This window comes from Magallana gigas, chromosome 8 (genome assembly GCF_963853765.1).
Source record: "Magallana gigas chromosome 8, xbMagGiga1.1, whole genome shotgun sequence".
Taxonomy (NCBI): domain Eukaryota; kingdom Metazoa; phylum Mollusca; class Bivalvia; order Ostreida; family Ostreidae; genus Magallana; species Magallana gigas.
In genome coordinates, this window is record NC_088860.1 from 10,875,570 (window position 1) to 11,019,748 (window position 144,179).

The window sequence follows — 144,179 nt, forward strand, 5'->3', positions numbered from 1 at the left end:
GTCGCATGATAGTACGACAAATTTATTTCACAATAAAACTTCAAGGCAGATCAAAATCAATGAAAAAAAAACATGCTTACACTTAATTCCTAAACGCTCAATGAACGTTAAAGGCAAAGAAAATCAATTTGTACAAACAAAAGTGATCCATTTCGTATAATAGTCAATACACTTGTAGGCCGTATAAACCACCAAATGCATTTGAACCAAAAGGCAGTTTTTGCAAATAATTTTTTTTAAAAGTTCAAGGAATGTGTAAATTCATGGACATATTGCTTCATATTGTTTATATTGTGCTTCAAATTCCCCAGTAGCTTTAAAACAAAACCATTAGGATTTCTTCCAAAAATATAAGATGACAAAATACTCATAAGGTAAACAATAAATGGACATCAGAAGTAGTCAACAACATGGTTACAGACAGATTGATAAGGCTAATATAAAACTCTTGCATCTTGTATCTGACGGTGCGCATGTCAGAAAGCATAAAAAAACGAAAGTCTGTGGTAAAAAAAAGGTCAAAATCATATAAAATTATCACCGGGACTCTATATATACAACTCTCGTCAGAGCCAGTTTCTCGTTTTTTATGGCAGTGCCCAATTTCACTCGAGTTACATAATGGCCGGCAAATGTTGCCAAGTATGCTTGTTAGGATGACGTCATCAGTTGATCAAACCGTTATACCCAACTTACATTTTGTGTTATAAAGCAAAACTACAATTTCACCCAAGTTCAAAAAAAGAGATCATGAGATGTGCTCATACTTTACGGGATATAAAGTTCCCCGTAAGATTATTTTTTGGTCTTGGTGTTGGCATGGCAACCATTTCAGGGTTCTTTTCGGACAAAGTAAAATCACATTGCTGGCAAAGTTTGACAATAAAGAGTTTCAAAACGAGGCTGGCGTATCCTTTACCAGGACATCTTCTGGGCCCGCTTGCGAAGGTGAAGAAAGATAGTTTTGAAGAGTCGTCATCCAGCCATCTTTCCGGATAGAACACGGAGGGATCAGATAGTTGTGTTTCTGTCTGGTGGGTGTCTCGAATCCCTAGCACTACAGTCCAGTCTTTCGGAATCGTGTACCCCTGAAATAAAACACAAAATGGTCGTTAGCGACATACCAATATAATATAATATACGTAATGCAATAAAACTGTTTCGAGGGCCGGGGAAATGACGATAGTTAAAAAAAAAGAAAAGAAAAAAAAGAGAAACGCTCTTTAGCAAAATATTGTGCAAATAAGGTACTAGTTAACGATAATTGTATCAGTTTATGATTTTTTTAACTTGCCTACCTCCAACTCAAACGTCTGAAGAACTTTTCTGTAGGATCCGCCTATGGCAGGACTAATTCTTAATATCTCCTTATAAACGCAATCAAGATAAGACAATTTGTTTAGAACCTCTGGCTTGAGATTAACAACATCGTTGTTGTTTTCTTCTGGGGGAGTCAGGAGGTCAACGCTCGACAGCTCGTCTCGAAGTTTTTCAACGACACGTGGATATTGCGAGAGATGACAAAGGACACAGATCGCAGAGGCGCTAATTGTCTCTCCTGCGTTAAAGATCAGCTCGAATATGCCATTAACTAGATCATCCTCTTCAAAGTCAGAATTCTGAGCTTTGTAAAATGTCTCCAGAATTGCCGGAAACTGTTCGCAAGAGGTCTTTCCGTCTCTCTTTATTCTGTTCCGGAATAAGTTATTCAGTTCTTCTTTGGCCTTCAGTGCCTATAAAATTAAAAATAAAATTCATCGATAAAAGGAGCACAAAATCAATGAGCAATCATATAGAGACAACTCCTTAATATCGCGATCATTTATCGCATATTCATAAGACATGATTTTACAAGAAAGAGTTCTTAGCCCTTCAACGTCTGGGTCATTAACCGAACGTGACAATTTCAATGACAATGAAATCATTACTACATAGCCATGCGTGAGTAACATTGCCAATGACGTCATTTCATTCATAATTTCACCGGTGAGACGAAGTTGAACTTTAGTTCAACTCTTGTCCGTTTGAAGACCTCTTAACTTTACGTCAGAGAGAAGGGGCAATGATAGGCGACTGGGGTCAATAACCTGAATCTGGCCCAGTGACTGGGGGGTCAAAGCATCAACTCTGTTCATTTCCGCGTACGTTCTGTTGCCTATGTAGGCCAAACAGGATTTACTGTATAATTTTAAATCATTCGAGAGTTTGTCGTTTAAATTAAAATATTTCTCGTGAAATGGTTTTTAAAAAAAATGATTTTTTCAGGTCATAAGTAAGTTTTAGAAAACACTACTTTTATCAGATGTGCACTTTAAAACTATTTTTAATCAATTAAAAATAATGATTTATGTTCGATTCAAATGGTTTTCATGAAGCAGGCAAGAAAGAAAAAAAACATTCTTCATTCTTTGAATATGTAAAGAGATGGACAAATAGTAAATAAGTCTGATTTTAAGGTCATACCTTATGGAAACCGAATCCAGGTAGATTTATTGGAAGTGTGAATAGATTATCCGTGATCTCATGATAAAGAGTTTGGATCCGCGTTTTTTCACTTTTCGGCATATCCATGCTGACTAAGGATACTGACGCAAGTTCCAAAAACGTGGAATGGAGTTCGGAAAATATTGTAACTTGGGAACTGCGACACCAGTCGTAAATGCGATCTGTTAAGAAATGGGATATCTCTGGGAATTTTTGCTCAAAAAATTCCGGAGAAAAACATCTCAATATTTGTACTTTCATGTCCGCATGGACTTTTCCAGCGGAGGTCGCCAAGGTATTTTTACCTATGATTGTCTTAACCGAAGTTGGATAAGCACTCTGCAAAAGTTTATTTTCTGCGGCGAACAGTTTCTCCAGATTTTTCTTTCCAGATATACGTATCGTGGGGTTCCCAAACAGGTGGGTTTTGTATATATGTCCATGCTTATTACGCCTTTCGTCGAAAAACTTCGCCTGGAAAGATAAAACAACAATAATTAAAGAATTGTAGCATATTTGAAAACAAACAAAAACATAATTTTTTTTTTTAAAACAATCAAACAAAAACCGTGGAAAGAGGAAAAATTAACCTTGATTAATCACAATAGCATATAATTCAAATGTGTTACATTATACCTTTTTGTAAATGAACTGCAGAGATTCTCCCAATATAGGTAGTCCCATCTGTCCCGGGGGTAGGTTTTCCGTACAGTCTCTACCTGAGTTTTGTTTTATCATCTTGTACAAAAGTACACCAACGACCAAAATCAAAACAAATTCTAACATTTTTTTTTCTATTTGTGTACCGAAACGACGTTTATTTTTTGGTTGAATGTATTGAAAGTGGAGGGTTGAAGCGCGCGACTCTTATAGCATACCACCGTATTACGAGGATGAGCACGTGACTAGCGAAGGCAACGGACGGGATGTAATCGCAGTCTATGCTTATCGCTTCAAATACCAATCAATTTTTGACAGGGGTTACTGAAATATAGGTAAAGCGGGCGTGTTTTGAATTGTACCCCTTGGTAGATGTTCGATCAGTGCATCCGGTTCGATACAAGGGTTTTTTTTAACCGTGAATTTCATCGTTGTAATTGACAAATAACTACGTATGATATAAAAGTGAAAACTGAGATAATGGAAAAATGACATGAACAAAATTAAAATTGACATTTTGTTCTCACAATATTCTGAATGTTTTTAATCATAATTTCACACACACATGCACATCCATTTACCCACCTTCAACACCCGCGCGCTCACAAAAAGACAAAGGACAGGTTACATGTTTCTTACCATTTTTGCCATACTGCTGCTTTCTTCGAGGCGTTCATGTTGCATGCTGCATTTTAAAACGGGATTTTTTTTAAATAATCAACTTATTTTTTTTTATAATTCATTAATTTTTTTTTATCATTTAATGGATTTGCCCTTTTAATTTATTTTATATATTATATATATTTTTTTATATTATTCACAGCATTAGGTTTCAAAATTTTTGTTGAGGCTTTTTTTCTTAATCAAGACAAGAATATGATTTTAAGTAAATTGAATTACAACAAGCTTGACAGATATTTTGAGTGACAGCTTCGTCACTCAAACCTTGTTTATGCATACTTTCAAAACAGCTGGTAGAAGATCAAAATGAAACGCACGTACTCCACTCAAATTTGTTTTTCTTCTATTTTATTCAGTGAGCTTTGAATCACATGTATCATCTTATTCTGAAAATAGAATGTCATTTTTCTAACAAAATAAGAGCATTTAAAAATGAAAAATGCTTACAGGATGTATATATATACTAGAAAAAAAAATTTATGAAAAAAATTAAGGTCGTACAGGTGACGTTTAGGTGCTTTTTGTTCGCAAACATAGTTTTTATCCACATTTACTAGCAAACCTTCGGTATAAGGTATTTGTTTATAAACACTCCAATTGTACAAAAAAAAAAATGATTAAATACTTCCATAAATATTTATTATCATTTTAGACCGTTCAACAGCAATGTAAGTGACACATATGTTCTATAGTATGACATTTATTGATATATGCAAAAAAAAGTTTGCATATGATAAATACTTAACATCACTTTTTCCGTGTTTTTTGTATAAATTGTTAGTATACTTAAAGAGCCATTTATACATTTTTTTAGTGTAATACATGAATACTTCTTGGTGAGTGCAAACAAGAATATGGCAACTGCGCATACCAACTCTCTCTCTCTCTCTCTCTCTCTCTCTCTCTCTCTCTCTCTCTCTCTTATTCAACAATTCAAATACGATTTTCCAGAAATAAGAAACAGATAATTATTTAATGTTCTACCAAACAAAACAAAAAAACCCTAATCGCACCAGATGCTTAAGGCGCTTAGGTTATAGTTCGAATTAGCTGCAGGTTAGTTTGAATGAACTTGTTGTGACAATTCAGGTGCAACGTGTGATATTGCTTCAGCGAGTTTTCAGGGAAAAACCTGTATTTTGAATGAAAGTACAAAGAAAAGAAATGCCACCTAATCAGCTTTACGCTGGATTTTGACTCACCAAATTTGGAAACCTGTTGGATGGTATTGTTGGCCTATAGAACTCTGCCAAGACAAGTTCTCGATATAAGGTGAAGAAATGTAGGGAATGAGGTCAGAGTTGTTTGATTTCATTGCCTTGAGAGCAGGACTAGGTCAGTAAATCTATCCCCTTATTGATCTCCATGCGTGTCTGTATGCAATCTAGTTTGATCATATATGGCGTTATGACTCAACAGCATTTTTGCGAAGATTGTTATAAAACCCCAGAAATGGGGGACATATTGCTTGGATGTCATTTATAGCCTTTGGCCTATTTTTTTTTAAATTGTATATCTTTTTCAAAAATGACGGAAATTAGTTTTAGGTAAAAAATTATTGAAAATAATGTCTAGCTTTTATCTTTTGAGAAAAGAGCTCTAAAATTTACGGATTTTTTCTCTTCAAAAGAAATCGAAAATTAGATCATTCAAATATTAGTTTAATGCAGCCTATTCGGCATGCCTACAAATTTAGCATGTTTGCATTCTGAGTCTTCCGTTTTTCTGAAAAATCGATACGGAGGAGCGAAACTACTTGTGAATTGTTCCGGTTAGGAAATGCGTTTATTTAGCATTAGAAATTGAAAAGTTTTTTTTGTTTTTAAACAATATGTGGAGGGCGTGATCTAAATTGATTATATACGATTACACAAAGAACACAAATTTCTAGTGTAGAGAAAACCAATCTTAAGTCATGTATTGATTTGATTGATTGATTGATTAATCTATAAATCCAATTATTGATTGATTAGTTTTCGAGTGAGTACTGAATACTACTAGCCTATCTGAAACACGTGAAAATTTTTTCAAAACGTTAAAGCGTCATTACTTTTATTTTGCTTCATATGAATTCATATTGAATTTCAACTGGTTCACGAGACTATATGTTTTAATCCATACAAAAAGAATTTACATCTTTGGTTCAGGTTAGTGTAATGGTAAATCGCGCAAACATTTTTCTCTCTAAAATAAGCAAAATTTCTTATTACATACCTTCTTATCGATAACTTAGAGTAAACTAAATAGAAAAAAACTTAGATTAAGCTTTATAGAGAAAACTTAGATTAAACTATATAGAGAAAACTTAGATTAAGCTTTATATAGAGAGAAATTTTGTTTGCGAAATCATCTAAAATAACAGAACAGATACGTAGCATCAGGGGGCCAGGTGGACAGCCCCCCCCCCCCTACCCAGCATATTTTCGCGCAGCATTTTTCTTGAATATACATATAAAAATTGAACTATTATTGAGTTGCCCCTCCACTATTTTAGGAACATGAAATAATTGTGAGTGAAAACAAGGTAATATCAACAACGAAAGTGAAGCTAAAGGAATACTACCCCCCCCCCCCCCCCATGGATTAGGATTTTCATGAATTTAAGAATTCGGATAAGGCTAGTCCCCCACTTTCATAACGATGCTGTAGATTACTGGTACCCGGAAGACACCTTGACAGTGCATTGCAGATCTACGTCACCCTAGAATTGTTATAAGAATGCTTTAAAAGACCCAAAGAACCTCTGCACTCAGCGATGGCAGTACTGTAATAGCGAAAAACCTAACTAAAACTTAGTCATGAGTAATCATGGACGTAGAGAAGAGATATGGGGGCTTGTCATATTTAAATCTGACCCCAGCCTCTGTTCTGGATGAATGGTCCCATCGATTCAAGATAAAGAATACCCCTACCCAATTTAAATAAATTTGCACTACCCCTCCCGTTATGATTAATATGCTGCTACTTATCTTCTTTTTCACTCGTATCATCTACACAGGTACTCGCACATTAAAAGTTATAAGTGAAAGACATTGGACCTCCCTGAAGGCTGCCCCCTCCTCTGAAAATAATTTTTAGCGGTTAATTACAAAGATTTACTATCCAAGACATGTTTAAAAATAAAAACCTAGACTGTTTTATTAGCGGTTAATGATAGCAATGTCAAGCTTTTTTATAGATATGCATATATTTTTTTACAAACAGCTCCCAGACAAAATAGAATAGTTTTTTTTTTTAAATAATTATATGTTTCATTGAGAGAGAGAGAGAGAGAGAGAGAGAGAGAGAGAGAGAGAGAATATTACCACAAAGACACAGTAACACTCTTAAGGTTATATGGAATTGATTTAAATAATAATACATTGAGTAGAATATCTTTAGATAAATTCCGATACAGGATGGAACTATAGTTATTGACACAGGGAAATTGTATGACGTCAACTTTGAATGGTGATCAGTCGTCTGCTGAACTTCCTAGACCGCGTCTGTCAAGGCGATCGTATTCAGCGATGGCTTTGTGTGCTCCCACGGGTAATCAATGACGTATATTCCTGCTGTTTGAAGATGAAAAAACTCAGTATAGATTGTGTCCTACATAAAATGACCCCCGTGTCAAAGAGAAACTATCCCAGATGCGTAATTACTTAAAGATCGTCATGCTGATTTTTTATTCCATATACGGGTAGACTGGCCAATGATGCATGGCGCTGTGTACAGATGGTAGCTTGTTAACTATAGACACATAGCATCGTTGGTTTTACCCTTTAATGAGGAGGGACCAGACATGAAATTAAGGGGGCAATTGGTTTGTATGTTTATTTTTACTTAAATAAATTCATAATTTTTTAAAGAAAAATATGTGCATATTTTCCCAACAAAAGTAGAAGGGCCAGACCCCCCTCCAAATCTCAGTAGTATTCCTAATTTTAAACATTTTTGAACCATAATCCAAGGAACTTTTTACAAAACAACTAACGTGTGCAATTATCCATATGAAAGCTATTTTCGGCAAATTTAACCTATATTTTAGCTGTCTGCTGTTACAGACTGGACTTAAGATTTGACAAGAAGTAGCCTGGAGTCAGTGTACGAAACCAGAGCGTGCATCAGGACAAAAGTGCAAGTCTCTCGCTCGCGGCAGATCTATTATACATTCTATTCCATTGATTCGTGTTCCGATAGACACCTCAACATCATAAGACGACTACATATAGCCTTTTAAGTTCAAAATGCTTATAAAGAGGTTAAAGGCATGTACATTCAAGAGCATACCATTTGCGGCAAGCACAATTAAGACATAAAATGCTAAATTTACAATCTTTTTAAAGTGCACGTGTACATGTTTGTATAGTGTGACGACAAAAGAATCTTTACTACAAGATTACAAAAAACAAAAAACAAAAACCAAAATATCTTTGCAGAAGAAAAAAAATGCATTTAAATTGCAGTAAGTTTAATGAAATATTGAAATTAAAGCATACAATTATGCGCCATCTGGTTTTTGTTAATGTTAAATTGATTTCAATAACCTATAATGAAATGCTGAATGCTTTATAAAGATTTATAATTAATGTTCATCGAGCTCTTCATTTGTGTACTTAATTTATTTATTTTTTTTGGGGGGGGGGGGGGTGTGGGAGATGTGAAGCAAAATTAAGTATCCAGACATTTCTATATACGAAGCACAAAGCAACTAAAAACTGACCGGTGATGACCTTAAAAATCCGTACAAAAACAAAGGAGTACTGCAAGCAAATTAAGCATAAATTCATATTTCCCCAAACTGATTTTTTTTTTACTTCTAACAATAAGATAAAAATTCATGGAGTTTACATCAAGATTCACCTAAGATTGGTACTTGAATCTGTTCGTTGCTACTTAGCTGATGTAAGCAAAACACTGATTGTTCCGGATAAAGGCCAAGAGGGGTCTTCGAGGGGTCCCAGGGTGAAAGGGCGATGTCTGGTGTGAACCCGATGTTTGTCAACAAACGGTCTGTAACATGCTGGTGACTTCTTGACTCCTATATATGCAGAGCTGTTGTTTTTGTGTGTGGTTAACTCGCGGAGGGATATGTGAGGGCACTGATCACAGCGGCTCGCGTATTCATCCAATCATAATTATGTAAACAAAGTCTTTATTTCAGAATTTCATGACCAAATATGAGAAAGAGGTGTTGAGGGATAAAAAAAACCGTGAAAACATAAAAACTCGGTTCAAGCATAGTTCAATGTTATGTTCGGTTCAATATTTTCCTGATTCATTCAACTTCACAGTAAAAGATAAAGTTTGTATTGTATACTGGAGCTAACTAATAATCCCTGGGAACCTTTCCAAGGTCGATCATTGCTCTTACATCACCTTTTAACTTTAAAAAAAAAATATACATAAATACATAAATATTAATACTTTTGTCCATCATTTCATCATTCAAACGCTTTAAGGACAATCGTAGGCCCGCATAGAGAATTTTCAAGTTAACTGAATATTTACATTGTTAATGGAAAAATCATTAATCTACGTGTATATTGCAATATTTTTGAATAGATGACATATACTTAAATGATAATACCACTTAACGATATTATTCAAGTTGTTATAAATGGCATAATTGCTGGTGTCAAAATTGGTTCCTTAAACATGCCTTGGACTACATTTATCAAATATTACTGGTAGGTGGGTTGTCAATCTTCAACAAATTTTATCAAATTTTAGTGAAATTTTATAAAATGGATTTAATGCTCAGGATTGTGAAACCGGCATACTCTAAAATGTTTGTAATTATATTTTCTCCTTGAACACAGCTAGGGTTAAGCAAACAGGTATTAATTTAGGAATATTATAAAAGGTTAAAGTATCGTCAAGAAGGTCCCAAGGATATAAGGAATTTATAAATTCACTCGACTTTATTCCAGCCCTGAATAAATCACACAGAAAACAAAGCAATATAAAACAAAAGATGATATGAAATACAGTATTTCTTTAAAAAAGTAAAGGTAGACCCCCCCCCCCCCATAAAATGAGAAAATAATCAAAATGTGTTTGATAAAAATAATGGCTTTCGCCATCTATAGAGTGTCAAGTTCAAACACAACTCCAAAATTGTCTTTCATGGCAATTTAGATGTTTAGTTATAAAATAAAATATTATTTGTTGCTTTAGATCAGATAATATAACTTTTCTTACTACTCTAATTATATATACCAATACTTTCAAAAGTTAGGAAACATTTTTGTCGAACTATTTTATGAAGGACCATCGATGATATGAATTCTTTGTAGGAATATAAAATTGAAATATTGAAGAATGAACATCTTTTCTAGTAAAACTTTAAAACCATGATAAAATCAACAGTCAAACATGTACAAAGCGAGTGTTTTAAAATAATCTGTAGACAGATTCCCATGGCAAAAATGATAAATAGCAAATACCCTGTTTACCTTTTAAAATCATGCAAGTTTATACTACAAACATGGGAACGGAAAAATGGCTCCGAATTCACAAAAAATATACGTCATGTAACAGGATGTATGTGTAAACAATTAAACATGCTGACCTATATTGTTGAGCAAAAAATATAAAAAATTTTGGGGTAGGGGGTTTACATTCATGTTACTTTATTTTTGCTCGTTGTTTCTTCATTCTTGATAGTTGTACACACCGCTGCGAATGAACGAAATGTCTGTATTGCGACAAAGGCACATTGGTTTTGTGGGGTTAATTTAAAAAAAAAGGGGGGGGGGGGTCGCAAGTTCTCGTGATAAACAGGGAGAAAATAGGACTTTGCATTCAGTTTAGAAGTGTTAGAAATGCAAGCTTTGTTAGTTCATTGAGTTCAATATATATTCGAGGGGTAATCCACAAGTAGTGTCACATATGCCAAAAACCATGAAAACTCGGCGTAGGGCGGCACAATTTGCAGCTTGAAATAATTGCATAATTTAATTCAGATCTGAAAATTTTAATGCAAAAAAATTATAATTACTTCTTGAGATATATTTAGATAGAAGGTAAGACAAGGATAGTCGCCGCAAGCCTGACACGCTACATATCTGTATTTATCCGTAATCTGGGACAGTCCTTTACAGGGAATAGATCGTAATGTTAATTAAAACTTCACGTGGTTAGAGCCACCTAAAAGGCATCGATCCTGATCACTTTCACCCACTTTTAGTTGGATATTTCAATTCTAAACCTGTTCTTATCGATTTGTATTAGTCAAAGCAATTATGCATCACATCTTTTTTTCGCATTTGTGGCCTTTCTGCTTTTTGATAGAGAGATGAAAAACACTACAAGGATAATCAAATCGACAACGACTTTCCCAAATTTTTAACAATTAAAAAAAAATCATGATATATAATTGAAAGTTTTTATTTTTTTTTATATAAATTAAGGTGGCATGGTCACGATTTTGGTCTGACTCTATTTTTCTGTTTTTATTTTTTACAATGATTTAGGTATGCATTTCTAATGACCAAATGAAATTTGAGAGTCAGTCGTAGAATTATAAGCAAGATACAGAGCTCGCTATTCTTTGTCATGTAAACAAGGCTAGTGCCCTGTTTTTGTTTATATAGGTTCAATATACCAGTAAAAAATATTTTCCAGGATGATTTGTCTATCTTCTGATTCGTTTTATATAAGGATAATTACACAGTTTCTATCGTTTAACACTTTCATTTTAAATCTAAAACTGGAATTTTTACTTCAACATTCAGAATGTAAATAAAAGCCTTGTTCACAGAGCAAAGAATTGCAAGATATGTATCTTGCGTATAACTCAAATATTGACACTCGAATTTTGGTTGCCTATTCAAAATGCCTTACTAAAGCATTGTAAACATTAAACTCAGAAAAATAATTTTTGACCAAAATCATGACCATGCCCCTTTAAATTATATGGCAATTGCGCGATTGGTGCGGCAATATCATTTATGCAAAATGGTTCGAGCATTTATACCATTTTGAATATTGAACAGGATTTAAATATTTTTTTCCAATCGAATTTGAATTATGATTGTGCAATTATTTATACATCATTTTCTATAATAGAGCGCCCATGAGAAGCGCCATGCATCATGTGACGTTACTTTTGGATCAACCCATGTCCATATGCCATTCGAAACTGCTTACATTTCATCAAATCTGTGTCGTATTAACAAAAATAAAACAAAATCCATTTTAGATCGAATGCGACATTTTAAAATATATATTGAAATATTTAACTTCACCAATGTATTTAGACATGTACATAATTAAAGTATAATTTCTCAACCATGATGTATGTGATTAGCGTTGTATAGAAAAAAAACCCTTACACGCGCGGTTTCATTCAGTTTAATTTTTCACACGTGTTCTAAAAGTTTAACTTACGAGAGCATCATTTGGACAATAGAATTTTCTAATGCTCACTTTTGTGTAAGAAGTAAAAGGGAGGGTTATGGTTCAATACTTACTTCAAATCGTCAGAATCAGGAGGCGGGGGGGGGGGGGGTGTGATTACAATGTAATAGAATTCCCGCAAGGGCCCTGAAAGAGGAAAACACTGCGCTATTTAAGTCAGTTGTCTCCGAGGAGAGCTGACTATATAAGCCATATTTGAGAGAGGTGTTGGCTTAAGAGAGGACCCCAGGAACACAAAGGATGTGTCAATCTGTTTTGTAATGTGCACGGCGTTTAAAAGAGAAAGTAGTATATCACTTTAAAATACTTGGGTTGAACTAAAAACTAAACCTCAATGGAAATATATAATGTATTAACCAAATGCAAACAAATATTTACATTCCACATATTTTTTGCTTGTAAAGTGTGTTGAAAGCTACTGCAGTTATAACACTGTAATACAAACAGGGATGTCAAAGGTTAAAATAACGAGTTTTATTATGACATCACAAACGTTGAACGTTGTAAACTGCAACGTCACAGACGAAGTTTGATTTTCGGACCTAATTAAATGATCTACGATATACCACAAAAGACATGACAGAAAATCTTGACAAATAATGGTATGAAAGTTCATTATTTTATGAATGGGTTAAATGACATAAAAAGTGCGTGGAACTGAAAGGTGTTCACTTTGAATAAGCGTGACAGGTTTACCTTTCAGTTGTTTGACGTAACATTACGTCATGGAAATATAAAATGGCCCTCCGTATATCTAATTCATACATAGTAAAAATCGCTGTATATTTTGAACGAATTATCAAAATCAAATGATATTTTGCATACTAATTTTCAATTGACAGTCATTAAATAAGACATACGCCATCTAGTACACAGTAATTTTTCCGTAAATAACTTTGTCTGCGAACTTTTCTAACAACCCTCGTACGTATTTTCAAAATTACAAAAACCGGTTTAAATCAAAACGTCACAAGATCGAGGTAACAATCATGCCTACGTTAACGTTTTTCTTATTGATAGAGTTAATGTAAGGTTTTCCAAAAACAAGTGACTTTACAGAGATTTGATAAAGACAGAGGTGATAGTCATACATCATCCGGTGCATTGTGATGCCATCTATTCATAACTTTCATTTGTTATTTTACGCGCAAACAGGACAACTACAAAAGAAATTTATTCAAATGAGTGCATTTCACATAAGACTTTGCAGCATATATCTTTTCTTTTTGCGAGTGTGTGATTTGCAGTTTGATTCCAAAATATGCACTTCTATTTTTTGATTTTCAAATTAACATTTTAGTTTTCACTTTAGTTTTGTTTGAAATTTTTGTCACATGAACGCAAAAAATTAAGTGGAAAAAAACACAGGAAAAATTTCAGTACCCTTTTTAGTGATTTGTATTGATCATTGATGTAGAAAATAAAAGTATGTATCGCGTCTTTTTCGCATTTGCGGCTTTTTTGCTCTTTGATAGAGAAGTAAAGCGGTTTATAAAAAAAGCGTAAACTGTCCCAATCCATGTTATATCGTATAAAACGAAAAATATTGCAATCATTGCTTTTAATTTGATTTTTTTGTAATTAGTTGTAGGTAAAAACAGTCATTTGACCTTTAAAATGACATCAAATTGTACAAAATTCAAACGTAAAGTCAGGCGGATTGGTACGTTTATTTATGACGTTAGTTTAACTGTGACGTAGGCAACATTTTTATCCGATATAAAACAAATTTTACCCAATCAGAAATCGCGTTACTAAATTATTTAAGGTATACGTTTACTCAGAATGTAAAAACAAGTATTCCTTTTAAAGGAATGATCGGCAATAATGATATATTGATATCTAGAAGCAATCAACATGATCAGTTTGATGTAAATTAATTAAAAAAGTACTGCATTTTTACAAAATATAGAATATTTTGAATCTGTACACCATAATTTCATCATTATAAACTGTCAACAAATTTAATTTTGAAATAAATTTGGGGAAAGCCGTTCGTAAATTCCTTGTCTAGTTTTATATTTTTAACGTAATTATTAAACGTTAATGTATCTTCTTCTTCTTCAGAATACTGAGTAGGGCTCTTCAAAGAGCATTAACACGTATACAAAGAAAGAGTTGTATTAAAATAATTTAATGCGACTGAAAAACATTGAATGCCATCATAACTTGCTATCGAGGTCGCATTCTAACGTAACCTTGTTTATAAATCAAGCCGTCTTCCTAGCTATATATATATGCAACATCAATAGTTCGATCATCTTCTTATGATTGAGGTCAGTTCATCGAGGTCAACTACATTAAGTTTTTATTCACAATTTTTATGAATATTTCAGTCCGAATATTCTCTATCAGTTTTCAAATTCCTAACCTTTTCTGATTTAATTTTACAAAAAAAACTGAATGATGATAATACTATTTAATCAACTAGGTATATTGACCTTACTCAGCAGGCATAAAAGTTATATGAGGTCAATGATCAAAATTTTGAGATATGGTGTCTTTTATGGCTTTCAAGCATTTTTCAATATTTTTGTAGTGTATGCCATTCGAATATCTGAACGAAAAAGTGAGATAAAACCAACAGAAAATATGCAAAATTATGTTGACTATCAAATAAAATCTTAACTTTGAATATTACAGTACTACCAAAAATATTTCAGTGAAAAACAAAATCTAAAAATTTTAGTCCGATTTTCCTCTGTTTTGCTAAAAGTCCAACTTTGTTTGAGCCTAATTCCATAATATAGTAAAACTATCAAATGGTTTGTCAATAATAATTCATTTCATGAATACTTTTAGTGTTTAGAACAAATTTTACTCATGGCACTGAACTTTATAACAATCTAAATTTGAGAACTCAAACACTGAGTAAACAACGTCCTTAACAAATTACTGCAATATCTATTTGTTTTAAAGGATATAAATGGTTTCGGACACTTTACGCTTTTCATAAAGCGTAAACTGCCTCAAACCGTTTTATATCGTATAAAACAAATAAATAAATAGCTAGCTAGTACACGCATTACAGATGTTTGGTCCAGTGACATCACTGTGATGTCATACGTTAAAATCTATAAAAATTTGTTAACGTATCTCGACTCATTACGAAGGAATAGAAGCCATGTAAAAAGTCAAATCTATTGGGTCTCACCAAAGCTTGTTCAATACGCAAAACGTGTCTTCAAACCTCAAGGAACCGTAAATTACGAGTAAAATGTCAGCCAGTTTTTGGCATAGCACTATGGGAGCTATACTGTTCTCTTTTCTAAAGCAGTATGGGATGCTGCCAAAATGCTTTCTTGATGAATCTGCTTAGCTCGTTTTTTTTTCCCGCGCACTGGTTCTTAGAACTCGCTGCGCTCGGTATAACTATGTAAATCGAAATAATTATAAATAAATTGTGTTATATAAATTTTGTTCATTAAATACTGTGGAATCATTAAAATTCGTGGGGGCCAATTTTCGTGGATTGCTTAAATTTCATAGGTTCATGGGGACTTAATTTCGTGTATTTTCTAATACCTACAAAAGGTAATATGACATTTAACCCTAATTTATTAATTCGTGGAGGATGTTAATTCGTGGGTGAGAGGTACCCTCGAATTCCACGAAAATTGAACCACCACGAAATCTAATGATTCTACATTCCATGAGACTTAAAATATTTACGACTGTGTCTTAAGTATATTTGAAAAACGCAGTCCAGGCTTGTTTTTATTATTCATTATAATGATTACACTTCTACAACTTAACCTAGCCTCTTCCGATTCTTAGCCCAAAAACTTTCAGGACAGTGAAGACCAATCAGGTCTCTGTATTTGATATAGACCAATAATTCCTAGGTTAAAGAGTCAAGACGTCATGTTGAATTCAGTCAAATGTTTACGTGTTTTAAGCTAAAACAAATCATTCTGTTTTTGATTTCATTTGATTTTCAGCTTTCATATTTCCATAAGACACACATGCATTTGCTCCTGGTATTGCAGCCCTTTATCTTAAAAAAAAAAGACAGCAACTTGTTGCGCAAAATATACCAAGATATACCATAAACATCGCCCATGAGAAGTGAGATGCATTGCGTGACATTACTTTTGTATAAACTCTTGTATTTGTTACACATAGAAAGAAATGTCAAGTTTGTTATTTAAATTTAAAAGATGGCAGGAAATTCAAAATTAACTGTTGTAGTTTTAATTACTGTCAACCGACAAACTGAGAGTTGTACACACAGCAGGTATTATTAGGCCACTGGAAATTATCTGGGAGGCCATTCCTTCACATTTATTTTTAAAATAGAATTTTCAAAGGGGAATCATATAAAAATGTAATTTAACACGCATGTATAGGCGTGTATGTGAGTTTTTTTAATATCCACTGAGTATTTCATCCTCAGCTTTGCTTTTAATCCAGCCTGAGCTACAGACCGGATGTAAGCAGCTGAATCTGACAATATCAGATGCAATTGTGAAATAAAAGTTAAAGGTATACTACTACTCCCCCCCCCCCCCCCCCCCGGATTAGGATTTTCAGAGTTTTGGAATAGAGTTTTAGAGTAACCTTTTTCCTATTTCTTTTTTTTTTTTTTTTTTTGCTTGTCAAGATTTTTTGGATGAGTCTGCCCCCCCCCCCCACTTTCAAAAACAATGCTACGTGCCTGAATACTTACTGTACGAATTTAATATTATATATCTGTCCGTTTGAGTTTGTGATTGTAAATACAGTATTTTAATGTATATTTTTATACTCAATTCATTTAAATATTTAAAGAAAGATTTAAATTTTTTTAGAAATAAACAAATAAATCATTGTCAATTTTCATTTAAAAGTGGTCATCGACAGATTTAGATTTGTTTTTAAAAAACTATAGGCCTAATACATTGCCTGGGTCATTCTTTCTCTCTGTTTATCTATTACTAAATTAAATTGTAAAAATGTTTGATGATCAAAAAATTAATAAGATAACATTTCTGAATTCCTCAAAAACCTTGCTCTTTTTTGAAGATGATAATCAATTAATAGTTACTCAGGCAAACCGACAGTAAAACAGTGTTTGGACCTAAGCACAAATCAACACCGCTGACAACATTTAGTTCTAATCAATAAATTCGATATAATGAGTTCTTAAGCATTGTTTTTTAAGGAAACTAATTTATAGATACCTTGTAAATAGTCAGATTTTAAATGGTACGAACAATTTGGATATTTTTTGAAGTCGCACATTTTATGTATTCCTACGCCAGAGTTCAATAATGGGCGAGTTCGATCATTAACTAGAGTTCAACCACGGTATTAAGGAAAACTTATGGTGAGTCTGTGTTCGAACGCACATCGGTCGATGTCTGGTTAAAAAAATGAGAAATAAGTTGATTGCTACTCATAATTTTATTGTTCATGAAAAAAAGAAGGAAAATTACTTGTAAGCACATTGAATCATATGTGTGTGCGCTAAAATTGCAAGTTGTGCTGATTAAAATAAGCAAAATTTGGAGGTTTCGCTTTTCGCCGCCATCTTTAAACTACCTGACTAGAGACAGACCACTCGGATTTACAATGCCAATGCTATGTGAAAGAAGAACAGCAAACAAAAAAAATGATACAAAATTTCAAGACCTCTTTTAAACAATTAAAGACCATGCAATAATAGCAGTTAAGGTCAATTATAGACTTACGTCAACCCAGTAGTAGACTTAAACTAACGACTGTTTTTTGACGTAACGTCACACCTACGATATTTTGTGAATAAGCAAAATCTTACGAAAAAATCTGATGTCAAACCTACGTATACGATTAAACGTATGATTTTTTGTGAATAGATCCCAAGATCTAATAATTTAATTCTGGTTGTAACGCGCTTTCTGATTGGCTGAAAAAATATTTTATATCGTATAAAGAATGTTGCCTACGTCATAGTAAGACTTACGTCAAAAACGTATCAATACGCCTGACGTTACGTTTGAATTTTGTACAATTTTACGTCATTTTACGGGTCAAATGACCGTTTTGATCTACAATGAAGAGTAAAAAATTAAATTTTAAGCAATGAATTCATTATTTATTAGTTTTATACGACATAAAATGGTTTGAAACAGTTTACGCTTTTTTATAAACTGTTTCGCAGTTAATAAACCGTAAACTGCCCCAAACCATTTTATATTGTATAAAACAAATAAATATTGAATTCATTGCTTATGATTTTTTTTTTATCTGCATTGTAGATAAAAACGGTCATTTGACCTTTGAAATGACGTAAAATTGTACAAAATTAAACGTTACGTCAGGCGTATTGATACGTTTTTGGCGTTAGTCTTACTATGACGTAGGCAACATTTTTTTACACGATATTAAATAATGTTTTAGCCAATCAGAGAGCGCGTTATAACCCGAATTAAATTATTCTTTCATATTTTAAGGAAAATGGTTGTTTAAAACATGATTTTTCATTGCGTCTACCAAAAATTAAGTCCCGGTACGCCCTATGAAACAAAAATATTGTTATGAAGCATCATTAAAAGAATTTATATCTTGAGTTTCATAAACCTGTAGGCACCTTTTATTTACTGGATCTTGACCTTAACACGTCTTTTGAGCAAAATTTACGAGGACCGAAAATAGATTATTTGCAACTGCATTTGTAATGAATTCATGGATTCTGTGAATTGGTATGACAGACAAGTGAAGACCATTCACCTTTAAAAAAAGATTATGCACCGAGTGTAATTCTCCATCAAGGCTTGGTATGCTATATATTATTCATGATTTATGACTGAAACTGTTGATCAATGTTGTAAGAAAGGATTCAGTCTATATTCCATACATTACAGGATATACAAACAAGAGGCCCATGACCCACGTCGCTCACCTGGAGAACAATAGGTATACTAAAATCAGCTTAATAGAGTCATAATACAAACTATCTAGACAATGTAGTATAATATATGTATATTTTATATAAATAAAATAAAAGATTTTTATCGATATATACCTATTTAAAAATTCAACCCCCATTGTGGCCCCATCGTACCCTTGGGGATCATGATTTGAAGAAACTTGAATCTGCACTACCTAAGGATGCTTCTACACAAGTTTCGGCTTTTATGGCTGATTTGTTTTTTGTTAAATTTCTTCTATATATATTTCTCTTTAAAAATGCAGCTTTCCTGGTCAAATGGTTCTCGAGAAGAAGATTTTTGAAAATACCTCAAAATTTTCAATTTTCAATAATTCCTAATTATCTCCCTTTGAAAAAGGGCGTGGTGCTCACTTTTCACAACTTTGAATCATCTTTGCTCAAGGGTGTTTTGTGCCAAGTTTGGTTTAAATTGGCCCAGTAGTTATGGAGAAGATTATGAAAATGTGAAAAGTTTACAGACAGACAGACGGACGACAGACAAAATGTTATCAGAAAAGCTCACGAGCTCAGCTCAGATGAGCTAAAAATATTCACTGGAATTCGAAAAAAAATAGCTGTAATAACAGGATCAAACGATCGAATGACTTTTTTTTTTAAACAATTAACTTATTCGAAATTGTAGGAACTTCTAGATTTAATTTCAAGAATTGGCATTGTCCTTTTTTTTTTAATAGAGACCAATTTAGTGGTATGTTTGGAGTTTCTAAACCTCCATATTATTTGTATGTTTGGTGTACTGTATACTGCCCGTCTTACCGTTATTTTAAGCGGAATACAATTTATGTGGATTTGACACTTCAATATATACAACTGTATCGTTCATTTTTTGAGAATAAAATTTTGGTGAACTAAACCACATTATTTAGAAAGCATTTTTATTGTCTATCTGTTTTACTTTCATTAAATAGTATGCGTGCAGTGTAATTTCCTGTGTTTGAAAAAAAGTGTCATTTTCGTGTCAACCCATCACCTCATATAGAATGTAAATATTTATCAGTTATTTTTATGGAGACTCGTTTTTTTCTTTCTTTTAAAATAGGCCAATTTGAATAATACCCCCCCCCTCCTCCCCCCAATTTTATATAATTTATGTGCCATTACATCAACTCTAGGCAAACAAATTGTCGCCAATGGTTGACAGTTAAGTTGGTATTTACTTTATCATTTAGTTGTCTTTTCATGATAACAATTTTGTATGCACCTCTGCTAAGTACTGAGATTTTGTTTTTCGTCTGGTATGTTTATTAAAAACGGAGCAACAGTTATGTACATTTAATTATCCATGTCATCATTTTTTAACGCTAGCATTTGGGCCGCAAAATCTTGCAATGACTTCAATAGATTTGGCCATATGGGATCCATCATCTACTCATAGAGCCCTAGACTTGGTTTGTTTTGGACATATTCAAGTTAATCACTGGTGTAGTTAAGTACCGTTTCTCTTACCCCCCCCCCCCCCCCCCCTTTTAAAAATGTTTTGACCGACAGGACATTTTGGCGTGTCACACCGTTCGACCACTGCACTGATCAGGATGTCATATGATCGCAATTTGGAGTCCTCCAAACTTTTCTGATAAGCAAATATAGCTTATTAATCATTCAGATTCTTCAAACATATAGCGATGTGTTTATAACTTAAAAGCTGTGTACATTCTGAATGTCGGTTTATTCATGTTCGATTTTTATGGAAAAATTGTAAATACTTTTATGATAACTTTTTGATAACCTAACATTTTTTCATGTTTTGGTGTTTTTATATCATATCTCCGTGTGCTGAATTTTTTTTTGGGGGGGGGGGGGGGGTGGTGGGAACTCAATGTAAAGAAAGTAACTGACTAAGTAAGAGTTCTCATATACTTATTATATTTAAAATCATTGTTTGTCAACATGGGTATTTTTTAAACAATATATATATATTTTTTTAAATCGATCAATATACATCAATACGATTTCAGAAGCATAAGTTTGTCTCTACAGGAGGTCACTCTAGAACACCAGCTGGTTTCTATCACAACCTACTTGTAATTCGCATTCATAATGTGATAATATTTATATTTTCAAAATACATGCACAAGGTCCTTTAATGAAACTCAGGATTTCTAAGAACTCTATTTAAAATTTCAAACATGTAGCTTCATTAATTATAAATATATGACTCACAACACTCTATAGTAGAAAACATGAAGCTGGGGGTGATTAACGCACCTGATTTATGACGTTGTGGGGCAGACCTGCTTTTTTATAATTTACCGGTGGCAGTTGATCCTCTATTACCTTGACTCTACTCAGCTAAATGAGCTATCTTCTTTACAGATGTATCTCGGTTAACGAATTCAAACCACAAAAGGTGAACAAATAATTGGGACAGTGTTTGGATTTTTTATACAGTTCCTGATCACCCTAAAATACCCAATATTCCTCCTTTTTTAATCAACATTTTCAAAATATAATTAGAAAAAATGTTAACAGTAAACGTCTTTGCAGTTTTAGGGTATTGGATAGAATTGAATTGATACAATTTGTAATTTTTTATTTAAATTATTTTTATGAAAGATAGAACAAAGAATTTACAAGTAGAACAAAAATCAGCCTCAATTTCTTTTAAAATCAGAAGCAAAGTAAACAAAAGTACTATTCACATGTGACGGAAAAGAATGCAAGAATAATTAGGTGATTACATGATCATGCAGTCGTTGAACCAGTACCATGTATACTTGAGACGTTACTAATGGATCTGTAGGGGGGTGATCCGTCTTCATCTGTAGCTGTACCTGGCTCTACCATCAGCAGAACCTATCGTGAACGTGTACAATTAATGAACAAAATCTCAATCATCTAACACAGAAAAACAATCCTATATATTTCATGGTACACGAAATTGTTCTAGCAGACATGAGATTTTACACGTAAAACATCCATTATTATTGCAAAAAAACATGTTCATTTTTCAAATCACTATTTGAATGATATATATAATGCGTTCTTTGGTGGTTATTCCTAATTGCAAAATGCATTTCCTTTTCAACCTGCATACATGTATATAGTTTTCTCGTGATATTCCCATGTCAAAAAATATAACCCTGACATATTTAGAGTTGGGGGGGGGGGGGGGGTCCTTAGATCCACGCATGATTATCTATATTTTTTAAATTCTGAATTATCATTTAAATTATCATGCACATATCATGTTAAAAGGTTCCTCTTACCGGAAATGTCCTCTATTTTTTGGAAGGATACATGTACATGTATAATTTTTTTGAAGGGATACATGAATAGATAAACTAGTCAGATCTAGATTTGGTCTTGTCAGTATAGATATATGGTTTTTAAGAAAAGGGGGAAACAGATAAAACTGAGTGTACGATGATGAAAAGAGTTTTATCAAAATTGATTAAATTGCTGTTGTTTATTTTTTTTTACCCCCCCCCCCCCCGGCCGCTTTTTTTAGGGTAACATATAGATCTACAAACACTGCATAATCATAATATTATGTATTCGCTTGAAATACGATTGCACCAGATTACAAGTAATGAATTGCTTCAAAATTCATTTCGGGGACAAATAAGTACAAAATAAGATTAATAGAATCATTAATTATTACCAGTGTGGGATAATGAAATTCTACCGAGGGGACAACATTTACCCGAGGGGACAAGGAGGAGGTTCTGACGAGTCCTAGACCGTGAGTCTTGGCCCCGAGGTGGAATTTCACCATCCCATGCGAGTATATAATGAATGGTTATTTTTCCTCGCATTATTTTACATTAAAAAACGATGTATGACAACTTTCTGTTATGAAGTTCAAAAGATTACTTTTTCATTTTATCCCTCCACGTGCTTCAAATAATGCAAGTCGAACTAAGAGCATACGCCATACGACAGATTTTTCAATAAAAATTTTATGAATTGTAATTAATTAAGCATAACAATTACATAATAGATACTCTCAATCAATCATTATGCATTTCTCTACAGCACACAAATTTGGTTATGTTTTAAAGCGGTGTAGTAATGCACATATCTCACACAGCTGCCTTACACTGGACAAACCGATCCCACACCGGCGATATAATGCGAGAAATAGCTGTATCCACTAATTACATTCACGAGTCAAAGATAGAAGTTCCTTTCAACCGTGATTTCTGACGGAAATTTTTGTTCAATTACTTTAAAAAAAACAAAAAAAACAAATCAATGAGCTGGAGAGATCGGTTGATACGAATTAAGTTTGAACTTTACAAAAATAAGCACGATTTTAGGTTATATACATAATTATGAACATAAAAAGGCTGTCAAATATGATAACTTTTTTTTTAAATTTCATTTCTTCGAAAGACAAAATGGAGTTCTTTGAAATAGCTATTACTGAATCAGATACATTATATACGTGTATAAATAGGTCATTAAGGTCGCACAGCTGTGCATCATTATTTTAAACTGCTGTTTTTATAGAAATGAGAAAAGTGTGTTTCTTACAAATTCATCCTGTCAAATGATGAATAATTCATACTGATAACAAGACAAAGATTTTGTAAAAAACCAATTTCACAGATGCGAAAAATAGAGTTTGATTTTGAAAATATACGTGTCTCATTTTTTGTGGATTTGTATTTTTTTGTTTTAATTTCTGGAATAATGTGCACGTGTGCGTAAGCGTCATCCGTTAAATGATTGATTGATATGGAAGCAAATTAAAAGGATTCACCAATTAATGTTGGAGCCAACAGAATCGATATCAAAAAGTATCAATAAACATGGATTTCATATATAATTAAGAACAGAGCGGTTGTGGTATTTCGGTATTCTAGGCATTAATCTAATCAAAGAAATTCTTTTATTACCTTTAAGATATTAATTTTTAAGGTGGAATGTTACACCAAACTTTTCTTTTATTGATCGCTAAAGTATCATTTCTAAAGCATGTTGTCGTTGTTCAAAGAAGAATCAATGGTATACATAATTATTTTAACGATTTTGTTGTGGTATCTTTAAGAGAAAGTAGAAAATCAGTTTCGGTTGCAAGTAAGACACTGCAGAATTTAAATTTGGTTGAGAATAATCTATATTATCTAATATATAATATCCTGTAATATTAAAGACGTGTTTTTTTTTAATACCATCAAAACAAATATTTTGTTTACGAAAGTCAATTGAGTTCATATTCGTAAGGGAAAAACGCGAATTCAAACTTTCGCGAAAAGAGCATATCTTTATCGCTATATAATGCAAAACTTTCGCAAAAATGTAATTCAACGCGTAACTTTTGCGAACAAACGCGAGACTTTCGCGATAAAACGGCTACTTTGTTCGATATAAAGCAAAACGTTCACGAATAAACGCGAAACTTTCCCAAATAAACGCGTTACTTTTGCGAAAGTTTTGCAAAATAACCTTTTTCACAATTAGCGTCTATATTGACGGCTTTAAATCAGAAAAATATTTTATTCGCGAAAGAAATGCGTTAATTGTTAATTGTTAATTAATTTGGGTTGTGACGATATCACACACCGGTATCTATACATGCGTGGATCCAGAAAAATAAATTTTCCGGAGGGGGTTGGGGGTGGGGTTTATTAGGATATTTATTATCCATTGCCAGTTTAACCAAATCATACAATATTGAACTGATATTCATTTGGTTAGAAATACGTTTACATAGAACAAAAGTTTCGCGATTTAACGCTAAAGTTACGCATTTATTTGCGTTTGTTCGCCAAAATTTCGCGCCGTGTCGCGTAATTTTTGCGACAATGATGTGTATCACTGTATGTACGCAAAAGTTTCGCGTTTATTTGCAAAAGTTTCGCGTTATATCACAAAATTTTCATGTTCAATCGCGATGAATATTTTCTTCATACCAAGTACGAAAATGAGCTCAATGGTTTTCGTATCCGTTCACATTTTTCAAACCTATGGATAGAATCTTAAAGAAAGATGTGTATAATATTTTGTTATACTTTCATGTTAAATACTGAAATCTGATTGGTTAAGACGCAGTTAATAATATTTACTATTACCCTCAGCGTTAGCAACGCACATGGCAACGGGTAACATTAAAAAATGTTACATGCGCGAAAATTATGCGCGTACGGTTCGCTGTAGAATTCATATTCCTATATAAAAGCAGTAAAATTTTCTTAAAAATTTTAAAAAAGACATTCAGTATAACAAAATAAATAGTGCCTGTTTGGGAGGATAACAGTTGAAATTGACACCCCTCGAAAACCATTGTCAACCTCCGCTTCGCGTCGGTTGACAATGGTTTTCTCGGGGTGTCAATTTCAACTGTTACCCTCCCAAACAGGCACTATTTATATAATGTTAGGCAATCATTATTTAAAAAAAATCGAAACAAAATTCAAAGATAGATGTGATGGATAATTTGATACCCATTCAATCTCCTTAAAGGTAAATATCCCACCTGTCGATACATACCCTAAAAACAAAAGTTACTATTGATTACAGAAATTGTTTATCTTATATGGCATAAATCTTAAATAATTTTTGGGAGTTGATTTTAGTCAACTCTCCTCTGCACTTACTCGGGCAAACCGAAAGTGAAACAGTGGTTGGACCTAAGCACAAATCAATACCGCTGACAACACTTATTTCCTGAAAATAATCGATAAATTCAAATGCAATGTATTCTTAAGCATTGTTTTTCAAGAAAACCTATTTATTAATACCATGAAAATAGTAAGATTTTAAATGGTACAAACAGTTTAGATATTTTTTGAAGTCGTGTGTATTCATACGATATACTTCAATGTACTAGTCTCGTTCAACCAGACGCTCGGGTGTCTCCGTTAATATCCGACAAAACAGAGAGTCGCTCTTGCTTGTCGGAGATAAACGGAGACAGTCGACCGTTTGGTTGAACAAAACTAGAGTTCAATCTTGCCTGGATCCATACAATTTCTCAGAAATATTTCGATTACTGATATAATTGCCATGCAAAAACACATATCGCTGATTTTAAAATAAATGATAGTCGATAAAATCAACTCCCCTCAGTACTTCAGTACTTTGATTTATATACGGGTGCATAAATATATACCATCTTTGCACTGGGTTTACTCAATTCAATTAAAATACAGATATCTACTACCTGCGCTTTGTGCCGTTGAAAGAGATCAGATGTGATGTAATTGTATAACTCTCTCAGGTAAAAAAAGCCTTTGGACAAAAATACACAAAATGCAATGTACAAAGAAAAAAATGAGAACATTTTCCAAATTTTTTTTTACAGAGTCCCATATTACTAAAAATTAACAAACCCCAGGTCTCCCGTTCACTTACACATATTCACAATGCCATGTACATGTATGTAGGATTAATTGCAGGAAAGTTTGTCTTTTGTCTTACCCCCCACCCCCCCCCCCCACCCCAAAGCGAATTAGCATTTTCAACTTTGGACAAAATTTCAACAAATTTTTTAAAACATTTTTAGCTAAAGTATTGAAGTGGGTTAAGGATATGGGTTGGATCCCCACGAAAAACAGTAACCAATCTGCTCCTGGAAAAATAATAAATCATAATTGAATGTTCCGAACCACAGACACTTGCATCAAATACCTTCATTCACGAGATCTGAGATCTTGTTTTTAATTGTTTTGTTTATTCTTTCCTTTTGATTAATATCACACAGATCTGTCATATTACTACTAAGAGTACAATAATTTTAAACTACCTGTATCATCAGTCAAATTTAAGTGGTTTCCTGTAGAACAAGGAATCCGTCAAGGGGGCGTGCTATCTGGGTTTCTATATTTAGTTTTCATTAATGACTTACACTGTACTTAACGAGCTGGAACGCACAAATAAGAACTTCGGAATTCATAGAATTATATCATCAACTTCAGCATTACGGACGATATTGCTTGTTTATTTTCAAACCCAAGTACTTCACAACATGCTTAATATACAGCACACAACTTGCAGATGGAGATTCTCTTTCAACGCTGGAAAATCACGTAAAATTAACAAACTCTGACTTATAGCACCATTGGTTGATTGGGGACGAAATAATACCCATTCAATATGATTATAGTCATCTTGGCATAATTCAAAACTGCAAATTTAGTCTGTTGCTAGAACAAAAGAAGCATGCGACAAAGGCCGGTGTAACGAAGAATTTTGATCCGGGTTAAAAATTGACCCGGGGTATTTTTTAAACGTTGAATATTGAGACTAAATGTGTTGAATAAAGACCCTTCTCCGTTTGAAATTGACCCGCATCGTGGAATTTTGATCATGAAACCGGTTCAAAAATCAACAGCAAATATTGCCAAATAAGCACGAATTCAACAGTGATATTGTTATCACTGCTATGATAAATCAGGAGGTAACTAAATAAATTGAACATGTTAAAATGCAATTTTTTTTTACCTAGGCATAAATCCGTCTGCTTAATGAAATAAATAGCAAGTTATCAACCTAATTTTTGTACAGGATGACAATATAACGGAAGTTTCTAAATAGCTTTCATCACCAAAACTGAACAGATGTTTTTAATTAATTATTTCAATTGAATGTTAAATTGATTTTTTTTTTTATTTAATACAACAAATCGTACAGGGTAATGAAGTAGAGGATCATGCGGTGGGGTCAGCATAGGTGGTGGACCTTCCTGTCTCAGGCACCTACATTATTAATGTAGATGGTATATATTTTTCTGACGAGAAAAATATATGACGTCAGATGCATATGTTTCTAATCTAGAAAAATCAATTGCATTTAAAAAAAAAAAGAACTATATGCAAAGGCAAACAGTTTATAGCTGGTGCATCAAAAATAGTTCATCTGCATAGCAAACTTACTAAAAACTATTGTTAAGTCGAAAAAATTTGATAAAAACTGTTGACGGCTTGTCAGATAAAAATATGACGACTGTTCATTTATTATTTGTCAGGGAAATACCCTGTCCTCTCAGAATTAAGCACATGCACCGGACGATATATATGTTTCTCATAATAAAAATATATACACTTAACCTAATAATACAGTATTATAATGTAGTGGGTATATATTTTTATAATGAGAAAAATATAGAACGCCAGGTGTCTCCGTTGATGTAATTGAGCTACGTCGATTTGTCTTAAAAGTAACGCTTACGATCGGTATTTGTTTGACATATTTATCAAAGATTTATCAAAGTCAATTAGGGAACAATCATTATATCCCGATAAAAGGAAAAAAAGAGGGGGAGGGGTTGAAGTCAGTTTTTGAAATTTTAATTAGAGACAATTATTTGTATTATGTTCTTGTACTTTTGAAAACAAATAACCTATTTTCTTAAAGTTACAAAATTTCTGACATTAAAGATTAATACTAGTATTTAAATTCTAGCTGCCCCAAGAGGGAATAAAACTGAATTCTATGACCAACAAATTGCAAGACCGACTCGCCTGTCCCATTTAGAAGCAAAAGGCCATCTTCTTAGCTTTATTTACATACCAGAAGCACAACTAATGGATACATTATCAAGTTTTCAGACTAAATGTTAAATAATTATAATCGGACAAATCAACCTAAAATAAAACAGCAACGCCCACATATGTATCGGACAGAATAAAAGTTTCAAAACTGAAATTTTTACTACACGTACATGAACATGTACATTTAAACCGTGTAGAGTAAGTTCCAGTTCAGTTCAAAGCCAGATCAAACTAGTTGGAATCAATTTTCAACCTGTCGAGGTCATCAGTGTTTAAAAAAAATCTTTTTCAAGCTGTTGAAAAATGACCCCAGGTATAAATCACGACTCTTTGGTCTTAATTTTCATCGTTGAAAAATGACCCCCGGGTTAATATCCAACGTTGAAAAATGACCCCCGGGTCAACTTTCAACCAGGGTCAGTTCAGTTCAGTTCTTTAATAATTTTAAGCTATACAGCTTATCAGTACAATAAATATAAACAATATACACGTACAGGTAGGTTAACAGGAGAATGTGGCAGAAGTGTACATATGATATCGACATCTAATTGATCAACGTCAATATACGCAATAAAAAAATTATCGTCGTTTGTAAAAAAAAAAAAATAAGTGTTACTACCCTCTACACTGTGAATGACAGTGAAATCTGGAATTAAAACTTCATAATTATCAGTTAACCTATAAATAAATTTCAACATTTTATAGTCAAAGATATTCAAGGCCTATCTAAAAGCATTAACGCGGTCAGATATGTGCGAAAGTCTAGCAGGTCTAAGACCTATCACGTCAGTCATTAATAAACAGATATTACTGTTTTCCTATGACTTATTAATTTAAAAAATATTTTCTTTTTCTTTGTACGACAAGCGAGATAACTCCTTTAGATGTGTTTGTGTGTGTGTGTGTGTGTGTTTGTGTGGTGTGTGTGTATATATATATATATATATATATATATATATATATATATATATATATATATATATATATATATATATATATATATATATATATATATATATATATATTTTAATTTTTTTTTAAGACACCATCTCAATTCTTCACACATACTCTCTAGAAAAATATCCCACTTTTCACATGGAAACTGGTATCTTTCCGGAAAAAAACCTGCATGAAATTTACGCTCTTGACGAGGAGGAATTTTACACATACCTATTAGGTAAAACTCCAACCCCTTCCTCATCATCTGAACAAAACAAAAAGAACTTACACACTTCTGTGGAAAATAGAACTATTTTAACAAGAGCTTGGACTTTGGAAAGTTGTGTCAAACAACAATGTGACGTCGGCCTGTGTATTTCATTACTGGCCACTCAGCCATGGCTCTTTGAAATCAACACAACTTGGCTGGCTTTTGAGCTAAAACTTAGCAATCCATATACATGTATATTTCACTTAAAACCAGCGTCATTTTTAACTTGGTATGATGCAAGAAATAGATAACACCTCCTACCGAAAGTCCAAGGTCTTGTTAAAATGGTTCAATATTATTCAAGTTTTTGCAAACCACAATTAAATTGTACAAATATGCAGTAGTCATGTGTGTGTGTACATGTATACTGTGGTTTCATCAATATTCGTTGAATACCAATTTTCGTGGATTTCGTTAAGTTAAGTTGATCCATGAAATTAAATGTTCATTAGAGTGCAATTTTTGTTAACATTTTGTATTGATAGGTCATTGGCCACGAATTTACGTATCATTGAACCTGTGATTTTCACTTTATCCACGAAAATTGATACCCTTGAATATTAATGAAACCACAGTACGCTTTCTTTACTAGTGTTGTTTTAAATTCATTTTTTTTCCTTTCGTAACCATTTCATTAAATTTGATTAGCACGTTAAATTTCATTTCACATTTCATTTATGATATTCACTGGCATTTTCACGTTTGCTTACATGTAGATTTTTGTAGGTCATGTTTGTTGTATAATATAGATAATTATTGTTGTTACATAATATACATTTCATGTACCCTTACTGTGGAAAGAACAATAAATATTCCATAAATATTGTAAATATTGAGTAAATGAACGAATAAATTTGAATGAATGAATGAAATTGTGATGTAAAGTTTGCATGTGTTATTTTATAACTCTCGCCAAAAAAAGCTTTTGGACAAAAACATATAAATTGCAACTAAAAGAAAAAAATGAGAACATTTTCAATGAAATTTCCATAGAGTCCCATATATTACTAAAAAATTAACAAACGCAAGAACCCCCGTTCCCTTACACACAATCGCGATCCCCAACCAACCCCTGGATTTTTGGGGTTTTTGTTTTTTTGTTTTTTTTTAAGTATTTCAATCTGTTATAAAAAAATAAGTATTTGGATTTCCCCATTGGCGCCCCTTTAAAAACTCTTCTGTGATTGGAGATTAGAAATTAAAATGGCGTTTTTAGATATGGAGGAAGAATTTTTAATGTTTAATATCACGTAACGGTACATCAATTAATCCTCATTTTTCATCAAGGTACATATTTTATAAAGATTAGCCATATTTTTGCTTTCATGTAAATGATTTACAACTTCCATTATGATGCTGAGATTTGAAATAGGGGCTCTCGTGATGCAGGTACCGAGGAATCTCGGGCGACGTGTGGAATGTTTGACGTGTTGATTTTTTATAAAATGCTTTCATATCCTGCGAATTTCATCAAATGATATAAGACGTACATCACATCAATAATTAAAAAATGTATCATATAAATATTCTTTATATACTTGGCGCCAAATGTCATATTGTTACTTTCTGCAATATTTGAGTTATCAAGGTAATTGATATAGATCTACAACTTTGATTTTTTTATATTCAAAGTCATTCAGCGCCTCTTGTAGTTAAGAAGAATAAAAACTTTGATATTGTATGTATTGAATTTTTGAAAAATTGGTTGTGTAAAGAAGCAAAGAGCATTTACCCCCCCCCCCCCCAAAAAAAAAAAGGAAAAAGAAAAGAAAAGAAAAACAACTTGACTCCAGCAGTGATATAGAATAGTTTACTTAAGCAGTTTAGCATTACAGAAAAGCATTAAACAGGAGAAGGAAGTTGAGCTGTGGCTACTAACCAGATAACATTGGATAAAGTTTCTAATTATTCTGATATCATCCTATGTCAATTATTATTTTTCACATGTTTAAAACTCCTTATTTAGCTGTTGGGGAACAGACCACTATGACATCCTGTCTTTGAGAGTGCCCCATGTGTTCTGTCTTATATATTTTTCTTACAATAGCATACGGTTTTCTTTTTATCATTACAAAAACATCAGTTTTGATTCTACTTTCCATAATACAAACATAAAACTATGCTCCTTTTATATTGTGAGTAGGTTATGGCAGATGATTTAGACACTGGTAAAATTGACAGCCAGAGAGAGGTAAAGAATGAAGACAGTCAAACAGAAGAAGACAGAGGTGATGTTGAGTCCCCAGAAGAACGACAGGCAAGTCAAGAAACCCCAAACCTCGTTCTGAGATCAAGGCTGGATGAGCGCTGCAGTAATGATAGCGCCATGGCTCGCCTACTGCTGGCTAGTTCGATGGCTCAGCGAGACATGGCAGTAAATGATCACGATACACCTACAAGTGCCCTGAATCTGTCGGTTCCAGATCATGGACGTAAACTCTCCTACTCTCCCTGCCGGAATTCGGAGATGAGGAGAGATGTGAGAAGTGTTGGATCGTCACATCATAGTCAGTCACCGCCAACGTCAGACATTCAGAGGAGCTGTGGAACTCCCTCAAGTGGACAGGGAAATTCCCATGGAGATGGAATCCAGGTGGATTTTGGAAAAGATGCTACTTACATGCTGCCTGACTCCTCACCCGAGTCTTCACCAATGGACTCAATGATGGCCAATGTATATAAATGTAGACTTTGTAGCTTCTGCACATCCACCTATACTCAGCTGCAATTACACATGCCAAAGCATGGAAGTAAGAACTCCAAGAAACTCTTCTTTTTTTCCCTCCCTTTATTTTGTTGATTGATAAAACTTTTGCTACAGCAATTTCTATAAGAAGTGAATTCTATTACTTGGTAAAATGTAAAAACTTTCTTAAAACTGAAAGGTATGAATGAACTTGTAATTTCCATCTGTTTCAGTGTTGCTTTGGCATTATAAATAGTCAGATTTAATCATAGATTTATTTTGATCTTTAATACAGGTGTTAAAGCATTAAAGTGCCATTTGTGTGATTACACCACCAATGACAAGAGTAACTTCCGTCGCCATCGCAGACTTCACATTGGAAGCAATCCTGTCAACGTCCTTAAGTGTGGCAAATGCTCATTCTCAACCATACTGCCTCGTAAATTCCGAGAACATTTTGTCCAAGTCCACAATGAACACCCTGGTCCTAACATGCCCTACACCATGCCCCCAATCAACACCTACCCTCCCACCAATTATCCAGACACTCACTTTGGAATCAATCAGTCAGACTTGGGAGCTCAAGGTCTCCGTCATACATCTGGGAGTGGGAATTTCTCGGCATCCAATGCCCTTCACTCTTTGCTGACCGGTATACACCACCAGGTCCCAACAGTCAACTACCAACACCAGCCCTTCTCCACCCAGACACAGGGAATCCAGCCTCAGTTTGGTGGCTACGTGGCACCGATCCAACAACAGGCCAATGAGGAGAATCACATGGCATCTAATTACCTACGCTCAATAGTGTCATCCATTATGAATACTCATCCCTCTCACAGAGTTCCCCCAAGCAGCACCATTACATCCTCGGGGTATTATCTCAGTCCCTCGGGGCGGGATCATCCTCATGTCTCACAGGTTGCCGTCATGTCAGATGGCAGGGATCACCAAATCAAAGTGAAAGTCGAACCCCCAGAGCGCGACGACACCCCAGATGTATCCAGCTCAGTGATTCCAAACCGTCAGCAAGGATTTCAAAACGACCTCGGAAATCTGAACGCATTTCATCTCCAACATCAGAAAAAGCTAGTGACGGTCGACAGCAATGAGGCATCTACTTCCATGAGGGCAAATTCTGCTGAGTCATCAAATTCCTCTCAGGCTGAGGAGCGATCAAACAGTGTCAACACTACTGTTAAAATTGAAATTCAAAATCGAGGAATTCAGTGTAATCTCCAGCACATCAAAGCCGAAGCCTGCTTTGACTCTTTTGTTTCTGTGTCAGATCAAGGCGTGCAGTGTGAACTTCTTGCCAACAGAGGGCAGTTGTCTCAGCACCAAAGGTCTGCAAGCAATGAAATGGGGTCAAATATACAACATTGCAATCGCTGCAACCATTGTGGCATTTCATTTGAGGATGAGGTTTTGTATTACATCCATGTTGGTTGCCATAGCCACACTGACCCTTTTGTTTGTAATGTTTGTGGCAAGCAGTGTGGCAACAAATATGGATTTTATTCTCATATAATGAGAGGCCATCAGTGCTAAGCATTCAAAGTGTTGAAATTATGTTTTGAAGGTTAACTTTTTTATTAACTTCTAGAAAGTTAATAAAAATAATTGTACTTTAATGATATTTTGTTAATTGCAATGGAACCATTGCAGTAGAGACTCTCTTTCAATAACTCCCAGAGGACCCCCCTTCACCCCCCCCCCCCATGTCTAAAAAATAATTTTGTCCGTAAGTCATTTTCATTTGTGCTTATGCTTTAATTGTTAAAGAGGGCTGGATGTTCAAGACCATTTTTAGACCTTATAGACCTTCTGTAGAAGAAGAGCTCTCTATAAAAATATAGTAAAACAATAAAAATTTAAAGCTAAATTATGTGGAATTTTTCTTTACTAAATAATAGTTTAAAACTTTGAAAAAAGATTATAAAATTTAGGTAGATCTGATGGTTAATTTGTTGACGCCCAATCTCCTTATATTGTATTGATTGTAGACACAATGTCTAGACTTTTTGCCAATGTTGCTAAATTTTGGCATGTAAGATTTATTTATTTGTGCCAGGAACACCAAATTATGAATTTCAAAGCCTTTGAATCCTTCACATAGCAATTTTTGTTCTTGGACCAAAACTGTGAAAATTAACGCTCTGTTTTACAAAATAAGTGTATTAATTTCATATTTTAAACATTAAAAGTATTCTTTTTTCATGTTTAAGGAGATAAGAAACAAAATGCATGTCTTAGAAACCAGAAACAGAAATTCATTTTCAGTAAACAGTAATTCTTCTTTATCATTAAGGTTACTACATTATCTCATAGGACTCTAGTTTCCTTTGAATCCCATATCAAATTGTAAAGTATGTGAAATTATTTTGTCTTGATCTCGATGCACATATTTGCAAGATTACGGTAGCTCTATTTTATACGTCGGTATTCTTGTTTTTTAATTTTTTTTTTAAAATAGAGAGATCTCTGCTTAGATATCTAATTATTGAAATTGCCATAATGTTGTCTCCACATACTTATTGATTGATCACCTTTGAACGCAGTTATAAGTGTTTCTTTTTCATTTGGAAAAATAGATCTTTTTGCTTTATGTACAAAAATTGTCTATGTTTGCTTTTTCCCCAAAATCTATGAGTACTTTTGCTCAGAATTCTATATGCATGGTAAAAATGAAGAAACAGAGACATGTTGTGTTTGGTAATGTACCTTACCAAAGTCGGCCAAATTGTTACTAAGTTTTTTTTACCAAAACATTAATATCATCCTTTTTACCGGTATTTTCTAACTTTGGCCACAACTTACGTCGTTGGAGAAAAAAAAATTCTTATATCTATTGTACGATTTGATTTTTTCAAATTTATTTAAAAATTAAATATGTGTTTGGATGTTTTTGTGTGTGTGTGCTTATACCGTTGTGTTTGCTTGTTGTTACTGCATGAATGTAGCCTATGAGGAGTACATTATTCTCCTCATAAAAACATCCTTTTTTTTTTTTAATTGAATGTTGTGTTTGGTTAATTGTATTCAATATTTGTTTTTATAAGTTTATATTTATGTTACCAATGTTTTTGTTGTCATTCTCTTTTTATTTACCAAAGTCTACCATTTGTTTTCAATATCAGCTGCACATTTAATGTTTTACAAAATCACCTGTACTTAAAACTTTAAAAAGTTTTAGCAATATGCATTTCAATATGTGCAAAACAATCTTGCTGTTCTCTTGGGAAAAAAAGAAATTCAGTGCTTATTTTGATCTCTTTGTTTGTCATTGTCAGAAGTGAAGATAATAATTGTATTGATTTTTAAGTAATAAGAGATTTAAATTGGCCAATCACAAAAATGTATACATGTATCTATTTATACCTAGTGGAAAACCCCACTGCTAGGAAGGGTAATTTTTATCATGATTTAATTTTTATTTTGTTTGTCAAAACATTGTTATTTTATCCCTAAAAATTCAGAAAGGGTAAGTGGTTTTTTCCCAATTTTTTTTTATCATATTAGTGCTCTTCTACCAAAAATTTATCTCGCACAGTATAGTCAAAGTGTAGTTCAGATTGAAAATATTTTGTGCTGTTATAGTTGCTTGTCAGAATATTTGCTGTATTATTGAAAATTCTATTGACGAATAGTTCTTTGACTAGGATTGCAGTTTTAGAAATTCAAAGGAACAATCATTACAGAATAGCCATCCTTTCCCATACTTTTCCCAGTAAATAAACATGTTGTTCACCAATGATAATTATGAGAAAAAAGTATAGGTACATATCATGTTAATCTTTTGAACTTCAACATTGAGCATGTGTACTTTCAACGATAGGATTTACGTATACACACTGATTTGAAATGGCAGAGTTCGATGAGTTTTAAAATGTACAATCCCGGTTATAAATTAACATTCATCCATTATTCTAATTCAGCATTTTTTGACATTGTGGCAGCTGCAGAAATTGATTATCATCTTCTTGAGAAATGTTTTAAACACCCTCCCAAACTTTACTTCTGTTGTATCATTTGTGCAAACACAACAGCCATATGAGTGGTGCCTTTGGAGTGAGAATGGGAGAACTATGCCATGATAATTTGAAAACACAATTTGATGGAGATGGTGAAAATGATTAAATTATAAATATGAAAATCACCTCAAACTCATTATATACTTAGATATATGTACTTTCATATGATATTACCTGCAGTACATGATAAGAAAGAGAAAGGGTAAAATTTATTGAATGTCATTCAAAATGTAAATGCATCAATCAAAGGATTCAACAGGAATTAAAGATTGTTATTATCTTTCAGTTTCAAAGGTTTGTCCATATTTGCAGCATTCATCAATCATAATGACTTAAAACAGCAAAATTTTAATTTTACATAAAGGAAAAAAAATAGCACCAGTTGGTGTTGCTGCTTAAAATAAAAAAAAAAGGCACTGCAAGTCTGCAGTTTTGGTGCAGTCATAGTTTAAGGATAGACATGACTATTCTTATTCGCTTATACATGTACTTCAGAAATGGTTATACTTTGCTCCTCATCTTTTCATCTTGCAAGAATTAGAAATATGTCTTTTTAATGCTAAGCAATACATTTATTAGGTAAGAGCAAAACTTGTGTAGGAATTGTTTCCCTTGTTTCTTGTAAGGTTATCTCACTAAATGTTAATGAACATTTTTTAAAAAGTCTGCTGATCACAACACAAAGGGACCTCATGGGATATATGTATCTATTGATTAGGAATGTTTTTCTGGAACCATTAAGTGATTGTATTGGGGGATAAGGTGTGGTTAGGTCCGTATTGTGATTTGTTTTGTTAATTATTGTCAGTTCATTTTGTACATGGAATATTATTTTCAAGTCTTTTATCTGTGTGTTGAGCAGCCATGATCGAGTCACTAATTAAAGTTTCTTATGCTGAATTGATGTGTACCAATAGTAATTTTGTGATGCTGTTAATTAACTGTGAAATATTTGGTGTTACTGTTCTTATGTCTGTGCAATATTCAACTACTAAAAGCCATGCATATATGTTTGTTAATGATTCATTCAAATTTTTTGCAACATGATAGTTTGATGTAACATTTAAAGGGACTTGGACACGATTTTGTATCAAAATTTTCTTTTTCTTATTTTATGTATAAAATGGTTTACTTGCTCATTTTGAATAATTATTGACCAAACTTGGAATATTAGAAGCCAAGTCTTGAGAGAGATAGGTAAAAAGTCATTGTTATGTATTACAAACAAAGCTCGTGTCTTACATTTGTTTACAAATGATGTAAAGTATAGAATTACCATTTCTTTGACCAAATGACTGGTGGCAAACCAGGAAAACTGATTCAAAGTGTTCATAGATAATATGATAAACAGAAAGAAGCAACATTTGATAGAGACCTATATCAATAAAACACATACATGTATGTAAACCAAACAAAGTTTGAGCTTTGTTTCCAAAACAAAGGTTTTCAAACTCGATCTGTATCTTGCCTATAACTCAATATTTGACTTTCAAATTTTGAAAAAGCATTAAAAGTAACCATATTAACCATTCTAAACATCAAAATTGGAAAAATAAAATTTTTAATTTCGAGCTCAAATCCTGTCAAAGTCCCTTTAAGAAATATAGTCATTGGGGCCTTATTTACTGTGAATGTTATGAATTTGTTTATGGTAGAGATCAAAAGTTCAATGTCCACCAAAAAATTAAAATCACTTTGATTTATTAGCCCCTCCCCCTCCACCAGCCTTAAAAAATTGTTTTAAGGGCTGATCCAAATGTTATTAACAGAACTTTGTATTTATTACACTGCTATTAAGACATATTTTTTTTGGTTTGTAAGAAAAAAAACCCCCAATAATATAACTATCATTGATTTATGAAATAAGTATCATAAACTTGTGGAGTCCATGACGTTGGCCTATAACAACAAGTATATACTAATGTATGATTAAGTTATCTGACATTGATCTTTTGATCTATACTCACATTCTGGGATTCTGTGAAACTGTTGAAGTGCTCTGTTGAAGTGCTATAGCAATAATATAATAATTGTTCTGTTCACAATTAGAAGTATCTGAAACATTTTCTTCAAAAGAAATAAACTACATATCATATGAACAAATATATACCATTATTTTATATTCTACATGCATCATTCATTCTATTTAACAAATTAATGTTGTTTAAGCATGGTAAACTAAAACAACTTTGTTTGTACATACCTATGTGTTTATATAGCTGTGTTTATATGAAATTCATAGCAAAGTTGCAGGTGCTTGTATTCACTTTGAATTGACAATTTGTTTTATTATTTTGTTTATATGTGCTACTTTGTTTACCAAATAGATTTATCCTCATTTGAAGTTTACCAACTTGTGTATGAATGGAGCATGAAATGCTTAGGACAGTGTAGTTATTGCTTTTTCTTTTTTTATATTTCTTTTATTTTTAATCAATTGTGAAATGAATATTACACCCTTCAGCTTTGGTGCTTTAAATGTATTTTTTCCCTCTCCTTTTTTTTGCATGGATATTTATTTTCACTAGGTCCATTAAGAAAGCCAAATCAGCTACATTTATTTCATTTTTAGTGTATCAAAATAATATTTTGATCTTTAACACAGTTTTCAAATACAAGTCTTACACATTTTAATGTTAAATCAAGGGTTACAAGGGTTGTGTTTTTGGGGACTTAAAAAAGGTTTTATGGAGGGAAAACCCCATGTCAATTATTTGATACTGATTTTGAAAGAGATTTCTCACAAGAATAATTTGTCAATTTTTTGACATTTTTAATTATGATATTAAAATTTCTACATTAAAAAAAAATACATTGATTAAACTTGCATTTTTAGAATTTTTATGAATATGTAAAATAAATTTCACGAATCTGCTATTGTTTTAAGATTGAAACCAACTGTGAACAAAATGGTGCATACAAAATTTTTTTTTTCAAACTTACATAAGCACATGTTGTACTATTTAAGATCTTTTTTGGTTTTGACAGTCTTTTGAAGGGAGGAGATTTGTTAATTGATTGTACTTAAATGTTACAGAGTAACACAAAAAGAAATGTTTGAGCTGTCTGTAATCACTATGTATACGTGCTTGGCTGTTGTATTTTAGATTTTTTTATCGCTATATTGGTTACTATGGCAGCATGTTGTAATCTTTGTTATATAACTGCTGGAAAATAAAATTGATTCAATATTAATTACATTGTATTTTGTTTTTAGCTCACCTGAGCTGAAAGCTCAAGTTAGCTACTTTGATCACTTTTTGTCTGTGGTTCGTCTGTCTGTCTGTAAACTTTTCATATTTTTAACATCTTGTCAAGAACCATGGGCCAATTTCAACCAAACTTGGCACAAAGCATCCTTAGCCTAAGGGGATTCAAAGTTGTGAAAATCAAGGATCACACCTTTTTGCAAAGGGAGATAATTAGGAATTTATGAAAATTTTCGAGAAATGTTCAAAAATCTTCTAACGAACCATATGACCAGGAAAGCTGAAACTTGTGTAGAAGCATCCTCAGGTAGTATAAATTCAAAGTTGTGAAAATCATGATCCCCAGGGTAGGGTGGGGCCACAATAGGGGGGGGGGGGGGGGTCAAAGTTTAGCATAGGAACATATAGAGTAAATCCTTAAAAAAATTTCTTCTCAAAAACTAATCAGCCAGGAAAGCTGAAACTTGTATGGAAGCATCCTCAGGTAGTATAGATTCAAGATTGTGAAAATAGGGGTAGGGTGGGGCCACAATGGGGAGGGGGGTCAAAGTTTTACCTAGGAATATGTAGAGTAAATCTTTAAAAATCTTCTTTTCAGAAACTAATCAGCCAGATGATTCTTTATAATTGTTAAGACTTTGGCCCCAGGACAATTCTTCAGCCTCACAAGAAGGTTCAGGACTTGATGTAGGTTTATATCACATATATAAACAATTGTTAAGGATCTTTTTGAGAACTGCAATACTCAACATGTGATATGACTATAAAATCATCCTGTTAGAAAAGGGACTAATGATTATAAACATAAGAATATCCGGGGGGAAAATGGATTTTATTTATACAGGATCTACATGTATTATTGTACATTGTCGAGATAGTTTGTATTATGACTCCATTAAGCTGATTTTATCATACCTATTGTTCCTCAGGTGAGCGATGTGGCCCATGGGCCTCTTGTTAATGATTAGGGGGGAAAATATACAGTCAAATGTCAGTAAATAATGTTAAATTTGTTTCTTTCAGGTGAGGGAGGTTTTCAAACAAACAAAAAAGAAAACCGATCCGAAAAAAGCTTAAATTTTACAACACTGTTTCTGGACTTTTTTTTTTTGGAAAGGGGGGGGGGGGGTGAATAAGTGGGGTGTTTGACTACCTTTCTCTTAACTTAAATGCTATATGAGATTTCCTGGCAACAAGTATTTAAAATAAATGTGCTTATCTTAGCACGAATCTTGACTTTAAAGTCTTCAGAATTCATGGCTATTTAAAATTCTTATCCAAGTACATGTGAAAAGAAGTAAACAAAATACAACCTTCCCCCATACCCGTGGCTTTTTTTAAACTGTACATATTGACCTTTAGAAAAAGACCTAAATATCAAAATCAAGAAAAATCCCAAAATTTTAAAGGCAAAATATATGATTTTTAAAAAACTAAATAATAGTTCATAGCTTATCAAATCATAGGTTTTTGTTAGGTAGATCTGGATGGTTAAATTTTTTTTTTACCATCCAGCCTCTTTAAAAGCTTATGGTTATGAAAGTCTGCTATCACAAAAATGTTTTTCAAATCTTATAAAGCACCTGTCCCCCAAAAAACGTCTAATGATGAAAAACCAACCGTCAAATGCATTAGAAATGAAAGCGTCTTAGTTTTGTTTCTGAGCACACAGATTCAAAACAAGAAACGAAAGATCACCTGTTCACCAATTTATTTATGAATATACATCAATAGGCATATGTAAATATTTTGAAATAATCAAGGACACAGCATGTCATGCTAAAGTATACGAGATGCCACATCAACATGTTTTATCACAGGTCTCCAATATCAAAATCTCACCACATATCAACATCATTTTCATTATGAGACGAAATGCATGTGTGGCGTCATACGCCACAACATCGAAAATCCACAATGAAAAGAAACTCACATGGTATTATCACATAATACCAATGCACGAAAGTTTCACTTTTATTGAAACGAAAAACATTCACCTATAGCTTGCAATCCAACCACAAACGCAAATGACCGCCAATTCTGGACAATCTTAGGCGGGACGTGAATGATCTTTGTCGCTCCAAAACCGCTCTGAACAATAGCTTCATAAATAATTGTAGAGTAGATGGGGTTTCCTTCTTCCTTATCACAGTATCCTGGGGCAGCGGCACCATGCCTAGTGCTGTGACGTAACTGCATTGCAATGGCAATTTGGTTATTGTTATGATTTTTGTACTCCACTTTGCTCATGATTTGCCCATTTGTGACGTTCGCTGTTGTGATGGAGATCTTGTTATTCATCTGATGTGGACGAGAGTCTAAAGCATCCAAGGACTCATCGGATGTTTTAGGGGTAGCAGTCTGGTCAAATAAAATTAAAAATTTAAAAAAAAGAAGAGAGAGACCAGTGAAGGTTTTATTACTTGTTGTAATGAAAATATCAGTACACAGAAACTTGTGCGGATTAATCAGTTTGTCTAAAGGATGTGCCTTAGTTAATATTTATATACTTTATTACAGAATGCATGGCCCACATAGTAATCTTTAAGTTTACAATACATCTAAATATACTTCAATAATTAAAATTGACATCTTGTCTCAATAAAAAATGAACTGTATAGTTGTTTTCTATTAAAGTATTGATTTAGAAGCACTTTATATGTCGTAAAAAAAATCATCACCTTTTTTGTTCAGGTTAGAAAGAATTCAAAAAAATATGCATGTATGTTTGTATTTATAACAGACCAAAACCCTTTGTCACGTGCACATCTATTTGATGTTGACTTTGAACTTGTGCAAAAGAGCAGTCAAAATTTTACAAGAGCAGGCTTCGTTCAAACTACTTAGGGCTCTCTATTTTCTAATAACTCAATATGAAGAAAAAATCATTCGAATATTTAAAATTGTATACTACATGTACCAACTGAAATAACTGACATATTGTTGTTACTGCCTCATACAATGGTAAAACATGTTACAAATACAATGACCCATATCAGTGTATCGTTTTTGTTAATTAGATAATGTAGGTTTATACATATATTAAGTTATTGATTATCAATATTGTTGAACTGTTATAAGGAAAATAGCTCGATTTTTTCTACCTAGATCCCCTGCGTGAAAACTTTGTATATTATGCAGTTGAAGAGACACCTTCACCATGCATAATTTAGACATTTGTTTGATTTCCAGTATCTGGCGTTACCTATAGCTTGATTACGAGTTTTTGCGTCTTACATGTACTAGCATGTTGTCTCTTGATCACCATCTTCATTGCTTTGCATAGATATATACATTTATGTACACGATTTTTATTTTTTTTTACTGAAATTTAATATTAAAAAAATAAGAATTCGTAAAGCGTCGGTATACGTACCGTTTTAGCAGCACCATTTCTCTGGAACACTTTCAAGGCCGCCGATGCCACTCTATTACGCGGAGCCCAGCGGGTCAGGTTCATCAGCTTCATGGAGTACCGGCACCCCGGGGCCTGACAGTGGAGGGTCCCCCCGTCCCCGTGCTTGTTCCTCAGGGGGAACTTGATGCGCCACTCCCGGGACGTCTTGTCCCTCAGCTGAATCAGGCATTCCTCGCAAAACGTGTGGCCGCAAGGTAAGATCCGGGGCTTCCGGTAATACTGGCAGCAAATACGGCACCGTAGAATGGAATTATAATCCAATATGTCCTCCCCCTCGTCACTTTCCTCGTGGCCGGAGTCTCCCTTGTCACTCATCCCGGGGGTAAGAGACAGGGCCGTCCGGTTCATGCGGTTTTTGCGTGTATAAGCTTTCTGACAGATCAATCCGTCTCCTATTGTTGCAGACTCTGATAAACTGTGTAGTCGGCGGTATTGATTGTTTGATCAGCGCCAGCTGAGAGATTACTTCATATGTCGAAAGCATCTTCATCGCAGGAAGCGCTCAGTTACCTTATATTGTACACCTTGAATCGATGTCTGGTTTGCAACGTATACAGCATTATTTGTTACACTTTGCTCATTAAGAAGAAAATAGCCAGTCATTAAGTCTTCTGATCAACCGGCTAGAAAGCCATAAAATCTTAAATTCGACGGATACATAAACGTTAGCTTAAGGGGCCTTCAGGCGCATGAGATAGATAAGTCTATGTACTATATATAGACAACGAAAAGCACAAATCGAGCAAGAATATAATGCTAAATGTATGATAGTTATTCTCTAAGGTTTGGACATTTATATGTTAGTGGTCATCATTGTGTGGAGGGTAGAGAGGTCACATGTAATCTGTATACATGTGACAATCCATGCAACGTCTCTCCGAATCGAACACCTCTTTTACTTTTTGGGACTCGGACGCAACGCCTCGACCTCTATGCACTTTAACAATACTGTAGACAGTCAATAACAACCCCTATAAGTAATGATATTGTAATCGCTTCCAATCTCTATAATAGTATGCATTTTGTTAAATGCGTCGGCCTTTTGGATATTTTAAATACAAAAACTCTTAAAGAAATCAAACAAAATGTACTTTTATTCACTCTCCTACAATCCAATGCTTCTTAGAACTTCGTTTTCTTTTCTCTCTTTAAGTAAACCATCATAATGAATATAAGGGCGTGTTTGACTAAGGGCTGTATCGCTACAGCTACCGCTCATCAGACAATGTTTTAAATATAGTGCTAAAGTCACGTGGGACTGACGAAACACGATGGGAATATCCTCGTACAGCTGACCAGTCAGTTTGAAAATATGTTTCAAAATCTCCTACATAAATGAAATGGAAAAAAAACCTTAATTCATTAATACTAAGTAATATTATACCGGGAAATCATTTGCATAAATCAGAAAAATAGCTTAATTCGTTCTAAGTAACATTTCACCCGAAAATCATTTGCATAATTCAGAATCAATTACCAGAAAGTTATACCGTATTTAAAATAATTTTAAAAAAAATTCTAAATAAAAAAAGAATATTATCGAAACAATAGAATAAACATTGATCGACCTCTATATTAAGGTAATGGTCCATACCGCTGGTATAATTCTAACGACCAATCTCAACAAGATCACGAGAGGTATACATTTGTAAAGTTCATCAGTATAATAAACGGAGGGGGGGGGGGGGGGGTTATCGGTGTTTTACAGAACCTTTTCCCCCATAGTAGTTTTCCCACAGTAAAACTAGCTCTATATTTTAAAAGGGTGGGTTTTACATTAGAAAATCACCGGCATCCTGCCCTTGTATGATGATTATTTGAGCTCACACTGGCAGAATTTTTTTTAAAAGAAACTTACCATGGTAAGATTGAATGACTTTACCATGCGCGACACTAGAGTTTTACGTACAGAAGGGGGAGGGTTGGTAGGAATAATCTGGGTTCTTTTTAGGGGGGATTTGGGAGGTTATTGGTCCAGGTCCGAACCCTTCTAGATCCGCGCATGTGCACCAATACTAATTTATAAATGTGAATTGTGATTTATATATCAGATTTAAATGTATGAATGCATAAAAATATTTTTTTATATGATTTATAGTAAATGATATTTTGGAGAGGCGACACACAGCGCAAATTAAGAAAGTTTTCAAAACCTTATAAACAACACCAATAAAATAATTCTATACAAAAACAATTTACTTACCTTCATAACTCTCTTGTTTGGAACAATTAAAAGAAACTTTGTTCGACTGGATTTTATAATACCGGTAAGACTTGCAATATATGCATCTTCTTTGGCGATGTAAAAAGATATCGATGGTGTCTTTTCCTGTAAATCTATGAGAACCCGTCGATTTCTGAAGTCATTGACATCTGTAGGATCAAAAAGCTCTTTACTGTAAATAACAGTCCCTTCTTCCATCTTCTCTCAGCTGTAAATATTGTAAACAAATTCCATGCGTGGCAACCAAACATTGCAGCGTGATAGAATCGCGCTAAATGACGTCGTTCTTTCATTTGTTACGTCATTTACTATATATTATGATGTCATAATTTACCGATTTTTTTCTGACGAGATGCAATCTGAAAGCAAAGAAAAAATGGAACAGGGGATCAAAAATGGGTTTTCTGTGTACAATAATGACAATACACAAAAACCTACTATGGTAAAATATTTTTACTTTGATAAAGACGGGCGACAATTATCAGAGGAGGATGTACAGAAGCTAAAGATAAATGTGAAAGGCAACGTTGTGCTTTCTTCGGGCCTTGCAGGAGCACCCATCGATGGAAATTTCTTAGACTCGCAAGGAAACTCCTTTGAAAATGGTACCCGGAAAACAACACCCCAGCAAACTTCTGTTATAAAAACCGAACCCGTTAGACAGAGGTCTGTCATTCCCAACTTTCAGGCAAGTCATAATGGGCAGATATACCTTGTTACCCCAGATGGCGGATTAAGACCTGCTGAAGAAAGTTCTGAAATAAAAACCGAACCTGATGACCAAGAGAAGAAAAATACTACGGAGAAAGTTATGCCAGGTTTGATCTTAATTTATGCTTTGAAACGTGAAATTTTCTATTATTCCAAAAAGTGCTTTAAAAAAATATTTAAAAAAAACCCTTATTTTCAATCTAGGCCAAACTTTTTTTTATTGTGAGGTATTTTCTTAATAAATTATATGAAAATTACCAAAATGAGTTATTAGATTTTAAATAAAATTTATCAATGATTTAATACAATATGTATATTTTTATTGCCATAGATCAACATTTTTTGCCAAACGTTTTGAAAAAAAAACTATAATTTATTTCCATTGCCTAGTGCAAGCCATTTGCAGATCTCTCATCTATAAAAAAAACTGCATACAGCGATGTTATGCATACAAATTTTCATAACGCTTACGCACGTTACTCAATTTGTATATGCACACACCGCTGCGGTTATGAGACTGTATCTTTCAAAAAATCATGATTCAGTGCTATAATAATCATAATAAGTTTATTTATTCCCTCTGTTAATACTCTTTGCAGGAACCAACATAGAATACCGCAACCGTGGAACAAACCATCTGAACAGAAATGGAAAAATAAAGAGACCGATGAATGCTTTTATGCTGTGGGCAAGAGAATTTCGAGGCAGATTGGCAGAGCAGATGCCCAATGCTTCCAATGCTGAGATCAGTGTGGGGCTTGGACAAGTGTGGGCTAATCTTCCCACACCTGAGAAACAACATTTCTACCTTGAGGCAGAGCGAGTGAAAAACCAGCACAGGAGAGACTTTCCAGGTACTGGTGGTTGACAAATGGTTGAATACTGTACATTATTGAACGCCATACTTTGTTGAATTTTAAGCTCACTGTCTCCCTGGTATGGGAGATAACTCTCAAATGGTGAGAGTACCATGTTATTTCAGTCCGATTAAGATTCACCCCACTAAATTAAAATATATGCTTAAACAGTCTAAATTTCAATTAGAATCAAGATTTTTAAAAAAAGAAAATGAACATCAAGAAAAACCAAAAATCTTAAATGAATGTTGAGACAAATATGTTATATTAAAATGGTGATGCATGGGGATTAAAAAGGTAAAATGAGCTTAGCCTTTACAATACTGATCAATTTTGAATTATCAGGTTGGATATATCAACCAAACATCACAAAACGTCAGAACTCGAAAGACTCTCAGCACGCTCGCATGTGGCAAAGGTTTGTAACCAACAAGGAAGCAGACGGCAAAGAACAAGGCATGGAGACAAAATTTCGACCAATTGCTCCAGCACCTCCAGACAGCCAGTCTTCTGGTAACATCAGCACAAAGGTCTACTCTACAGGTACGGATGATGATAAATTGTCCCCTCCCAAATCATCTGTCAAATTAGGAGACTCCCAAATGAGTAACGAAGTAAAATCTAACACAATGACATTAGATGAACAAAAACATCAACAAGACTCTAAGATTGATGCCCAGACCATACAGTCTACTGTGAAACAAGTAATTGTTTCATCAAGTTCTCAGCAAAGGGTTTATAACCATCCACTCCCAGTCTCAACATTCAAAGAATTTAAGCAGGATGTGATGTCATCTGAACAGTTGAAGAACACTGCAACATGTGTCCATAATGGACCCCAGTTACAAACAGGTCAGCAAATTTACTAGTATATAATCTGATTTTACATATGAAATTGATCAGAATTTGCGAATAACCTTTATTTTGTTAATACATCCTTAAAGATATCAGAAAAGATGTAGCTCCCATTATGTCTACTCATACCCAGCCTGCTCCCGTATCTCGCTCTCACATGATGTACAGAGACCCAGTAGCAATGGCAGCAACTGGAACACAGGTTGAATACACAAGGGGGTTCAGCAAACAACCAATACCAGTCCCTGGGTACCAAACCGCTAGACCTGGACGACCCACTTCTTATGGCTTGAAATATGGTATGCATATATTACTCATATAGCCATTACTTTGAGGAAACATTCTAAATTATTGTTTAATATGCAATTTTAAAAAAGAGCCTTTTCATAAACATACTGGAAATAGGTACAATATATTTAAACTTGTTAGATAACCAAATTTGCTCTTATTTTTAAAGTCTTTTTGGCCAATATGACATTACAACCCTTTATGGTACAGGGTCCTGTATTCTTTCAACTGGGAATTTTTCATCAAAACATTGCTCTTTTGGAAAAAATAGTTTAACAAATATGGCTCAATGCAAGTTAGCAAAAAACAATTAATAGTCTATACAGTTTTCTTCTTTCATTTGCATATTACATGTAATATGTATTAAATCATTAAATTAATGTTTTCATCATAAAACCATACTTAACGACCACTGACTGATATTTTAATTAACATATATATAAGGATGCCTCACTCAGCATAGATACAAAATCGGCATCCTATCTTTTATAACACAATACAAAACAGTTATTTTGGGAATTTTTCAATTAGATTTTGAGGAAAAACAGTCAGATTTCAATTGGTAATGGATCCTTCTACAGTACCCCATACATTATATTTCTATAGATTACACACCACTGTCCAAGATCAGTTCGTTTGTTCCCATGACAAGACCAAGGGTTTCATCAACAGTAGTTACACCATCGACAGGACAAATTAATCAACAACCTCCACAGAAACTCCTCACTCAGGAGACATTGGGAGCACATTTACCAGTAAATCAGACAATGCTGAATCAGTTTGCCCCACATCAAGGGAATGAAACACAGCAGAAAACAAAACAAGCAGTGCACCAGATGACAGCTACTGAAAGGTACATATATATAAAATGAAATTATTTTCAATTGCTACAAAAAGTTTGTAATTTTTTTCAGTCATTCCTGTGCACTCCTCTAAGGCCATTGCAAGTTTTTTCTTTGTTTAGCATCCACCCAAAACTCAAAAACCTGTCTTTCTATCAGGAAAAAAACCCACAAACCTTAGAAAAAAACACAACTTTAAAGGTTCAACAAAATAAAATTTGTTATATATTTTGAAGTAATTTCTTCATTTTGCGACAAAAATACAAAAAAAACAAATACCTACTATATGATTTCCATTTTGAATGTTTTTATATTTGATTTCTGATCCAGATTTAAAAATGCAATCCTGAGCCCAACATATGAAAAAGCGATCTAATTTTATGAATAACAATTGTGTTTTGTTTTTTTTTTTTAAAATTTTTACATCTCAAAACCAATCTGTCCGCGGACGCTAAACATAGAAAAATCTTGGAATGGCCTAGATATCTAACCTGCTGCTTTATGATTTCCAATTTTTAAAAAATAGATGAAAAAAAAAGCCATTAAGAGAAAAGATTTAATTGGACATAGTACATGTACAATAAATGTATACAAAAAATAAAAAGCTCAATGTGTAAAGTGTTATTTTGCGCACTTGTGTGGGATATTATATCTAGTATATATACATGTATGCAGTGAATACTGTAGAAGCAGATCGATATTTTCATAGCTGCCATAATTAAATTTTGCTTGATTTGTAATCTAAAATGATTTTGTGAAAATAAAATTTGGTCCCTAAAAAATAAAAAAATAAGCAATTAAATGAATAACGTATTGTGACCTGGTTCTCTTGCAATAAAGGCCTTAATCAAAATTAAATAAAGTTTAATTCAGCTATAATCTCCAATATTTTGAAATGAGAATGCATTATGAACCATGTACAAACTGAAGAAAAATATAATCACCTGGCCAGGGAGAGTTGACACTCAAAAATTTGTTATACTTTATATCAAATCTCCAGTACTTTGTAGAATGGAATTCAAGATGCTGTATAAAATTATATTCTTTTGGTTCAATATATACATATACTAGTTCATATTCACTTGTGTATACGAAATCAATGTAATAGAAATATGTTGAATGATGGCATTCTCATATATCGGTCATGATTACAGCCATTCCCCTGACGACCTACAGCAGCCAATAGCCATACCCACACTTCCTAACCTTCCAGACAAGGCTGACCCCCTGTGGCCATTCCCCTTCCCTGGGGTGGAACAAGGGCCACAGACCCATCTCTTGTACCAAGGCAAGTACTTATACAGCGTTTTAATGTAGAATCATCCAAAGTGGACTTATGGGTAGCTGATATAATCAACTTAAAGGCAGGCTCAACCCATAAGTGTTTCCATTTATTAGCACATTTGGATTTATTTAGACCTATGTATAACTGTTTTAATAACACTTTATTGTAAATGAAACAAAGCAAAAGGTTACCACTAAAATTAAGTCAAGTACATTTATGTACATATTTCATAAATAAACTCTATACTTGAAGAAATTGTCTATCAATTTGAATTTAATTTCATTTCCAATTACTTTAAAGTACCGATAAAACACAAAAATTAACCCCTCATTTGATTCCATGATAAACATTGGAACTTTGATCATGATGTGCTCTTTTTAGTAATGTGTAATAGAAGTAACTATAATATTTAACTTGTAAGATTTGTAAAAGTTTTTAACGGGTTTTCCAAAGGAAAAATCTGATTATTGAAATGGTGAAAATGGTGAGTGGGCAGCTGACAAAAGGGTACCCTTATTGTACAGATAACTCCTCCTACAGTTTTCAAGATAGGAATTTGTTCTTTTGCAGATCAATCATACATATATCAGAGGTGTGCATATTGTTAGGATTTTGATTTCTGATGATTTGTGAAAAAATACCAGCTGTTGAGCTTAGTCATTTTCTCGCAGAATACTGCGTATAGGGTACTCCTATTGTACAAATAACTCCTCCTACAACTTTCAAGATTGGAAATTGTTGTTTTGCATATCAATTGTACATATATTATAGATGTGCATATTACTTGGATTCTGATTTTTGATAATTTATGAAAAAAATACCAGCTGTTGAGCTAAGTCATTTTCTCACAGAATATTGCGTATTGGGTACTCCATTTCTCTGGATAGGTACTATTAAGTAGTGTTTAGCTATTCAGACTTGGCATGGATACAGCTCACATAAAAAAAAAACCTGGTTTGCTGTCACATTGACAACTTTTTACTTGTCTAGAATTTTTAATTTATTTGAAAAACACAGTATACGCATCAGCTTTATGTTTCCCCCTTTCTTTATTAGGTAGTGTTCCCGAAACTCATACCAAGAGTGTTTTATCTGATCCGTATGCTCCGTTCTACTTTGATAATTACATCAATCCAGTCAGACCGACGGAGCTGCAGGTTGATGTTAATGGGTATGTTATTCTTAGTTCGAATATATACAATACACATGTAACATATAATTGTTTTCAATTTGATCAAAAAATTTCTTTACTCTGTTCAATGGTTTTAATTTTAGAGATGCTTTTTCCCCCTTTGACAGATGGCAACAATACCTCAATGACGACCATACAAATGCTCCCATCAAACAAACAGCCAGCTATTTCCCCACGGTGAAGCAGTGTCCTAGTGACATTGAAATCTGTCCCTCCCCAGCCTCCCACACCCTCAGCAGAAACCAAATCAAGCCGACCTCTTCGGGGACTGAATTGTCCACATCTAAAAGTTCTGATAGACTGATCAACACATCAAACACGGCAACACTTCAGGAAGTTAATATCAATCAGCAACAAGGGTGCTCACCATCAATCGAAAAATTAAGTTGTCCGTCCACCTCTCAAGAATCTATGTTGTCAGATAATCAAGAGAAACAAAATCAGATGGTGGTTATTCAAACAACTGGTAACAACCAAAGGGTAGCTGAAGAGAATGAGATTCATATTACTCCACTGCAGACTCCGTCGGGGCATCATATTGGCACCATGGTTCAAAACTTCGGAAACAATGAAGTGTCCATCAATCCTGCGCATTATGGTGGTGAAAATATGTACCAATGTATACCCCAACCAGCACCTGGTGCATGCCCAAGAAGTCAAGGAAAGGGTGTAGAATTTGGCTCCGTTATGTCCTCTGCATTTCACGCCATTAATGGGGACTTGGAAACTTTTGAGAACAACTTGGAAAAGTATCCATTACCTGGGTATAGTGAAACTGTGTCATGTATCTATCCACAGCATGATGTTCCACAATATGTGCAGCCTTCCACATCCAGTGAAAATTTTCAGATGATTTCAAAATATCAAGATGAAAACAACAGACCTATCAAAAAGAGGTCATATAAAATCATTGAGGGGCTGTTGGAAAATGAAGTGTGGACGACACAAAATAGACCCATGAAAACAGTCTCAGCAACTGAGCAATCATTCAGTGATCTGGAATTCAAAGATGATGCAAAAGCGTCAAAAAGTGATGATGAATTACTGAGGAAAGGAAAGATTACAAAAGATCAAGAACAGGTGCAGAGTATAGAAGAGGATGAAGATAACACAAATGCACAAGAGCCAATGGTAGAAAGGAATGACATGATTCATTGTCATATAAATGAGTTGCTGGAGACTAATTCTGAGACTGAAACAAATAATACGAACATTCAAGAACAGAAAAATTCAACTGCAGCAAATGAAGATAACAATGAAAGTCCTCCAATAAGAAAGGAAGTTGATCTACAGAAAATTGATCAGGAGAAAAAGGGAGATAATTCTGGGGAGGACACTGTGGAAGAAAACAATCAAGAAAATGAATCAGAAGATGAGTTTCTGTCGGGCAATATTGATGAAACTGAAGTTTCCAAGGTAAATACAGAAACTGTAACATGTGAAGAAAACTTTGAGAATAAATGTCCTGAAATTGTCGTAAAAACCGAAGCAGATGATGAGACCGATGAAGGAACTTCTGGTTATAGTGAAGTTGCTGAATCAAAAGAAGAGCTTTCCAAAATTGAGCTGGTGATTGATAATGCAGAAGTTATGTCCCTTTCTAATTGTGAGGAACAATATCTTATTTCAAATGACACTTCTGCAGAAATTTCTGGTGAAATGGAAAATCAGTTACATCAACTGAGCAAGCCTCAATTATCTGAAATCTTGGAGGATGAGAGTTCTTCAGAGATAGATAAACAAAACACATCTGAGTCTAATCATCAATATGAGGAAATCTTCAAATCGGTTCAACTTGTGAAAAAGAACAAAACAAAATATACAATTCTGGATTCTGAAAAAAGCTGCGAGGAAACCAAGCATCATCTAGACTATCCCAACTTAGAATCTGGCGATGCCACAGCAAGTGTGAAGAGAGTTGCTCTTGAAGAGGAGGAACCACTGCCTAGCTTTGTTAAGTCCAGAAATAAGAGACGGCAGCCGTACGATTCCCCCGTCAGGGCATCAAAGCGACTCAGGAATTGACTGCAAATTACCCTGAATAGTTGCACGTCATTTAGTTGAAATTTACAATCATTTATTTGAATACATTGGTATTTGTTTTTTTACACCACCAAGTGTCACTTAAAATGGATAAACTAGAATGAAATTACCAGTATTGCAATTGAAGATTTACTAGCATGAAAATACCAAGACACTTTAGGTAAAAGATAACAATTCTGCTTTGTTTTTACCGTTTGTGTAACTAGTAATGTTCAACCAAGCCATTGTTTTGTAAACAGAGATTACATGCAAATATGTAAAATAGAATAAATATTTTTAATGTGTTTAATAAAGTTATCTAATTAGCTTATGTGTTATGAATATTCCTTTACGATGACACATTTTTTGTTTGTTTGTTTTTTAATCATTCCCACTATAAAAGCACGACTCAACAAAAATTGAAGACTTTTTTTTGCCTTTATTAATAATATGCTGAACAATAAATTTTTATCATGTCCTTATTTAGACACAGTAACAGAAAAATATTGTGTAAATAATTAACAATTTTCACATATATCGATAAAAAAAAACATTACAAAAGACTCTAGATCAGAAAAGCTTTGCTGTCAAAAATACCAATTCAAAAAAAAATATTTAAACATGCACATCACATGAACACAAGCACTCTTTTCATTATTTCGGTTTTCATAAATCTGGATAATTGCTGCTGTCAAAAATGACAAGTCATATACTGGTTAAGAAAATTGAACACGTGGGCATATGAACACAAACATGCTTTTCATTGGTTTCGGTTTTTATAAATCTGGGTAATTATACATGTAATTGCTGTCAAAAATGACGATTCATTTTGAACACATGGGATAATTATACATGTAACTGCTGTCAAAAATGACAATTCATTTCGAACACATGGGCTTATGAATACAAACACTCTTTTCATTGGTTTGTTTTTTTTATAAATCTGGATAATTATAATTGCTGTCAAAAATGACAATTCTAAAAATAAAATTGAACACAAGCACAACATTTGAACACATGCACTCTTTTCATTAATTCGGTTTTTATAAATCTGGATAATTGCTGCTGTCGAAAACAGGTAAAAAAATTTGAACACATGGGGATATGAACACAAACATGCTTTTCATTGGTTGGTTTTTATAAATTTGGGCAATTGCTGTCAAAAATGACAATTCATTAAAAAAAAAATGAACAATGAACACGAAAGCATCAAATGAGCACAAGCACTAATTTAATTGGTTGGGATGTTTTACATTTACACTAATTTAATTGATTGGGATATTTTATATTTACTCTTGTGGTGGGAGATGCTTCCAGTCGATGATGGACTTCCCCTCCTTTTTTAAGAGTTCATTACACTTAGAGAAATGCTTACAGCCAAAATATCCCCGATGTGCAGACAATGGTGATGGATGAACTCCTGTTAACACATGGTGCTTCTTCTGCAATTCAAAATTCCAAAAGTTATATTCAATTTGAGTTAGAGTAAAAAAGGAATAAGGAATCATTCTTTGAGTATTATGAGGTGATAATTTTGGTCGGGGCCTGATCAAATCCAATAAAGCAAAAATGTTTAAAGAATGATTCCTTATCACTTATATTTATATAATTTTAAGCTATCGTACGATTAAATATAAGCAAACCCCACTGGTGCCTCAATTTGGCAGCATTTGAAGTTATGGGTTTTATAGTACAAAATCGATATGTAGAGTTATCACAGGCAAATACACTAGAAAATGTAAATATTCGCAAATAAAACTAAATCAAAAATTACTTAAATCAGAGGATAATGGTATATACAAAAGATAATGGTATATACAAAAGACCTACCATTAAAGACCAATAACACTTTATGTAAGTATGTTCCATACTCAAGAGCAAAGGTCAGCTGATGTATTTTAAGGGCAATGGATGATCTTAAAAACCATTACCTATATCGGAGCTAACAATTCTTATCCAACAAGCGGTGTTCGGAATCAAGTTGTTACCTTGTCAATGTGTGCACCTTTCTTCTGGGCATACGACCCCCATAACATGAATACCAGTCCCTTCTTATTTTTGTTGAGCCATGAGATGACAGCATCGGTGAATTTCTCCCAGCCCTTGTCCTTGTGGGAGTTGGCTTGTCCGGCTCTTACAGTCAGACAGGCGTTCAGTAGTAATACCCCTACAACAGGCAGAGGTCATAGTGCTGTACAATACAGACACAGATCACATCAACAAAACAGTACAGGTTACATCCACTTTGCTGTACATGAATATGCAGAGTCTGTTTTGTGGCTTATTTTATCTACAGTCATGAATGGCAGACTCCAGGTCTTCAGATTTGTCAATTGTAGACACTATTATGATTTAGTCGTCAATCAAATTAAATTTATGAAAAGAAAAAACATAAGACAAATAGATTATATCATTTTAATCTCTAACAGCTTAAATGATTTATTAACCAACAAGCCAAAAATTCCTACTCCTTAAGGTTAAAAAAAAAAAGAGAAAAAATCTTTGTCTAAACCTTCAGTGACCATGGTTGTGCAAATGGTTGTACAGCATATTACACAATTCAGGAAATTTGACTACTGTTGTCTTAATTATCTAAACATGCTAAAGGGGCACAGCTCTGCCATATGCGGGTCACTTACCCTGATTTGCCCAGCCTATCAGTGTACCATGTCCAGGATGAGAGAACCCAGGGATGTCCTCGGTCAGTTCCTTGTACATATTCTGTAAACTGGACAATATAAAATGGTCAACGTAAACAACAATTAATGCTGAAATAGGTTTAAAAAGAAAGAATTTGCACTAAAAATTTTGATATAGATATTTAAACTGTAGTGATTTAAGACCCATGAATACATGCACTTGAAAGGTGCACATAAAAGGAGATTAGAGAAGGCATATTACAATACATCTAGTTATTTTTTATACAAGTAGAATCTTTTCTCAAAGTAATCTTGTGGACAAAAAATTTAGTGCCAAATTCTTTATAATATACATGTAGTGACTGAGTAAAATAAAAAATCAGTATCAAAAGGTGTGGTACTTCATTGTACTAAGAAAAATATATTTATCAATCCCCCTCATAGAATTCCTTACAAGTAAATAGTGAAGAGGTTGGGGCTTCAAATCACCTTAACATATTGAAGACAATCAAGATAATTTAACAGTACCTTGGTGGAGGGGGGACTCCCTTTTGAACACTAAAACATAAACCTGAAATTATAAGTAAATGATAGCATTGGTACAGTGATAGATTTAAACATTTTACACAGACTTCATTCATGACAGTACATGTACATGCCATTTATTTATGTGCAGGCATTTTAGATTTGTTTAACAAGTCAAACTACTGTTACAGTAGTTTAATTAAGAACTAAGAACTCTACCATGTGCTTGTTTGGGTCCATGATATGGGTCTTGTCCAAGAATTACAACTTTAACCTGAATTATAAAAAATACGTCTTCATGCAAAAATTGAAATTTGAAAGCCTTGCATTGCTCAATGCAAACTGTTAACAAACAATAACAACATTTCTTCTAAATGAAACTATCCATGTATCAGGTACAGTACACGATGCTTATTTGTAAGCCGGCTAAGTTAAACGAGAATGTTTCACAATGTCATTTGTTAAAGTTAGATTCATTTATTGTAACAATCTATAATTAAGTCAGATACCGTATATCAGGTTTTTTCCGTGTCATGTTTTTTCCGCGAATCAGAGCCTAGAACGGTATATAAAATTTACGCGAATCAAATTTTCACTTTTTCAAATACACATTGAAAAAATAATTCACGATTGTTCAAACCTGTGAGGTGAGAGCTAGGGAAAAGTATCTTAATTCAGACAATGAAACCATATACACGATCTCCTTAATGTGAAATAATTCCCGATAATAATTTAATAGATCATGTACCGTTACATATACCAGTAGCTCAGGTATAAATAGACATCGGTTTATGCAAGGAAAGCGACCGTTTTAATTAGCTTGTCAATGGATTATCAAATAAACAACGAGGCTTATAAATCTATTATCTGGTGTTTGTTCTACGATCCTGCAATTTTTACCTCTAACTAAACTAACTGAACACAGTTCACCATACTTTTACTTACCTGTTTACTTTATCAGGAAAGAGAAAATTCTATTACTAAAACAAAACTTTGTATCAAATTTACGCTGATTTATTTTTTCCGCGATTCGGAAATCGTCGCGAACAAAGCGGAAATAGCATACACGCGAAAAAACCTTATATACGGTATATTATAACTAATTGTTATACTTTCATGTTAAATACTGAAATCTGATTGGTTAAGACGCAGTTAATAATATTTACTATTACCCTCAGCGTTAGCAACGCACTTGGCAACGGGTAACATTAAAAAATGTTACATGCGCGAAAATTATGCGCGTACGGTTCGCTGTAGAATTCACGTTATTCCTATATAAAAGCAGTAAAATTTTCTTAAAAATTTTAAAAAAGACATTCAGTATAACAAAATAAATAGTGCCTGTTTGGGAGGATAACAGTTGAAATTGACACCCCTCGAAAACCATTGTCAACCTCCGCTTCGCGTCGGTTGACAATGGTTTTCTCGGGGTGTCAATTTCAACTGTTACCCTCCCAAACAGGCACTATTTATATAATAACAAGTGTAAGGTAAGTGAAGGAGTCTTACTTTGTCAATGGTGCAGTAGTTTGTCCAGCTGAAGACATCATGTGCGGGGGGGTAGATTGTATTCTTGCTTCTCTCCGCCATCACAAACTTTGATAGCTAAAACATAAAATTTATTTGAAAAGTACAAATATGACACTCTTTGCACATCATATCATACATGTGTAGGACACCTACAAAATGCAATGGGTCTCTAAAGCCTGATTGTCAAGTAAAAGTCTGTTGTTGAGTTTATCTCCAGTAATTCCAGTAATAAAGTTATCGCAAATAATAGTTGGTTTAAAGTATATTGAAAAATTTCTATCTCTCACAACATGACAAATCCTGTACAGGTAATTCATCAGGTACTCACCTCTGTAAAGTATTGCTTGGAGAACTCGGGCTCTAGAGCTTTAAACCATGATGAACCAACATCCACCAAGAGACCGTTAGATGTCTTGGCTGCAAGTTTTATCCTGGCTGCTAACTTGTTCTGTTCTATTTTAGATTTCTGCTCTGGTGACAATGCCGTGGGGGTTGGGGGTGGTGAGGGAGGGGTCTGGGCATTCGGACTGAGTTCTATGTTCTCCTTTACTGATGTTGTATCTTCACCCTTCTCATCAATTTTACGTTTCTTGGGACTTGGTGTTTTAGACTGAGGAATAAAAATCATTACATTGAAGACTTCAAAAGCTGTTCTTCTAACCACTTTTGACATTGTCTCTGACTCAGTAATTAATTTCATTATCATCCTATCATGACATGATAAAATAATTTAATTCAACTTTTTACAGAATAATATGTGTTAAAGACTACTCCCATCCAAGAATTAGAACCCATGCAGCCATGGGAATAATTAAACCCTTTCTTGGTAAATGCATTATGAGCTCTTTCATGTTTTGGCTAAATATAACCTATCGGCAATTGTTTGAATAATTTATACATAAACTTAGTAAAACTATATCAATAGGTTAACAGGTGTGTCAATGTCGGTCGGTCAGAATATAAGGTCTCCTTAGCTCTGAACTTGGTCAGTTAGTGCAGGCATAGGGATTGAGTCCTGGTTGAGACTAAAATTCAATTGACTTTTTACCACTGGTTTCATAAGTCTCCCTGTAGGTCTAGGTGAGCAGTACCACATGCAGTTACTGTGAAAAAGTTAATGTTCAAATCAAAAGTTTTAGGCATTAAATCAATTTGTAGCATTTTTGTTTTATAAATTCCTGTTTTATAAATCATAACTACTGTTTAAGTACTGGTAAATTTGTTTTATATTTGAGCCCTATCATTAGGAGCCTTAATCTTTGTGCCCTAATATAGTGCAGCAGGCCCTGATACTGGAGCCTGCTGCCCTTATGGTGTAGAAGGCCTAAATACTGGAACCTGCTGCCCTAATGGTGTAGCAGCCTCGATACCAGAGCCTGCTGTTCTAGTATAATGACCTAACAGCATTAGGTCTCTGGGCAAAGTATATATAAGGGGAGAGAGAGAGAATGTGAGAGGAGAGAGAGAGAACTAGAAGCGAGAGCGGATTGGCATTTGATGTACAACTTGTTCTTTTAATACACTTGAATCCAAAGAAACTTGCATTTGTCTTCGATAAATTTATTGAGATCTACTGGTTCTTAATATGCAACAAAGAACCCACAAAAGTTTGTGATGCTGGAGCAAGGAAATCCTTATGCATTGACTCTGGGAGCCCTTAAGATTTAATTAATCTAAATTAAAATGGGAATTTTTTTCAATCATCATAAACTTTGTCTCTTGAACGAAATTTTTTTCATTTGATTCTTTACACCCGATCATGAAATCCTAAGATTTGACACAATTTCATATGATTATGTGATCATGCATGCTAGGAGGAAATGTACATATTCTAAAATCCCTCATCTGTGGTTTAAATACAATTAAACAAAGATCGACGATGTTTGCTCTCTACAATAAAATACACGACTGTATATTCATTCTCTTTTTTCATATAAGTTCTGTTTTACACGCATTGAGCTTGTTTATTTGGGAGCGAAACCCATATATAGGCATTGTATACTTTTTGCATTTGTTTTTGGAAATAAATAAACTGATTACCACAGTATCTCCATTACTAATCACTCGCTTGTTGGTTGATTGTGTGAAAAATGAGGATATTTTAGCTTGTCCACTCATATTTCTACATCCGATGGCTAGTCTGAAACTAAACATAAACTTTTTCGCCAATATCAGCTTTTTCCCGCGTTATTTGTGAATGAATTAGGTCAATTATCGAACATTGGTCTATGTCAACATCAATGTCGTTGTGATTTTTGTGTGTGAAGTATCCAGCATTAATTTTTAATAATAAGTGTGTTTTTACTGAGAAAGATATTATGTATTAATCAAGAAGGAATAAATGTGCTTCAGAATTTCTGACTTTACAACAGGATCGCTGCTTTTACGACAACGATTTCCTGACCTAGTTTTTGTTACTTCTGAACTCAGAAGAAGCTGGGGCAGACGTGGATGGAATATGATGTTGGAGCTTTGTTTTTTTAGATCCAAATTGGTAAGAATATATTGTTGGGTCTTTAATTAGATCACATACAATGTAAATGCATGCGTGCAATCAAACAAATTCGTCTTATGACAATTGTGAAATCAGCTGACTATTGAGAGAAGGAATATGCGTAGAACAAATTACAGATTGTGACAGGGGGAAATGGTATTGTTCTATTTATAACGACAGTAGCAATTTACAATCAAAATGTCGAATCTTGTGTAAGCTACAATCAGGAAATACTTTGGTGTACCCTGAATCTTCATCACCCTTTAAACTCTTATGCAACAGAGGTCGATCCATGAGATCAGCTGTCCACTTGATTACTTAATTATGGCATGAGACCAATTTTTGCCAAGAACCAATTCTCGCCACCTTATAGTTTATGGTGTTAAATTGTGATTTTTTGGTGTAATATGAGGAGAATTTGTATTTGACAAGAATTGATTCTCTGCCAAAGTGTTCATTGTAAAATTATTCAAAGTTGTTTAAATACTATTTCCTTGGTTGTCTTTTCAGAGCTTGAGTTATTTTTTATAGGTTCGTACTCCTTTAGCCATTTGTCACATTCTTGAGAAGTCAGAAAGATTCGATGCTAAATACAATGTGCCGTTTTGTCGCAGAACTTTATTAACTAAGATCAGAGTGGTGCTACAATGTTGAAAGACTGAGAGAAAGTCAAGATTGATCACAAAATAAACTACCCTATAGGCACAAAATCCGGCTGATGTGACAGTCCTATAAAATAATTCAGACTAATTCTAAATTATATAAGCAACAATGTGTGCCTAGTGCATTAGTAGGTAGGAGGTATATATAATTATTATATATTTCATTATTAAAAAAATGAATAAAGCAATGCAGGTCATCTCGGGTGCCTGTGACTGGGAGCTGTGTGGCACAGAATCCTTGTCTAGGGTCTTTAGTCATTGTTCAACTTCTGGACTGGAATAATGGTCCAATTTCAAACTTGGCACAAGGTAGCTTGAGTTAATGGGAATCAGGTTTGTTCTAATGAAGGGGCATGCTCTTTTGAAAGGGAACTTTCTGATAATAGGGTGAGTGTCTTGAAAATCTATTTCTATAGAATGATGAATCCAAAAGTACCAATATATGAAAGGGGGTTTCTAAATAGTGATATAGTGAAGATTTAATTTTTTAACAGCTTGACCCTTGTAACAGTCCCAGTAATTAGACTTCGATCAAGAGAGGTAAAAATTTTACAATTGAAAAATACCTGGTATAGGTAAAATCTGAAAATGTAAATAAAAAAATTCCCAAAGAAGCTCATTGCTACATACAGTGACATATCCAGTGCATTATGCAACCATCCTGATACCAATCAGATTCCAGTTTTATAGTACATTAACCTATAGCTGATCAATACTCATGGTGTTCCAAATTTCTATTCAGTAAGGTCTATGGAAAAACATTCAAAACCTCTTTTCATAGAAATACTGTAAATTCAATTTTTATAGAATATTGATATAGATTTAGAGTTGTATAAATCATTTAATTTTGTGGAAAAAAAGGAAGTATGAAATTAATTTGAGAATGTGTTACCCTGGTGAACAAAGTGGCCCATAGGCCTTTTTGATTTTTTTTCATTTAAAACATTGATTAATTGTTGATTAACCTGTTGTTGACAGAGTGACCATGTGACTTGTGACACATGATGGTGGACAACCTCCCAGCCAATATCTCCTTGCCATTGCTTGGTATTGGGGCCCTGTCTCTTATCCTTAGTCTTATTTTCTGTTGCTACATGTGGAGGTAAGTGAAAGAAACCCAAGTTTTTGTTTCTGAAACCAAGTTGCACCCTTGCCCCAACATACCATGGTTGTTATAACATGATTTAGTGTTTGCCAAATGCTTGGCAGGAGAAGGAAATGTCTGTGTGACTGTGTCTTTTAAATGAGACCCTTGAAAACCCCTTCTGGTGAGGTATTTAGGTCATATATGCACATAAGGGACATATTTCTCCCCCTCCAATGCCCAGAATCTGTTTATTTTAAAAACCTTTCAGATTACTAAATCCATAGCTATTTTATCCCTGAAAACTCACTGTATTATGTTATCCCCTATTGATTCTTAATCATTATATAGCTGCCATTCTATGGATTTGTACTCATAACAACTCAGGCGACTGTTAAAGTCCTCGGGCCTCTTGTTTGAACTAGCTGGTGGATTTAATTTTTTCCCCCTTACAAATCAATTTTCTGTTTTATAGATTGAAATGGAAAGCAAAGAGAGAGAGAGGATACAGGAGGGTAACTATCCAAATATCTCAAATTATTGGAAAAAAAAGTTCTATCTCATATTAATGGAGATAAGGATGTCAAAATTTACAAAATTCATAAGAACAAATATCATAGTCTATTTTATTCTTGTATGAAAAAAGTACAGTATATAATGTGTCTCATTTTAATGGTTGATTTTTGAAAAATATAACAATATAATTGAAGTTTAAACTTATGAAAATTGACAATGTGAGAACTTTAATATTATCTGAAGTTAAATATAAAAGCTCTTAATTATCAGCTATGTGGGCACAAAAATGGAGTAACATTAATGAACATCAATTATGAATGAGGTTGATTTTGATAAATTTTAAGATATTAATAATAGTCAATACATGATTTTTAAAATTTGTAAGTTTTTAACTCAAAAAAGTCTTTTTGAGATAGCTGTAAATTGTATTACAGTGCAAAAACTTTATAGCAGATGCAATTCTGCATGCATTAGTTTTACAATATGTGACTGCAATGTTGCGTGCCAAATACAGGTTGGAAAACTTCTGTGTGAATGTTAATCAAGCTCCAAGGTCTTATGTGCATTTGATTGGCCAATCAACTGTGCATTGGAACTAGAGAGTCGGCTGAATGCGGTCTTATAAATTGTATAAATGTGGCATGACATAACACATTACGCAAGTCTCATATTTTTGGCAATTTGTCAAAGCAGAGTTTGATATTTTTTACAGTGAACAATATATTGTACAACCTATTATTATCTTAACTGTTATCACAGATCGATACATGTACTATAGTAAAATACGTAAAACAAATTATTTTGTGCAGGTGAAATTTGTGTGTAGAAAAAAGGCAGCAAATGAGGTGAGTTTGACTGATTATTTTAATTTTTGTTGCATATTACATATAAATTAAAACTTTTTCAGAAATCCAAAATTTATTCATGAGAAATAGTTTCTTATTAGCTCACCTGAGCTTTAATTGATTGAAAAAGTCGGTTGTATGTTATCCTTGTAACTATTGTCATATTCCAAGGTGTCAACTTTTAATATTTTATCTTCTCCTCTGGAACCATTAGACAAATTGCAATCAAATTACAAAAAGTACAAAGTATATCCTTTGGTAAGAGATTTGTTCAGTTAAGGGGAAATGAATTGTGTGATGTGATTATGGAAAACTGGAAATTATTGTGGGGGGGGGGGATTTCTTCTCAAAAACCACAGCATCTCAAATGCCAATGCAATATTTAGACAAATGCTTCTTATAATATAATAATTCAATTCTGGTTGTAACACACTTTCTGATTTGCTGAAAAAATTAATTTATATTGTATAAAGAATGTTGCCTACTTCACACAGAAACATCAAATTATATTAATCCACCAGATTTTACATTTGAATTTAGTATAATTTAATGTCATTTTAAAGGTCAAATGACCATTTTAATTTACAATTAATAGCAAAAATAAAAGTTACAAGGAATAGATTCAATTATAAGCTACCCAATTTATACTTTTAAAAAATTGGTTGGAACAGTTTACGCTTTATTATAGACTGCTTTGCTCTTAATAAAGCAAACTGCCTCAACTCATTTTATATTTATAAAAATTGGGTAGCCTTCAAATTTCAAACATTAAGAAAATTTAGGAAATCTTTCTCTGAAGAATTAAAAAGGTATGGTTTGGAATACATGTATCGATTGAAATGCACTTTGTTCAAGCCATGACCCCATGGCCTGGATTGATACACGGATTCCATGAGGGGAAGAAAATTTAAAAAAAAAAAAAAAGGCACTTATAGGAGAAATATTAATGACATGTTTAAGAATTTATTTTGCTAGCAACCTGTTGATTCAAACATGCTCATGGCCTCCACTTCAATAGAGGTCTCAATGAGGGGTTAACAGTTCAACACTGGAAAATAAGGGAAAGTCTTTAAATATCTTTTTCTCAAGAATTAAAATCCTTTAAAAACAATTTCTTTTGCTTTTATTTAAGCATCATGAGATAGTGTAGAATTAAAGTTCAAACCATTACCTCTACCTCAATAGCCCAATGAGGAGTGCAAAGTTCAGCAAAGAACTCTTTGCTTTGTTTTATTATTGTGGAAACATCCTGATATACTGTTGATTTAAGTTTCTCCCAAATGCGGTACATGACATAACATAAGATCCATTTGAAGGGTGCAAAGTCATTCTAGGACTTGGGGAAAATCTCCAGTAAATCGTTTAATTCAAATGACATTGTCGAGTTTAAGTCGAGAGCAATCTCTTCAAATGAATTGTCACCCCTGAAGACCCATTTTTTTTTTACCCATGTGGTGCTTTGAGAACATAAACTCACAGAGTTACCAAGCTTGATTTTTTATATACCTACATGTATATGTACAATGGATACCTTAAATAATATATGATGATTTTGATTTTATGAAGAGCTACTTTAGGTTGTCACTAAGGTGAGTGATATTGCCCATGGGCCTCTTGTTTTAAGCCCAGACTGATTACATAATCACATGATATCGTGATGTTTAGTTATATAGATAAATCAGTACATCAGATGTAGAAGTGTTTATCCATATATACAGTTATGTAATAGCCGGTAGGTAACCTAAGACATCTAAAATTTAGGAACTATGAACAACTGGGATATTATACTTCAGTCATGAACAATTTTAAGCTTAATTAGACCCTTCAGCTAATTATATTGGGACTTCAGGATGTTACAGATTGAGATTAATTAGAGAAGTATGTATATTTATGTAATGGTAATACATGTAATAGCATTAACTTGCTTGATCTCTTACAGACCTGTCCTGTCTGTCTAGAAGACTTTGAACTGAAGGAATACATAGCTATTTGCCATTGTACACACTGCTTCCACATGAAGTAAGTTTTATAGACATGCTGGGATAATGCATTTTCCAAATTATATACATCCACCCAAACACATGCATGAACCACTTCTTTACTGTAACTGTCATATTTTTGAAAAATACATTTGAAAACATTCATTATAAATTTGATGAGAATGAAGGCATAAACGTTTCATTGGTTTTTTTTTAAGGGGGGGGGGGGAGGGGGGTTAGAATTCTCTGACAACTTTATTGTATAAAAACAATTACTTTATTCATGTATTGCTTCTGCCATGTTGGAAAAAGCAGATGCAATAAATTAAATGTTTTTTTAAATAGATATATAACTAAAATCATATTAAATGTAGATTGCCAGAGTGATGTATAAATTAATGTACATGTAAATATTTACCAAGATTCGCATCTTGTATTACAGGTGTCTTTTAGAATGGCTACGTCACAAGAACATGTGTCCAATGTGTAAGGCACCGGTGCAGTCTGGCTGTGTCAGTGAGAGGACTGGGCTAGTGTCAATGCCCATACCCACAAGGAATCTGCCTACCCAAGTCAACCATGTGTGATAAGAATACATGTACCTCTATTTCCTGTATTGGTACATGTGATTATTACTCCTTTATTTTCATAGTTTCATGCACTTTTATTTGGTTTTATAGTGTGGATTTTTCATTTTGATTATAATGCAATTATAGCGTGCTTCCATCTTTGTTCAGGTTTTTTTCCTGGTTGAAATAGAATTGGATTGTTTTATATGTGAGCATTCTTCAAACAGTACAAAGAATTTTTTTAAAAATCTGCAACAAGTTCATACTTACTTATTAATCAAAATCTTAAGAGGGAAAACCCCATGTAATTGAATAGTGTAGTTTTAAACTTCACTAGCTAGTGAAAAGCACTGTAATATGTTTCTATGTATCACCTGAGACTACTTAATTCTTTGCCTTTGTTGAAATCTTCTAAAAAGTTATTTCAGTAATAGTCGATGAAAATGAACATGTGAAATGTCAATTTTGGAGTTCATTAATGACTTTTATCATGCAATGTATCTTATAATTCATAAACCATGTCTTAAAATCAAAATATGTGCAAGCATACAGTATAAATATGCATTAAAGTATGCACATGCATTTTCATAAGCATGTCTGGGTTATCGGATAAATGCATGGTTTTGTAGCTTTGACTTAAGATTTCACATACAAACAAAGCTATAGAATCCTTTCCTGCAACAATAATTTTGCAGTACTGCAATATTCTTTGAAGAAGGTGCTCTTACACAAGTGTATTGTCATAGTATATTTATACATTGTTAGGAAGTGCTTTGCAGTGCTATTTCTACCAATCTTTCTCTGTTTTAGCCATTTCAATTAATGTTGCCATATATTCAATATACATGTACGTAACATGATATATCTACTGTGTAATCACATGTTCTGCAATTTAAGATGTATTTGTTTTCTTAGTTTACATTTGATTGTTTTAGTGTACTTGGGTTTGTATTTTGTACTTTTATATGAAGTATTGATGCGGGTGATAGTCCTATCGTGTGTTTATTGTAATGATCTTTATATGAATTAGAAATACAATAACTGAATATTACATGCGTATGTGGGCCCGAAAATTAGACTAAGCTCTTGACAAGAAGAGTTGTTGAGCTCAGAGCCAATACCAGTAATTATTGTTAATGTTAGTGCTAGCTAGGTGGTTATTGTTGAAAAGAGTTTTTTTTTTTAGATATAATTTTAAGGCCCTGTACCAGAAGTATATGTACAGGTACTTTTGATCCCATTTAAATGTGAGTGCTTAATTCCATAATTTCACTGTTTTGCATTAAATTGCAAGAACATAAAATTGCTGCAGAATTTTTATCTAATTAGTTTTATATTGTAAAAACAGTCAGAAAAATAAAAGCAAGTTTTAAAAAGAATCAGCGAGATGTGATTCTCGCGATTTAAGGAAGATATTAATTTCTCATGTTTAATTAGGAACAGGTACTAGACAGGTGTTTAGGTTTTGATGCGTGAGGTGCTGTAAGGCTACATTCCTGTAAAACTGGAGTTGTTTGTTGAAGCATTAAATGTAGGGCATACGTGTAATGTAATGTATTTTAATTTTCCGCCATAAATGTACATGTATAATGTGTTTACCGGTATGTATAATAACTATTAACCATGGTTTGCTGTTTGACAATTCACTAAGTGTACCAGGTACCGTACATGGACTGTTTTCTTTTAATTGTTCACATATATAAAGTTATGATGCAATTTAACTGTATTTTACATGTACAATAGATTCATATATTTTGAAAAAAATTTTCATTTATTTAATCTAATGTTATAATTTATCTACTCACGTGAATTTTAAACCACTTGGCTGATATTATCTAGTTCAATTTTCCTCATGTTCATTCATGTTCCTTATCGCCAATCCTGAACAGATCTAGAAATTCATCACATCCAAAATTCTGGGTGGACATAAATTAAACCTTAATTTTGTTAACGACTTCAAAATTATTTCTTATTAAAGATCATGCAGATAGAATTCTGACAGTGATTATTACAAAATTAAGTTCTCAAGACGAACACTTTTTTCAAGGTTGGAATGAATTTAACAGCTGTGTGAATGTTGAATTTCATTTTAAGGGCATTGCTTCAGTGATGGTTGTATTTTTACAAGTTTTTATTTTTAAATCAAACTAAGATTCACTGCAGGTTTTTCATGAAGTTTGATGTGTCTATGTTACAGTAATTCTTAAGGATTTAAAGTAGAAATTAAAATTAGATTTTATAAAATGATGATCTAACTATATTGTAAGTGTTTAACACATATTTATTATGTCTTCACATACTGTCATATATATTTGCACATTTATAATGGTAATCAAAAACACCCATATTATTGATATATATGCACCCATATAAATATCAGTATATATTTCTATTTTATGATTAATGTATAATTTTCATTGAACAATATATATAACTATAACTGTGTATTTATATTGCTTCAATTTATATGCATGCATGTACTGGAATAAAAAAAATGGGTATTTTTTTTTTATTATAGAGAACTAATGAAATTACTTGTATTTCATTTTTGTCAACCAAAGAATGTGGGTTTTTTTTCATTATATTTGTATTTTGTTGGAAATCAAAATATGTTGAGAATGTTTAGTACCCAAGAAATGTCCTAAAATTGTGTTGAATCTATGCATGCACCCTAAAACATATTAACTTGGTTAGGATTTACAGAAGTAAACTTTATTGTATTGGCACTTGTTATAATTTGTACTCTGTATATAGTTCTGTGAAAATGAAACCCTTGTTTACTTGTTGCAGTCATGAAAAATAAACTGTTATATTTACATTTTTCAGTGTCTTTGCCTGTTTTATCACATACTACGTATTGATTTTGTATTAAACATGAGTCCAAGAAATTTAAATGAAGTATAATTGGGATGCAAGCGGGGTTTGCTTATTTAATATTTTCAAATATTTAATCATACAATTTTAAAAAATTACATGAAAATTCCCTTAGTAATAAGGAATCATTCTTTGAATATTATGAGATGATAATTTCACTTGGGGCAAGATCGAAACTATCATTAATAAGTCTTTGGGTGGATTTGATCACGCCCCGACCAAAATTACCACCCCATAATACTCAAAGAATTGTTCCTTAAATACAACTGACATTGATCCTTTTAACCTCTTATTTGAATGCATTAATGTTGAATTGAAATTTGTCATATCATCAAGGTAAGGACCTAGATAGTTAAAAAGTATTTCCCTCTGGTCTGACAAAGGTTACTTTGGAGGTAGAGAAAGCATTTAATATATGTTATAACATTTCATTGTCTTTTTATACCCCCGCAAACGAAGTTTAGGGGGGTATATTGGTTTCACCCTGTCCGTCTGTCTGTAGACGCAACTTTGTCCCCCCTATAGAATTTTTTATTACTGCATGGAACAGTTTGGAAATTTGTACATATGTTGAACACCATCTGAAGATGTGCACCTGCAATTTTTTTTAAGATCAGACAAGATTTAATGATTTTATGACAGTTTTCATTTTCCTTATTCTATATATTGTACACTTATGTTGAAAAGTAAGGGAGGTAATCCTTACAGATTTTATTAATTAATTAATAGTATTAAAACACTCTAAAATATATTTATATAAATACATCTAGATGGAGGTTTTTTGTCTTTATGTCTTAATTAATTAATAAATTTTTTAATTTTTTATAAGTATTCTATCAACTGACAATGCAAAGTTTTTGTTTGTCGATGATAAATTCTTAGGAGCTAATAAGAACATCAAAGACAAGTGTAGCTGAATTCATTTGTCCCAAGGAAGCCATTATCTGAGCCATGGTTCAGATGGAGCATGTGTTTAGGCGAAATTGATAATCTGTAAAATGAGTGATGGTTTTGGGGCTATTTTAAAACTGTTTCATATAAACCAAAAGTTTCTATCATAAGGAAATAAATATTATCATTATTAATATAAAGAAGTTAAACTATTTTTAGAAGTTGTTTAAATTGATTAGTCAAGTAAATTGATGAAGTGACCCTATTGGGCATTAATTTAAATGAAATTCAAAATTACTGATATGATTGTAGTGTTTTGGCAATTTTAAAATTGTTTGTAATATTACATTTTCTTTTTTACATATTTTTACATAGTATGGTAATTATGGTAAAGTTTTGGGAGTTTATTAAATTTAACAAGCTCATCAAAGAAAATCATAGTCCTATGGGATCAATTTTCTGATATGGAGTTCCATTGTGCCATAGGATAAAGTGAGGAAAATTTGAAACAACTAATTGCATCTGTCAAGACTCTTATTAGAAAGATATTGAAAGTTTTATAAACAGAAGAGCATTGCTTGGCTACCGGTATTTCCATTTATTGCAAAGGGAGGGGTTAATGTCATTTTGTTGGTTTTTCTTTAAATCAATTAAATTTAAAAAATATATATATCATCAGATATATTACTGTTATAGATATGTATTTGCAGTGAAATTCTGACAATTTTGATTTGAATTTTTCTTTAATTTTTTTTTTTTTTTTTACAGTTCTAAAAAATTTTTTTGTACGTGTTCCAAACCTTCATTATTCAATTATTTGTCCCATTTGAAATTAGCCTTGCGGGGGTATTAGTCCCATTAGGACAGTTCTAGTTAGAATTGACCACAAATCTGACAGAATGGCAGTACTCCACAACACTTCTCAAATTCAATGAACACATACTCTAAAATAACTTTTATTTGCAACATTTTATTTTGCAATTTACCAGAAATGAACTGGTTCACAGAGACTATTATAATTTTTGTTGACAAAGCCTTAAATTGTAACTGGACTCTTTCAGACTGACTGTAAAGATTTTAAATGAAGACACAAGACAATGCATGTTTTAATAATTTATTATCAATATCATTATCAGATATACAAGCCAGACATCCAGTCCGCGTCCGCAAGATTACCCCAGAAACAAAACTAGATTACAGTCATACAGTTGCATAGTACGTTTCTCAATTTCTCCCATATTTCCTAAGCAAAAATTAGATATGTTGGTACCAGTACATGTGCTAAAATACTGGTTAATAAACATGAATAGCATTCCTTTAAATGTATAAGGATGACAGAAGCTTAGTGCTATCTTGGCTAAGGTGAAACATATTAATACTATTCAAATAATATAAAATATATCCGGATTTTTTAAAATAAAAAACTGTATTCACTTGATGCATCACTAACACAATAATACTGTCACAGAATAAAAGAAATTGCTGGATATTCCATAGTAAGTACCACTTATTCACTTTGTGATATGCAAATGCAAACCGGGTAATATTTAATCTTTGAAATCAAATTTATACTATCATCATTTAGGGAGGGAATGAGAGCAAAAAGAATTAAGATATTTCAGCTAGAATGCACCAATATTTTCCATCACTTATAAGAATATGCTTGTAAAAATAGACACTCAAAAGTAAATATAATCTTCAAAATTATTTTGAACAAATCAAAGCACTTGACAAAATGCATCATGTTACAAACAAACGTTTTCATATATAAACAAGAATCATACAAAACATATCACAATTATTTATACAATAACTTGGTATTTCTAATGTTTAAATATGTGGACCTTCTTCAGTAGTCCTGGATTTTCTATAGAGACATGGAGGACTAGCTTCGAACAATACATGTACTGAAATTCTCATACAGAGGCAAAGTTAATCTAAAAAATACGACTTAGTAATTATAAATGCAAATTTTCAGCTTGTTTTTTACCCTTGCTCATCTTCTAAAATTACGACATAGTAATTACGGTATAAATGCAAATTTTCTGCTTGTTTTTTTACCCTAGCTCATCATTAACCAAATAAAAATGCTTTCACAAAAAAGATTTTTACCGGATATGATCGGAGGCAATTTACCAGTAAACCTTGATAATTCAATAAGCTTGGGTACTTGCTGATTAAGTCATTGTAGTTCTGTTGGGTACAAACCAATGTTGCAAGCTCAGATTATACATATGTACATGTACTCCATATATTAGTAATTTTCCCATAAAAATACAATTTGCAAAATTTAATAAAAAAAAATAATATCTTCATACAAATCAGAATATGGTACACATTTTTTCTTCTCTAAACTTCTTATTCCGTTGGATTAAATTAAATTTGTTGCTAGAATCTGTGATAATTTGTGCAACTAGCTAATCAATCAGCCATTAATTAATTCCACATAATTAGCGGGAAACATTCCGTGATTTCCATCTGGTCCCATCCCTGTCCACCATCCCTCGTCGATTTGCTCAATGTTTGTAATGATTTGATCCGGATCAAAGGAAATTTCTGATTCATCAGCTGTAAAAACGAAATTGAAGAAATCTTTATCCTAATTTATCCAGTAAAAATTGTACAGTCACCTATATCTTACATGTAATTTAAATCGATACATGTATTCAACAAATAAATACTCTCAAGTAGGTTTATAATTAAAAAAAACATTATTGAATAATTTATAATAGATATAAATATAAAATGAAAATCAAGTAATATGTGTAGGTACATGTATCTTTAAAAACATGTCCAACATATAGCTTTCTTTATTAATAATAAGTTACTTTTATTCAGTCAATACAACTGAGCAAGGTTGTCGTTGGAATAGCACATATTGAATTATAATACTGACAAATATTCCCACCTTAAAGCAATTTTTTCACACACTTATAGGTCAGTACAAGATAAACTACTAGCATCAGTTGACAATTGCAATACTACATATACTGTGGTTTCATTAATTTTCGTGGGTATCAATTTTCTTGGATTTTCTGAAAACCACAGTTTCAAGGACACGTAATTTCGTGGCCAATGATCCTATCAATACAAAGTGTTAGTTGAAATTGAACTTCAATGAACATTTAATTTCGTGGATCAACTTAACAACGAAATCCACGAAAATTGGTATTGAGCGAATATTGATGAAACCACAGTAGCTTGATAATCGTAACCCCATACTTACAAGCTTGATAATCGTAGACGGCTCTGGCACACAGTCCGTGCTCAGGGAGGATTCCGTAGCCACTCAAGTCCTGGGTCTGTTGCTGGTCGTACTCTTCGTGGCCGTTCTGCATCTCCTGGGTGTGCTGTTCCTCCTCTGGGGGGTGATGGGACTGGACTGCCGGGATATATGTTTCAGCGTTATCATCTAACACAACAGAAATACATCATTTATTAATCATTCATTAATTACGTGAAAACATCAAGGCTTAATAAACTTTATGGTGTGTCAACTGACACAAAAAATACATGTGAAGAATTCAACCTTTAAACTGCATCTGATACAAAAGAATTTGATTCTTTTAAAATAACAGTCAAACCTGGTGTTGTAGATACTCGGGTACAACAATGTGTAAAAAGTTAAATCTTATGAAAAATGTAAATTTGTCATAGTCGCGATACCATTCAATCTATGCTCTCAGTGATTGGTACATTTATTAAACACTGCATTGAGTCTTTACCATTTCTGTAGATATTTTATCCTTTTTAGTAGAAAATGAATGTACAATGACATAAATGATCAAATAATAGTTAAAAGCATTTTTTTTTATAAGTCTTGGAGTAAGAATTACAATACATGTTTTAGTAGATACACATGCACAATCATGGCAGAAAAAGTGAGCAAGCTCACATATCCCACACTCCCTCATTACTTGGAAACACTTCTCATATTGAATGGCATGGTACACATTAAAAACAAATAATAATTTGATAAAGAGCATAACTCGCAAAACATCATGATCGCAGATAAAAAAAATCCTGCAAATATGCACAGTAACAAGCCAGAATTTCCAGAAAAATGATAGAATTCCTTTTTTCTCGTATTATACACCTCGATCTATAACCATTGTGTCCTATATACCTACAAAGTTTACACAAAATCCTTGCAGTGGTTAAAGAGAAGCTGTGCTACAAACTGTTCAATACTATATATTCAATAAAGGACCAAAGTTTTAAGTCCTAAAGGGCTAAAATTCCTGGAAGAGTTCAGGAATTGGAATTTCCTGATCATATTCACATCTATACATTGTGTCTTAAATACCAACAAAATTCCTTGCAATAGTTGAAGAGGAGTTGCACTTACGAAAAAAAAAGGACTGATGGACTGACTGACCAACTGACAGACTCACTGATAGACAGGTCAAAATCATATACATCTCAACTTTGTTGCTCGGGGTGTAATAATACATATTTATTACATGCAAATCAACCTACATGCATATCAATTGTAATCGTCAAGGCAAGAGTTAAAAAGAGAATGTACATGTACTAGTCATTTGAGCAGAAGAAAGTACTTAAAGGACTATGTGCGGTATGGTCAAATATCTGCCCCCGATTTCAACCAATTTTTAAATAGTATCGTATAAAAATAAAATCTTCACAAATCATTGTATAGAGGATGCCTATAACTTTGATATTGATTTTAGTCATCATTGCTCATTCGCTTTATATATATAACGTCACCTAAATGACCTAATTCCCGCAAATTTGCAAACAAATAAAAATATTCTCATTTTTGCACAATATTTTGCATTCGGAAGTATAGAGCGCAGCTCTGCTCAAGTGCGATTTTAACGTATGTTTTTCTTCAGAGTGTTATACACGTTATACTAAAAAATGGTACTTGAGCAAGCCTGCGCTCGATGTTTCCCAGTCGAAAAACCATCGGAAAACACCCATATTTTGCTACAAAACACCAATTTATCAAAATAATGCAATCTTCATGACGTCATTCCTACATTATGACGTCACTGTGGTGATAACCTTTTACACCTTTACTTCCGATATGATTTTAACTATCTCTCACTTTAATTTTAAAGCTCTTTCTAAAACTTTGATTTTGGGGGCAAAAAATGCATAAAACCGCACATAGTCCTTTATATTTTCTTTATATTCTGCAGAATTCAGACAATACATGTAGTTAAAAATGTAAATCCATCTTTAATAAATAAAAGAATTGTACGAACAGTCTGCATGCAATTTTAAACATCAGATATTGTCTTAATGTGGATGTACAGTATGTAACTTACAATTTGCATAGGTTTCTAACAGAAAAATTAATTATACATACATTAAATTAAACCTTAATTCAAATACTTTTATTTAAACAAGAATGACCAATGAATACAAGATAATTTAATGAAAGTTTAGGCTAAATGATTGCCATTTAGGTGCCAGTAGTTTAAACTTGGACAGTCCAGTAATGTACAAAACTCCCATAATTCAGTTCAATGAATCCCTAAAAATATCTAATAAAAACTTCCCAGAGTCTAATTGCTTGTAATTGGATAATGTTATTGCACTGTAAATTAAATGTAATAATTTGTATTCTGATTTATTACATAAGGGCAATAATGGCTTCAAGTTTTATTATAATCACCAGCATCTATGAACTGCATTCAAACTTAATTATCTCGAACTAAATGGGACTGTTTAAAAACTTTGAGATATCTGATTCGAGATATTTAGGGTAAAGTGCTTAAAAAACATGAGGTGGTTACGACTTACAAATCACTTCGACCTATATCCATTGTATTCGAGATATCATTGTATAAGATACTGAAGTTCAATTGTACATACATTCTTAAGGTTCACAGGCCCTCAATTAAATATAAAATATGAAGTAAAGAAAACATGTTTAGCTTAGGAAAATTAACACTTTGGAAACAGTTTTTGATCACATGACCTTTGAACAACATTTTACTTTTGTGAACATAAAGATGATGAACTTGAATAAGAATACAAAAATCAAGTAAATTTTACCTTCTCCCCATTCTTCATCATTGTTATTCTCTTCGTCTGAATCCTGGCGAGGGGGAAGTCCCTCAGATAACAGATTCCTGGCCCGTGGAAGTTGAGGTTCTGGTTCACTGGGCGGAACCCTAGGCAACTGTCGAGGAGGGGAAGGCTCTCTAGGGGGAGGGGATGGTTCTCTAGGGGGTGGAGATGGTTCCCTAGGGGGAGGGGATGGCTCTCTCCGTGGAGGGGAAGGTGGTCTTGGAGGGGTTGAGAAGACTGGTCCCGAGGGCTCCGGCTCTGCAAAACTGCGTTCTGGTTTGGGTGGATTTCCGCGGGGGATTTGGATTGGTTCCTTTCTCTCTACTGGCTCCTCCTGTTGTTGCTGATTAAGGAAGCCATGCTGGATTTTTCTGTACAATTTAATATAACAATTTCTGATTTATTTTGATTTAGTAGATAAACAAAATATAATGTCTCGCAAAACAATTATTTCTGACAGTAAAATGCCTTTCAGTTAGAAAGAGAGATTATTTTTGCTTTAAATACAAGTATTCTGCTACTTATCACATTTTGCCTTACTTAGGGGGAGGAGGAGCTCTAGACACCGGTTGATCATCAGCCTCCGATTCTCGTCTCTTGAACAGAGCCCTGGCATTGGCTGTAGAACTGCTGGCCAGACGGACAGCTTCCTGTCAAAACATAATTGGCAGATAAGAAACAACTAAGTTACGTGTACTTATGTGATAAGACTGAAGCTGTTGTTGTTTCATAAACAGTAAACACTTGATGGATCTTCCTTTTAATAGCTAATGATTAAAATATGAAAATATTATCTACACTCTGAATCAAATCTACACTCTGAATCAGTGAGTTGTGATGCAACCTTCTGAGGGGTGACCCTTTGAGAGCATGGTGACTTTTGAGGTGTGACCCTTTGAGGTGTGACCTTACCGCTGCTCTCTCCTTCCTGATCGCTTCACTGCGGCGACCTCTTTCTTCCTCCTCCTTAAACGCCTCCTGTTGTTCTTGTTCCTGCAGAAACAGGGGATAATATATAATTTTAGATTTATGATTTCAATTCTTTCTACATGGAAAAATCCTTACAATTAAACGCTACATTACAACAGTTTTACACAATAGTTATTAATATTGTCTTCAGATTCTGATTTTTTGTAAATTGAAATTCTGGTAAAATTTCTCAAAATCTAATATTTTGTGATTTCCTTTTATGATTTTCATGCTATGCTTATGTTTCATATGTACTTGAAGAAAAACTTTTTTTATTTAAAATTATACTTAAATGTTTCCTGTGCATTTAACAATTGCTGCAATTTGGCCTTTATACAGTGTATATGTACATACAAAGACATTGTGTTGATGGCAAAATAATTGTTGTTTTCAATACTGGTAAGAAAGATTTGTAGTCATAGATTTCATCTGGGTGCAATAGATAAATACATGGACAAGTTGTAATATGTCATAGTCCAGTGGATGGTCCAGGAAAGTAAACAATTACAGGGGACAATAGTGCAATATGTAGATACATGTATAGCATTATTGTTGCTTCGACATCATTTCTTTGGCAGACATTTCTCTGTCATGTCGTGCTTGATGCTACTGAACACCATTTCATCTTGAGTACAGGTTGCTCTTTTAAAAACTCATGCATTCTTATTTCCCAGTGCCACAGAATCTCTTTTAATTCACATGCATATTGTCATTCATAGCATATAGCTTTAAATTTCATACCGGTACATGTATTTTTTGCAAAATTTTGAAACATTATGATGATTACATATATTAAATTATAATGAAAAAGTGCTTTTGACTTTCAATGATCAATAATGCTGTTAAGAAGAACTTGAAGGATTATTATAATAAAGGATAGAAAGAGCTGGTGGATTAAACATATTTCAAATCAATCATAGATTTCTCCTTTCATAATTTTTTTTTTACCTGCAACTGAAATTTGAATTACATAATGTACTTCAGCAATAAAACAATGCATTTCATTTCCCTTACTCTAAAAATATAAAATATTTACCCCCCTCCCCCCCCCCAAAAAAAAATTGTTAATTCATGGCTGCAGATTACAAGCATCCATTATCTTTGATCATGCAGTCTGTGTAGGATGCAGTAGAGCATGGATGTGACAGATGTGTAAAATAGAGAAACATAAAACTTGGCATGGGTACTTACACTGCTTTCTTCATTCTATTACAGTATAAATTTCATTCTTATAAATAAATGAATGAAAAAAATCTTCTATAAATATCACTGATTCAGCTACAACTTTTTATGCAATTAATATTTTTTCTAACATACATGTACAAGTGCTGTTATCTAAAATCACCTTATTTTTTCAAATTAATGGCTAAGCATATTGTAACTGAATGAAAATCTTGAGGTTCAATTGATAGCAAAAAGTTTAAACACATAGTTTCTATAAATAATGATTTTTTAGATCAAAACAAAGGCTACTAAAAAAAGATCAAAATGAAATAAAATTGTAGACAAATAGATTAATTCCACTCCCAACAGAGATAAGACTGAATTCACAGCACACATATTACTTACAACATCAAGGAATATGCAGATTAATGAAAGATAACTCCAGACTATGAATAAACGCCTACCCATCTTTTCTTCTGTTCTTCTCTTTCTATTTCACTCGCTCTCCTCTCTCGGACTTTCTGTTCTCGAGCTGCTTTCAACTTTTCATTCATAAATTTTTCTCTCTCCTGAGCTTCTTTAGTCTGTAATATTAATTTTTCATTAGTAAGTGCCTCTATTCATACTTGTATATTATATTATGAAATGTGTACAATTATAGTCAGTACAGAAATGTGGTCGTCTGAAACATCAATATAACATTTTTCAATAGAAGGTATATGTATTTCAATTTTATAACAGATTTTATTTTCCTGTATCTATCATGTAAAATGGTTTGAATTTCAGTACTTAAACTAATTACAGAATAAAAGGTAATACATGTATAAATACATGCAGTTCTAGCTCTAAAGTACAAGTAAATGCATGTGTATATATACAAGGTATATCAAGCATCATTCAAGAAGCAAATATGAAGTTGATGGAATATTCCTATGGTGCATGCTTTTTGTGTATAAATCACTTTGGACCATTTTGAATGCAAAAATGAAGGAAAGAGATGGGATGGTTTTTGAAGGGTATCAAAAGGTCTTGGTAGATACAAACTGGGTGGAAGTTGTTACTTAAATCAAATGTTTAATTGGAAACCTGAGATGGTTAAAAACAAGACATTTTTCAAATGGTCACAAGATGTGTATTCTTCGATCATTTCAATAGATAATCCATACCACCAGCATCTGTGTTGTGTCATGCAAGTCTTAGAATGGACCTAAAAATTAGTACACATGTACTGAATGAGCTTTAAACATGAAACAAGGAGAGAAAGTGATGCTGAAAGTGAACATAAAAAAAAATGTACTTCAAATCCTTGGAACTGGGTTAAGAAACATAATATAAAGAATTTGGTTCATGTCAAGCCACACTGCAAGAATGCCATGTTATATTTCATTCCATGGATAACATTCCTGTGATTTCACTGGATATATTCTATTAATGCAAACATATGAATAGCTATATGAATATTTTTAGTATTCAACAATAGAAGCATCTGCATACTATATGAAAATAACACACAGAGTAAAATAATCAACTGAATGTAAATTGGAATTAGTATGAAAAATGCTTATTCTAATGTGCTACAATGTTAAAAGAAAAACTGTCCGATTTAACATCTACACGTAGAAAGTGGTACAAAGTTATATAGTTATTATCAAGTTCTTTTGTGTTCTCTTGAATATTGAAAAAAAAAAAAAATTCATATGTAACATGCTAATAATATGAAAGCATACATCCAAATATCAATCTGTGCCAAATAAATTTACAATAACATCTTGTCTACAGATTGGTGTATCCTTAAAGATTTTAAATAATTATGTTTTTTTCCAAAATGTTTTCCAAGTACAATCTTTAAATCTATAAAGATACACATCACACAACACTCTAACTACAAGTACACCACATCACCCCGATACACAAACATGCTGTTGCTATGGATACCTCTCGTTCCCGCCTCTCTCTGTCCAGTTCCTGTTGTTCTTTCATTCGCCTCTGTCTTTCTTCCTCAATTCGCCTTTGTTCCTCTTTCTAGTAATGCAGGCAATAATCACATGCAAAGCACTTTAGTTTCAATGCATTTCTAATTAAACTTCCTTATTGCTATCTAATTTGTTAATAGTTTTAATATCTATCAACAGATATATTATTGACAAACAGAAAAACCATCCAGCAATAGGAATGACTCTCTAAATACTGATTCCCTTTCATGTTCACAAAACCAGAACCTGAAATGTTTACATAATGGTTTTATTAGAAAACTCTAACCAAATGAATGTTTATTTTCAAGGTGTTTAGTAGTCAGCTTATTATCAAACCTTCGCATGGTTTCTAGCTATTTAATAAAGCATGGTCTAAAAAGGTCATAGAAAACTGATGAGTTGAACAATAGATAGATAAATTGGCAGATTGTATCATGGTTAACAATACGACTCCATGGAACTGCCAACAGGAAGCATTTGCTATTCACATATCCCTACAACTGGACAGTAAGAATCATTGAATGCTACCTCAGTTTGGGCCCAGAATTTGTCTCGCTCTCTATTGTTGATGTCCTTGGCTGCAATTGTTCTCTGATAAACCGAGCCCTAAAACAAAATGGCATGATGATCCTGTATAACAACTTAAATACATAACACATGTATCATAAACAAAACCCCATTAAATATGTTATGATCCTGAATATCAATTCAAATCCTTAACATAAACGGAATCTATAACAAATGTTATAATCTTGTACATCAATTCTAATGTATCACACATATCATGGACACATTGTCTTAAACTGAGACAGCATTTATCAACCTTATCTTGGTACTCAAACTACTATAAAAACACTTTAAAACTGTTCTTAAAAAGTAAGGATCATTTCTGGAGGTAAACTCATTTTATATTTGGAGAGGTTTAGAAACAATGAACAAGGAAAAATAAGGTATGGCCAGTTTGTAGGCTTGCAAGGAACTATAATTGTGTAAACATAGTACTTGGGACATTTGGGACAAGATATGCAGTGTTTAAGGAAATCAGTGAATTTACCACAGGCCCAGGTGAATCCTCCTTTTTGGCATTCTTTGTTGGTTTGGGGGGTGGAGCTTTGGGTTTCTCCTGGTGTATGCTGTAGTTTGCCCCTGAAGCTTTTGCCACTTTCTGTGCGATGTCATCAGGGTCTACATCATCCTCTGTGCGAGCATTTACCGTCACATGCACACCCTAAAAGTCAAGTAAATATTGCGTAAAACACATACTGTACATTCTATATTTTATGCAAGTGCTTAATTTCGCGATTCAATCGTTTTCCATCAAATCGCGAGAACATAAAATCGCAAATGCAGATTTTTTTTAATCATAGTTTCATGTACCGGTAGTTTACATATGTCCGAAAAATAAAAGCAAGATTTTAAAATTCTTGAATGTGCCTCTCGTGATTTTACGCGGATATTAATTCCTCACGTTTAATTAGGAATCTACCGTAATGTTCTGTTCATAGTTGGAAAGATGCAAAAAGAGCACAATAATTTAGTTGGTAAGAAAATGACAAATAGAAACACTTACTCTCACAAATGCAGCCACATCACGGAGATGACTTGTACATTTAAACTTCATGGATTCTGGGGCCGCCTCTCCTTGCTATATAATGCAAAAAAAAAAATCAAAATCTGCTTCTAAAATGTTACTCATGCAAACTAATAAAAAGAGAGATATTCTGATGATGAACTTATATGCAGTTTCTTATATCCATTTACTATCTTACGTTTATGTTAATGCAATTAATGTTTGGTTAAACAAATACTCAAACAATAATAGAGAGTAAATCTCAGTACAGATAAATGATCAACATTGAGCTGCCAGGGTTAGTTGCCTTCTTACCCAATTTATCAGCACATATTTTGGAAGATTAGTGTTGGAGTCCAGTACTCGGCAGTATGCATATTGAATCTTGGAACTGTTCAGGTCCTCTGCCATCTCCTCAATTCCACCCTCTGTAACACAATACATGTAATGATTCAATCTTAACATGTATCAAACAAAATAATAAAACTAGCTAGACTTGTATATCAATTTTTGACTTTGCTTTCTCCATTTCATGATCGAATAATAAATCATGAACATGAATATTTTACTTTTTTGAAATGACTTATACTCATATCAAAAAGGAATATTTGTTTTACTTGAAACAAATTGCATAAAAATTTCTTTAGAGAAAACACCAAAATTACCATGGAAGTCACTCAAATTCAATAGACTTTAAGTAGAATTTAACCACAAGAATATATGTATAATATAACTATAAACTGTAAAAGTGGTTATTTATGCTGGTGGTTAAGCACATGTTTTCTGTAGTCAAACAATACATGTTGATGTTAAATGCGCTGATGCATGATTTACCACTCTAAAGTTTTCGTTATTTTTACCATATCCGCGAGGATATGTTAATGTGGTTTTTAAGCTTACTACATTAACTAGTGTAAATTTCCCCCATGTGTAAATACTAAATAACCACTTTTAAGGTACATGAAAATCCTTTTGATATGAAAGAAAAATGTTTACCACCACTTCCAACCAGCTTAAGAACTGGAGTCTGACCTTCATATCCCATGACCATCCTAAAAAAGAAGACATTACAGAATTAATCACCTAGCATCTCAAGTTTAATGTTGAACTATGCATTCCTGTATCAAGAGACTTTCAAAATCAAATCAGAGCTTAGAAATCTCTCTCTCTCTCTCTCTCTCTCTCTCTCTCTCTCTCTCTCTCTCTCTCTCTCTCTCTCTCTCATGAAAAAGATAAAAGGGGGAAAACTCATGCAACTGCAAAATCAAATAAAGTTTAAAAAAAAAAGAGAAGTCTTAAAAAGAATATTGACATGATTTCAATGCTAACGTGTTAGCATCTTGATTACATATAGTATTCAAAAATTAGTAAATGACAATTTCATTTCCTTCCTCTTTATTTGAAGAGAAACATAATTCCACCCCCCCCCCCCTTTAACATTTCCAGCTTGAAACAAAAAAAAATGAAATCGTGTTAAGCATACTAAAACATTATTTATGCCATTTGAGTGATAGCTAGATGACTTTGAAATTAAACTTCATTATTCCGCTGTGATTTGAGCTTTGGACACACCTGACAGTCAGTGTCAACAAATCAAACAAAAGCGGAAGCTTGGTCAAAGTATGACTAATGGCTTATTCAAACATATATTCACTTTTTCCAACATGCTAGTTATTTTTGCAATGAACAGTTAAAATAAATTACCAATCCGTTGATGAATTATCGTCCACAACATCGTTGTATGCCTTTAAAAGGGCGTCTTTATTCTTTCGGATATCTATCGCCATCCTCCTTTTTCCGCATGTGCTTGAGAACTACGTCACTGTTTTCTGTGCACATGATCACATGACTCATTTTGTTTACGACGGAAGGAAGTTGTCCAGAACGTCAACAAAGAACTTCCAAGAAGCAGACATTCTTCAAAAATTATCTGACAGGTACTGATTTTGTTTTAGTTTTGATTGATATTTTCATAATATTTCATTTTATTATTGTTTTCTGTATTTGATCTTTTCTTTAGAAATGAATACATGGAATGACATCATTTTGCGACACAGTTTTCAATCAAAAAAAAAAATCATGTCATGTCAGCCAGTAATGTGCCCGCAAGCGCGCGTAAATATTATGTACTCATGCCTGTCATTCGTCAGAAACTAAGCGAGCTAAATGTTGCGAAGATTCTGTTTGAATGGCATATTTGAAATACTTATATTAACAAAGCCTTCGGCGATTTTGTCAGTATAATTTTCTTTTTTCTTTTATGAGTCCCACTTGGTTTTCTGTTGCAGCTGTCGTGAAATTTATTCAGCATCAACCAATTAACAATACTTTTGCCGTAATTTTATTACTAGTTAAATGACATTCACTGTATTTCATATTTCACATGGCTTGACTTGTGATTATTATTCAATTTCAATTACAAAATGATTCCTCTAACAGTTATGCAATAAAAAAGAAAATGTCCTCAGAAATTGATATTGTGAAGTTCTCTATTAAATGTATATTAGAATGTAGGAATAATGATGAGCTTATATACTTCATACAATTTTTATTCTGAGAGTTTGCAAAATTACTTTACTTAAGCTTAATGTGTTTTTAATTTGAGATTTATTAATTACATGTACGTACATGATACCATGTTTGTTTTTTTCAATGATCTTTTTACTCTTTGTACAAATGTTAGAGAACCTGAGGTAGATTATGTAAAAAGAAAATCAAATGTTTAAAAAACACACTTAAGTGTACATATTTAATAAGATAATATTCCCTCCCCCATCTAAATATCAGCTATATATAACTTGTTTTTACTTGTAAAAACAGGTAAGTTTTGGAGATGGAAAGAGTGAATGAATAACCCCACCATGTCATAGAAAGATTGAATAGGGCTTGTTGTCATAATGGTTAACAGCACTGAGCAGGTAGTTGTCCTAAGCATGAGAGCCCTATGGTTATTTAAACATGCTTCACAAAACAATGAAGTAATGCTGTGTAATGGGCTGATATGAAGTGAATACATCAATGTCCTTTAAAAGTCAGTTGGTAATTCCTTATTAAGGTCCTCACTTAAAATGGGCCATCAGTTTTAATTTTGGGTACTCACCCAGGGAAATGTAATGTATGTTACTGATATGTGTGTGTGTGTGTGTGTGTGTGTGTGTGTGTGTGTGAGAGAGAGAGAGAGAGAGAGAGAGAGAGAGAGAGAGAGAGAGAGAGAGAGAGAGAGAGAGAGAACATTTTAAATGATATATTGAGCATTTTTGGTTTATGATTATCCTCTTTCATTGACTGTATATTGACCCCACTCTGACCAACAGGTGCTCAATTCAGATCTGTCAGAGAGTGTCAGTCAAAAAGCTTTCTATAGACAGAGTATTAAATGAAAGATAATAATAAAGCAAGGAAACCTTGGGAGAACAGTGTCTGAACTTTGAAGGTTAAAGCCTTTGTTTGTTTCGTCCTATCAAGGCACTTAAGGTCAGATAAGAACACATTGTGAAGGTCATTGATTTACCATAGTCTTTAGTAGCTAAAAAAAAAAAATGACAGAAACATGCAACTCAAAATGTACTCCACAAGAGCTGCATAGAGTTTTAAAAATATTCTGTCTAGGATATCATATGTATATAAGGTACTGTACATAATCTATTGCATTTAAAAAAGATATCAAGTTAAATTAAGCTGATATTCCCTGAAGCAGAAAGATCATTTAGGATTATAAATCAACTGTTTATGGAAAATCTATTAGCAACTTGCCCAAAAGGCCTTGATCTTTGACAAATATTATGGTGATAAATGTAATTAGAATAAGACTTCTGGAAGTGAAATATTCATGTTTGTTTTTTAAAAGATTAGATTTAGAACGTTGACTGCGGAAAGAATTGTTGTTTAATTTTTACTTGTCATTTTGAGCATTCCAGTACTATGATTAAAAGTATGTAAAGGCATGTCCACTGGTCATTGTATGCACACGTTTGGAATTTAAACTGCCGTATACTTATTGACCTTACACGAGAACTCAGTGGCTTTTTAAATCGGATCTTGAGATTTTAAAGTCAACCAAACAACATGGATATTTTTGTAGCTTAGAAATACATGTATAAGGAATAAGATAAAATCTTTGATTTAAACCAGACATTCATTTTAACCTTGCATAGTTAGATTTATTAGTATTATCTGGTAATACATGTAGGTGAGATAGGATTTAAAATCTAATGCTTTACTACGGTACATAAATGCACTTTATCACTAATCATCATCATTTTTGAAATGGCTTGTCAATTCATATTTTTTTAAAGGTTAAGATGTATGCATATTGAATATATAGTTAGTACATTATTTTTTCTCTCGCCCAGTATGAGTGGCATGATTAGTTTATAATATAAATGTAAATATATATATCTAGAATAATGGGTTATCATCAGTTTATTACTTAATTAACTGCATTTTATCTGTTCACTAAAGAGATTGAAAAGGTAGTCGAAATTTAAAAAAGGTTTAATAATAAATAGATTGAATAGTACTATTTATGTTTTTTTTCTCTTGCTAATTCTTAATTATGAGTAGCATGTTCATGCAGTTATAATTTAAGAGATGCATACACATTATTGTATGACCTTAGGTTAAAATATGCAGTTCTGTTTACACACAACACAACTTTGGAATTTTTAACTCCTGGGAAGAAATTCCTTTTTCGTAGCTATTAAAGCAAGGTAATTTTTTTACTCTATAGGAGTGCCTTTTGCACATTTCTTTGTCTTAAGGGAGTCATGTTTTCATAATTTACACTTGAATATATTACGACAGAGCTTTATTCAGTATAATTACGATGGTAAGTCACCCAGAGGATATGTACCTATGCTTGAGTATATTGATGGCATTTTTAGGTATGGCTGTTTATAATATCAAGAGAAATTGACGTTGACCTGTGAATGTTGATTTCATACAGTTGTTACCTAAAGCCATTATGTATTTCCATTAATAGCCCCCATATATCAAGCGGTTATTTCTCTTCAACAGATAATTTGTATTTCATATCTCTTTTTTATTTGGAATCAATGAAGAGTAATTACATTGAGGAGAGAGGCTTGATAAAGACTAGGACCTTAAGCTAGCTTGAACTAGCTGCTAATATCATTGACTGCCCCCTCAATGGCTCCCAATGTACAATCAATTACTTGTTTGGAGAATCACACATGTAGCTCCTGTATATCTTATTGGATTGATTTATTCATTAGCTCACGGATCAGTATATATAGATGTGCTTGCCACAATGCTTTCAACAAGAAACAGGCCGTGAATGTTTAGGGGCTGATTTAATGTGCATGGGGTTACTTGGAATTCTTAATGTATTTGTTATTTTCTTCTGAATTATTCATATAATGACATAGTATTTGCATTCAAGTGATCTGGACATTATTCCTGGAATCTAATTATGTTAATCAAAATGTTTTTGATAGTTTAAAATTATATGGTTTATTTACTTATGGAAATTTATTTGTTGAATCTCAGAAAAGATTTATAGGGTTTGTCCCAGAAACGTTGTTTTCCAGATACAAGACTTGATAATTATAATAATAATGTATAAGTGACAGTTCATATGATATTGCATATTTAACTTTTTGACACGTACATACAAATAGTTACCCTAGCTATAAAACAACTCTATATGCTTACGTGAAAGTAATTAACTCTCACTCTTGAACTGATCGTCACAGGTAATTAATGTAATCATGCTGATGTTGAGTTTATAAGTACAGCTATTATATGCATATTGTGATAGATATGTTACAACCCTTTGATTTTAAATCAATCTAAATAAGACTAAGAAGATTAATGATAGAAAGTAAGATATTACACACATAAAAAGCACCAACATCTTGGTAATGAATCAATTCATTTATTTAATGAGGACAGGGAAAGTGCACTGTGTTTTTTTTTTTGGGGGGGGGGGGGGTTCGTTTTATACACAAGTGCATTCATTTTGGCAAAATATGATAATCAACAGATGAAGTACTCTTTGTTTCTTACAAATGCAGCACCAGGTTTTTAAAATTAAAAATAACCTGGCTATGCAACAGATGCTACCATTGTTAAAAAATATTGTAAAATTTTATTCAGAAATCAGCAGTAAAACTGTTCTGTTGACTACAAAATGTACATGCATTTATATTATTCTCCGCTGTATTCTCAGGGCCATGGTGAACATCTTGGGACCTCATTGGAACCATTACAACAAGAGGTCAGTGTCTTAAATCGGTTGGCCATGGTGAACCGGTCTCTGGAGGAGGGGAGTCAGTATGAGTACATCAAGTGTGTGGTGGTGGGGGATGCGGGGGTGGGGAAGACCTGCCTGACCTGTGCCTGGGCCTGTGGGACAAATTACACCCTGGAGCGCCTCGTCAAAACCCCTGCATCCTCTGTGTGGGCCATTGATCACTACAGAAACGATCAAGAGGTAACAAAAATTTTGATAAAGTCTATATGTTTTAGATTTACTTTAGATTATACTAACATATATATATACACATATTTAAGATTATTCCTATTTCAATAGAGACATTCAATACAGCTTATTATCCTATGTATTAAAAGATTCCAGTTTATTGTTATTTCATTGAAAGTTTTTTTGTGTGTTAAATTTTTTATGGCATTATTCTTGCTTTATAATTGATCTTCAATAGATTGAATACACATAAGTTATTCAGATTTCAAATATTGGAACGATTTGTGTATTTAGGTGATGGACAGGTCTTGGTGTAATGTAGATGGAGTTCGATGTTCCCTGAAACTATGGGATACTTTTGGTTACCATGACAAGAACAGGAAGTTTGCATATAGAGGGTAAGGCTGTGTACAGTACATACAAGGAAATAACTCGATGTCCAATAAATATTTCATCTTCTAGTAAAAGTTGATCTGTAAATGTGATCATTTATGACTGAATACAATTTAGGATTTTATTTCCACCAGGAACGGGAAATAAAAATGTTTTACAGATAATTTGATATGAATACACACCAACATGTCCTCTCCAAAGTCTATGAAAAAATTGTACTGTTTATCTTCCATTTCAGTAATTAGCTATATTGTTAAAAAAATTGATTTTTACCCCTTTTAATGTTAACTTACCGTATACAATATAAAGTCATTCACTGATCCCCGAAAGTGCCATCATTTGATCCCAAAATTTGATTATTCTTAAGAATACACAAAATGTTACTAAAGATAATAGTTAAATATTAAATTTAAACAGATAATTGTTTTTTGGGTTGCAGGTCGGACGTGATTCTGCTGTGCTTCAGTGTGGTCAAACCAAGCTCTCTGAAGAACGTGGAGAGGTTCTGGCTCCCGGAGATCAAGAGTCGGTGCCCTGCCACACCCATCGTACTGGTGGGGACTCATGCAGACCTACGCTACCTGTATAAGAATGAAAAGTACAAGAAAATGAACAAAGGATTGCTTTACAAGTAAGCTCAAGTGTTATCTCTCTCTGTTTCTCTGTCTGTCTCTCTTTCTCTCTCACATACACACAAAATAGTGTGAAAAGGGAGGTAACTTTGATAGTCATGTTGAGATGTGTTTGAAAAATGGCATTTTTAAAATTTGTGTAAGTCTTTTTGATAGTATAATTTCCTCAAATATATAGATTTTTAAATGAATTTACACTTAATAGATATTATGCTTTACAATAAACAATCCTTTTTTCAGAGCTGTCAGTGATGAAGACATTTTGCCGCCAATGAGTGGAAGGGATATGGCAGCTAGCATAGGAGCTCCATACTATGAAACAAGTGTGCTGACTAAATATGGTATTGAGGAGTTGTTCTTTAATGTGATTAGGGCCACATTAATTGAACGGCGGGCATTGAAATTTTGGAATCCTCAACTACGACGTGTACAGTATCCTTTAATTCAGGCCCCTATGGATATCCCCAAACCTGAGCTGCCAATCATTAAAGACCCAGGGACGGCGCCTCATGAAGACTTGTCTAAACTTCTACAGGAGGATGGGGACATTATTTTCGATGTACAAGGAACACATTTTAGAGCTCATAAAATCTGTTTGATCATTGCTGAAAGTGTTTTTGAGGGTATTTTTGTTCATTCCCCAAAAGCCAATGGTAGAAAGTCTTTATCAAGACAAGGTAGCAGTGGGTCGGATAGCGGCAGAAAATCTGAGAAAAATGGTGGGAAAGAGGACAAAGAAAACCTTATAGGTGGAGCTCCTCCTCTGCCAGATATCTGTCTCCATGGTACAGAAGCAATGACCAATGGAAATTGTCGTCTGCTGAATGTTCCTGGGTTTGTTAAAGTGGAAGAAAAATTGTGGATGGATCCACTCAGTTTGGTAGAAGAAAAGAAGACTGTGATCACCATGGATTCTGAACTGAATCCACTTGCCTTTCAGTATGTTCTCCGGTTTTGGTACTCGGGACAAGTTCCTGGGTCATGTGACTGTCTCGCAGAGTTACGCAGAGCGGCTGAAATTCTGATGCTTCCAACATTGATCCTAATGGTTTCCAATCTTCAGACAGGGGAATCTTACCTAAATCACCCACTAGAATCCAATTTCTACACATCACGCAAAAATAAGTTGCAATCCATTGGGCTGGAGTCTGGAAGATTCACTGGTATGTTTTAGTCTGAATAATCAGTTTTTCAACCATTTATTTTCTTTATAGAGAGCCATAAAATACATCTTAATTACAAATTGACTCTGATTCTTTCAACATATTTTCTTGTAGACATTGAATTCCAGTTGGAAGATGGAGTTATTGCCCTTCATAAACCAATTCTAATGGCTAGATGTGAAATGATGTTTGCCATGTTTAGTGCCAATTTCATGGAGTCTTCTGCTGAAATTGTATGTTTTCAGATATGTTGAATTCTCTTCCCTTAGCATTCAATTTATACTTGGTGTCCTACTTTTGGGCAATTTATACATTTTGTATGTGAATTGAAAGTTGATACTTCACCATTTGCCATAATCACAAACTCAATTCCAGTTTATAAATCTATCATTTGTAGATACCATTCCCAGGAATGGATGTGCAGACTTTTAGAGTGTTGATGACCTATTTGTACTTAGGGCGGTTACCCTCGCTGGACGGGTCCGACATTGTAGGACTTTTTGAGGCTGCTGATAGGCTGTGCCTGAAGCACATGATCAAAGCTCTGGAATATGAGATTGTCTCGGAACTTTTGCAGGCAGAAGCAAACGGAGACAAAATTGTAGAGGAGACTTTAAAACTCATCGAACCAGCTCAGGTGAATATTGGGTTTAAATTATCTTGGCTTAGTTCTGGTTAAGTGGGTTTTTTTAATTTAATAAATTTGCGAGATTTAAAAAGATTAATATTTTTTTTCATGTATCTGTGAAAATTTACACATTCAGTGTGTGCTTTCCATGTATTTTGGGTGAGAAATCACATGAATATTTTATGTTAATTTTATTTACATAAATGTTTTCATAGGAAATTGTCCTAAAGGTTTTCGATGCTTGATTGTTCATTTGCAAGAGGGGTAGGTTTTTGTTTTAATTTAGAAATTGTTCATGTAAAATTGGTACATAAATATTCTTCAGTCTTAAATATTATTGTTGAAAAACTCAACATTCATTGAAATGACATGCATAAGATCCTAATTATCCTTTACACTTAAAGAAATAAATGCATTGTATGTTAAATAACAATACTTCTTTTGTAAATCATTTATTGAGAGTATAGATAAACAAAAAATCAACATGATGGTAAACAGACATACTTTGAAAATCAAAGTAATCAGGGAAAAGGAAATACATGTAAATACATGTACCAGTGACAAATTTCCCTTTGGCATGTTATAAGTTCAACATAATTTTGACTAGTTATGCATGTCCTGATATGGGTATTATTTGGTAAGGATGTGACAGTTTCATTATCAATTACATGTACAAATTTTCATTGACATGGGTGTTATACTTGAAGACTGACACAAACTCTTTTCCTCTTTGACCAAGCCAGAGATTATTACAATCATCGATGCATAATCCAAGTGGTTCTAGGATGCCATCATCCTTAGACAAGAGGAAGCGTAGAAAAACTCCATCGGGATCCAACATGTGGATTCTGTACTTGCACTGATTGTCACAAACCAGGATGTTTCCTACTTTGTCAGTGCAAATTCCATGTGGAAAAAACTGTGCCTTCTTGGGCCCTTTATAGGTGAATTTGTATTCCCCTTTCCTGTTGACAGTTATGACGGAGAATTTTTCAAAGTCAGATGCACAGACATCCCCTGTTGGTCCCTCTGTGATGTAGTGGGGGTAGCAGTACAGGTCTTCCCCAGTCTTGCTGTTTCTCTGAATAGTTTCTAGTTCTTTTCCAGTGCTTTCAAACCGAACAATTTTGGCCTCCTGTTTGTTGTGCATGCCTATCAAAATGTCTTCATTGATCCAAGAGGAATGAATGCTTATTGCGGCCCAGGTTTTAGGAATAGAGAAAAGGCTCTCTACTTTCTTCTCCTTTGGAAGGAGTTTGCTGATCCTTTTCATGGCTTTGTCAATGTAGAGAAGATTATTGGTCATTGTGGCACAGTGGTACCCGTCCCCTTTACTTTTGATGGAGAAAGTGTCCAGAGTTGTCCCTTGAATGTTCACCAAAGTCATGTTACTCAGACGGTCACTAACCCATGCACAACTGTTCCTCATGCAGCTGATGTGACGCCCGTATTGGATGTCAGAGGGCGCAAAACCAATGACTTTTTGGACAGGGAATGTCATGTTATTGTAAAGGTTTCCAAGATCATGCACAGGAGTAATAGGGACTTCCATTGCATCGGGGGATTCAATGATTTCTCCAAAGAGTCGAGAAATCTTGTCCTCAGGTATAGATTTGCTGTGATATTCGGGCAAAGTCAGCTGTTTGGGATATGGAATATTTTCCTCTTTTAGTGGCAGTTTGGTATCGGCTGTGAGCATCAGTTGAGCAGGAGTACAGTTCTGATATCTATACTCTAAATCATCCAACTTATCCGTCAATAATGTCAACTGGTCACTAATTGTACTCTCCTCTGACAAAAGTTTCTGCAACAAGGAAATCTCCATTCTCTCAAGTGTGGCCATGTTCTTTTCAAGCACTGCATCTACTAGTGACTTAATTTCTTGAGCAGTGTCTCTAATTCGGCCCCTTATGTTGGCCATGACCTGCTTACAGTTGGTAATGTTTTCGAGGACCTGGTTATGTGTATCCTTACACTTGGGAACTAGTTTATTCTTCAGTGTAGAGATAATGGAGAGAACCGTGTCCTTTTTCTGTTGATACAACATCTCTTTTTCCACAAACACATGCCCCACGTGGTTTTCGGTAACACACTTAACACACACTGGGACATCACAGTCTTTACAACACATGTCATACGTGTGTGTTGTGTGCAGTACACATTCATCCCTATCAGAGAAAGCTAGGGGAGACAACTGGTGATTCTTGGTGGATTTGGATTTCAAATGTTGTCGTTTACATTTTTCACAGAAGTTTTCTCCGCAGGTCTTGCACACACATTCAGCCGGCTTCGCACACTTTCCACAGTCAATTTTTTCTGCAATGAGTGCCATTATATTACTTTGTCACAGCAACATTTCTAACCACTGTATTATATGGTTAAAACTGCACTGAAGAATTCTACAAAGAGAAAGCAAAATGATAAATTGTATAACTTTTTTTTAGCCATTATATTAAACTTCATCTTTTGGCTGATCAGTGATCTTATTCTACCCTAAAGTATAATAGATTAATATAAGGAAGGAAACAATTATCATTTTATTTTCAGTTGAATACATGACAAAGAATATGTAAAATCTACTGATCTCTGAAAAAGTCCAAAAAATGACAATTTAAAAGATGTATTGCAAAGATACACAGATATTTGATTTAATATTAGGTATGAAAAAGTCGACACTATTTGCTGCTTTTATCCATGCATGAGAAATTTATTTTGATCTGTTGGCTGGAGAACCACTTTATCACAAATATTTTTTTTTGTGATCCATCACAGGTAAACATGCATTGCAAAACATGTTACAAATTAGTTTTTCATCCCTTACCACTTTTACACTAGAGAATGGTAAAATAAATTAATAGCTACATATGTAATGAAATTGGTTTCCATAATATAAACATTATATGCAGTATACATTAGGAAAAAAAAAAGAGTAAAATGTTTGTTACCTGTGTAGCTATCTTTGTCGTGATGAAGATTGACACATTTTGCTCACTCTCTGAACCTGATGATAAATTCCTGAAATTAGGGTCCACTTCCTTATTGCTCAGTGAATAGACTTATTTGTCTATACTCTTAAAAAGGAAGAGGCATAATTGAAAAATAAATTGATCTATAGAAAATAAGCCATATAAGTGGAGGATTGTTAGTTTGTTGGAAGATTTGAAAATTTTTCATGTTCATTTATGAAATGTGTTTTTAAAGAAATGTTAAAAAATTGAAAAAAGTAAAACTATGTACATGTTACTGTATATACATGTACTGTTTATGGGGAAGTATTACACATTTAGACCTTTGCTCACCACTCTAAGCTTTAGCAGTGGGCGTGTAAGGTTCAAAAAGTATAGTATTAGTAAATTTACGGGGTGTAAGCTCACTGAATTACATCAATTTTTTTGTGTTGCTTTTTCATAAAAAATGTTATCAAATATTATTTTGATGGTTTTATAGATTCACATAATTTTATGATAAATTCTCCTCAAATAATATTGATTAGAGTTTTTTTAAAAATTAGATTCAGTATGTACCAGGGCGCTCATTCTCTAAATAAAATTTCCTCATTTGATATGGCATTCATATAAAGTCTTAATGCAATACATGTATTGACATCAAACCAGACCACTCAAATGCTTTAATTAAAATGATTCATAGTACCAGTTTATACATATGAAAATTATGATTTCAAACCATGTAATTGTGCCCACAATTTTGCAGTTGAAATGAAAATCTTCCTAAAGTCCAAGGAAATTTTACCTTACAATATAGTTTATTGCATGTTTAATCATTACTTAAATTAAAACCAAACCAAACATCTCAACATTCACTGGGAAGTGAATGTCAATGACAATGACAAAACTATGATGGACAGCCGTCGATGGCAATTACAAGATGAGTATTACAATTCTTGTGATAACGAATTTATATCAGTAAAACATAAAACACCACGATTTTTCATTTAAAATATTCAACAATATTTATAATTCATCATGTATAGTGCGGTATGTTGTCAGATCGAATGACATAACTGGATTTATTTAATAGGCATAAAAGTTCTATATTTTAGCATCTCTTTTATAGATATACATGTTTTTGTACATGTTATTTAAACATGATAAATGTCATTTCCAGATATTCCATGAGATAAGCTCAATAAAAGGACATCTTTTTTAAGGACTTTCAATGATCAAATAGATTTTGTAAAAGCTGAATGTAAAAGTGGCCTAATGAATGTTTTAAAGTGGTACATATTTTGTTGGTTTGACTTCATGCAATCATTTTACTTATCAATTAAGAGCACTCCAAAATCATTGAAGAAAAGTGTTTTATATAAGCCTGCATGGAATAAGACCTGTACAAAGCTTATAGACAGGTTCTTAATCAATATTTTGAACATTAATATAGATGTTAAGTTTTGTGAGCAATTGATCATTAAAGGACTTTGATAAGCAGTTATTAAATGTATGATGTATCATTTGTGCAAGCAAGTTCTTGATGCTTAAATGTTTGTTTTGCGATAAGTAGATTGACTTTTTAAAAAGTCAGGTGACTTTTCATTTCAAAATATTTTATTGTAAAATTTTAATTTACTACATGATACAATATCATATCATATGATAAAAAATGATATTGAAAATCGGACACATTGATACAATATTGTATCATACTATACTGTACAATTTATAATGGAATAATCATATTGAACTACGATTTTCAAATAAAATCATAATGGTGGTATCATATAAAAGGTTAATGTCTTGTCTTGGTGAGCTCTGTAATCTTTAACTACATGTATGTTTTGAAAGGGTGCTTACTTGTAATTGGTCGAAAATTAGACTGTGTGAGAATAGACATAGTCGTTATGTATACATGCAAGAATCAAATTGCCAACATATTTTTTTTTTTAATGCAAGTTTGAATATGTTGTTGATGTCAATTTAGTCTTTTGATCTGAGATTTCCCTGACTGTTACTCTAGATTTTATATTTTGATTTGTACCGTGCGCATGTCATAATATGAAAACAGGTGTCCCTGTTACATTTAGAGAAATCTCGGAGTAAAGTCATTTGTTCATTACATCTAAATGTCAGTGTAAAACACTTTTTGTGTTTAACATACAGGCACATAAACAAATTTGAATGTGAATTTATCATATTAATGAGTTACGTGTCATTGTCCACAGTTCCACAATGCGGTAGAGCTGGCCGGGTGGTGTCTGGATTACGTGTGCGTGAACTACACCATGGTCCACAGGAAGTACTTCAGCCTCCTGTACAAGCTGCAACCCGACAACCAGAGACACATTGCCCAGAACAAGTGGCCCCCAGACTGGTGAGTCCCCTAAACTCTACATACAGTAAAACACTGTCATAACAAAGCACTACTATATACAGGGTTATTTCACCCCCCATTTTTATTGCCCTTCTACACTTGCAAATGGTTTCGCCCATCTTGAATTCACCCAAACCCAGTTGTGTTAAAATATGATACTTTTTTAAATATATTTAACATAGTAATTTAAAAATTTGCCCACTGACAATGAGGGTAAAAGGGGCTAAAATAAAATGGGGGTGAGTAACTTCCCTGTATACAGTATTTTGATTTGTTATATATCTATGTGGTCAATCTGATTAAACTCAGCTCTGTGTGGTGACAAAAAGTTGTCAGAGCTGATCAAAGATTTAATCAGATTGTAAAAATAGTGAAACTGACTTTGTTGTAAGCATGAATTTGTATAAGGGTGTGTATAAGCATTATAAACATGTAAATCATTATATCAATTTAGGTTATATTATGTTTTAAGATTAAAGAAATGAAACTGTCTTCACTATAAGCATGATATTTTTTGTGTGTTCCCTAGCTGTAACCGTGATTTACCGTACAGCTTAAATTTGGATCAGGCTTCCTAACTTCATGTAATACTACATATTTGTTTACAAGTTGTGTGATACAAATGTATTTCCTAACTGTCTTTACAATTTTGAAAATGGTATATTATTAAACAAAGATTTAATGGGTTTACCAAAATAGTCTTTCAGGAAATTTATATATGTTTAAGTGCAATAATACAAGAAGTTTTCTTTATATATCTCTGAATTTATAGATATTAACTTAAGTCTAAAGTGTGTGCAATATTGGCAGTCGTGTGCACTACATCTAGTTGCTTCATATGAGAACATACACCAAATATCTGAAAGAATGAGGAAATTTGTACAGATTGAAGCTAGCTTTAGTCTAAAGTGACACTTCATACACAATTTTCTATAAAGTGAATTATAAGTGAATGACACTTTAGGAGTACACACTGAATTAGTTTTTTAAAAAAAATATAGAGAATTTCGATGACATCAGTAATAAAAAAAAAAAACTAAATAAATACTATTATAAACAGGAAATTTAACCTTGTGTGGTATTGATGTAAGCGCGCTCTCTCTCTCTCTCTCTCTGTGTACTAGCTAGACAACAACAAAAACTGGCAAGCAAGTAGCTTGCAAACAATTCATTCAAACGATTCATGTAATTTTCAATGGTATGGGATTATGGTAAACTTTCAATGTCACAATCTGAATTGGGGGCTGCCAAATTTAGGGTTTACCATAAAGAAGGACTTTTCCTGTACATCTCAAAACTCTGGATAAACTATCCTGAGTACTGGGGAGGATCACTATAACAAATATAAGTCTTTTCCAGGTACACCCAAGAGAAAGAGTACTACACCATGGCCCTGAGAGACATGACCCCCAAACAGATGATCCAGCAGAGGCACCAGTTCTCCCGCTGGCAGCGCTGCAAGTCAAGCTGTCTGTGTTTCGGTCGACGCAGTCGAATGATCAACATGGAAAACGAGGATGATGCAGACTAGGGGAATTGTCAGTGAGGAGCGTGTCAATCAAATCGGGATCTTGGTCAGCAACAGAGCTAGTCAGTCAGTCATTGTATGGGAAATTTCAGTCAGTTCTTGCAGTATTCCGTGTCTGTACGATTGTAATATGTAACATGCTTTTTATTGTGAAGTCTGTTATTTATTTCTTGCTAAATATGAGAAATAATCGGCCTGATTATATACTGCCGGTGTTGTATGTAGAACCCTATAGTTCTTATACAGGCAATAATTCTTCTTACTTTTGATGTCTCACTTTTATTCTTTAGGCAAGATTGCATGAGACAATATTCTTGATTAATTATTTTGAATAACGAATAGGTAACAAATAATGGACATTAAAAATAGAATTAACCAATACTTAAATTTGATAATAGTAAAACTAGAAACACTAAATGTCACCTGCCATTCAAATATCCCAGCCATTACATTATTGTAAAGCATAGTTTATATGATAAAGATATTTTATTTTTATTCATGATCAAAATCTGTTTGACAACTGTGATACCTAATGGAAACGTTACCGGTACTAGTTGAAAGTAATGGATATGTGTCTGATACCATTTATGCATAGACATGATACACATGCACCCACACTACAACTGTACGGGTCATTTTAGTATAATCTCATGTTTAAGTCTATTTATATATTTTGCAAGTGCTTAATGCTGTGAACATTTTCAAATAAACAGACACCCATCACAATAACAATGTGACCGTGCACTTTAAATATTGTCAGAGTAAAAATTGTTACTTCGAAATTTTAGAAAAATACCTGTTTATAGAACAGGTATGATAATTACAGAATATGGTCCATAGGAAGTGTCTGATTTTTTTTTTTTAAATTTACCATTGATATTATGGGTCTTTCCTTTTTTTCTGTGATAGTTCTTGTGTTTACAGTATAAAGAAACATTTTTCATAGGATGCATGCATCCATTGTATAATTCTGAAATATTTGGCAGAATCTTTTAACACAACAGAAAAGTTTAGCAGATTCTTGCCAAATTTTTTCTAAAATATCAACAGCATTTCAATGATCCATGTAACAATGTTATTGCTTTATATATATATACATATAATACATGTTATTATTTATCCTTTCCAATAAGTATGTGATCTTGTAATTTAATATTCTAAGGGTAATTGTTATTTGCACCGGTAGTAGAAATACATGTAGTCATATTATTGTGATTGTTGGAATTATAAGCACCGCGTGTATCACACAGTAAGATGTCTGACCATTAGTTGTTTGTGAGGAACCAGTGAAAGAGACAGCGGGTCTTGAGACATACCACTCTTTTCTAAACATTCAGGATTCTTCATAATATGTGTCTTCATTTCTCACTTCTCTTTTCCTCTTTACTAAGACATCTTTAATACCTATTTTCTTCGTGTTTGAGCAAGTCTTTCAGAAACATTTGTCATGTTTTTATTTTAAGATTCTGTAATTTCCTTTTTTTTAGCAGTCTGCAGAAGTGAAACCAATTTTCTAAAACCATGATTGATTTGAAATTGATTCTCAACTTTAAAAAATTTAATATATATTTTACTCGGTAATACAGTAAAACACGGTTATAGCGAACACGCTTATAATGAATTAACGCTTACAGCGAAGTGAATTTCATTCCCCAAGTCTCTATTTCATGTTGTAAACTTGACGGATATAACGAATTACGCTTATAACGAAGTTAAATTGGCCGTCCCTGGGACTTCGTTATAAGCGTGTTTTACTGTAGTTCTAATTGTTTTGTGGGTTTTTTTCTGTGTGAACCTGCATATATGTTTGATAAACATTAACAGAGAAGGAAAAAGAAATGTTTTACAATGTATCTTATGACTCTGAGCTAGGACTTCTTTTAAGTATTGCCATGACAGTGTCTTAATAATGTCACGCTGCAAATAGTAAAACAACCAAAGGTTTTTGTTTAACAAGGCATACTTTTTTCTAAGGTGACTCATATAAATATTAAACTTACACTATGATAAATTTAATTCAAGGCTTTTATAATGAAGATATACTTCTATTATTGCTCACACACATATAAATAGTGCTTCATTTAATTTACAAATAATAAAGTGCTTTCCTTCAAAAAAGGAATATCTTCCTCAAGCATTTTTATTACACTTTTTTAACCGACTTTTTATAGACTTATTGCTGATGAAAACATAGTGCTCCTCACACCCTCTTGTTTTATTCCTGATGGAAACACAGTGCTACCTTACTTGATATATATATTTACTTTACATGTTTTTCTTAATTCTTCTTTTGCTTTTGATAATTTGTATTGCTTGTACATCATGTGTACAATGAAATAGTAGCTTATATTTTAAGCACAATTATTTATTAAGGGCTGGTAGTTGCATGGTTGCCTGAGACTGTTTTTTATAACAGTATTTTTTTTTCAAGTGTTGCTTTCCTTCATTTTTTTTCCATCCCATTGTTGCCAAAAGCATTATTTTAAAATGCAATTGTAGGTAGATTTAATTAAATTAATTAAATCAATTAAGAAATAACATTGTTTTTTGATAAAGTAGGTGTTTAGAATTTGGTTTTTTCCAGGCACATTCTGTAATGTATATTGGAACATAATGGTAAAAGATACAAGAGAATTTAATACAGATTTTAACACCAAATCCTCTGAAATATTTTTTTCACCACATATACCTGCATTGAAATTTTTACTTTGAATCAGAGCAGTTGCATGTGTTGAATTATGATCACAACTGGAGGTTGTAAGGTTTATCGATAGACTGTGACAGTGCATCAGGTGTGCAAGCATTTAGAAATAAATGCAAATTCACACGCAAACTTTTGTTGTACACATTTATGCAGCATGTGTTCATTTACAGACAATTTGATGAATGTTGTTTTTATTTTCTCTGTTATGAGTCATAGATTTGCTTTTGATTTCTTAACTTGTCGTATATATATATAATTATAAAGAAAAATAGTACATAGTTGTCGATGATTTCAGTTCATATTAAGTATTATGTAATAAACATAAATATAGAAATGTTTGCATGGTTGGTAGTTTCCAAAATGAATAATATAAAGTTACATTTACATCAAAATTACCACTATGCCACAAATGAAGTTTAACAATGTAAATTTGTGCATTTGTTTCTAACATTTAGGAGACATATTTTCCAAAAATAATGAAAAAGCATTCTTTAATAATAGGCTAACATGCTATTTTCATTACCTTTCCTTTCTGTTTGATTTTGTACTTATTAATTAAAAGCTGTGGGTAAATCTTGTTTTGAAAGCTATGTACATCTCAAGTAGCTGGTTTGGAGAGCTAGTAAGATGACTGTGTATTTAATTAACATTCTTTGTTATGACTTGCATACAATGTTTATTGTTGATCTTGAAATACTAGGGTATGCCCTGTTGTGTTTTTTTCCTTTTCTTTTTTGTTCTGTTTATAGTAAATGTACTCTATGGGTGATTTTTATTATAATTAATATTTTTGTGTTTATATAATCTTTCTGTTTTGTTGGTTATATTTATATTGTCCTCAGTTTTGCAGTGTAAGCTATTTTCTTACAGCAATATAATTAAATTTCATGAAATGATTAGATGCCATGTCCATCCATTCCATGCCGATTTCAGAAATAACTTTGTTTACAGTTACATTGTTAATCTAACTAATTTTCATAGAATTAAACTTCCTCAATTTACATTTATACATTAAGATATCAAAATGCATTAATTTTTATTCTCTACTACTAGGTTTGGTAAATTTTTGGATATATTTTTTATTCAAATTAAAAAGAATTTATAAATAATACTTTTTAGGTGTAACAATTAAAAAAAAATAAAATTCAATGTTAACTTAGTAAACCATTGCAAGAACTCTTAGTTATGAAAGAAAGTTTGGTGAAGTTTAATTCAACATTGTTGGTTAGTTTTTAATATATGAAAGAGTACCCATTTACAGTCAAACTTCGTTATCTCAAACTATATGGGACTGTTTAAAGACTTCAAGATATCCAAGATTTTGATATATCAAGGGTAAAATACTTAAATAAGAAGTGGTTGTGACTTGCAAATCTCTTTGACATATTCATCATATTTGATATATCAGTGTTCGAGATATTGAAATTCAACTCTATATATACACCTATACTCTTAAATATATTTTTGCCTATTAGCAAAATAGTTGTGTAATTATACATAAGGATTCTTTTATATATTATCTAATTAGATCAGTAGAGTTTATATTCCTCCTTGATTAGGAAAGTTTCACATGTGATACATAACCACAAACGAAGGCCAAATATGGTAAATCAAAAATAGCAATGAGATTCCTTATTTAAACATATTTTATTGAGTATAATCAAATGGATTAGGCAACAGGCAAAGCCTATATAAACCCTCTCCAAAAATGAGATTCCTTGAGTGATCAATGATCAACATTAGTACAATAGTACAGTTGTTATATTGTCTTTGAAATATTGATTTTACACACACTTATACATGTACTGTGAATTTTGAATGACAGAAGATTAAGCTTGTGAATTTATATTACACATAAAATATCATCCAATTTTTAATAAGTAAAGTTTTATATTACATATTTTTTTTGATTATGAGAGAAAGATCCAAGGCGGCAAGGCCTGTGTACAATGGATAACAATTAGTTTGGTGAGACCCATTTATATTGTTACTATATTTAGTGAGTCTTGGTGATATGATGTAGAATTAACAACATTTACTGTATTATTGTGTCCTATATATCACTGCTTATGGAAGTTATGGTATTGTACTGACGTGTATAAATTATAATAAACAATTATATTAATGTTTATCTTTGTTTTTATTTGAACCAACTTTATTCATGACCACTTTGTTTTGCGATTTACTCTAGATAAACTGGTTCGCAATTTTTAATGGCAAATACCGGTCTCTACGAGAAATATCCGTGACATTGAGTCTCTCGGGAACCTTGTGAACATTTCTCGCACGCGAATAAATGTCAGTTTACATCATGTGTAAATGAATATATATATATATATATATGGATGTGTGCGCGTAAGAACTGTTGTCCAAAAGATTGTTGTGCTCAGCTAAGTAAATGTTGTACATGCCATAGATTGTTGGCGTTTTTAGCTCACCTGAGCTGAAAGCTCAAGTGAGCTTTTCTGATCACATTTTGTCTTTTGTCCGTCTGTCTATCTGTCCATCATCTTCGCTAACCAAGGGTTTTCGGTCCACTTTGCTTTCCATAAATGGGAAGCAAAGTGGACCGAAAACCCTTGGCTAGCGAAGCAAAGCGGACTGAAAACCCTTGGCTAGCGAAGATGCTGTCCATAAACTGTCACATTTTCAATCTCCTCTCAAAAACTACTGGGCCAATTTTAACCAAAGCACCCTAAGGCAAAGGAGATTCAAAGTTGTGAAAATTAGGGTCAACACCCATTTCAAAGGGGGGATAATTAGGAATTAATAATCATTTTATAGAAATATTAAAAAATCTTTCTCTCAAGAACCATTTGGCCAGGAAAGCTCAAACTTGTGTGGAAGCATCCTCAGGTAGATACCATTCAAAGTTGTGAAAATCGTAACCCCCGGGGGTAGGGTAGGGCAATAATGTGGGGTCAAGATTTTACATAGGAATATATAGAGTAAATCTTTAAAAATCTTCTTCTTAGAAACTAATCAGCAAGAAAAGCTGAAACTTTATTGAAAGCATCCTCAGTTAGTGAAGATTCAAAGTTGTGAAATTCATGACCCCCTGATGTAGGGTGGGGCCACAATGAAGGGGGGTGTCAAGATTTTACATAGGAATATATAGAGTAAATCTTTGAAAATCTATTCTTAGAAACTAATCAGCCAGAAAAGCTGAAACTTTAGTGAAAGCATCCTCAGGTAGTGAAGATTCAAAGATGTGAAATTCATGACCCCCAGAGGTAGGGTGGGGCCACAATGGAGGGGGTGTCAAGATTTTACATAGGAATATATAGAGTAAATCTTTAAAAATCTATTCTTAGAAACTAATCAGCCAGGAAAACTGAAACCTGTGTGAAAGCATTCTCGAGTAGTGTACATTCAAAGTTGTGATAATCGTGACTCCCGACGGTAGGGTGGGGCCACAAGGGGGGGGGGGTCGAACTTTTACATAGGAATATATAGAGTATATCTTTAAAAATCTTCTTCTCAGAAATTAATCAGCCAGAAAAGTTGAAAATTGTGTGGAAGCATCCTCAGGTAGTGAAGATTCAAAATTGTGAAAATTATGACCCCCAGGGGTAGGGTGGGGCCACAATTGGGGGGGGGGGCAAAATATTACATAGGAATATATAGAGGAAATCTGTGAAATTTTTGTTTTCTAAACTGATCAGCCAGGAAATTGGAAACTTTTGTGAAAGCATCCTCATGTACTGTAGATTCAAAGTTGTAATAATCATGACCCCGGGGGAAGGGTGGGGCCACAATGGGGGTCAAATTTTTACATAGGAAAATAAAGAGTAAATCTTTAAAAATCTTCTTCTCAGAAACTAATCAGCCAGGTGATTCTTTAAGATTGCTAAGACTTTGGCCCTTGCACGATTTTTGGGCCTCACACGGGGTTTAGAGTTTGATATAAGTTTATATCCTATATATATACAATTGTTTAGGATCTTATTGAGATCTGCAATGCTCAACATGTGATATTACTATAGAGTCTTCCTGTTAGAAAAGGGACTTCTGATAATAAACATAAGAATATTCAGGGGGAAAACATATTTTTATTTATACAGGATCTACATGTATTTTACTACATCGTCCAGATAGTTTGTATTATGACTCAATTAAGCTGATATTATCTAACAGTTTGTTCCTCAGGTGAGCGATGTTGCCCATGGGCCTCTTGTTTCAATTTTATAGCAAGGAAGGTCAAAATATTGGATCTTAGATATTGGATAGGATGATAGCAGGGATGGGGTAATTGAAAGAAGTATTTGTAATTGAGTGTTATTAATTACATTTTTTAAAAATTTGGAAGTAATTTGTAATTGAGTCTCCTTTCAACTACAAGTAATTGAATGTAGGTAAATACATTCCAAAAATAAAATGTATTTTCAATTACTTTTCAATTACATTTCAATTACTTTTTTCAAGTTAAAAGTTTAAAAAAGTGTTATATTCTGTTCAGTTCTTTATTAGCAGTACATTTTATCAGCACAAATAAATGTAAACAAATATATGCATGTACAGGTATATAAGGTTAACAGGAGAATGGGAGACAGAAATTTAATAATTATGTTTAGGTTGCATACCTGTTTTAAATGGTGTTGTGTTTATACACTAATTAAGTGTCTCATTATGTTTGATGTGTTTACACAACATGACATTCTAGAAAAGGTCTAATTTGTTCTAGTATGGACTAAAAGTTTAGTATGAAAAATCTTGTTCAGAACCAAACATAAACCCAATGACACTGAATTTAGTGCCCATTGTAATGTTTATATATATATATATATATTTTTTTTTTTTAAAGCAAAGTCTATAAATAATGATTAAATGGAACGCAAAAAAAAAGTTTTATGTGTCTCAGTGCTGTTTCTACATGTATATATTCTTATGATATTAAAAGTAATTGAAATGTATTTAATTATATTTGTCAAAGTAATTGAAAGTAATTAATTACATTTGAAAAAAATCAATGTAATTGTAATTGCAAGTAATTGACAAAATTATTGATGTATTTGAAAGTAATTACATTTCAAAGTAATTGACCCCCAACCCTGGATAATAGCCTTATTTGAAAAACTCATTTCAATTTTAAAACAAATAAAAATAAAATCTGATTCATAATATTTTTTACATGCAGGAGTATTTTTCTGTGCGGCTTTTTTTCATTTGAACAATTACATCTTTTCAAATGAGTCCAAACGATTCACAATGAAAATAGGAAACTATAATTCTAGGACCCTTTTCAGATCAAACTACATCTTTAAAAAAGACACCGAAAAGACAAGTAGATACCCCCCCCCCCCCTTCTTTTTCTTCCCGGGCCAATTCGCGAATGTATTTGACGCCACTATGTTAAGTATATATACATATAATGGCTATGCATGTGGGCGTCTATATCGGTATTCACCATAAAAGCAAACGGAATGCAGGTAAAACTGGGTCACGGAAACGGGTACTTGGTGGGCGGGTACACCCGGACACCGCTGTCCGTGTGTACTTTAAATCTTACGGTGAAGGGGGAGTCTTGAATTGGTGCGTTTAATTAGGAGCAGATTTCATGTCACCTGCGGATTTTGTGAAGAGTCTGGCCATTGAAAATCTGAATTAAATCCCCACCTAGTTACAATAATAAACTCTCTCTCTCTCTCTCTCTCTCTCTCTCTCTCTCTCTCTCTCTCTCTCTCTCTCTCTCTCTCTCTCGTCACTTTTCTATCTAAAAGTGATAAATATTAGTCGGATGTACGAACTTTTACTTGACGTATACAAGAGGAAAATTAGTCACTTCTCTACTAAAGTAAAAGAAAAATTTATCTTTTTATATTTTGATCGTTTTAGAAAAGGATATTCCGTAACATTATGAAGATTTTTTTAAATATCTTGTCTTTCCACTTATTTGTAACATTTTAATGAGGAATATTTATGAATGGAGGATAATGGAAGGCGTTTTACACGTACAACAAATGACTCAATCTAAATATTCAACTATACTGTATGAATTAATGCAAGAAAATAGGAGCACAATCACATTAGGGACTGTGTACGTTAAAATTATGCATTCCTATTGGCTGTAATGAGGCAGGGAAAAATCGACGTCTGTTGAACTACCTGGTTAAAGCTTTTGATTCGGATTAACCTTATTTTTGATGGGAGATAGAGATTAGATCTCTATTCTGTCTCTGTCAGGGTCTTCAGTGTTATTTACTTTATATTCATCGAGTAGAACGGAGTTCAAATCTTGACTAAGTGGATGGTTCCCCGTTTGACAAATCATTGGCCGCGGGATTATAGTTATAGTTCATTGATCAGCATGCACATACCTGTCAATTCCATTGAACATTTCATGCATTATTTACAATTGCATATTTATAGATTGTTTATGAGTAAACATTTCCAAATTGAGTCGAAATGTAGAAAATTGAATTCAAGGGTGTTTTATTTTAAGGTAGGATATACGCTAATTTAAAGTACATGTATACAATGATTTGAATCAGAACTGGTTTCATACGCTGCTTTGAAGAAAAAAAAGCATCACAGAGATACGTAATGATTTATGTATATTAATTTTATATGCCTGGAAAAAAGTTTACATGAAACATATAGAAAGTTATCCAAAGTTAAATAATACATATAAAAGAGTAATTTGTACAGTATCAGTGTAAAAACAGATGTGCCATAAGTGCCCTAACAGGTTTTTAGATCAATAACTGATTTGGACGGGGAGTTCCTTTGTTTGTACTCTGGGGTCAAATAGCAGAAATGTACATATCTTGTTTGCCAGGCGCAGCCATCTTTTCGATGATAGCACTTTTAAAATGAATGTGAGAGTATTTCTAAAAATTCACAAATTCTTATTTGAAGCTAAAACTTGCTTTGTGATGTAAAAATCGTTGGACGAACTCCTATCCATCTTCAACCAATCGGAAAACTTTGATGGTAACATTGAATTTCGAATTCTTTATTCATAAAACTTTCCTTTCATTCGATAAATTTTGAATATTACCTGCATATTTTGACGACGCCTAAAACTTTTTAATATATAAATCAAATCGAGGAAGTGATTTCCCACCTACGAGTATGAATTCAAATTTACTTAATGGAAAAGGACACTCTTTCTAGCTGACTTGCGACGAATGCATCATTTACATAATACTTTAATTAACACCAAAGATCAAAATAAGCACACTCATAATTCAGGTACAACAAGATATCTTCTAAGCCTCGGAAGGTAAGGTTTTGCATTTATGAACTCGTATAAAATAAGAGAGAGAGAGAGAGAGAGAGAGAGAGAGAGAGAGAGAGAGAGAGAGAGAGAGAGAGAGAGAGAGAGAGAAAGAGAGAGAGAGAGAGAATTTTATTTGTAATCTTACAAGAGTATTTAATATTTTATTAAAAGGAATTGTAAGCTCCCATTCAGAAAACCACTTATTTCAGAAATTTAAAGTACAGGGGCATTGATGCACGCGGGGTGTATCTACCCTTCAAGTCTCGTCTGTATGACCCGCTTTAACCTGTTTACCTTGTCTACGCGTTGAGAACCAACCCTATTCTACTTAGAGCTTATAAACACAAGAATCCTTCGAAGAAAACCTTTGGCCCTGTACAAAATTATCGCAAACCAATTTTGTTTACTGTGATGTCTATTATAATACACGTTCACTGAAAAGGAAATTATAATCAAGAATCGCTAACCAAAACAGAAATATGTATGCTTGACATACTTAATCAACATTGATTTGTGGGTAGTTTAGATTTCTTTTCATTCTGTTCCCTCTCGTGTTCCATATCTTTGTGTACTTCACTTTTTTGTTTGTCCACGAACGAGAACCAGTATTTCAATAGGCACTGTCCATTCAATACACACTCGATCGCTGGAGTAAAGCTGACCCAGCTGGAGGAAAATCCGTCCTCTTTCACACTGATCCAGTAATCGCCACTTCGAGTTATTTAGATATACCGTTGTCATTCATAAGGTATTTTAAATTGCATAACAGGAACAGAGAAGAATGAATAACACATGGTCATTGTGTTATGACAAATTTTTGTTAATTTAAATCTCTCTAATACCTTCCTTTGATACAAATCAGTTCCTCTTTTACAGGTTTACCGGCCTCACCTGTTCTGAATGGGGCGTTGGCGCGACGTGATGTGACCATCATGAGGTGCAGGAGTCAAAGATTTCTCCGTTACTTTGTTTTTGTGGGACTTTTTGTTATTTTTGCGTTTCACTTCAAATCCTCAAGCAAAGAGATCTTTGCATCTGACGTTTCCGTGAGGGATGGCAGACGACTGTTTGGTGACGTCAGTGATGAGACTTCTGTTGACATTCGGAATCTCCTGCCTAGGGATAAACGTCTGCTTTCGAAGGTCAAACAAATGATAGAGAAACCAGAGAAAGGTGACTATAACCTTACAAACCCGGACGTAGAAGATTTTTCGAGAGGTCAGAGCAGCAAAATAGATATTCTTCTCAAGCAAAAGGTATGCATGTATTGGCGACAATTTTTCACGCGATTTAATCAAACACAGAATTTGCATGTACTTTTCAAAAAGCTTTTTAAGTGGTCATGACCATACTATTCTATAGTACATAAAGATGTACGTGAATTTTAGCTATAATATTATATATTTATACTGTTGGGAAAAAATCAACAACAACAAAAGAAATAAATGAAATGCAAGTGGTTTTCTAGAATAATAGAACCATTTTAACAAGAGCTTGGACTTTGGATAGTTTTGTAAAACAGCAATATGACGTAAACCTGTCTATTTCACTGTTGGCCACTCAGCCATGGCTCTTTGAAATCAACAAGATGTGTCTGGCTGTTGAGCTAAGATTATGCAATCGGTGTATATTTCGCTGGAAACCAGCGTCATTTTTAACTTGTTTTGACGCAAGAAATAGACAGTTACGTTCTACTGAAAGTCCAAGGCCTTGTTAAAATGGTTCTACGTCAGAAAAGTTAATTCAGTAAAATCTAAGATGATTGTTAAATTTTGAATTGAATTGACCATATTTTATTGCATTCAATATATACAAAAAAGATTAAAAACAAGTTCGAACAACTTACAAGTTCTTCTCCTTAAAGTATATAGGAATATAGTATAGTTAAATTATCAACCCCATATATCATTAACGAAAGTCGATGTTAGGACGCAAGTGAAGGAGGAAGTATAATAGCATTTGCCCACATTGAAGTTATGAAAACGATATACAACCCGTCACAATAAAATGATATGAACATTTTGGATACAAATAGTTTGCATGATGCCATGTTTAGAAATTTTTATTTGGATATATTACAGGAAAGTCTTAAACGAAATGACAATTTTTAGTAAAATAAGAAACCTCCGTGTTAGGTATAGACACGAAATTAAGAAATTTGAGGTTGACTGAAGAAAACAATACAACATACCCCTATAGAACAAGGATCGTTCAAAGTTTGGTTCATTGAGAGAGAATAGGAAAAATAAGACACATTTTTACATAACGTGTATTCTACTTTGGTCTCCCATGACACTTTTCATTTCTTAAGGCCTGTCATGTATTTGCATCTTGTCAAAAGACGCTGTATTGGGACTGGCCAGGGGGCCATAAAAGTTAGACGAGCTCACTTTTGATCTCAGTCTCACTTTTCCGCTATATGTTCCATTTATTAAAGTGAGACAGATCAAAAGTAAGCTCATCTAACGTTGATGCCCTCCAAAACTTAGAAATATATCCATCACGAAGTATAAGACTCCCTCAGTGATTCCAAATAAGCGTCTTTTCAGATGGTCATTTTAGGAAAGAGGAAGAATTAAATAACTTGAAGATAAAGAAGAAAGGAATATGCCTCCCATGAGCCTTTCTCCTTTTTTTTGAAAGCTCTTACAAATATAAAAGAATTACAGGGATATAAAGCACCAGTAGATGAAAGAGGGATTCAAAGTCACATTTGACTGCCCTGAGCAAAATGAGCTAGCGTGTTATTTAGGAGTAGACCTCGCCCGCTTCCCGCTTTCCTCCACGCTTTAACTATTATCCATTGACATTTTTCCCCACTCGATCCGCAAGGAATTTTCTTACACTATCTTAGTATCCAATGAACAGACGCCAACACTTTGCCAAAAGGAACCTTTGAGGCGGCTAATCAGGGTTTTCACTGATTGCGTAGAATCTCGTCTTGAATCACCAACCTGGTGTAGAAATTAGTTTCTTCGAAGTGTCAATTTTTAGTATCTTCTCGATCGATATCGTCGTTTTGGTACCCTTTCAAGTTTTCAAGCGATCACTGTTAATCATTCAAAGCAGCATCGTTCGAAATGTAGACCAAAATGTAAACATATCTTGAACTGACTTTTTTTAATATCAAACACTGACCAAAATTGTTGTCAAAAGATCGGGTTTTATGTCATTTTACGCACATTGTGTTTACAAGTACAAAACAAGTGTTTTTTAATCACTTATAATTAGTATTGCGCAGCTAAAGACCTAAATTAAAGTTTTGAAAATCTGATAAAATCTGAAAGGCTAGGGGATCATGGTGTCCACTAGTACTAGTACTTCAAGTTAACAGATGCTTTCTCAATTTTAGAAAAATGGTTTCTTTATCGAAATTGGTGCGTCCGATGGAGAGACCGGGTCGGTGTCCCTTTTCTTTGAGAGGACTAGGGGCTGGGACGGGCTTCTGATAGAGCCCCACCCTGGTCATTACAGACAGTTACGCCACAGACACAGGAAAGCTTCGACTCTTAGAGCATGCATCAGGGTAAGGGCTCTGGATCGCCTCGTATACCTTAAAGCTTCAACAATACGCAAACATTTCAGACATTTTAGTTTCTTCATCTAAGATCCTTCATTGAAATTCTAATGTAAGAAATCCTTGGGGATTATGTAATACATTTTTGTTCAATTTTCTCTTTATTGAAATTCAACAAAAACATCTGAGTTAATGATAAAGAAATCTACCCATCATGACGCTAATAAATATGCTTGAACTTATGACTATTACAAATATTTATTTGTGAAAAATTTGTTTAGAGCAATTCAAGTGCCAGTAAAGCCTTTGTCGACGAGATAGAAGGACACGTGATCACCCCCTGCTTATGGATGGAGTCCATATTAGAAGCTATGGGTAAAAAGACCGTTGATCTGCTGAGTTTGGATGCCAAGGATCAGGAAATGGACATTCTGCAGGCCATTCCTTTATCAAACTATTCGATAAACGTGATCACTGTTGAATTTGTTGAGGGGTCAGACAGTGATATGAACGTGATGAAATTTTTAATGAACCATGGCTACCACGCCTATCATCAATTTGTGAACCACCCGTTACACAGAAACGATATGGTGTTCACCAAAGAAAAACAAGTCTAGAGATCACCTTTTGTCTCAAATAATTTTAATCCTGGCTAGCTAAGATGTAAATATGTCATATCTGATAGGAACATTTCAATGCATCCTATTTCATACAATGTCTTCCCCGTTTGTACCAATTTTGCTCCGAAAAAAATCTATTATGTTAATAGATGTACACGTGTGTGTTGTATAAAAATATAATGTATAAATTGTATTAAGAGTGAAAAATACAATGTACATACATTTATTATTTCAATAGTAAATCGTAGTCTTTTGAATATAATTATATAATATACATGTAGAGATAATAGTTTTCATTTGATTGGAAGTTGAATTAAGGTTAAGAATAAAGAATCATAATTTCTTAAAATCTACTACGTTTTCCAACGACAAATATTTGTATAATATTGTATATTAATCGTTTTGGTTAGCATTTGTCCATATTTAAATCATGACATCGGTTCAGCATTGTTTATATTTTATTGATCTATGAAATAAAAGTCTTTCTTGGCTTGCGTTATCTGAGTTCACGAATTTATTTTCGCCATACAAATACTAGTAGTCATTTGGGAGCTATATACCTTATTTCTTATTTTAATATGAAACAACGACCAGATTCCCATTTTCGGCACATCCTTGTTGTACGTAATTGAGATGAAATGTGATTCAAAGTTTTTCTCCTTGCTAGCAACCTAACTGTTAAAAGTTTTTCTCCTTGCAAGCAAACTAACTGTAAAACGACACTGTATTATTCGGTTTGTCAGTATGCATTGTGTCATTAATTGACTTACACGTTTTAGTTTTGCATAATGAATGTTATGTTTACTTACTTTGAATAAACATTTTTAATAAGTGAAGGCTTCAAATTTTTTTTTTTCAGGGATATGCTTTTGATATGCTTTTTGGTACTGATTTGTGATAAGTGCATTTTTGTGGGTTTTCTTACCAATTGGTTGTGCTTATGGTAACTGCAGGCCCACAACTGACTTTTCAGAATTTATATTCCAAAATTATAGATACAATATGAAAACCGAACATATCTACATATACTTACTAATAACTCCCAGTACAGCTTTGTTGTCAGCAAAATATAAGTAACTCCACTCTAAAAGTCATTAGGCAGAAGGATATCGCCCAGTTCAGTCGGATATACCCCACCTCTTATTTGCTAGATGTATGATCTTGTGACCTGAATAGCAATTCATTTGCACCAAGTCGAAATAAAAGCAATCTTCAAATTTAGAAGGGGTACATTTTTTACGTTACACCCACCAGTAAAATTCTAACACATGTTTTTGGGTTTGCTAAAATTAACATGCTGTCTTTTCTTATCAAATGAATGCATAACTTCCTTAAGTTGAATAAGAAAAATTATCATATGTAATGTTCTGATAACTCCTAACCATTATCTCACCTTCAAACTCCACAAATGATTTAGAATAAAACATTCATATATTTAAAGAGCAAGGAATATAGGTCTTATATGCTTGAGAAAACTCTCCGGATACTATTATTTCATTGCGAATATCGCTGAAATACTGCAGTTGTGGCTCCTGCTCTAGATATAGAGGAGTGACCTTTGCATCTAAGGTTGAACTCTCGAGCTCACTTACATTCTTTGCATCTGACGTTTCCGTGAGGGATGGCAGACGACTGTTTGGTGACGTCAGTGACAAGACTTCTGTTGACTTTCGAAATCTCCTGCCAAGGGATAAACGTCTGCTTTCGAAGATCAAACAAATGGTAGAGAAACCACAGAAAGGTGACTACAACCTTACAAACCCGGATGTAGAAGATTTTATGATTGTTAAATTTTGAATTGAATTGACCATATTTTATTGCATTCAACACATACAAAAAAGATTAGAAACAAGTTCGAACAACTTACAAGTTCTTATTAACCCCATACGGCATGTCACTAACGAAAGTAAATGTTAGAACGCAAGTGAAGGAGAAAATATAATATCATTTACACACATCGAAGCTATGAAAACGATATACCACACATTACAATAAAATGATATGGACATTTCGCATACAAATAGTGTGCATGATGCCATGTTTACAAATTTTATAGCTATACTACAGGAAAGTCTTAAACGAAATGACAGTTTTTAGTAAAATAAGAAACCTCCGTGAAAAGTACATGTATACACACGAAATAAAGAAATTTGAGGTTGACTGAAGCAAACAATACAGCATAGACTTTCACAGCAAGGATCGTTCAAATCTTAGTTCATCCAGAGAATAAAAATAAAACACATTTTACATAACGTGTATTCTACTATGGTCTCCCATGACATTTTTCATTTATTTAAAGGGACTTGAACACGATATGACTTTAAATTTTAAAATCTTATTTTTCCATTTTCTATGTTTATACTGATAAATATAGAGATTCATGATGCTCTGTCAAAATTTGAAACTCAAATATCAAATAGTTATAAGCAAGATACAGAGTTTATATTTCTTTAAATTGTAAATTTCAATCAAATATAACTTTCTTTTGTTGATAATAGTATTTAAGAAAATATTGAATTAGTTTAAATTGTTTTTTGAAATGGTAATACTCTTCATTACATTTTTTGTAGCTTTCCTTTGTTGATAATAGTATTTAAGAAAATATTGAATTAGTTTAAATTGTTTTTTGAAATGGTAATACTCTTCATTACATTTTTTGTAAACAACTATAAGACTCGAGCTTTGTTAACATAACTATCAATTCTTACCTCTGCATCTCGCTTGTAACTTGACTTTAACATTTAATATTTTGGTCAATCATTTAAAATACACCAATAAACCATTTTATACATAAAAAATAAAATAAAATTTTTGATCTCAAATCGTGTCCAAGTCCCTTTAAGGACTTTCATGTATTGGCATCTCGTCACAGAAGACGTTGTATTGGGACTCTGGCCACGGGGCATAAAAGTTAGACGAGCTCACTTTTGATCTCAGTCTCACTTTTCCACTATATGTTCCATTTCTAAAAGTGAGACAGATCAAAAGTGAGCTCATCTAACGTTTATGCCCCCCAAAACTTAGAAATATATCCATCACGAATGTATAAGACTGCTTAAGTGATTTCCAAATAAGCATCTTTTCAGATGGTCATTTTAGGAAAGAGGAAGAATTAAATAAGATAAAGAAGAAAGGAATATGCCTCCCTTGAACCTTTCTCCTTTTTTTTGAAAGCTCTTACAAATATAAAAGATTTACAGTGATATAAAGCACCAGTAGATGAAAGAGGGATTCAAAGTCACATTTGACTGCCCTGAGCAAAATGAGCTGGCGTGTTATTTAGGAGCTAGACCTCGCCCGCCTCCCGCTTTCCACCACGCTTTAACTATTATCTATTGACATTTCCCCCACTCGATGCGCAAGGAATTTTCTTACACGATCTTAGTACTAGTATCCAATGAACAGACGCCAACACTTTGCCAAAAAGAAGCATTCTTAGACTCCTTTGAGGCGGCTAATCAGTGTTTAAACTGATTGCTTAGAATCTCGTCTTGAATCACCAACCTGGAGTAGAAATTAGTTTCCTCGAAGTTTCAAATCTTTTAAGTATCTTCTCGATCGATGTCGTCGTTTTGGTACCCTTTCAAGTTTTCAAGCGATCACTATTAATCAAAGCAGCATCGTTCGAAATGTAGACCAAAATGTACACATAATTGACTTTTTTAATACTAAAAAACTTACCAAAGTATTTTTTGATCACTTAGTACTGCACAACTGAAGACCTAAATTAAAGATTTGAAAATCTGAAAACATCTGAAAGGCTAGGGGATCATGGTGTCCACTAGTACTAGTACTCCAAGTTAACAGATGCTTTCTCAATTTTAAAAAAATGGTTTCTTTATCGAAATTGGTGCGTCCGATGGAGAGACCGGGTCGGTGTCCCTTTTCTTTGAGAGGACTAGGCTGGGACGGGCTTCTGATAGAGCCCCACCCTGGTCATTACAGACAGTTACGTCACAGACACAGGAAAGCTTCGACTCTCAGAGCATGCATCAGGGTAAGGGCTCTGGATCGCCTTGTATACCTTAAAGCTTCGACAATACGCAAGCATTTCAGACATTTTAATTTCTTCATCTACGATCCTTCATTGAAATTCTAATGTAAGAAATCGATAGGAGAGAAAATTTGACTTCTAAGCTGGTGTATAAGGCATCCTTGGGGATTATGTAATACATTTTTGTTCAATTTTCTCTTTATTGAAATTCAACAAAAACATCTGAGTTAATGATAAAGAAATCTACCCATCACGACGCTAATAAATATGCTTGAACGTATGACTATTACAAATATTTATTTTTGAAAAATTTGTTTAGAGCAATTCAAGTGCCAGTAAAGCCTTTGTCGACGAGATAGAAGGTCACATGATCACCCCCTGCTTATGGATGGAATCCATATTAGAAGCTATGGGTAAAAAGACCGTCGATCTGCTGAGTTTGGATGCCAAGGATCAGGAAATGAACATTCTGCAGGCCATTCACTCAAACTATTCGATAAATGTGATCACCGTTGAATTCGTTGAGGGGTCAGACAGTGATATGAATGTGATGAAATTTTTAATGAACCATGGTTACCACGCCAATCACCAATTTGTGAACCACCCGTTACACAGAAACGATATGGTGTTCACCAAAGAAAAACAAGTCTAGAGATCACCTTTTGTCTCAAATAATTTTAATTACAATAACTTTGTCCATCTTCGCTAGCCAAGGTTTTCTGATCCGAACCGCTCCTGACGAACGAATCGTGAGGAGCGGTGTGGATCAGAAACCTTGGCTAGCTAAAATGTAAATATGACATATCTGATAGGAACATTTCAATGCATCCTATTTCATACAATGTCTTCCCCGTTTGTACCAATTTTGCTCCGAAAAAAATCTATTATGTTAATAGATGTACACGTGTGTTTTGTATACTGTTGTGCCCATATGACTCTTCCGGCAAATGCTTCCACGTGCGCACACATTCCGCTTGCATATTAAGTAGTTCTTATAAAAACTTGAAGTTTGGTTTAGTATTTATATAACAATTTACTCAGTTTTATTTCAATTCATTTACCTTAAAAGATGCAAACATACATAAAATACAGTTCGACCTGTTAGTTCAAGAATGCACATTTTGTCTCACGCGTAAGAATTTCGATAGAAAGATTCATTCAGTAATGCAGTTGACCTCGATGAACTGACCTCAATCATAAGAAGATGTTGCATAATAGTAGCTAGGAAGACGGCTTGATTTACAAACAAGGTTACGTTATAATGCGACCTCAATAGCAAGTTATGATGGCATTCAGTGTTTTTCAGTCGCATTAAATTATTTTAATACAACTCTTTCTTTGTATACGTGTTAATGCTCTTTGAAGAGCCCTACTCAGTATTCTGAGGAAGAAGAAGATATATTAACAGTAATAATTACGTTAAAATTAAAAACTAGACAAGGAGTTTACAAACGAATTTCCCCAAATTTATTTCAAAATTGAATTTGTTGACGGTTTATAATGATGAAATAATGGTGTACAGATTCAAAATATTCTATATTTTGTAAAAATACAGTACTATTTTAATTATTTTACATCAAACTGATCATGTTGATTGCTTCTAGCATTATTGTCGATCATTCCTTTAAAAGGAATACTTGTTCTCCTTGCTAGCAAACTAACTGTGAAACTACACTGTATTATTCGTTTGTCAGTATGCATTGTGTCATTAATTGACATACACATTTAAGTTTTGCATAATGAATGTTATGTTTTCTTACTTTGGGTAAATATTTTAATAAATGAAGGCTTCAAAAAGTAATTTTTCAGGGATGATTTATATTTCTTAATATGACTTTTGGTACTGATTTGTGATGAGTGCATTTTTGTGGGTTTTCTTACCAATTGGTTGTGCTTATGTTAACTGCAGGCCCACAACTGTCTGACTTTTCAGTACTTATATTCCAAAATTATAGATACAATATGAAAGCCGAACATATCTGCATATATTTACTACATGTAATAACTCGCAGTACAGCTTTGTTGTCAGCAAAATATAAGTAACTACGCTCTATAAGTCATTAGGCAGAAGGATATCGCCCAGTTCAGTCGGATATACCCCACCTCTTATTTGCTAGATGTATGATCTTGTGACCTGAATAGCAATTCATTTGCACCAAGTCGAAATAAAAGCAATCTTCAAATTTAGAAGGGGTGCAACGTTACACCCACCAGTAAAATTCTAACACATGTTTTTGGGTTTGCTAAAATTAACATGCCGCCTTTTCTTATAAAATGAATGCATAACTTCCTTAAGTTGAATAAGAAAAATTATCATATGTAATGTTCTGATAACTCCTAACCATTATCTCACCTTCAAACTCCACAAATGATTTAGAATCTCACCTTCAAACTCCACAAATGATTTAGAATAAAACATCCATATATTTAAAGGGCAACGAATATAGGTCTTATATGCTTGAGAAAACTCTCCTGATACTATTCACCCTGCGAATGTGTTCGGAATGTTTTCTTTATCGTTGTTAAGTATGTAATAAATCCAGAGGTGCTCGAATGAAAGTTCACGAGACTTCACTGAGATTTGTTCAGTTCCTGTGAAATTTCGAGCGGAAGTATAAGTGTTCGGATAATATTCTCAAAATACGTAAGTACTGGTCGATTTTCAAATCATATTCTACTTTGATTTATGTTGAAACATCAACATCTTTTAAGATTATTATATACTTGCGGGAGATTTTAATCTTGCACTGAATCCTGTTATGGATAATATGAATTACAAGTCAGTTAATAACCCAAAAGCAAGGGAAAAAATATTAGAAGTTATGGATGACTTACATCTGCTGGATTATTTTAGAATTTTAAACCCTGATAAAAGGGCATATACTTGGCGTAAAAAAACCCCCTTAAAACAAGGGCGTTTAGACTATATTTTGATATCTGAAAGTCTATCAAATTCTGTGGAATCTTACTCAATTAAACCTGGTTATAGATCAGACCACTCCATTGTTACTACAGAATTGAAATTCAATACCTTTAAAAGGGGGCGTGGATTGTGGAAATTTAACAACAGTCTACTTTCAGACATGAATTATGTACAAAAGGTAAAAGAAACAATACAAGACATTTGCAAACAATATCTGGTAAGAGACACAGAGGATATAGATGATAGTTCATTTCTAGATGTTCTACTCATGGAAATTAGAGGTATTACTATTTCATATTCCACTTTTAAGAAAAAGGAAAGAGAAAATAAAGAAAAGTCATTACTCGAAGAAATAGATAAATTAGAGTCTGAGGAAAATATTAATTTACATGCAGTTGAAGAAAAGAGATTATTACTAGAAAACATTAGGAAAGAAAAGATGATAGGGCATATGATCAGAGGTAAAGCTAGATGGGTTGAGGAAGGAGAAAAGCCTACCAGATATTTTTGTAACTTGGAAAATCGTAATTATATTAATAAAACTATCAAAAAATTAGAATTAGAAGGAAGTGGTATGATCTATGACCAGGCAGAAATTCTTAATGAAGTTAAAACTTTTTACAAAAATCTCTATGCAAAAAGAGATTCTGAACTATTGGACCTAGACCTCGAAGATATTATTCAAATCCATATTCCAAAATTAGATACATGTCTCTCAGAATCATTGGACAGAAATATATCTGAAAATGAAATTTATGAAGTCTTAAAAAACATGAAAAACAATAAATCCCCAGGTAGCGATGGATATACTGTCGAGTTTTTTAAATTCTTTTGGGTTGACCTAAAGGAATTTATTCTGAAGTCAATAAATTGTATTTTCTCCAAAAAGGAACTTCCTATTTCTCAACGTTTGGGAATTATATCATGTTTGCCGAAGGGAGATAAACCTAGACAATTTTTAAAAAACTGGCGACCGATTACACTTTTGAATGTTATATATAAACTTATTTCAGGTTGTCTTAGTTCGAGAATTAAATCTACTTTAGATTATCTTATTTCTGACACTCAGTCAGGCTTTATTAGTGTTAATAGATTTTGAAAAAGCCTTCGATTCGATTTCTTGGTCTTTTATTTACAAAGTCTTAAAGTTTTTCGGATTTGGTGAATACATTATACAATGGGTTAAGATTCTTAACACTAATTTCAAGGCAGCTGTTTTACAAAGTGGTTTTTTATCAGACCAACTTTGTGTTGAGAGAGGATGTAGGCAAGGAGACCCTGTTGCACCTTATTTATTTCTTCTTTGTGCTGAGATTCTATCAGCCTTGATAAAGGAAAATAATGATATTAAGGGCATTCTGATACATGGTAAGGAACATAAAATAAGTCAATATGCTGATGATACATCTTTAATTCTTGATGGCTCACCAAATTCACTATTTACAGCTTTTGATACTTTAGAATTTTTTTCAAAACTATCTGGGTTGAAAGTAAATAGCTCTAAAACAAAAATAATTTGGATAGGATCAAAAAAATTTTCAAATCAGGTGTTTCATCACTCTAGATGGAAACTTGATTGGGGTTCAACAACATTTAACTTATTGGGTATCTGTTTTTCTGTTGATTTAGAACAAATTACTGACCTAAACTACTCTTTGCAGATTCCTAAAATAAAAAGTATGATACAACATTGGAATAGAAGAATTCTAACTCCAATTGGTCGTGTGACTGTAGTAAAGTCCTTAATCATTCCAAAAATCAACCACTTATTTATATCATTGCCGACACCCAGAAGGGAGACAATTTTATCTCTCAATAAAGACATTTTTGAATTTGTTTGGAATGCAAAGTGTGACAAAATAAAGCGTTCAGTTATAACTCAAGACTATCAACAAGGAGGGTTAAAAATGTTAGAAATGAACAAATTTATTATGTCATTGAAATGCTCATGGTTGAAAAGATTGATTAAAGGTAAAAAATCATGGATAGATATTTTTGAAGCTATTAATGGTGTACAAATTGTTAACAAATTACTTGATTTTGGTGATGCATTCATATCAGAATGTGTAATTCCAAAAAATAATGTTTTTTGGCAAGATGTTTTCAATTCTTTTCTTTGTGTTATAAAATCTTTTAATGGGAGTTTCGTCAAAGAAAACCTCCCTAGTATTCCTGTTTGGTATAACACAAACATTAAAGTGGGTATGAAAACACTATTTATAAAAAGCTGGTATGAAAAGGGTGTCAAAATAATCAGTGATTTTCTTGATGTGGATGGAAATCTTTTACCACATGATATTTTTCAACATAGATTCAATATGAATGTCTGCATTATGCAGTATAACAGTGTAGTAAGTGCCATATCAAGATATCTTAAATCTTTTCTTACAAAAAATTCATACCAAGGGTTTATTACTCCATACATTCCAATATATTATAAATCTTTGTTGTTGTATAATAAATGTACTAATGTAGTGTATAGACAATTAAACTCTTGTAATGTAATTCCTACTTCCATATCCAAGTGGGAATCAGAGTTAGTTCAATATGGAGCCAAAATATGTGTTAATGATGCTTTTAATGTATGCTTTAAAACAACCAAAGACACTCAGCTACAATGGTTACAATTTAGATTACTTCATAGAATTCTACCTGTGAATCATTACTTAAAAAAAATTAAGGTGGTGTCCTCTGACTGTTGCTCATTTTGTAAACATGAAGTTGAGACAATTCAGCATGTCTTCATAAACTGTGAAAAAGTATCCACAATATGGAGCAACCTAAGCTTGCATATTTACCATGCAACTTCCTTAAGACTTGGTTTTAATGTAGTTAATATTTTGTTTGGTGAACTTCCAATGTCTAAAAACAACAAAGTTATTAATTTAATTATTCTATGTTCGAAACAATATTTGTTTACTTGTTTAAAAAAAGGCAAACTGCCATGCCTTTCTGGACTTTTATCTTATTTATTTAACAAATACAAGGTTGAAAAATATATAGCTTGTAAAAATTTTGAAATGCAAAAATTTGTCAATACCTGGCAACCCTGGTATTCTATCTTTGACACTATGATTCAATCTTAGTCATGTTATTTGGCTTAACTAACACTTTGTTCATTAATTACCAATTTATGTGCTTTCATCCGTTCTAATATTCTTACTCTTTATATTTACCATATGATTTTTTTGTTTTTCTTTTGTTTTTTGTTTTTGTTTTTGGTTTTTTTTTGGTTTAATTCTTTTGGTATTTTTTCAATTTAAGCAGCCTCTACCAATTAGATTGAGTGTGAGAGAGTGAGCATGCGTGAAAGAATATTTAAAAAACTGTATTGAATTTATTTATTATGTTTCTTGAGAGTAAAATAAAAAAAAAAAAACAAAAAAAAAACAAAAAAACAAAACATCTTTTAAGATGTATGTCTTATTTCACTATCTAGCGGTTTTTTAAATTAAACGATGATATTCAGAACAGAGTTATCGTTCGTGTTCAACCACGTGTAGAGTGGTTAATTGATAATATAAACATTGGGTTGCTTAATAAAATCATAGCCATGTATGATGTTTGTGGTGTGCAATACCATGTTTTTAAAGAATTAATGGGTGAATGTTTTGCATAAAAACTGTGTCGAGCCGTTTTCAAAGAACATTCTGCATAAAATAGTATATTCTGTTTCCCTATTGATGTTATTACTAGGTAAGGCGCGGATCGAAAATTAATTATTAGAGGGGATCTCTACTACGCATGTTAATTGTCGCAACAGCAGAAAAAACCCTATTTCTTTAATGTCTCGTTTATTTCTAAAACACATTTATCCACCAATTAATGAAAATAAAGTTTAAAATCAATAAACCTCAAGAATTTATATTTGACTACAAGTACCTAGATTCTCTAAAATAGACTATAAACACGAGGCACGATTTTTAGTGCGAAACAGAAAGGGTCAAATAAAACCACGTGGTCTAAAATTTAAATGACAATAACATTCGCAGGGGTGTATTATTTCTTTGCGACATTCTCGCTGAAATACTGCAGTTGTGGCTCCTGCTCTAGATATGGAGGAGTGAGCTTTGTATTTAAGGTTGAACTCTCACTTACATTCGGCCATTCCTAACCAGAAAAATGATACTCATTTTTGCTTTCAATACCTGAAAATATGCTTAGCATTATATACACATTTTTTTTAGCAGATTAAACTGAAATTGGTAAATTGAAATTCATTTATAAATACCAGTAAATATCTATGTCCAAAAATCAAATAAATACTTTTTTATTCAGAATTGTTTAAAAAGATAGACCTTAATCTTAGTACAGTGCATATTAGAATTGAAAATGATTTGAATTTAGTTAGTTGAGGAATAAGGAATCATTCTTTGAGTATTATGATATGATAACTTCGGTCGGGGCGTGGTCAAATCCAATAAAGCCCGAAGGGTTTTATGGTAGATTTGACAACACTCCGACCGAAATTATCACCTCATAATATTCAAAGAATGATTCCTTATTACTTATATTTATATTATTTCCAATTTGTACACTTAAAAAAAAAAATTTTAAAACTATTTTTGATGTAGCACATGCTGAGTATTACTACGCGGCTCAGCCAATACCGTTTTTCGGTTATGCTATAGGACACGCTCATTTTGATGAAGTTATTGGGTTATAGGCTTTAAAATTGATTCGCATTGTTATCACAGACAAAGACAGTCGAAATTGTAAATATTAGTGAATAAAGAGTCATAGTCTATGAATTATGAACATTTGTATGGGCGACGGAAAGGGTTAAAAAAAGACGTTATTGCAAAACAACTTATTTATATAAACATGCTAAAATACGAAACAAACAGCTTAAAACAAAATTAAAAGCCTCTTTTGAAAATCAACAGACACCGATGCAAAACAAAATGATCACAGGTGTAAAACCAACAGTCCTGCACTGATTTAACGCTAGATGGTGTTCAAAGAGGTATCAAGAGAAATCGCACCCTCCTCTCTCTCTCTCTCTCTCTCTCTCTCTCTCTCTCTCTCTCTCTCTCTCTCTTCATTGTAAGGACCCCGAGGTCCACGCAGAAAATATACCAGCGAGGTTAAACCGGATGCTATGGGGAAAATTCAGCCTGCGCATGAGCTAGTCTGGTTCCTGTGCGTAACGGGTTGCTCTGGGAACCACCAGGCTAGCACATTGATCGGGATCAGGATTCTATGCTATATGCAAACATAAGTCAAAGGCGCTGTAATTGTAAAATTGTCGGTAAGCAGTACAGAAACAAAGAATTTGTTTCAAAGAAATGATCGGCATGTGATATGAACTGTCAGTATTATGAAATAAGTTAATGGTATGCCGAAACTACAACAGGCGTCAAATAGCATAATTGGCAATGTTTTGTTGTTTTCCGAAAACTTCCCGATTAAGAACTTTTAAGCATTTAAGTATGATTGAATTATTATGTGACTGTATATGATAGATGACTGAATAATTCTGTCACTGTATAAAAGTTAAAATCTCAAGAAAATTACAAAGCTGTCACTGCATAGTTAACAAAATAGTGCAAAGCGTAATGTTTGCGCAAATAGTAGAATTCGCCGAATGCTTGATACTATACATGTAGTCTTCATTAATAAAGATCATAATTATTTTAGGGGTATGAACCTAAACTCTGAGATGAAAAGTCAGGTCTATACATATATATATATATATATATATATATATGTATAGACCTGACTTTTCATCTCATTATAATACAACATACAAATTTAGTGGTTAAAAGTAGGCGGATAGAGTCGGAGGAATCTCAGATAATCTTAAGACTTTCACGTTTTCGTTGGAAACACATGCATATGGTCCACGTATTGCAGTCCTTTTTCAAAGGACAGCAACTTGTTGTCTTCACTTTTTGACCACTGCGGATATCGCCTGCCAACTTTAATAAATTAGACTTTGGTAAAATGCCAGCAAGGGCATTCATGACATTAGAAGACGTTTGCTATAATATATATATTCACCATTTAAATGATAGGGCAAGACAAGACGCATACAGTGTGAATACAGCATCTTTGAATACTTTGTTCAGGGTTTTATGGTCTTATTCTACAGCTACAATTTAGCTAAATAATTTTTTTTTCACCTTATTATTGACTTTTACATAACAAAGCTATAAGTCTACAATAATGCTATTAATTTCACTACACTTTCCTTAGTTTGAAAAATCTGTGTCTCGGGAAAGGCCCTCACCACAGTTAGAATGCCTCCTTATACCCGTAATGTAGCAGAAAATTGCGGAATCGCCCCGGAACGATTTTGGAGAAAGTTAATGAAGTCGCCTTGAAAATAACATTCAAATTCATCACAACAAACCTTTTTGAGACTGCAAATACCTTTAAACTAAAGATTTTAATCCATAAAATGGAAGAATTCAACACCTTTTCACCAACGTACACGTATTTTCTTTGTAAAACTGGGTCCGTTGGACATTATTTATGTTTACGATAAATCATATTCTATCTTCACTCTCATAACAAATTAAATGTAACTTTTTTGCATGCAATCAAATATTTTTTGTCATCACGAAGACAAAAGTACATTGTAAGTACTTAGTTGAAACGTATATTTGTTATTAATTTATACTTTCTCTCATAAGAAATCATTCATATATATATGAACAGAATATATAGCAAAAGTCCAGTGAAAATTTACCAGTATTTGAATTATCATTTCTGAGTTTATTCATGCAGATATAATATTGTGGAAACATAAACCAAAGATCCCGTCAGCGTGAATGTATTGCGCAAGCGCAAGATTGTAAAATGTGATTTCCGGGATTTTTCGAGGAATTTTCGTTATTTATTAATTAGCAAAGCTTAACTGAGAAAAAAAACCCAAATTGGTAAACAAATAAAAACAAATCAAGTACCAATAATGTTTAAAATATATAAAAGAAAAGACAGTAATCTTCCAATTTCTCGGTATTAAAGACCAAAAATTCGAGTCTATTATTTTAATATAGTAGTATAGATTGAACATCCGAAGTATTTATGTTTAAGTAAATCTTGTGTACGATTTAACAATAAAAATACTAAATATTATAGCATTAATAATTTAAACTATGAAATTTTTATCTTTTTTCCGGCCATAGAAAGGAACATCCAATTTTTTTTTAACCAGGTTGAAGCTAGCAGCCACTAACAGCACCCACTAAGCCCGTAGAAGCTAGCAGCCAATAAGGAAATTCATCAAAGTACTGCGAATACTCGGACAGAAAATTATATTTTACTTTACTATCTGCATCACAGGGGCCAAGCCCGTTTTAACATTAATTTCAATGTAACCATAAATAAAGAAAGGGGTCGAACTCCGACCCAGATAAAAAAACTACCAGCTCGCTTCAAAAGCCTAATAAATCAATTATTTTTTACAACACTTGCAATATGCATATATTTTTCAGAAAAGTAATGTCTAATATACACTCATGCCGAATTTCAAGTTGATGGGTCTTAAAATAGCGGAGATATACGTCATTATTCTCTCGAAGTCACCAGTTTATTTTTACTCGGACATTTACCGGTCCAGGGCTCACGATGGGATTTTGCCTATGACAGCAGCAGTAATGCAACAAGCCGAGAAAAATTCGCACTAATCTTTTAAAATCTCACATCAAACGCACGCTACTTACATCCTTAAATTCCGATAAAATTCCGTAAATACTCTCCAAACTGAACTTTTATTCTGCAGCCACATCAACTTCTGACCAGACCGGCCGGAAAAAGTATTAATGCGTTTGTGTCTAATGAATTCATTGAATATTGGTATTTGTCTATTTTTATGCTTAAAAATTGATCCCGAAGTCTGTTTACTTCTCTCAAAAAATAACATGATCGAAAATCATAAAAATCCTCGTATTATTACAAAAATGGGACGGTCAGACTTCGTACATTGTGATTTTATTCTCATAAAAAAATTACCCTTATTTTGTGTTAGCCATATTTTGACATGAACCTTGGAGAAAAATTACAAGAGATTATTTAGCTAACCCGAACTTTGCATTTTTTAGCATTTCACAATGTATAGGGGTGAAAAGTGGTTCATTATCTACCTTATCTTTGAAGTGTGCATCAAGCGAACACCAGGGCAGTGTAGGGGACCTATTTCCCGGTCTCAAATTTGGGCTGTAGGGGTACCATCAAGTGGCTCCCAGGGGTTTCCAAGTTCTTGTGGTCAATCTCAAGTGAGATATAAACCCCTGAAATGAGCCAGAACCCCTGGGAGCCACTTGGTGGTACCCCTACAGCCCAAATTTGAGACCGGTACATAATAGTCCCATTGGTCCCCTACACTGTCCTGGTATCCGTTTGATGCACACTTCAAAGATAAAAGAGATAATGGCCCGCATTTCACCCCTATATCATTGTGAAATGCTAAAATATGACAAAGTTCGGGTGAGCTAACTGAACCCTTGTAGGGGTCATAGGTGCCCTCTAACGCTTATTAGGTTAGGAATACCTCCTGAGGTCCTCTACCTAATCCTAGTGTTTCCAAGTTCTTGTGGTCAATCTCAAGTGAGATATAAACCCCTGAAATGAGCCAGAACCCCTGGGAGCCACTTGGTGGTACCCCTACGGCCCAAATTTGAGACCGGTACATAATAGTCCCATAGGTCCCCTACACTGCCCTGATATCCGTTTGATGCACACTTCAAAGATAAAAGAGATAATGGCCCGCCTTTCACTCCTATATCATTGTGAAATGCTAAAATATGACAAAGTTCGGGTGAGCTAACTGAACCCTTGTTGGGGTCATAGGCGTCCTCTTACGCTTATTAGGAATACCTCCTGAGGTCCTCTACCTAATCCTAGTGTTTCCAAGTTCTTGTGGTCAATCTCAAGTGAGATATAAACCCCTGAAATAAGCCAGAACCCCTGGGAGCCACTTGGTGGTACCCCTACGGCCCAAATTTGAGACCGGTACATAATAGTCCCATAGGTCCCCTACACTGCCCTGATATCCGTTTGATGCACACTTCAACGATAAAAGAGATAATGGCCCGCCTTTCACTCCTATATCATTGTGAAATGCTAAAATATGACAAAGTTCGGGTGAGCTAAACCGTCCCTTTTCATTGTCATTGCTATATTTTTCGAAGGTTCACGTCATAATATGGCTGAGGCAAAATAAACCCAATTTCACGTGATGATTTTTGCTGTTTTTGACTGCGACATATGATTATTTTTTATGAGAATAAAATCACAATGCTGGGTGTTCTGTTGTCTCATATTCGTAATAATACGATGTCTTTTTAATTTTCGATTGATGTTGTTTCTGGGGGGAGTGAAAAGGCCAGAGGATAAATTTGTAAACACGCACATGTTCAGCTTCGATGTAAACTAATTATCTTGCCACACTGGATTGGCTTGGGGTTTTTATTGGTCCCCTACCGGTTTCACCGGAAGGGACTATAGCTTTCCTCTGCGTCTGTCTGTCTGTCTGTCTGTCTGTCGGTCTGTCCGTCCGTCTGTCTGTCCCACTTCAGTTTTCCACACTTTTTTTCTTTATGCGTTTTCAATTTTTTAATGTTCGGGTTCGTTATCGGGTTCGGTGTGTATTGAATAAACGAGGAAAGTGTGTAGTCAGTAACAATATCGTGCACTACTTGAACCATTCCTTTTAATGTTTCTAACAATCAAATAAGTTCTGTAAAATAGTGTCAAGCAATGTGTTGTAAATTTAATCGACAGGTTTTTTGTATTATTACAATCGGGTTCGTTATCAGGTTGGTCTGTTTATTCGGGGTACAGAAGACGGTAAGAAATGATATTCTGCATAACAGTGCATTGTTTTCACAAATTTCTACCAGTAAATACTAAATGGATTTGGCGAAATTACAGGAGATAAAATAAAGAGTATTTTACCCATTTTTTATTTCATTTCCATATCAACAATGTAGTTTGAATTTCCTCTGTTCTTTTATCTCTGATTAAAGCATAGCATCTCGTTTATAATAGTTTTGAAATAGATGTATGCTTCGAAGCTTTCATAGAATAATACAGACCGGTAGGGGACGTGTATTGCTTATGCAATACTCTCAGAATGCTTGTTGTACTTGTATCGTTTTATGCCTTTTAATTTTCTTTAATTTATCATGTCTTTTATATCATAATACGTTTGCATATTACTTTATACGATGCATATAGTTTTTCAATTTGTATCAATAAGATTACACTTAGGATAACATTATTTTTATAACTTATGACCCGTATAGACGTATTTCATTTCTTTCCAACAAAGACGCATTTATAACTCTTATCCAGGCGAGCTTTACTGCTTTGGAAGTCGTCAATGCTCGTACAAATTATTGAGCATTAATCATTTTGATATTAATTAAAATATGTCGATAATTAAGTAAAATATTATTTTCTGTTCGAGTACTTTGATGAATTTCCTTATTGGCTGCTAGCTTCTACGGGCTTAGTGACTGCTGTTAGTGGCTGCTAGCTTCAGCCTGGTGAAATAATTTTTACATATCAAGTAGCCATATTTGCAGCGTATTAATCGTGTAGAAGCTAGTCATCGATAATGTTTTCATTAAACATTTAGACAGGAAAGCTACTTGTGATACTGATCTCAGTTTAATTACAAACGGTTCAAGAGCGCTGTCTGTCTTGATTTAAGATTGTACATGCGTTTCTGCGGGATAAGCGTGCACTTGCATTTCTGCGGGATTAACAGATAACGATTGTCTTCATAAAATATGAATATATTAGTTTATAGAATATTTTTTAATTATGAAAATTACAATTGAATATAACAATTCAAGAAAAATAAGCTGGAGTTTTCTATAGTTTATCTCTTCTATAAATAGACTACACAGATAGTTCTAAAGTAAACAAGGTGACCCGAGGAACTAGTGAAATTGAACGGAGTTTGTTTCGGGTTATGATTCAATAGAAAATCATGTATCCGTCTGTTTATTATTTAATTTTTTTTCTTAAAAGGTAATTTATTTTATTCCTGATTTTCAGAGGCTAGGACAGCTTCCAGCTATTGCAAAATGCCAGTGGTCTCAAAATATAAATACCAATCACCTCAACCAATGGACAAATGCATTAGAGAACATGGTCAAAGATTTGAAACAGACTGGACGTGCGAAAGACACATCAGTTCTTGCCATATTTTTTATTTGGAAATAATATATACATGTAGTAAATTGTACTAATTTAACAAAAATAAGCATTGACAAAAAACCAAAAAAAAAATATTTCTCAAAGTTTAAAAAAATATTCCTCATCAGTGTTCAAACAGATCTTAAGGTTTTGCGGCCTGATATTTTTGACGCTTGCGTCATGATTCTTTTCACGTTTGCACATGTATTTTGTTTTTCAGTACGTGGACAACTAAACATATATAGTTTCATTGTCACCCTTTTAACGCTGACCTTTTCAAAATGTAACGATAAATTTTACCTCACTATTGAAAGTCACGAATATCTATGGCCGAAAAAAAGACATTTATTTAAAGTCATGACTTCTGAATTCATTTGAATGAAGTACAACTGTCAACCTGGATGACAAGGTTTTAGTTGATCAACTTTTACCGAACAAATATCACCAATGGATGCAAGTAACAAATCTAATAGTTTCACTGAGAATCTCGTCGACCAAAAAGATATGGATACAAACAGTAATAGGAATTCTTCGGACTCCCAGCCCCCGACTCCTCCTCCACCCTATGTCGATGGATTCAACTGCAAATACGAAAACAATGCAACGGTCATCAACGTAAAGGAAGAGACTGTAAAAAATGGCAGTGCATCCACGGACGGTATTCTTGCCTTGGACAATTCAGAAAAAGATCCTATGTTAAACGAAGAAACGGATGCGCCGACTTTAAAAGTCAAAAGCCAGGGACTGATTTATAAAGTCAGCCAAAACCCCCCTGTTCATCTTTTACTTTTCTTTTGTTTTCAGGTAACACATTTCACTTTTGAAGATTTTTAAACAATAAATTGCATGCATAATTCAAAATAAGGACTATAAAAATGTCCAACAATGCCAAAATGTACTGCCTTCTTATATATTCTGAAATTTTGTGTTCTGAAAACAAAAGTTATATGTTTTGCTAAGTTGAATGTTGTTTGTTTTCTAAATCAGTTAGATTTATGATAAAATATTTATTGTACCTGAAATAATTTTCAAAATAACTCCAGGCTCTAATACAATAAAAGACGAAAACTTAATTGTTAATTGCTAATCAATTTCTGTCGTACTGATCTGTCACTAACATCTGCACTAAAATTTATGATTCTGGATGAAAATCATCATGTATCATGGACTGCAAATGTATACAACAGGGTAAACTATTCTGTATAACAGCCTTTTTAATAGAAGTGTGTAAGTTTGTTTTTTGAGCTCAAACTAATTGTAGCAATGCCTTCTATGCCTGAAATCGAGTATAAAATCCACCATGCTGGTTTCTGAAGTTATGTGCGCCAGAAACCACGGAGAATTTAAGTCACTTATCATGTCAATGAGTCTCCTCATGTCTGGAATGTGCACCTTTCTGCAGAATACCGTGGGATTCAGGTACGACTGATGAACAATTGATAAATTATGCGATTAATAATGTGTAAATTTATAGTTTTTTATTGAGAGAATATCAAAGTTTTATATAAAGATTTGAGCACTTAATGAAATTAAATAAACCATTTTTAACTAGATATATCAATGTTTCAATACGATGAATACATTTTCCATGTCTTATTGAAATTATTCATTAAATATTAATTACATGTAATAATAAATTAATATTGATATTTTCATATCAAAATTCAGATTGCCCGTCTATCAGGGCCCTATTGCATCCTATGTGCTCCCCCTTGTGGTTCTGCTTGATGTGCCACAATACGCATGCCCAGACATCCATACGTATTATAATCAAACACTCGGTATCTATCTATCTATCTATCTATCGTTCTATCCGTTTTACTTTCTTTCTTTCTTTTTTCTTTTTTTAATTACCTTTCTTTGACAGTTTAGTGTTGCGAGAATGATTTCAATATCATTAAAAGCTTGACAGTTTATATATCAAAGGGCAAGTGCTTTTCATTTAAGGTAACGTTTCTGAAGTCAGTGAGGTGGTGATAAAGGATCTGTACTTCCAACAAGTCATCATTCCCAGATTTTTGCAGGTGTATTTTATATACAGTATTTTACATTATGTACATTGCATTTGTATTGAAAAGTACTTATTTGGTTATTTGCAACAAACATTCTTTTAATTTCTTTTGCCCTAAATTTTGCCATAAATGGGTCCCTAGACCAATGATAATAGGAACAAACAATTACAAAACCCAGCGTTAATTTTCATTAAGTTGGGCTATACTTGAATGACGTCATTATTGATATTATTTAATATTTGTTTGTGTAAAAAACAACTTGAAGATACTTTTATTAACTGAACTATTTGCGGAAACACCTTTTCCTTTTTAACAGATGTCTGGTGCGTTAATTCTGGCGGGTTTCCTACACATGTTTGTTGGTTTAACAGGAACCGTGGGTTTTTTGCTGAGATTCATTGGCCCTATCACAGTCATTCCCACAATTCTTCTGATCGGAATCAACGTTTATACCATCACGTACAAGTTCTGCAGTACCCATTGGGGTGTTTCCCTTTTGTAAGGTTTTAAAAAGCATTCTCTGTAATAGTTATCTTCTTATTAGATATAAATTTTCCAGTGCCTTTGTCTGTGATAGAACTTCAAATAAAATTTTGTTTCTGTAATTCGATAAAATAAATATTTGGCACAAAGTCTTCAATGGGTGTGTTCAGCAGCATCATTGGTTGCTCGATGACGCGTAGTACTACAGTGTGCATTTAAAAAAAAATGCACGTGTCATTTTAAATAACGTAGGCTCTTAGAAAGGCAAATAATAATTAGTATTTTGCATAATTAGAATAATTGATATCAATAAATTTAACTGCAAATACCATACTTTAAAATTAAAAAAAAAAACGAAAAAAAATCCCTCGTTGACGTTTATGATAAGATCATTACGGTCGGAACGTCAAAATTTGCTAGGAAGCCCTTTCAGATTTTATCCCAACCTGATATCCTCATAAAAATAAAAAAAGGACTCCTTATTTCTGTATTCAAACGCATTGCTTGCCTTGATTTTAAAATGGTTTTCCGTTATTGTGTAAAAGAAACTTAAGATTTTTAAAGACTTAACGTATATTTTTTTACAATAGCACTGCAGGCATCGTTCTCATCTTATCTCTGTACATGGACCGATGGAATATGCCAATACCTCTTTGGACGCCTAAGAAAAAATTTCACATCATTCGATTTCCACTGCATCAAGTCTTCTCGGTTACGTATTGTATAAATCTAGATTCTGAAATATTCGAACTGGAGTATTTCTTGGTAAGGTATACGTAACCGTCAGTATCCTTTATCTTTAGATGTTAATTGCCGCAACTGTTGGATGGACAACGTGTGTTATTTTGACAAATATGGGCGTGTTCAGTGACGATCCGAACAGCCCGGAGTTTTTTGCCCGGACTGACACCAGAAATGATGTTATCTACAAAACACCCTGGTTTATATTTCCTTACCCTGGTAGGATTTATCGATGTTCTTTGCATTTTTATTCGTAAGTTAATAACCGGCCAATCTTCTTCTCTCATGATTTAACAAATTGGTTTGTTAGTAAATCTCGGTTAGTGAAAAATAAGATTACATGTTTCTTGCACTTTATAAGCAAAATCTATGTTGCATATTGAACAAAAAGTCAAACAATGTAACTATAAGCATCTTATGTAACAGATATAAGCAAACATTTGCCCTTAAACGATAAATAGTTTAAGTTGCTAGTATTCATATGTTAACCAAACCATCTATCTTATATCTTCAAACACATTTCATAATAAAAAGAGATAGTGTAGCGGCAAATTCACATATTTGCCAAATATTATACATTAAAAAATTCTAAACCGGTCAAAGTATTTTGATTAGATGATAATAATATACTTTTATCCACATTAATATCGACATGTGTCCCATACCACCTTTATCTTCCATACATACTGTATTCTAGGCATGTACGGGACCCCTGGCTTTGATGTCGGCGTTTTCTCGGCCTTTCTGACAGCCACCATTGGTTCTATACTGGATTCTATCGCGGACTATTACGCCGTTGCTAGAGTGGTGCGTGTTCCCTCGCCCCCGGTCCATGCAATGAACAGAGGGATTCTAGTAGAGGGGTTCATGAGCATGATGGCGGGTTTCTGGGGCGCAGCTCACGGGACAACGACATATGCTGGAAACATTGGAGTCATCGGTCTAACAAAGGTTCGATTTATTATTTATTCATTGGAGATAATATTTACATGAAATATCAAGGGTACTGTGGAATCATCATTGTTCGTGGGGACCCATGTGCGTTGCTTTCGTTGGTAACCCTTATCCTGAAAGGCTACGGGATCATTGGTGTCCACTCTACAACCATTTGTTGAGGAAAATGTGAAATCGTGCACATTTATGTTGTAGCTTTGTCTCAAAATACAAATCTCAAATATACAGAAAAAAGATCCGGATCTCTTGAAAGAAAAAAATCCCAATTAGATTGAACGTGGGATTCACCTTTGTTTTTAGGTGGCAAGCAGAATCATTTTCCAGATGCTCGGTATCATGCTAATGGTACTTGCTGTTTTTGGTAAATTCACCAGTGTCCTCATAACCATCCCCTACCCAGTGGTCGGAGGACTGCAGGTCATTGGTTTCGGTATATTCCTTGGACTTGTGTTTGGAAACCTGCAGTACATTGACATGAACTCTACCAGAAACCTTGCAATCATAGGGTTATCAATTTTATGGGGTCTTATCATTCCTTACTGGTCAAAATTAAATGGCGATGACGTCATCCAGACAGGTATGTTCTTATATTTGTTTTGATTTTAGTGTTACTATTGTTTTTTATGATACAATCTGTAAATTGGTCAGCGCCAAACCATTGCATAAATAATAGGACTGATATATTGTGAAGTTGATAATAATTTGATTGTGTCTGTTTTGTTTAAAATACGAAAATGTTTTGATGTTTTCCCCCATTAGGGAGTGATCATGCTGACAACTTTTTGAAGATGCTGACAAGAAATCCGAATTTTTCTGGTTTTCTTATTGCCCTTATTTTGGACAATACTGTGCCAGGTTTGTGAACATTCTTTTTTTATGATGTTAAGCTCTTGCTTGCATTGTAAGGAGTTTCTTTCCCTATTTATAATGAACATGATGTTTAATTTAGTGCGAAGGAAATTTAGGGGGAATACCATATAAAAAAAAGACATTACTTGTTAACTTGATTATTGATCTAAAAGTAAAAGATGGTCAAGTTTTTCTGAGTAAAATTTATTATGAAGTACTTGATAAACGCATATATACTTCTAGAAGTACAAATGTAGCAAAAGTATTATTTTTATGACATTTTACACTCGTCGATAAAACATTGATATCATTTTAAAAACTTTACATGTCATTGCCTGAAATAATGTTTTAACCTTTCTGATAAAATATGATTAACTGGAAACTAAAACGAAATAATACGCAATACTTCTATTGGTTAATTTTGGTATTAAAATTGTGTATCGCGTTTTGATAGGGACTCTGAAGGAACGTGGTATGTTGATATGGCAGGGAGGGAACGATGAAGAAGGGGCGGATCAAGACGAGAATTTGGAGGAGGGGCGGGAGGTGTATGACATCCCATGTCTGACCAGGATCCTGAAGAAATACCGAATTTCGTCATACATTCCATTTTTACCCACTTACAACCCAAATCAAACCAAGAAAGCTAACTAGGTCAATGTTAATTCATTCAAAATGAATACGATTTAATTTATTATATGAAACTATAAAGAAATAAACAGAAACTTTCTTTTACGAAATTGTCATTTGCACATCCAAATTGACACAAGAGATGTATATTTTTTTGCATCAAATTTTTGAATATTTATTTTTGTATCAATAAGAATAAAACTGAAGTTCCCTATGCAACCCCTTACCCCGTCCAATGAGGTAATATATTTTATATATATAAAGGACAGCGGAATATGTATTTTACCAGTAGAATCATAATTGAATATTTTTTCTCCCGTTCTCGAACACAATTCTACTTATTTTAAAACCTACTGTTTTGTTTTATCAACCTAAAATGAAATAACTTTTTCTGATATATCATTGCATGGATGAAACTAGTCACCATTAATATTAACATTCAATATTCTATATCCTGAAACTGTTCTGGTTTCCATGGTCCTGTCATGTTGTAAATTTTGTATTTACACCCACCCAGTAAATTCAAAATTTACAATATGACGGTCCCTTGCATCGTCTAAATTGTTTGTGCTTATAAAAATGAACTGAAAGAGTCTGATATAAACATCAAATTATGTTCTTTGTCATACCCCGTAGATTAAACCAAATGCAACTTTAGAACATCTGCTATAGGAATTAGGAAAATGTATATTAAAAGTTGCTGTCCTTTTAAAAAAGGACTACAATACATGGACCATTTGCATGTGTTTCCAACGAAAACGTGAAAGCCTTAAGATTATCAGAGATTCCACCGACTCTAGCCCTCTGCTTTTAACCACTATATTTGTATGTTGTATTACGTATACATGTATGTATAGCCCTGACTCTTTATCTCAGAATTTAAAGGGTTCATACTTCTGAAATAATTACGATCTATCCATGAATGAAATTTGCATGTATAGTATCAGGCACTCGGTGAATTCTTCTAATTGCGCACACATTACGATTCGCACTACTTTGTTAACTATGCAGTGACAGCTTTGTGTAAATTGAAAATTTCATATCTTGATGCATTTTTCTTGACATTTAAACTTTTATACAGTGACACAATTATTCAATCATACTTAAATGCTTAAAGAAATTTAATCGGGAAGTTCTCTAGCCTCGCCTACTATAAAAGTAAAGTTAAGCTACATGTGTATTCGGAAAACAACAAAACATTGCAAATTATGCTAAATGATGCATGTTGTAGTTTCGGCATAACATTAACTTATTTCATGATCCTGATAGTTCATATCACATGCCAATCATTTTTTTTAAAGGAATACTTTGTTTCTGTACTGTTTACTGACAACTTTACAATTACAGCGCCTTTGAACTGATGTGTGCATATGGTACGGAATCCAGATCCCGATTCAGATAAACGTGTGCTAACCTGGTTCCCTGAGCTACCCATTACGCACAGGAACCAGGCTAGCTCATGTGCAGGCTGAATTTTCCCCATAGCATCCGGTTTAACCTCGCATGTATATTTTCTGCGTGGACCTCAGGGTCCACGCAATGAAAAAGAATTTTTCAATACTATCATCAACGCCATTAGAAATGTTGGGATACCTTTACTTACTGTTAAAATAGTTGAAGATGTTCACGCTGTATAAGAACCGCAGAAGTATCACGCTATACCAAAACGTAGTTTATACAGAACCACAACATCATTGTAATTATGCAATTATATTATCATGTAATTAAAATAATTCTAGTTGTCATTTGAGAAATGCAAGCTATCTCCTTGTTTACTTGATTGAACTTACATGTACGCTAAAATTATGAAAATGATGGTATAAAATTAAAGAAATGACACTTAATTTATATAGTAGCGTTGTGCTGATGTTGAGACATTGTTACGTAATATGACTGTAGCTATAGAAGCAAGACAATAAAACAAAACATATACAGTAAGCATAGAGTACCTCGATTTAATTTTTTAACCCCCCCCCCCCCAAAAAAAAGATAAAAAATAAATCCATTAATTTACTATTAACCTCTTATATCTTCATTCTTTTGCTCTTTTCATTATTCGTCCAACATGCATCTTCGCTAGCCAAGGGTTTTCGGTCCACTTTACTCGGGAAGATGTCCAACATGTAGTTATTAGTTATTTACAGTAACTTCTATTAGAATTTATTTTTCTGTTTAACCTATTGCTATTTTGATGTCTGTCTCTTAAACTTAAAACAAGAGGCTCATGGGCCACATCGCTCACCTGAGGAACAATAGGTATGATAAAATCAGCTTAATGGAGTCATAATACAAACTATCTTGACAATGTTCATTAATACATGTAGATCCTGTATAAATAAAATCCATTTTTCCCCCTGGATATTCTTATGTTTATAACCATTAGTCCCTTTTCTAACAGGATGATTTTATAGTCATATCACATGTTGAGTATTGCATTTCTCAAAAAGATCCTTAACAATTGTTTATATATGGGATATAAAGCTACATCAAACTCTGAACCTTCTTGTGATGCCGAAGAATTGGCCTGGGGCCAAAGTCTTAACAATTATAAAGCATCATCTGGCTGATTAGTTTCTGAGAAGACGATTTTTAAAGATTTACTCTATATATTCCTATGTAAAATTTCACATCATTCAGAGGTAGGGTTTACTGGACTTTTTTCAGGACTTCAGAGGGAATACCTACATGTGAATATTTCCAGGGTGACAGGGTCACAACAAGATGTGTCAGCTAATCATGTGAACTCCATATTCAACAGAAAAATCCAGAGTGCAGGATAAAACAACCCCACATTTCCCTTGTGATGGAAAAATTCTAACCTTTTAATATTGTCTTATGACATAACAAAAAATCAATTTTGTAATACTTGCTTTTAGACTACACAAACGTTTGGGTTTTATCATTACGAATGTTTTAAGGCATCGACGTAATGATTACCTCGTTAATATAAGTTGTAAATGACAACCAACAGGATCATTTAACAGCCACAGAGACACTTTAATCTGTATAATTCGTACTTAAGTAATTTATCTGTAAATTTTATACTTTACCCTTACTTTTTACTTACACTTTAGAAAATCTGCAAAACTGACAATTTAATTTATAAAATTCAAACTGTCAATATGTTAACCACCCACATTTATCAATAAATCTTTTTACTGAAAAGATCCTTTTTAGCAAAGTGATTCATACCATACACTTGAAACTAATTTTTTCTTAAATGAATATTAGATTTAAGATCAAATTTTTTGTAAGTAGTACTTTTGGTACTTTCTTTTGGAATCCCTGGGAGGACATTGACTTATTTCTTTATTGTTATGGTTTGAAAATCCTCCCATCTATACTAGATATATAATTTCTACAAGAGCAGTCTCAGGAAGCTTGGACTGAAAGATCTTGTGTCATAATATTTACGAAGTAGGATGTAAGTGTTCATTTGTTTTCCAGAAGAGAAAGGTGTCAGTATTTTAAATGGGGTATAATATTGGAAAAACAATTAGACATTTGCCCCCCCCCCCCCTCAACTGTTTTGGGAGCAAGAGTAAGAGTATTAATGAGTATTAAGAGTAAAATTTAACAAACAACCCCCCCCCCCACACACACACACGCGGACTAGGATTCAAAAACGGTGCTACGTGTCTGAAACATCTCATTTCAGGTCCCTTTTTGTACCTTTTATTTGAAGTCTATGGAAAAGTTGAAAATATTATTGTCAATTATTATTTTTAGGCCACAAAGCCACCCGACGACAATATAGTATTTTTTTTTTTACAATCGTTCAATTATCTTTTTAATCAGAAATAAGTAGATATTAACGAGAATGAAATAAGAAAAATACTGAAGTTTAATCAATGAAAATATTTGCATTAAAATATTTGATGGAGTAAATAGTGTAGTAGTTATAGTGAATTTTCGGCATTAATGGGCACTCGCACGTTATATCGTTAACCTGCTTTAGTTAACGAATCCAATTTTTCAAGCATCCTCAACTTTTTAAGTCAATCTCTGTAGAGGGCTTCCCGGTCTACGTAACAATAAATATTGGTTTTTCTGTCTGATCTGCGGAAGTAGAGAAGATTTTTGAAAATAGTTTTGCCCTGCCGGTGTAATGAAGAATAATGACCCCCGTAGAATAATGACCTGGGGTCATTTTTTGACGTAGAATAATGACCCCCCTAGCTGAAGAATAATTGGATTTTTCTGAAGAAAAAAGACCCAGGTTTTTTTTCTTCATGTTAAACATGAAGAAAAATGACCCCCATAGAAAAATGACCCCCCCCCCCCCGTAAACATGAATAGAAATTGGTTACCCCGTATCCAAGATATGACTTTGAAATTACTTAATTTTTCACTCTGTTCAACTGATTTTGAAGTTATAAACACCGAACTTGTAAATAAATCGCTGTATATAGTTTTTCATATCCGTGGCAAGCACACACATAACACTCTTACATTGCCACAAATTGATTGTTAACTGTTAAGTCACTTCTCTCGTCGACATACGGCGGGAAATTACGCAAATAAAGAAAAATTCATACACAATGAGGATATTGTGTCATAATTAACGAACAATGATCATGAAAGAATAATTGTTGTAATGATATAAGCAATATTCATTGGTGAATGAATTGTCAATCGTAGAATGATGCATGTATATATCTTAATGGAAAAAGACTAAGGGGGCATGTAACGTAGGAATATGAATCCTTCTTATTTACATTTCTTTGGGAAAGTGATTTTTAAAAAAATCATTTTGCGCCAGATTTGTTTTCTTCTACGTAATACATGAACATTAATATTCTAAACATTTGTTGTAATGTTGTATTTGTGATCATGAATAGACTTTATTCTTTTAGAGCAAATGTGTGAAGAATACCTGACTATATCAAATCTTAATAGATAATAAACAATGATCGATTATAATAAGAAAAGATTGTTTCTAAAAGCGTTCATAAGAGGTAAGGTAAGTGTTAGGGGTTTATATCCCCATTGATTTTGATCACACGATCTTTATTGTATCCAAAGTTACCAATGCTCATACAACCTATTGATGCATTAATCATCTTGATATTAACTAAACTTAATAATTAAATATGCCGACGATAAAGTAAAATATATTTGCTGTACAAGTACTCTCAGTACTTTGACGATTTTCCTTATTGACCTTTAGCCTCCACTGGCGTAATGGCTGTTATCGCTTTCTTCAGCTTGGTTATAATGCCTAACAGTGGAGTAAACTTTTCATAATTTTGGTTTCATCATTAATTCTGGGTGATGCACTTGCATACCCAGCAGTTTGTAATAGTGGAAATCCTCAATGCAAGTATAATTAATTAACAATATGAAGAATATAGAAGATGCGACGGCGAAGCGCGAAGATGCGAAGACGAATGTGCTAAGTTGCGAAGGCGAAGAAGTGATACTACTATCGCCTCTTCGCCTTTGCAATTTCGCACTCTCGCCTTCGAATCTTCGCGCTTTTGCCTTGTTAGCTCACCGAGACGAAGTCAAGGGGAGCTTATGCTATACCCCCGGCGTCCGGAGCTGGTTAAAGTTTTTGTTGCAGGTCCCGTATCTAAGCTATTACTTGTCCTATCTTCACCAAACTTGCATGGATGATGCATCTGAACCTACTGAATTTAGTTCCTTTTAGATGCTGGAGGAGGTTAAGGTTTTTGGAGCAGGTTAAAGTTTTTGTTGCAGGTGCCATTTGATAGCAATATCTAAGTAACTGCTGGTCCGTACTTCACCAAACTTGCATGGATGATGTGTCTTATGATACTGATGCACCAGACAGGCTTGAGTGCTTAATCTTACCTATAGGTTTTCGATGCTGGAGAAGGTTAAGGTTTTAAGAGCTGGTTAAAGCTTTTGTTCCAGGTGCCCTCTGATGATTATTTCTTAGATACTACTGGTCCTAACTTCATTAAACTTGTATGGATGGTGCGTTTTATGATACTGATGCACCTGACAGGCTTGAATGCTAAATCTGAGCCACAGGTTTTGGATGCTGGAGGAGTTTAAGGTTTTAAGGGCTGGTTAAAGTTTTTGAAACAGGTGCCCTCTGATGATGATATCTTAGTTATTACTTGTCCTAACTTCACCAGACTTCCATGGATAGTGCGTCTTATGATACTGATGCACCTGACATGCTTGAATGTTGAGTCTGAGCCATAGGTTTCGGATGCTGGATAATGTTAAGTTTCTTGGAACAGGTAACTTGTTTAATAAATAAAAGTACCATTTCAAACTTGCATAGTTGATTAAACTGTACATGTAATATGAATGAATCGCAGAGGTAGCTTCAGATGCAGAGCTTGATCTCCATTATCAAGGATGCAAAAAAATATATCTTAGTTATTGCAGGTCCTAACTTCACCTAACCTGAATGGATGATGAGTCTTATGATACAGATGCACCTGACAGGCATGGATGCTGAATGAGAGCCATAGGTTGGGGATGTTGGAGGAGGTAAAGGTTTTAATTGCTGATGCCCTCTTATGATGATATCTTTGTTATTACTGGTCCTAACTTCACCAAACTTCCATGAATGGTGCGTCTTATGATACTGATGCACCTGACAGGCTTGAATGCTGAATCTGAGCCATAGGTTTATGATGCTTGATGAGGTTTAGTTTTTTGGAACAGGTCACATGTTTTATAGATGATAGCTTGCATAGTTGATTTAACTTTATTATAAATGAAACGCAGAACTTACTTCAGATGCAGAGCCTGATCTCCATTATCAAGGATGCTAAAGAAATCTCCTACCTCACTCAAAGCTACTTGATAGATAGATGTGGTTGTTGTTAAATGATATAACATGATTCCTATGTTATAGTATTGTATGATATGAAACAATTTAAATAGAATACAATATAATACCATATGTTATATTGTAACACGTTATATGATACGATATAAAATTGTATCAGGTTTTTTTTTTATATTTTATGAAATGATATTGTATCATGATATTTTTAGGTAAAGTATTGTATATTATGTATAATATTATATTGTATTATCAAATTAATTATTCAATCACATGATACTATTACATATGATATTTCATTATATGACATTGCACCCATGATATAATATTGTATATTCTATGATAATGTATCATACAGCATTGTATAATATGATATTGGTTTCTGTAATATAGAATTATATCACATGAAATTTTATATATGATATTGTAATATTATAAAATATCGTATCATACGATATTGTAAAATATGATAATGGTTTATATGGTACATGTATATTATCATATCACATAAAATTGTATTTTATGATGTTGTAATAGATATTATTGTATCATATGATACAATATGTATAATATAATTGTATTATATAATATTTTACTTTATCCCATGATATTGTATCATTTGATATGATACAATGTTTTATCAAATTATATTGGATCATAAGATACAATATCATATTATGTATAAAATATGATACAGTATCATACAATACAATATCATACTATATTATACAATATAATATCATATGTTTCAATGTTATGATGTTTTATTGCATTGGATATTGTTTCATATATTACTATATTGTATTATGTTTTATGATATTGTATTATTTGATGAAATACAATAATGTATAACACAATTCAATGTCATATCATAGGTTACAATATCATATCTTACAATTTTTTATGGTATTTTATGGTATTATATGATATATATTGTAAGTATGATAGGATGCAATTTTCATTTTATATTATTGTATTGATTAACATATGAAAATATGATTATCATACAATTTTTTAACAGATGATATACGATATTGTGTCAAAACAGATTCCATGAATATCAAAGATCATAAACGATGGTTTTCATATAATATAATAAAGGTGGTTTCATACAGGTAATGCCTCAGAAAGGTGATGCCTCGTCTCGGTAAGCTTTGTAACCTGTGATTACCTATGTTTTATAATTGCGGAGCTCTCTATCGTTTAAAGAGTTCCGAGGCATATTTTGGAAATTTTATTTTCATAAAATTAATTGAATTAAATTATCACGGATAGGCCCGGACCCCCTTTCCCCTTTTACTGCGTGAATTATTAATATTGAATTTCCCGGGGGGGGGGGGGGGGGGACGGACCCCCTTTCCCCCTCTAGATCCATGCATGAGCAAGGAGTGTCGCAAAATGAAATGAGAAAGTTACTGTGTTTGGTCCACGGCAAACAGACAGCTGGTAAGTGACAGGAGTCTGGAAGTGCATATGTACGCATTATGGCGGACATTAAATTTTGTGTGGAGTAGATAATGATTATGCATAACCAGCAGTGGTTAACATATATGTCACATGTACACATTAAAATATTTATAAACATTCATAGTAAGCGCGATGGCCTAGCGCATGCGTACCGATAATAGCCTGGATTAATCGGAAAACCTTGGCGAGTACGGTGCCTGCATTAAATTCTATGTAATCGACCGAGACTTGCTCAATGCAATCAAAAGAGGCGAAAGTGCGAAGATGCGAAGGCCAGAGTGCGAAG

The 144,179-nt window shown here is 33.3% G+C and overlaps 12 protein-coding genes across 21 annotated transcripts in view; 7 read left to right on the forward strand and 5 right to left on the reverse strand.

Annotated features, from left to right (window-relative positions):
• Window positions 1-3,452, reverse strand: part of LOC105319852 (cytochrome P450 26A1) — a 3,606-nt gene extending 154 nt beyond the window's left edge. Inside the window, exons 1-4 of the mRNA XM_011417551.4 lie at window positions 3,121-3,452; window positions 2,464-2,958; window positions 1,299-1,733; window positions 1-1,088 (exon numbers count right to left, since the gene is read on the reverse strand). The exon at window positions 1-1,088 is cut by the window's left edge and continues 154 nt beyond it. Coding sequence (XP_011415853.3) covers window positions 762-1,088; window positions 1,299-1,733; window positions 2,464-2,958; window positions 3,121-3,270 — 1,407 coding nt within the window. The 5' untranslated portion in view covers window positions 3,271-3,452 and the 3' untranslated portion in view covers window positions 1-761. The remainder of the gene's footprint in view (window positions 1,089-1,298; window positions 1,734-2,463; window positions 2,959-3,120) is intronic.
• Window positions 3,453-30,969: 27,517 nt separating this feature from the next.
• LOC105319853 (zinc finger protein Pegasus) lies at window positions 30,970-36,866 on the forward strand. Its single transcript, XM_011417552.3, has 3 exons — window positions 30,970-31,078; window positions 31,935-32,541; window positions 32,773-36,866. The coding sequence occupies exons 2-3, from the start codon at window positions 31,938-31,940 to the stop codon at window positions 34,026-34,028; spliced, it is 1,860 nt and encodes a 619-aa protein (XP_011415854.3). The 5' UTR covers window positions 30,970-31,078; window positions 31,935-31,937; the 3' UTR covers window positions 34,029-36,866.
• A 4,538-nt stretch (window positions 36,867-41,404) lies between these two features.
• Window positions 41,405-45,600, reverse strand: LOC105319854 (uncharacterized). Its single transcript, XM_011417553.4, has 3 exons — window positions 45,342-45,600; window positions 43,097-44,465; window positions 41,405-42,081 (listed from the first exon to the last, which is right to left on the reverse strand). The coding sequence occupies exons 2-3, from the start codon at window positions 43,484-43,486 to the stop codon at window positions 41,695-41,697; spliced, it is 777 nt and encodes a 258-aa protein (XP_011415855.3). The 5' UTR covers window positions 43,487-44,465; window positions 45,342-45,600; the 3' UTR covers window positions 41,405-41,694.
• Window positions 45,601-45,682: 82 nt separating this feature from the next.
• Window positions 45,683-53,440, forward strand: LOC105319856 (uncharacterized). Of its 2 annotated transcripts, none has more exons than XM_011417555.4 (8): window positions 45,683-46,180; window positions 46,673-46,927; window positions 47,276-47,782; window positions 47,875-48,084; window positions 48,680-48,926; window positions 50,070-50,207; window positions 51,261-51,371; window positions 51,476-53,440. In XM_011417555.4, the coding sequence occupies exons 1-8, from the start codon at window positions 45,715-45,717 to the stop codon at window positions 53,415-53,417; spliced, it is 3,876 nt and encodes a 1,291-aa protein (XP_011415857.4). In that variant the 5' UTR covers window positions 45,683-45,714; the 3' UTR covers window positions 53,418-53,440. The 2 variants fall into 2 exon arrangements, with proteins under 2 accessions (XP_011415857.4, XP_065925335.1); XM_066069263.1 differs by having other exon boundaries at window positions 45,684-46,180; window positions 51,500-53,440.
• A 398-nt stretch (window positions 53,441-53,838) lies between these two features.
• On the reverse strand, window positions 53,839-60,311 carry LOC105319857 (uracil-DNA glycosylase). The gene is made up of 8 exons (XM_011417559.4): window positions 60,149-60,311; window positions 58,437-58,718; window positions 58,088-58,183; window positions 56,798-56,852; window positions 56,582-56,624; window positions 56,054-56,142; window positions 55,403-55,581; window positions 53,839-54,856 (listed from the first exon to the last, which is right to left on the reverse strand). Exons 1-8 carry the CDS (start codon window positions 60,260-60,262, stop codon window positions 54,704-54,706), a joined length of 1,011 nt encoding a protein of 336 aa, XP_011415861.3. The 5' UTR covers window positions 60,263-60,311; the 3' UTR covers window positions 53,839-54,703.
• Window positions 60,312-60,492: 181 nt separating this feature from the next.
• LOC105319859 (RING finger protein 24) lies at window positions 60,493-69,078 on the forward strand. Its single transcript, XM_011417560.4, has 6 exons — window positions 60,493-60,602; window positions 62,243-62,366; window positions 62,824-62,863; window positions 63,674-63,709; window positions 65,649-65,728; window positions 66,131-69,078. Exons 2-6 carry the CDS (start codon window positions 62,266-62,268, stop codon window positions 66,273-66,275), a joined length of 402 nt encoding a protein of 133 aa, XP_011415862.1. The 5' UTR covers window positions 60,493-60,602; window positions 62,243-62,265; the 3' UTR covers window positions 66,276-69,078.
• Window positions 69,079-71,122: 2,044 nt separating this feature from the next.
• On the reverse strand, window positions 71,123-83,585 carry LOC105319860 (drebrin-like protein). 7 transcript variants are annotated; one of them, XM_066069278.1, is made up of 15 exons: window positions 83,445-83,585; window positions 82,737-82,792; window positions 82,056-82,168; window positions 81,741-81,815; window positions 81,225-81,398; window positions 80,699-80,776; window positions 80,133-80,219; window positions 78,662-78,781; window positions 78,225-78,239; window positions 76,977-77,057; window positions 76,605-76,714; window positions 76,050-76,435; window positions 75,317-75,331; window positions 73,249-73,434; window positions 71,123-72,590 (listed from the first exon to the last, which is right to left on the reverse strand). In XM_066069278.1, exons 1-15 carry the CDS (start codon window positions 83,525-83,527, stop codon window positions 72,448-72,450), a joined length of 1,722 nt encoding a protein of 573 aa, XP_065925350.1. In that variant the 5' UTR covers window positions 83,528-83,585; the 3' UTR covers window positions 71,123-72,447. The 7 variants fall into 7 exon arrangements, with proteins under 7 accessions (XP_065925350.1, XP_065925352.1, XP_011415865.2 ...); XM_066069280.1 differs by lacking the exon at window positions 80,133-80,219; XM_011417563.4 differs by lacking the exon at window positions 78,225-78,239.
• Window positions 83,548-102,684, forward strand: LOC105319862 (rho-related BTB domain-containing protein 1). Its single transcript, XM_011417568.4, has 9 exons — window positions 83,548-83,677; window positions 87,931-88,194; window positions 88,477-88,580; window positions 89,015-89,206; window positions 89,448-90,370; window positions 90,485-90,603; window positions 90,768-91,007; window positions 96,175-96,323; window positions 97,683-102,684. Exons 2-9 carry the CDS (start codon window positions 88,003-88,005, stop codon window positions 97,852-97,854), a joined length of 2,091 nt encoding a protein of 696 aa, XP_011415870.3. The 5' UTR covers window positions 83,548-83,677; window positions 87,931-88,002; the 3' UTR covers window positions 97,855-102,684.
• On the reverse strand, window positions 91,403-94,067 carry LOC105319861 (E3 ubiquitin-protein ligase TRIM71). The gene is made up of 2 exons (XM_011417567.4): window positions 93,944-94,067; window positions 91,403-93,397 (listed from the first exon to the last, which is right to left on the reverse strand). The coding sequence occupies exon 2, from the start codon at window positions 93,328-93,330 to the stop codon at window positions 91,663-91,665; it is 1,668 nt and encodes a 555-aa protein (XP_011415869.2). The 5' UTR covers window positions 93,331-93,397; window positions 93,944-94,067; the 3' UTR covers window positions 91,403-91,662.
• A 4,291-nt stretch (window positions 102,685-106,975) lies between the features above and the next one.
• LOC105319864 (uncharacterized) lies at window positions 106,976-112,746 on the forward strand. 3 transcript variants are annotated; one of them, XM_034472727.2, is made up of 4 exons: window positions 106,976-106,997; window positions 108,654-109,033; window positions 111,130-111,303; window positions 111,576-112,746. In XM_034472727.2, the coding sequence occupies exons 2-4, from the start codon at window positions 108,710-108,712 to the stop codon at window positions 111,909-111,911; spliced, it is 834 nt and encodes a 277-aa protein (XP_034328618.2). In that variant the 5' UTR covers window positions 106,976-106,997; window positions 108,654-108,709; the 3' UTR covers window positions 111,912-112,746. The 3 variants fall into 3 exon arrangements, with proteins under 3 accessions (XP_034328618.2, XP_034328617.2, XP_034328616.2); XM_034472726.2 differs by lacking the exon at window positions 106,976-106,997 and adding an exon at window positions 107,635-107,780; XM_034472725.2 differs by lacking the exon at window positions 106,976-106,997 and adding an exon at window positions 108,312-108,525.
• Window positions 112,747-115,723: 2,977 nt separating this feature from the next.
• On the forward strand, window positions 115,724-116,820 carry LOC136270735 (uncharacterized). The gene is made up of 2 exons (XM_066069284.1): window positions 115,724-115,911; window positions 116,228-116,820. The coding sequence occupies exons 1-2, from the start codon at window positions 115,744-115,746 to the stop codon at window positions 116,558-116,560; spliced, it is 501 nt and encodes a 166-aa protein (XP_065925356.1). The 5' UTR covers window positions 115,724-115,743; the 3' UTR covers window positions 116,561-116,820.
• A 13,565-nt stretch (window positions 116,821-130,385) lies between these two features.
• LOC105319863 (solute carrier family 23 member 1) lies at window positions 130,386-135,754 on the forward strand. Its single transcript, XM_011417569.4, has 11 exons — window positions 130,386-130,789; window positions 131,247-131,404; window positions 131,654-131,766; window positions 131,933-132,009; window positions 132,314-132,495; window positions 133,071-133,191; window positions 133,284-133,440; window positions 133,919-134,172; window positions 134,476-134,752; window positions 134,935-135,030; window positions 135,479-135,754. Exons 1-11 carry the CDS (start codon window positions 130,433-130,435, stop codon window positions 135,676-135,678), a joined length of 1,992 nt encoding a protein of 663 aa, XP_011415871.3. The 5' UTR covers window positions 130,386-130,432; the 3' UTR covers window positions 135,679-135,754.
• The last annotated feature ends 8,425 nt before the right edge of the window (window positions 135,755-144,179 follow it).

What these genes read in the sequence shown, in the direction of transcription:
- LOC136270735 (XM_066069284.1), top strand. Translation starts at nt 115,744, where the DNA reads ATGGTTTCTTTATCGAAATTGGTGCGTCCGATGGAGAGACCGGGTCGG. An exon ending in CTCTCAGAGCATGCATCAGG is followed by an intron (nt 115,912 to 116,227) that starts GTAAGGGCTCTG and finishes AAATTTGTTTAG; the next exon opens with AGCAATTCAAGTGCCAGTAA.
- LOC105319853 (XM_011417552.3), top strand. Translation starts at nt 31,938, where the DNA reads ATGGCAGATGATTTAGACACTGGTAAAATTGACAGCCAGAGAGAGGTA. An exon ending in ACACATGCCAAAGCATGGAA is followed by an intron (nt 32,542 to 32,772) that starts GTAAGAACTCCA and finishes TCTTTAATACAG; the next exon opens with GTGTTAAAGCATTAAAGTGC.
- LOC105319861 (XM_011417567.4), bottom strand. Translation starts at nt 93,330, where the DNA reads ATGGCACTCATTGCAGAAAAAATTGACTGTGGAAAGTGTGCGAAGCCG.
- LOC105319857 (XM_011417559.4), bottom strand. Translation starts at nt 60,262, where the DNA reads ATGTTTAGTTTCAGACTAGCCATCGGATGTAGAAATATGAGTGGACAA. An exon ending in ACTACTGCACCATTGACAAA is followed by an intron (nt 56,853 to 58,087) that starts GTAAGACTCCTT and finishes TTTATAATTCAG; the next exon opens with GTTAAAGTTGTAATTCTTGG. An exon ending in TGGACCCAAACAAGCACATG is followed by an intron (nt 56,625 to 56,797) that starts GTAGAGTTCTTA and finishes TTATAATTTCAG; the next exon opens with GTTTATGTTTTAGTGTTCAA.
- LOC105319856 (XM_011417555.4), top strand. Translation starts at nt 45,715, where the DNA reads ATGCAATCTGAAAGCAAAGAAAAAATGGAACAGGGGATCAAAAATGGG. An exon ending in GCACAGGAGAGACTTTCCAG is followed by an intron (nt 46,928 to 47,275) that starts GTACTGGTGGTT and finishes TTGAATTATCAG; the next exon opens with GTTGGATATATCAACCAAAC. An exon ending in TGGACCCCAGTTACAAACAG is followed by an intron (nt 47,783 to 47,874) that starts GTCAGCAAATTT and finishes ACATCCTTAAAG; the next exon opens with ATATCAGAAAAGATGTAGCT.
- LOC105319860 (XM_066069278.1), bottom strand. Translation starts at nt 83,527, where the DNA reads ATGGCGATAGATATCCGAAAGAATAAAGACGCCCTTTTAAAGGCATAC. An exon ending in AGGATTCACCTGGGCCTGTG is followed by an intron (nt 80,777 to 81,224) that starts GTAAATTCACTG and finishes ATTTTGTTTTAG; the next exon opens with GGCTCGGTTTATCAGAGAAC. An exon ending in CGTCTACGATTATCAAGCTT is followed by an intron (nt 72,591 to 73,248) that starts GTAAGTATGGGG and finishes TCGTTTTTACAG; the next exon opens with CTGATGAATCAGAAATTTCC.
- LOC105319863 (XM_011417569.4), top strand. Translation starts at nt 130,433, where the DNA reads ATGGATGCAAGTAACAAATCTAATAGTTTCACTGAGAATCTCGTCGAC. An exon ending in GTATTATAATCAAACACTCG is followed by an intron (nt 131,767 to 131,932) that starts GTATCTATCTAT and finishes TTTTCATTTAAG; the next exon opens with GTAACGTTTCTGAAGTCAGT. An exon ending in GAGTCATCGGTCTAACAAAG is followed by an intron (nt 134,173 to 134,475) that starts GTTCGATTTATT and finishes CTTTGTTTTTAG; the next exon opens with GTGGCAAGCAGAATCATTTT.
- LOC105319854 (XM_011417553.4), bottom strand. Translation starts at nt 43,486, where the DNA reads ATGAACCGGACGGCCCTGTCTCTTACCCCCGGGATGAGTGACAAGGGA. An exon ending in GAAATGGTGCTGCTAAAACG is followed by an intron (nt 42,082 to 43,096) that starts GTACGTATACCG and finishes TTATTTGACCAG; the next exon opens with ACTGCTACCCCTAAAACATC.
- LOC105319862 (XM_011417568.4), top strand. Translation starts at nt 88,003, where the DNA reads ATGGTGAACCGGTCTCTGGAGGAGGGGAGTCAGTATGAGTACATCAAG. An exon ending in AACAAAGGATTGCTTTACAA is followed by an intron (nt 89,207 to 89,447) that starts GTAAGCTCAAGT and finishes TCCTTTTTTCAG; the next exon opens with AGCTGTCAGTGATGAAGACA. An exon ending in AACTCATCGAACCAGCTCAG is followed by an intron (nt 91,008 to 96,174) that starts GTGAATATTGGG and finishes CATTGTCCACAG; the next exon opens with TTCCACAATGCGGTAGAGCT.
- LOC105319864 (XM_034472727.2), top strand. Translation starts at nt 108,710, where the DNA reads ATGAGGTGCAGGAGTCAAAGATTTCTCCGTTACTTTGTTTTTGTGGGA. An exon ending in ATATTCTTCTCAAGCAAAAG is followed by an intron (nt 109,034 to 111,129) that starts GTATGCATGTAT and finishes TCTCAATTTTAG; the next exon opens with AAAAATGGTTTCTTTATCGA. An exon ending in CTCTTAGAGCATGCATCAGG is followed by an intron (nt 111,304 to 111,575) that starts GTAAGGGCTCTG and finishes AAATTTGTTTAG; the next exon opens with AGCAATTCAAGTGCCAGTAA.
- LOC105319859 (XM_011417560.4), top strand. Translation starts at nt 62,266, where the DNA reads ATGATGGTGGACAACCTCCCAGCCAATATCTCCTTGCCATTGCTTGGT. An exon ending in GAGAGAGAGGATACAGGAGG is followed by an intron (nt 62,864 to 63,673) that starts GTAACTATCCAA and finishes TATTTTGTGCAG; the next exon opens with GTGAAATTTGTGTGTAGAAA. An exon ending in ACACACTGCTTCCACATGAA is followed by an intron (nt 65,729 to 66,130) that starts GTAAGTTTTATA and finishes CTTGTATTACAG; the next exon opens with GTGTCTTTTAGAATGGCTAC.